Genomic DNA, 133,862 nt, shown 5'->3' with positions numbered 1-133,862 from the left:
AGCTACTTGTCCCGGTTACAACCAGCATTTCCACTTTGCAAGATGATGTTTCTCGCCTAAAGGGAGAGCTCATGTCTTTGCAACTATCCATAAAGACTATGACTGAGGACATTAGAGCCGGAATCAAACCAGCTCAAACCTGTCAACAGAATACAGAAATGGATCAAACTGCACAGACAATCTACCATAGCCTACCAGAAACAACATCACTTACCAGCAAACCCCGGTGGGAATCTACTGCTCAGCCTGGGATGACAGGTGTCCAAGTAGCACCAGGTGGCGCTACCTTTTTACTTAATAGAAGTCGAGACCTGGGGAAAAGTCCTGTTAAATTGTTATTTCCAACTTATGGAAAATTAGAAGACACCCCCGACCCTCTGCAGTATCTGGAACGCTGTGAGGATTATTTGGCCCTTCATTCCTTAACTGATGAGGAACTCATGGCTACCCTACGGAATGTGTTGCATGGCACAGCCAGAGATTGGTGGGACGTAGCCAGACACAAGGTGCATACCTGGACTGACTTCCGAAGACAGTTCCAGGCTGCTTTTCTTTCTGAAGATTATGAGGATGAGCTTGCAGAACGTGTAAGGACCAGAGTCCAAGGAGAGAATGAAAGCATCAGGGATTTTGTGTACATGTACCAATCCCTATGCAGACGCTGGAAACCACAAATTTCAGAGGAAGAAATTGTCAAGCTGCTTCTGAAAAACATAAATCCAACACTGGCCAGTCAGCTAAGGAGTAGTAGGCTAACTACTGTGGATGAACTTGTCCGCCTGGGACAACAGCTAGAGAAGGATCGAGAACATCAGCAACAGTATGAGTACCGGAAACAAGCAAGTTTACCATCTAAAATAAATGAACCTAAACCTCATGACAATGAAAACACAGTAAGGCAAAGACAACCAAATTACAACCGAAATAACAATCGGCCACACCAACCATTCTGCTGGCGTTGTAAAGGAAATCATCCTCCAGCAACTTGCCCCCATGGTGGTAACAATCGATCATTTTCTCCAAACCTCCCTCAGCCAAGTAGCAGTTCATCCCAACTCCCATCAGCTCAAAGTTCAGCGACTCTTGGTTCCCTCACAAACTCTCAACTTCTGGACCAAACCTGTTCTCCAGCCACATCAACAACTAAACCTCTGCCTTCTCAGTTGATGGTTCCCATCACCGTCAGTTCCTGGAAAGGAGCTGCTATCTTGGACACAGGTTCTTCTTATACTCTGATGAATGAGAGTATGGAATGAAATCAATGGAGTGATAAAGCCTTGGACGAGAGGACCATTATATTTGGCTGATGGTGAAGGACGGCATCCCCTGGGATGGAGCGAAATCACTATCACATTGCAAAAACAGTCAATCACCTTACCATGCGTTATTCTATCTGCTCAAAACCTCACTTTTCCTGCTGTCCTTGGTCTTGATTTCATCTCCCTCTCTGGACTGCAGTTTGATGTGTCAGAAAAACGTTATTGGTTCAAGTTCAACAGAAAACAACATTACAACTTTCTTCAAGAGTTTGCATGTTGGCCAAATGAACCCCATCAGCAACTTGCCTTTTTCTCTGCAGTGGCTCCTGCTACTCTGGTTGCCCTTGGGACCAATGATGAACTGTTGCAGAGGGCAGTTCACACTACACACCTGGATGACTTTGGGAAACAGTCATTGTTATGCCAACTGCGTAACAATTCTGATGTATGTACCACAGAGTTGGGCTGCACGAATGTACTTACTCACAAGATTTACCTTTCTCAAGATGTGCCAATTAAACAAAAACCATATCGAGTCTCACCTGCTAAACTTCAGATGATTAGGGAGCATGTAGATGAAATGCTGGAGAATGACATCATTGAACCATCCACATCTCCATACGCCGCTCCTGTTGTCTTGGTGCCTAAAAAAAATGACCCCAAACTACGTTTTTGTGTCGACTTCAGAAAACTAAATGCAGTCACACATACAGATGCATATCCATTGCCAAACATTCAGGAAATCCTGGAGTCTCTTTCTGGAGCAGTGATTTTCACTACACTAGACTTGAACAGTGGTTACTGGCAAGTCCGCATGGATCCAGAAAGCTGTGAAAAAACTGCATTTGTCTGTCCATATGGCCTCTTCCAATTTAAGGTTATGCCATTTGGCCTGAAAAATGCTCCAGCTACATTTCAACGACTTATGGAAGTAGTATTGGGTGAACTCAGAGGTAAAATTTGTTTTGTATATTTGGATGACATCATCATTTACTCAACCACTTACCATCAGCACAGTGCCGATATACAAGCCGTGTTGGACAAACTTCGTGAAGCCAACCTTACAGTCAACATGAAGAAAAGCCAGTTTTTCCGTTCCTCCATAAAATTTCTGGGACACATAGTATCCTCATCTGGTGTTGAGGTAGATCCAGACAAGATTAAAGCCATTCAAGAATTTCCTGTACCCCAGAATATTAAACAGCTTCAAAGATTTCTGGGAATGGCTGGCTGGTATCATCGTTTTGTGCCTGATTTTTCTGCCTTGACAGAACCACTCAATGCTCTAAAGCGAAAAGGAGTCAAATTCCTTTGGACACCATCTTGCCAAAAATCATTTGATGCTCTGAAAACTCACCTGGTCTCTCCACCCATTCTGGGTCATCCAGATTTCAAACTGCCATTCATTGTTTATACTGATGCTAGTGATGTGGGTTTGGGAGCCGTTCTAGCTCAGCAGACTGGGTTAGGCACCGAGCAAGTCCTGGCCTTTGCTTGCCGAACTCTAAATAAAGCTGAAAGGAACTACTCTACTACTGAGCAAGAATGTCTTGCTGTTGTTTGGGCCATTGAAAAGTGGAGATATTACCTTGAAGGACGACACTTCACCGTTGTGACTGACCATTCACCTCTGATCTGGGTTTTTAAAACTCATAAACCTAGCACTCGGCTGATCCGGTGGGCTCTTCGTCTGCAAGAATTCTCCTTCACAGTGGAATATCGAAAAGGAAAGTATAACACTGTTCCAGATGCTCTGTCACGAGCCCCAATCAATGCCTCTGACCATTCACCAGTTACCTGTGCTGTCGTACTCCGGTCGCAACGTGACACTTCTCACCCACTCCAAGTGACAGATGAGAACATCTGGAAGGCTCAGCAGCAGGATCCTTTCGCACAAAACATTTACCAACAAATAATGGACAAAGGAACAGTACATGAGTCGCCAACAATAAAGTACACTATCCTGGAAGACAAGGTTTACAGAGTTGTTCAATTACCACACAAAACTCTTTACCAAGTCTATATTCCACCATCACTCCGTCAACAGTTACTTCATCACAATCATAATGACCCTTTATCTGGACATTTTGGACGATACAAAACCTACAAACGGTTACAAGCCTTGGTGTATTGGCCGAGGATGAGCATTGATGTTCGGGACTATGTGAGATCCTGTCAAGTCTGTCAAATGTACAAACCTGAAACCCGAAAAGCTCCTGGCAAGTTGCAACAGACAGAGGTGAGTGCACCATGGGAGATGTTGGGCGTGGACCTTATGGGACCCTTTCCACGGAGTTCTACTGGTAATGTCCATCTACTTGTTTTTGTGGATTATTTCTCACGGTGGGTTGAAATGTTTCCCCTCCGTAAAGCTACTGCAGAAATAATTTCCCAATACTTGACCAGAGAGATTTTGACACAATGGGGAGTGCCAACATACATTCTCTCTGATCAAGGTCCACAATTTATTTCTTCTGTATTCGAGGAGACCTGTAAAAGATGGAATCTCACACCAAAGAAAACCTCTGCATATCACCCACAAACTAACCTTACGGAGAGAGTTAATCGCAACATCAAGGCTATGCTCTCATCCTATGTCAGTAACAAACATAAGAGTTGGGATAAATACCTACCGGAATTTCGGTTTGCTTTAAACTCTGCAGTGCATGAATCTACTGGTGTGACTCCAGCTGAACTCAACATTGGACGACCTCTGAAAGGGCCTTTGGATGCAGAGCTGAGTCCAACCCTTTGTGACCCTGACACACCTGTCTATGCTACAGTAAAACAGATTGCTGAGCTCCGTGAATTTGCTGATGTCAATCTGAAAAAAGCTAAGCAGCGACAGAAACACAACTATGACCGTGGAAGAAGAGATGGAAACTTCTCAGAAAGAGACCGTGTATGGATTCGTTCACACCCTTTATCAAAGGCTGATCAATCTTTTATGGCCAAACTTGCTCCACGATGGAAAGGTCCTTACAGAATCATGAAAAGGACTGGCCCTGTAAATTATGAAGTGGTTCTGGAGGATACTGGAGAAGATCTCCGCGTGGTTCATATATCGCAGATCAAACCTTGTTTTCCTACAGCAGAAGAAGTGGAAAAAGAGCAACACAGAAAAGTTCAGGAACTGTTCCATGAGGAAAGCGACCATGAAGATTTCCATGGTTTCACTTCTTCTGACTTTTAAATAAAAGTAGATAACTTCTAATAGAGAGTTGAGCATTTAAATTACCTCTCTCATAAGAATGTCAACACATTGATCGCATACAAAACAGCAAGCTTGGAGAAAATCTAAGATTGAAGGAATGAGGCGTATAAAGGATTTTTCACCCTACTAGCTCGGGACTTCTCAAGGGGGGGTGTGTGTGACAACCTGCTTGTTGCACAGAGCTGGCTGCACCGTTATTCATAAACCCTCCTGCTTCTTCACAGCTCAAGACACACCTTCTTTACGCCCATTTAACACATGCACTTACCTGATTGGTCCGCTGTTCAATCTGACTCCTAGCTCCAGTTTGAAAATGTCAGTGTCTCAGCAGACAGCGTAACAGAAACAGCTGCTGCTACTACGTCTGCATATTCCGTTCTATCGACCAGTAACAAAGTCAGTCCGAGGCCGTTTAATCCCTCGTGCTTTCAGTATTTTGCCACTGTTCTGGATCCCAACGATCATTAAGGAAAAGGAGAAAACCAAACAAACAAAGAAACTTCATTCTGTGCTCCTGCCGTGCTGACGTGTCATCACAATTACCCGGAAGCCGGTGACATCACAGTTAAAGGTCCTCCGTAAGTGCTATACTTACTGATAATATAAATTAATAATTTTGCCCCATTACAAAAAATAAAATAAATTTTAAATATATTCATCTAGTGAAACCAACAACAGAAAACCTGTTCCAGCGCCTGCCTCTGAGCAAGATTATTTTCTCATCAGACCTGTAAGTCCATTCTATGTATGTTTGTTTGTGCTGTTTTTTTATGCAATTGTAGGACTTTTGTTGTGTATAGACACTTATGTTTTTTATTTTCTCTTGTTATTTCACAGCTCTTGCTGTGGGGCAATCTATATTGGAGCCCTAATCCGTTGGATTATAATGGACATTTATTTTTGGAGAAGAATTTTGTGATTATTTTATGATGGCTATATATTTATTTTTCTTTTTGAAATACAAGGACTGTTAAGCCTAATTTTTTGTTGTCTTTTTGTGAAAAGTTTTCATTCCTTATTTGTAAGGGTCTACACACGCAAAAGTGTATGGTCCTTGTGTGACTGGTTTAAAAATCTATATATATTGATCCTACTTGTCAGGAGGGATACCTGACTGGCACCGCTAAAAAGTGACAAATACCCTGTTAAAAAAAAAACTAAAACTAAAATAATTAACCTTGTAAAAACCGTCACAACCTGAAATGTCTATAAAAGACAAGCCTTTGGAGTTTTAGTGTTTAGAGAAAAGGATAGCAAACATAAAAGAAAACAGAAAAGGAAAGAAAGCTGTGTATTCGATCCAAAGAATGCATAAAAAAAAATCATAAGTACCCAAGATATGGCAAAAGGGGGTCAACATTTTGTGTGTTCTTTAAAAAAAAAAACAGTTTCCTTTACAAAATGCCACACAAAAACAGAGGACCAGTTATGATTCATTAAGATAATGTTGCATTAGGAATTAAGACTAAATCAAAGCTTTTAAGGTACATATTTAAACAGTTACATCTCATTTCAACATTGTTGAGTATTGGTATACTTAGCCCTAATCCTGGCTTTGACCCTTGACCCCATAATACGCTCAGCGAGCAGCACAAGCTGCTGCATTAATGAGCAACAACTAGATTAACAGCAGCGTTTGTGTAAAAAATATGCTTTAACTATTACTTTTTAAGATTGGAAAATAGTTTTAGTTTTTTAGTTGTTTTTTTTTACTTTAACCTAAATAATGTTATCGGCTAATGTGAAGAATATTGTAAATACTTGAGTGATTTTGCTCTTTTTTTTCTCACCACTCCAAATATTCTTGATGGTTTCTCAGTATGTAGCAACTGTTTTAGGACTATTGTGTTGATAAACATCTTTGGTCCTGAAATATAACTTTTTACCAACAGAGGGCAGTATCCCCCATCTTAAAAAAACAACACCTTATTGCCCTATTGCACTCATCCTATATTTACTTTACCTCCTTAACAATTGCAATGTTTCTTGTTAAACCTTTAACTTAAATTATATACATTTCATTGCACCTTTTGCAGCAATAACTAATTCAATCCTTTTAAGATTCATACCTATAATATACAGGTGTGTGTTCATATTTCTCCTTTTTATCCCAAGCAGTTGGTTCAGGAGACTTTTCAGACTCACTCAACAAGGAAGGGAATTTTACCAAAATGTCTTTATACTCCGCAAAACCAAGAGCTCCCTTTAACCAAGGTGTAAAATCTAATTATAAAAATTAAGAAATTGCACATCATAATCATCCCACCGTCAAGCCTGGCTGGCAGCCTGCAGATTCATCAAGATGGAGCTACATTTATAGACACATTTACACTCAACAATCATATAAACGCAACACTTTTGGTTTTGCTCCCATTTTTTATGAGATGAACTCAACAATCTAAAACTTTTTCCACATGCACAATATCACCATTTCCCTCATATATTGTAAATCTGTGAAAGTGAGCACTTTTCCTTTGCTGAGATAATCCATCCCACCTCACAGGTTTGCCATATAAAGATGCTCATTAGACACCATGATTAGTGCACAGGTGTGCCTTAGACTTCATATCATATATAATGGGAGTAAAACAAAAAGTGTTGCTTTTATAATTTTGTTGAGTATATATTTACGCATCAGAGCACTTTGCATTGCATCTTGTGATCCAAGGCTTGTGTGTGATTTTTCATTCATGAAACTCTCTACGCCTATTCCTAATTTAATCTGGAGGCGGCTGGGAGTTTGAAAGGTAGCTACTGAGTCTGCTGAACGTTTGCATCCTTCCCTTTGCCTTTCACTTTTTTAGGGACATGCAAATGTTGAGATGAGAGGAAATGTCATGACTGACTTCTAACACAGATTACCTGTTGTCGGGATACCAGGCTTGAGTTCACCGCTCTCATGAGAGCAACCTCTAAGAAATAAAATTAATATATGAAAATACAGATCAACAATATGATTGTGAAATAAGAAATTGGTGTCATTGAAATACTTTTCATCATGAACTTATAGAAGTAATTATTATTTATTAATTACAGAAATAATGAAGAACTTCTATCGACAAGATCAGCTATTTACAGTATTTTCGCTTCACATCTGAATCGCTCAACCAGTAACCAGAAAATCTACTCAAGATTATCAATACTCTTACATAAATATTACCTAAGTAAAAGTAAAAAGTACTGTAATAATATAATTAAAAGTTACTCAAGTAAATGTGCCTAGTTACCTCTCACCTCAGCTGTGACATATTGAATGTAGAATATAGATCTGAAGGTTTGAAGATGAGGAGTTAGAGCTCAGGACTGGCTGTTTAATAATAAATACAAAACATGTGTTTTAGAAATAAAACCTTTTTGTTAACTGTTTTTTATATTACTGCTGAAAGCTTGCGGAGAACAGGATTTACTGACTTATTTTCACTGAAGATATTTTTGGTGTTCCCTGAGGTCTTTGTCTCTCTTAGGAACATGAAGAAACATGATGAATGAAACATCTCCAGGTGTTTTGGCACAGTATAGTCCTTGTAAATCTATTTAAGGAGCCCCTCAGAAACACTGTGCTTCTCCTACAAGGAGACACATTGCTCCTCTGCAGGGTCAGAATGGCCTCCTGGTGACTGACAGGAACATTAGCTTCACGTGGGAGCAATACAAAGAGGGAGCATCACCCAAATAGAACAGCATTGGCAGATTCCATTTAATTAAATCCTGTGTTTATTAATTGACATCACATTACGGCAGCTCTGTTCTCCTCCTTTGAGTTTTTTGCTCTGCTAAAAGTCTTCCTTCCTCCTTCATGTTTTATTTCCCAGGAGAAGCTCTAAGTGGAGCGGTTTGGGATAAAACTGTGTCATTCTATGACCTGAATCCTATCCCTGCCCGTGTTCATTAGGTGGGTGATTCCCTATGATGCTCAATCACTGTTGCAATATTATCTGTTTAAATTTGAATTATGGATGGTGACTCCCCCTGAAGAACTGGACGGATGTGATGCTGCAGCCTGACAACTTGTGATTTTACTTTTCAAAATCAATCTTTTTTTGTTTCTGTTTTTTTTTTTTTTTTCTAATCCTACTCTGACCAGGCCTCAAACTCTGTTAGATTCACATACAGAAACATCCTCAGATATTTATTGATGTGTCTCCATCTGGCTCCAGAACCAGTCCGGTAAAAATTTCATGAAGTCCTTTTTTGTTATTGCTTTCAGTCCCAGAACTTGCATCTTTCCCACAGGGCATATTCCTTGGAGTTTGCTTTAGCATCTTGGCTGCTACTTTCAGCTCCAACCAAATGTAAAAATGTCCATATGATTTGGTCAAGTTAAATAAAATAATAATCAAATGCATAATGATATGTTGGAGTGTGGTTAGAGCAGTGCGCTTGTTCTATAATAAGGCTGAGGTACCCGGTTCCATCCCCACAACCTGCACTTTCGGTTCCTGAGCAACACCCTTACTGCCCCCATACTGCTCCCCAGGGGCCACACAATGGCAGCCCACTGCTCCCCAAGGGGACGAGTTAAATGTAGAGAGTGAATTTCACCACTGTGTGACAATAAAGGGATTTACATATATGTTCACATATTCAATAAAAGTGCTGCTATGCATAGGTGTTGACTTAAATGTGTAGTCATGAGGGTAAGTTATCTGTAGGGATTGTCTTACTCTTAAATTGTTTTTTTAACTTTTGTCAGATTGATTCTGTCTTTACTTGATTGTCTGGTAAAAAAAAAAAAAAAAAAAAGTCATCTTCAGTTCTGGGCCCTATAGCTATACCCTATCCTAGTTTTTCTTTCCTTTTGTCTCATTTTGTTACTTTTATCATTTCATAAATATTAAAAAACTATTTATCCAGTTCAGTAGTTATTTGTTTTGTTCTGATAATGGTTAAGTTTGGTATTCTAATGATCTGTGGAGTCAAAAAAAGTCATGAGAAATATCAGATTTCAAATATAATTTTTGTCAAAGTTTTGCACTTTTTGGTTCTGTTTAAGTTTTCTTTTTGAATATTCATTGGTATTCATTGGTTCATTGGTATTCATTGGTTTCCATTTTGTGTTTTCAAGTTGTATTTGAGTTTTTATTAAATTCTTGTTTACACTCTGTTGCCCTCTTGTGTCAGTTTCCTTCTCCAAGCTCCCTTCTAGGTTCTTCCATCCACACCTGCTCTCAATCTGCTGATTAGTCTATTCTTTGTTTAGTCTCCCTTTTATACTCCTTCTCTTCAGTTGCTTTTTGCTGGTTCCTCATTGTTTCTTGGCACCTCATGTGTGTTTTCCCTGATGTCTCCTAATTTAGTTTTTTTTTTATTAGTTATTTTTGGGTTTTGCCCCCTTTTGGATCACTAAGTCTAAAGGAAACCATCTCAGCTTCTGTCTCTGCATTTGGGTCTTCCAAAAACCTCCACACTACCTGACAATTTTAACTAATTATAAAGATATTATGTTACTCCTTGTTTTCACTTATCATGGTTCTGATCTTACAGAAATAATAGATTTTTCCCCCTTTAAAACCAAAAAACTTCAAACTAATGTTTCCTTCAGCTTTATTGGAACCAAGAAAACAAAAAAACAAAAAAAACAGGGACATAAAACCTGCCAAGGAAGTTTGTAAATTTTAAATGTATAATGGTCTAAACATGAAGTAAAATGAATAACACAACAGCTTGCTAACAGCTAGTATGTTCTTATGTTATTTGTGAAGCATTAAAAAAGTAAAGGTAGTAAATAATTAGATCAATATTTCCTGGTAAATATTTTTGTAGTTTTTGTCTATTGTACTTATGAAGAATAGTTAGGCCACAAAGTTAAACCTACATAAAAAGTTATGCCTTTATTCAAGACACAGAATTCTCTCATTAACGAGTGTTTTAAGATCAAATATGAGAAGAATTTGTTGTACTAAACTATTCATTTGTTAGTAAATGTATAATTTCATGTAGGGTTGAATATTTAATGACTTTACACTGTTACATTGTTGGTCAAATGTCATGTTTATTGACATTTCAGCTTGGAGAGATTCACATGGAGAGAAGTCGCAATAATTAATAGATATTTGATTGACATGAAGGAAATAAGTTATCTGGCACTCAAACCCCGGCAGAATGCTTTGATGCTGTGAATTTATATGCACTCGGATGACTAGTTTAGGAAAAGTAATACAGTAGTCTTCCACCGCAGGACCCACTCACTGGTGGAATAGAACGAAACATGAAGAGGACTGCTAAGAGCCTGAGAATGAGGGCAGAGGTGGGTGAAAGTTCAGCCAGAGTACAGGAGGAAAGTTTGACGAGGAGCTTTATGGCAGGGATCTTAAACAATCGTTTTCTTTGGAGGCGGTGTGGTCCTGACATGGCTGGAGAGTTGTACATGGAACATCAGCAGGTGATCCAGGTGAGGCTGATAAGAGTCCTAATTTCTGTCTAAGCTTTATTTGGTTCTTAGATAGCTTTAAGGAGCAGGCCTGAATTTAGGAAGGCAGCAATGATTACATGACCTTCATCCTCTCACAAGTTTGTACATTTTTAAATTACATGACCTAAAGTAAACTTCATTCTGGACTTTTTCTTTATGGTTTTCCTTTAACTGTTGCCTCTTCTTACTAATCTTCCACAACTTCCTGATTTGTAAAAGGTGGGTTTATTAGGCCCCGTCCACACGAAGTCAAACCCTGGCCTAAATTCACAAATTTTTCACCAAACCAGCCTCTCATCCATACGAAGCCGGCGTTTCGGGGGTCTGTAAACGATCTTTTTTTTATTAAGCCTTCAGAGTGGGAAGATTTTGAAACACCGTTTTCGCGGTTCCATCTTTAAGCTCTGACTGCATTTTTTTTCTTACACGCATGCGTCATAGCGTTGCCTCTAAACACGCATGCGCGACACAGTATCACAACAACAATGGCGCCGTACTGTGTTGAATGGTTGCTGCTCATGCTACTCACCCTGCTGTCGGGCTTACGACAGAATCTTCTTCTTCTGGAATATCTCCAGGAAGAACAGAGCAATATCGACGACATAGTTCAGCACCTGAATTTGACTGAACCACGAAAATGGACCCGCAGGGCAACCAGGCGACATTTCGTTGCCTGTTTTCGCCTATTTTTGCTTTGGCACCACAGCACCACTTACAGGCCTGGCATACATTTTGCAGCTTTTTTATGCATTCATGTGGTCGATCACATTTATTTTACGTCTCCGTCTTTAAGACAAACGTTCTGGAAAATATTAGCGTTTCGTGTTCGTTTTGACTTTGTGTGGATGGGGCCTCAGTGTCCTTTTAAAATATTCTTCCAACTGAGCTCTGGATATCTGCAGCTGTTGCAGCATTATCATTCAGTCAGTAGGCATCCATGTCTGGGTGGGTCTGCAGTTAAACAGAGCTTTGGGAGATTTTTAAACTTTAGAAAATGGGTTTTATAACTTAAACATATTTTAAACTTCTCCACAATGTTAGGATCCTAATTGTTCATATTGCAGCCAGAGGCCACTGGTACCAGAGGTTCTTTCTCTAAATTGGACACACTAATTGAACGTGGCTTAATTTATTTAGATGCAACAGAGTAAGGGGGCTGAATACATTCACATGCATCACATTTTTAAATGAACTATGAAATAATAATTAAAATCATGTAACACTTTCCTTCCACCTCATGATTCTGCAATACTTTGTGCTGATCTGTCACATTTAGTAGCACCAAAACACACTGCAGTCTGTGGTTGTGGAATGTAAAAAAAAGAAAGCCAGTGTGCATGCTTTTTAATTGCAAATTAAAGTGGTGCACATTTACGCCCCATACATAAACCCTGGTATTACATGGTAACGCCTAATTACACCATGCATAGCAGCTTACTACTACCCTCTGAGAAGGGAAAACAGCTACTCTTACAAAGACCTGCCTGAAGGACCCATAGATTGTTAAACTGGCTGAGAGGGAGTGCAGACTGGCAGTTTAATTAATGTGTGCTGTTTGTTATTCTGTTTCTCCTTTAACACAGTAGCAGGAGCAGTGTTCTCTGTCTATAGCCTGAGCATGCCCATCTGCAGCCATCAAAAAGGAAGTTTTAGTCGCTGTATAGAGACCCTCTTTAAAGCGGGGATGCTTCAGGCAGTGTTTCATTGCACGGTTAGCTTGCCATGCCAGTCATCTGTATGACGCCACTTGTTGGAGGTAAAAAAAAAAGAAAGAAATGGTGATGTCGTCATAATCTTTGGTTTTAGCTGGGAAGCTGTCATCCTAAATCCATTGCTTAGAGTTCTATTAGAATATTTTGTGTATTTTCATTCAGATTTGGCTGATTAGTGCTGTAGGTACCATCTTCTCTCACTAACGAATTACAGAGACTTGCTTGATCAGGTCGGGTTCTTCTTCTTTCCCTGGATTTGCAGAATTTAAGGAGCTGCTCCTTCACAATTTCAGTAACAAAATTCATTTTTTTCAGCTATTTTCCTTCAAAACTCAGTATCAGTAATCCTCATAAAGAGGAAGTTCTATTGTCTCTGTGGGGAACAGGACCAATATAGATGCTCCTGTTTAAAAAGGACAGCGTCAGATTTGCATAACACAAAGTGAAGAAGACAATGTTTGGGAGCTCTGCTAGGTTCAACGTGGCCTCAGCCTAATCCATCAGAATACTGCCCCAGCTGCAGGTTCTGATGGGAATGACTTGGATATAAAGTTCTAAAATGTAAATGTGTTTTTAAAAATTTAAACTTTTTTTTCAAAAATACATTTGTTTCATAAAATATAATTTTGTTTCTTCAAATGTTATTTGTTTTTTATTTGTTAATGTGTTTTTGAATTGTAAATGTGTTTTGCACTTCTCAGCCACCGTACAAAACAGATCAGGTTCTGGTTCAGGTTTTCAGGGAGTCAAAGATTCAGACAGGGAGGTTGGCTCAGGCTTGCTAACCATAACTGGCAAACACTCTGGCGCTGGAGTGAAGCTCTCCACCTCCTTAAAGGTACACTATGCAACCGGTGTTGATTTTCCAGCGAGGCTCCCCCCAGAGGGCGAAAGTAAAAGTGCACTGTCGTAAATATGCACAGCTGTTCTCCTGGTTTCTCCGTCAAGTCAGGCGCGGTTGTTTTGAGCTTAGCAGACAGGCAAACGCAACGAATGCACACACTGGACGCAGCTGGCGCGACAGAAGCAGCGAGTTTACATGCAAAGTCAATGGTTGATGCGCGTCAAGGCGCAGCAAAAGGTCCCGCGGCGCGTTTTGAGCAGCAGGCGCAGTGCGTCTGAGCAGCTGAAGCAGCGCGTCGGGCGCGTGTAATCATCTGACGCAGGGAGAGAGACACAGCGCTGATGATCACTCCTCTTAAACAGTTTATTGACGCCTAAATTAACTTAAAATGCAGAAATCTGCCGGCAGAATATGTTGGCTTTTATTATCCTGCTGCCTGCAGTTTGGATTATTTAGATGAAAAACACCTACCAGCTGCCCCGGTGAACTGCGAGGAGGTGACCCGGCCAGAGGCTGCTGATGAAGGGATTCCGACAGTCGGCGCACCGCTGGTATGTGGGGGTCTGAGCGGCTCCGACAGAAATAATATTGAAGGCAGGATGATAATCTGAATGAACTGACTGCACTGATTACGTTTTCAGGTGTATTTTCTCACTTAAAAACATATTAAAACTACTTTATTCCCACTGATCACAGCAAATATAGCTGCAAGGCAGAGAAAGGATAGTGAAGCTCCGCCCAACGCGCGTCAGACACACTTTTGCACCACGCAGCCAGAGCAGCAAAGCTGCTTCAGCCACGCGTCAGAACTAACTGGTACAAGCAGCAAAAATGAAGCAGCAGACGCGATTTTGCTGCGTCCGATGTGAACGTAGCATAACTGCACAAAGATTGCCACTGTGCTAGCAACGAGCATGCTTTTAACTGGGGGGTGTAGCAGTTCTCGCCGTAAAGCAAGACTGACTCTCGTGAGACTTCTGAGCCTGTGGGTGCGGGTCGGTGCTCCTGCAATTGCAAGTGCGGTATTTCCCCCACAGACCACCAGGGCGGCCGAGAATACCTTTGTTCAACCTGAAATGACTCATTTAATCATCCAAAACGTTATGGAACACATTAATTAACTGAAAAATGTTGCATAGTGTGCCTTTAAGTAGGGACCTCTTGATGAACAGATGGAAAACAGGTGTTGCAGGTGAGCACAAGCCCTCAGGAAGGGATCCTTGGCGCCCTCTGGTGGGCAAGCCTCCGGATCCCAGCAATATCTGCTAGTATTGAATTTAGCAAATCTTAGCATATTAAAGGAATAGTACACCCAAAACATGAAGGCTAATCATGTTTTGGGTGTACTATTCCTTTAAGGTCGTGAAAGTGCAGGCTTGTAAATAGCAGTGAAGTCATTATAAGAATATACTTGTCCTTGCTGACTGATAAGTTGATGAGGACGTATTAATCCATTATCAAACCAGTTTTTTTATTTTAGGGTTTTATTGCTATATTTCATGTATTTAGTGTTCTAGATTTAGCAGCTGGTTGGTGAGAGGCATTGATGCAAACCATTCTCCAGCAGAGTAGGGCTTGTTTATGTTCAAGTGTGATTTAGGTTAAATGTATACATCCTCATATATAGATATTGAGTTGCTAGCCTTCACTCACACATAAACTTTTATGGCATTCCATTTTTGACACTAAGGTTTTATTGTGGTGTTGGCTCAGCTCTTCTAAGCAGGCTGACTACAAGGTAGAGGAATGTGTTTTAATAAGTGTATTTATAAGGTCAGTAAAAGATGCTGGATTTCTGCTCTAAAGCAATGGTCAGCATGGATTAAGAACGGATCCCTACATCAATGCAATTATGAAACTTGCTAAAGAAATATTCACTGTTACTGACAAGAGAAGGTATTTGGTAAGTATTTGTATGGACTTTAAAAATACTTTTGACACTATAGATCAAAGTATGGTGTAAGAGAGGTAGCACATTAATGTATTTAAAAAATAGGAGCCAGTATGTACAGATTAATAACCTTAAATCAAAATTACATGAAAGTAAAAGTGTTGACTACCCAAGCGGTCAGTGGGCCTAAAATATTTATCTTGTATATAAGTAAATTGTTTGTGTCCAAACTGCTTAAATGTTAGTTGCGGATGATAATACTGTATTTTATCAATGGAAGACATAACTCAGGTGTTGTATGTAGATTAAAAAAAATTATGAGATTAAACAAAACCTAACAAACTTCATGATATTCACTATTCAGTAAAATAAAAAATTATAACAGTTAAAATTGATGATACTGGCATTAACAGTCGTAGGTCACATATGATTTAGACAAAAATGAAAAATTACAAGGAAGCTGTAACGTTATAAAAAGGATTCACTAAATTACATTTTATATTGTATATTTTAAAAATCAATATGATTGCTCCATATCTGATGTTATCTGTAGGGGAAGTCCATGTATAACATATATTAAATCAGTTTTCATTTAGCAAAAAACATCAATAAGAAGTGGTAAATAAAATAGACAGACAACAAATCCACAATATCCTTAGACAGTTGTTGAAGTGTAATGAATCACTATACTATAGTAGTTTACACACAATGTTTAAACAAGATTTAAAAAAAAATATTACCAACAAACATTCAGAAAAGTATGAAAAGGATAAATCAATTATAATTTAAAAGCAACATAGGCCTTTAAAAAAAAGAAAACAATTTCAAACAAAAGTGATGGAGTGCTGCGTTTCTGCAAAATGATTCCATTTATGGAAAAACCTGAACAAAGAACCCAAAGAATCATAATCAATATTTGCATTTAAAAGGAGCTGCTGTGCTAAATGAATAAGTCATTTATGCCTGATTGTAGGGGAGAGTAAATTATTATGTCCAATTGTAAATAGCATGTTTTGTTTTGAGAATATGCTGAAAATAAACCAAACGTAAAATGTGAACAACAGTTGTTTAAGGACAGATGTAATATTTCTTTATCTTTGTATTGTTATGAATATGTTTGATGCTTATTGTGTTTTGTTAAAAAACTAATACAAAAATATGTTTCGTATTAAAGCCTCAAACTCAATACTATTTCTGACACTTTGAATTGAAAAAGCTTCCTGGATGGGAAGCGAAATGTCTTCAAACTTGGAAACAAAGTCCAGTGGATTGTTTTTAAAACTTTTTTGGGAATGACTATGACCTGGATGACTGAGAATCTTCACCAGCATGTTGAAGCTTATTGTATTTCTAGGGTCTTAACAAAAACATTGAAGTAGTTCAACTGAAGTAATTCAGTCTCTTAACAAGATTAGTTTTCTTTTTGTTCCTTTTCATTTAGGAGTTTAGAATTTTTGTTTTTTAGTTTAATTATTTTGTTGGAGCTAATCAATAAAATGAGCCTAATAAATAGATAAAAACAGAATAAACAAGAAAAGCACTCAGAGTGCAGAACTCCACTTAGCAGCAAATTGTCCATGCATCCATTTTCTTTCATGCTTATCTCAAGTGGGGTCATGAGGGGTGCTGGTGCCTATCTCCAGCTGTCTACAGGCAAGACGCAGGGTCCACCCTGGACAGGTCGCCAGTCCATCGCAGGTCAACACAGAGACAAACAGGACAAACAACCATTCACGAATACACTCACACCTAAGGAGAATTTAGAGAAGCCAATTTAGAGAAGCCAATTAACCTAACAGTCATGTTTTTGGACTGTGGGAGGAAACCGGAGTACCCAGAGAGAACTCACGCACGTTCAGATAGAACATGCAAACTCCATGCAGAAAGACCTTGGGCCGGAAATCGAACCCAGATCCTTCTTGCTGCAAGGCAGCAGTGCTACCCACTGCCTACTGGGCAGCAAACTGTTACTTACAGTTATAGCTAAAACTCACACATGTTCTGGATTATTACCAAATTTAAATAAATTGTTCCTTGGGGTAAAAAAAAATTACAATAAAATCTGTTAAGAAGATTTCAAATGATCCTGCTAACAACCAAACAACGTCCCTTTTCTAGTGTTTTAGTCCTCAGTAAAATACCTCCATACTTTTTGAGTCCGCTGCTTATGCTGTCATTACTCACTGCTGCCACCCTCTGGTTTTGGGGGGAACCTCTTGTTATAAGCAAATATCCCTATCTCATAATGTCAGAGAATCTTGAAAAAAAAAAATCCTGATTATGATCTGGTTCATCAACAGTATTTAATGCTATGTTCCTTGGCATAAGATCGACCTCTGATAAGTCCTTAAATTCTCTCCATAACTTTTCAAGTTATCTTGTACACAGACAGACAGACAAACACGCAAAGTCTCCTAAAACACAACATCCTTGGCGGAGATGATAAATGGCAGTTAGGACTTTGGGCAGCCTTTAATTAATTGGCCCCATAAAACTAACCTGAATTGAATTGTTTTGAATCCAATCAAATCGAATTGCGTCGAGGGGCGCTGAGTCAGACCAGATTGGATTTAATTGAATAGAATTGGACTGCATTGAATTAAAATGAATGGGATTGAACTGAATTAAATAAATTTGGACTGAACTGAATTTACTGAAATTTAAAGTTATAGTGGGGAAATTTCGTGAATTTTTGATAAGACCCGCCCTCTCCACTTTAAAAAAATGCACATAATCTGTAAAACTCCCTGCATAATTATAATAAAGCAATTTATATGCATAAAACAATGGGAACACTATGGCAATAGCCCTACTACTCCACTTGTGAAAGTAAAATCTTTTAGGCTCTTTTTGGCATCAAGACAATTATTCTTATTGACACATTACCAGAAAGGACACTGTTAAAAAAAAATAAAAAATACACATGCACAACCCTGTACCCGCTCCCGAGAGGGAACACCTATTAAACTCGTGCTAGAGCCTGCCAGAGCCCATTTCTCCTTGTGCACACTCTCTTTAAAAGGTGCTTTCTGCATCACTCATACAAGCTTACTTTCCAAAAGAAGATTTGCAATTTTTCCATTTAGTCAGACTCACAAACCGGTAAGTGAAAATGGGGACGAGAACGTAGGACGACCTTACGTAAACATATCGCTAGAATGATTGACAATTATTTTGATGATCCACCTGGAAAAAGAACATCCCCCACTATAGCTTTAATTGAACTCGACTACATTAAATTGAACTGGACTGAACTAAACTGAACCGAACAGGACTAGATGCGAAGGAATTAATTTAATTTAATTTAACTAAATTGAATAGAACTAGAGTGTTTAATTGAACGGGACAAAATTAAATTGAATTGAAATAAAATTTAAGTAATCAAATCAACTTGTATCAAAATGAACCGAACCGAACAAAACTGAATCAAAATGAATCATATTAAATTGATAGTCCACTGGTTTGACAGACAGAGGCATGAGTCCTCAATCCAAAGAATACTTTACACCACTCCATCCAACATTTGGAAGCAGCTGCTCATCAACGAACGCCCGTTCCATACAGCTCTCTGATCTAAAGCTTAATGTTGCCTGAATTCAAACATAGATATTAGAACTACCTAAAAACGATTATCTATACAATTATCCAAAGCATTCACAAAATTGATCTAGGAATGGAAAAAGCAGACTTTAATAACAAGCTTCTAGAAAACTCAGTTAAACATCCTCTGACCCAGGGAAAAACAGTTATTGATTGCAGTGGTTTTCACCTTTTCATTAAAGAGCTTATTTTATTGGAAACAATCAGATTTGTAGGCAAGTATTTTTACTTTTGTCCGGTTCATTGCTGATAAATCTCTGGGCAGACAAGAAACATCAGAGCCTCCATGAGCTGAAGTCGTTACTGCTTCCCAACCCTGCCAACATCCCCATCTACAGACAGCTACGCTTAACACTCACTACTTTTATGAGCTGAGATTTATCTCCCCATCCTCACTCTTATTGCCATTGTCCCTCAGAAAGGAGGTCACTGTGGATGTTTTTCAGCAGGGAAACTCTTTTAACTAAAATACAGAATAGTCTCCTACCCACATGAACAACTTCTCTTCCATCATTTGTCTGTTAAGATCATTTTGCTATACTCCCTCTATGTAGTCTCATTATTTTTTAGTTTATTTTGAGCCTTTTTCATCATTACTTGCTACATTAAGGATTCAGGTCAGGTCTTATTGCTGTTGTGGGTAAAATTTTTAGCTCAACTATGGACCAGGGAGCAATTCAATGTGTCGAATTTAATCTAATATGCTTGGTGGAGCAATTTAGAGTAAATTTGTTCAGTATGAAATTTCCTACAGGATACAAATGGTTTGTTTTTTCTCATTAGAACAGAGCTGGTATTGGTATACCAGTTCATAGATATCAAACGATGAACATTTTAAAATAATAATTTTGAGTTATTGTGGGAAAAATATGTCCATCTTGGTCCTATGTGAAAGAAGTAAAATCATGCTGCAGAAGTCTTCAATACCAGTCCTCAAGGACTGGTGTCCTTTTAGATGTGTCTCTGCTTCAACACACCTGATAATCAGGTCATTAGCAGGACTCTGGAGAACTTGACTGCATGCTGAGGAGGTAATTCAGCCTTTTGATTCACGTATGGAAGCAGCAGCTGTGGTTCCATTAAAAATGTGTGCAAAATGTCATTGATATTCTGCTAATGTTGAAAAAAAACACAGTTTCAACATAACAATGTTGCCACTAAATAAGAGAGACAGTTAAAAGGACAGTTGCGGTGTAACTTTATTTTTGTAATTACAATTTGCACCACTTGATGGTCAATGGAAATGCAGCTGGAGGCGCATCTAAAAGGTGCAGGCATTGAAGATCCCCGCAGGAACTGCAATTAAAACCCCATTTTTTTTGGCAATAGATTTAATTTTCTTTAGCCACACGCAAACTTGATTGCAGCCAGATCTGTAGAATCAATATATCCCTTTAATATACCCTAACTGACATCATGAAGTAGACCAAAAGATCCCAAAAGCAACACATATTTTAAAGAAATACATAAATAGATGGGGACTGCTACAATAAAATGGAGGAAATATGGACAATATGGAACCTACTACTACAGTCATAAGTTCAAGAGAAAACTGAATCAACAGAAAAAGAAAAACATCTAAAGCTCTGTAGGCCTAACTTGCCTGAGTTAAAGTTGAGGTCAATAATTCCAGAATAACAATTAACATAAAACATGCTGTTGATTAATGGGAGAAAAAATAGCCTTTTTTGGAAGGTGTGTGAGCAACTACATCTATATTAAGCTAAAACAGCATTTGATCAAATGAACAATAAACCTACATCCATGGTGGTGGCAATATGATGCTCTGGGACTGCTTTGCTTTCTGTAACACCAGGACCAATTGCTTTGACTGAGCCATGAGTTCTGCTCTGTTGCAGAAAATCCTGCAGAAGGTTCAACCATCAGTTTAGGGGCAGCAGTGGATCCTGCAGGATAATTACCTAAACGACACCAGCAGGTCCATCACTGTATGGCTCAAAGTAACAAAAGGCAAAATAAAGACTTTGGATAAATGGTGGTGAAAGTCCAGATTGAAATCTGATTGACATCCTGTGGCCCAACTATCTATTGGTGCACACACCTAGCATGTGTGTGTGTGTGTGTGTGTGTGTGTGTGTGTGTGTGTGGTGATGTAGGGTGGGTGGGGTAATTCTGTCTGTAGTAAAAGTAAAGCCGCAGTGGATTCATCCCTGAGACGCCCCTCGTAGTGAGGAGACGAGCCGCAGCCCCTTGCCACTCCTTCCCTTCCTACAATTGGAAGAATAAGACCACCTCCCTCCCCCTGCTTCATCGGTATGCAGGCGGTGCAGTGTGTGTATCAGGAGAGAGGAGAGCGAGAGACGTAGCAGTCAGTGCAATGGGATAGAGGAGAGCGAGGAGGCGGAGGAGCAGAGTGAATGAGTGCTGCTGGATCTGCCTTGCCTTTGCCTTTGCCTGCGTGCCTGGCTGCCTGTCGTCTTTCTGGAGCTGGAGTATACCGCCGCGCCACGACACACTGACACAGAGCAGACCCACGGCCCATTCTCACCAGCTACGCACACCTCAGCAGCATCGATTTATCCACCATCTGAAAGAAAACCCTCAGAGGTTTAGCTCACCAGGCTTTCACCGTCATCAGCAGCACTGAAGCGGCCTGACGCCACTATTTAGGCACCAGCTGCTACCAAACTACATCTCCCTCCATCTCATCCTTTCCTCATCAACGCCACCTCGACTCTCCTCTCCTCTCGCTCCTCCCTATGCCCTTGTCCTCGGCGGCTCCTCTCACCTCCCTGGCCAGTATATGGATAGAAGCTCCCTGTTTCAGCTCATACAAGAGCAGGTAAGCATGCAGCGCGCGGCGGAGGTTTCTATGGTTACACAGTCTCCTGGTCACCTCTCTGTCTACCCAAGGATGGAGACGTGGAGGATGTGGTGAGAGCTGATGGTAGGATGTGTTTGCTGTAGCTGAATGAGATGAAGGGGAGCAACTTGGAGCCATGTTGGCTCTGGGGAACAGAAGGTCAGATCAGGAGCCCCAGCAGGAGGGGGCCACCATGCCTGATTTTATTTAACTGGTGAAAATGAAGGATAATTGTAACAGGAGGGCATTTACAACGGGGAGATTTAGAGGTTGAAATTAAATTATTCTTGGTCAGATAAAACTGCTTCATCTACATTTGAAGCACTAGTCATGTATCAGCAAAATAATTTTTAATGGAAATCAAATAGTGAAAAAGCTTTACACAAGAAAATTCCCTAAATAAAAATAAATATAAATAATGAAAGCAGTATATTAAAATGTAAGCAGAATAGCCTTAACATAAAATTTTAATTTTAAAGCACTGTGATCTTAAAATCTATCAGTTAATGTCAGACTTGCAGTCCATGGTATCTTCATTTGGTTTAAATCCACCAAAGGTTGTTATAGTCTGGAATTTGCTTTTGACCATTTCCAGGTTGGGATAATGTTTAATTCTTCTGCAGTTATCTACTTATCCCATTTCTAAAAGTAAAATTAAACAACACTCCTTAATAAGTACCTTGGTTTTGAAATAATGCACATTTTTGGGGCAGTTTTCAATTGAACCTGGATTTCAACATTTACTTATCAGTGTTTTTCTTTTTGACTTCCTGACTGAATGCACACAATGCACAAATGTATTTTCAAATCTCCACTGCTTTCTGTTGGGCTCTTTAAATTCACATTGTAGGATCATGCCTCCTAAACTAGATTAAGTTAAAATACCAAAAAAAAAGCATTAAAACTGCATTATTTTTTTTGGTTTATTTGAAAAAAAAAAGCTGAAAAAAAGCTAGAAATGATTTGCAATCCTTGATCATGTCCAAAAGGTAAAGATGTTGAAACTGAACAGACTTCACAGCTTCAGGCAGGAAGCTGTATTGCAGTCTGGTGGTCGTCTGTTCATGTGGTTGTATGCTTTCCTTGATGGCTGCTCTTTAAAAAGTTAATTGTGATGGTAGGAGTCAGGAAAAATATTTTGTGCTGTGGATCTGAAAAAGTTCCTGGACAGAGCAGTTGAACACCCCTGCATTGATGGATGGATGGATGGATGGATGGATGGATGGATGGATGGATGGATGGATGGATGGATGGATGGATGGATGGATGAATTGATGGACGATGGATGGATGATGGTGAATCAATGGATGGATGGATGGATGGATGGATGGATGGATGGAAGGATGGATGGATGAATTGATGGACGATGGATAGATGGATGGATGGATGGATGGATGGATGGATGGATGGATGAATGGATGGATGGACGAACGGATGGATGGATGAATTGATGGACGATAGATGGATGGATGGATGGATGGATGGATGAATTGATGGACGATGGATAGATGGATGGATGGATGGATGGATGGATGAATTGATGGACGATGGATAGATGGATGGATGGATGGATGGATGGATGGATGGATGGACGAACTGATGGATGAATTGATGGACGATAGATGGATGGATGGATGGACGGACGAATGGATGGATGAATTGATGGGCGATGGATGGATGGACGGATGGATGACGGTGAATCAGTGGATGGATGGATAGATGGATGGATGGATGGATGGATGGACGGATGGATGACGGTGAATCAGTGGATGGATGGATAGATGGATGGATGGATGGATGGATGGACGGATGGATGACGGTGAATCAGTGGATGGATGGATAGATGGATGGTGAATAGATGGATGCATGGATGGATGGATGAATGGATGGACGGACAGACGGATGGATTTCTTATTCTTACCCAGTGCATTTCCTTTTCTTACCTATTCAAATTGACATGGTTATCACTGTGATGAAATCCTTCTCTTATTCTAGGTTTCTGTTTTTATTTAGATTGTGTTTTAAATATAAAATCTTCTGTGGCCTCTTCCTTCTCTCTGTTTTTTAAGACTCTTACCCATTCCAAACCCAGTTTTTTTTTCTTCACCACATTCAGGCTGGTGAAAATGACTCCCTTTGACATCTGGTTTTGAGGGAACTTCCTGCCAAAACTGCCACTTTAATTCCCAAGTCAAATTTAGCTTTGGTCTTTCACGTCCAGAATTAACAAACCAAGATGGATTGCGGGAAAGACTCGACCCAAAGTGGATTTATTTTTAGGTAGAGACTCTGGAAAACAGTGCAGCTACCTCTGTGGGTGTGGGTGTTTTTGTCGTGTGCCTCTTGGTTCGGATAATGAACTGGCCTGTTGGGGTTTGGGCAGATTGGCAGATTTATTGGGCGGGTCATTTTGTCATGGAGGGAGAAATTGATTGGGCGGCTGTGGGGGTGTAGAGGTTCTGAGAGACCCGTCAGCAACATGCTGTGCACTCCCAAGGGACTGCAGCTCTATGTGGGTACAGCAGCATTATTCCCATCTGTGTGTTTTTTCATTAAATCAGGGTTGGCTCGGTTTGAGAAGATGCTTTCTGGGGACACTTTAAATCTGCGGAGCAGATTTGGATCCATTTCCTCTCCTTCTTCATAGCACATGTAGAACATGTTGCTTCAGTCAGTCTGACTCATCTGTGTCAGTATCACTTGGGATGTTGGGCAGAGCCTTGCGCTGAACGCGGAGCTGTTATTTCCAGGTTGTAAACAGCTACTTGTGTTATTGATCGGCGGCTGTATTTTGCTTATGCCAGGATGTTCATACAGACAGGTTGTAGAAGCACAGCTGAGCAGACCACAGTCCTATTAAGCTCAGGTTTGAGCCTAATCAATCTCTCAGGCTGACTGCAGACGTTTTTTCTTCCGTTTATGGGGTTCTATGTGGTGGCTTTTGATTTGGAAAAGGGTCTTTTTAATTTGACCAAAAGAAAAGAAATTGGTCAGCAGACTTTGGATCAAAAATAAGCTGCCTGTCTGAACCTTTGACACATTTTCCTCATCGAAAAGGTTTAGATTGTTTTCTCACAGCTGCGCCCTGCACATTTTTATTTGATTTTCACTGAGACCTTTTCACAAAACCAACATTCCCCATAAGCCTGCCAGCAAATCCAGAAGACCTTGAGGTCAGCTGTTTGGTTGACCTCCTAATTGAGATTTTAGGCGCATTTAGTGTAGAAAAAAGGTCCAATATGAGTCATATATTTACCCTTAACACAAACAAACAATTTCTTTTAAAAAACAGCAATATGATTGAACAGCTCTTGCAAAAATATCATATAGATTCTTTTTCCTACACTGCATTTAAATAATGTGGTGCTGTGAACTATAGAAAATGTTATGTAGTTATTCAGTATCAATGCCCTATAAACCAATAGTAGCATCAATAAAATACTTAACCCGTCTAAAAAAATTACACTTTTTGCTGCACTGCAAAAAATGGAAATCTAAATGAGTAATCTTTGCTTGAATTAAGCAAATGTTTTCTTAAAATGAGGAGTTAAGTGGAATACTTTGCCAATGGAACTAGACAATTTACATTTAAAATAGGAAAAAAAATGTGCTTTGTCTTATTTCAAGTGCATATTAACTAATTATCTAATTTTAAGAGTAAAAATACTCATTCCATTGGCAAATCATCTTATTTATCTGCTTAAATTAAGGGTAAATACACTTAATTTAAGATATTTTTTACTTATTTCTAGATGGTTTTTGCAGTGTGATATTACTACTTTGCATAATAACTATATATACACTCACCGGTCACTTTATTAGGTACACATGTCCAACTGCTCGTTAACACTTAATTTCTAAGCAGCCAATCACATGGTGGCAACTCAGTGCATTTAGGCATGTAGACATGGTCAAGACAATCTCCTGCAGTTCAAACCGAGCATCAGTATGGGGAAGAAAGGTGATTTGAGTGACTTTGAACGTGGCATGATTGTTGGTGCCAGAAGGGCTGGTCTGAGTATTTCAGAAACTGCTGATCTACTGGGATTTTCACGCACAACCATCTCTAGGGTTTACAGAGAATGGTCCGAAAAAGAAAAAACATCCAGTGAGCGGCAGTTCTGGGGGCGGAAATGCCTTGTTGATGCCAGAGGTCAGAGGAGAATGGCCAGGCTGGTTCGAGCTGATAGAAGGGCAACAGTGACTCAAATAACCACCCGTTACAACCAAGGTGGGCAGAAGAGCATCTCTGAACGCACAGTACATCGAACTTTGAGGCAGATGGGCTACAGCAGCAGAAGACCACACCGGGTGCCACTCCTTTCAGCTAAGAACAGGAAACTGAGGCTACAATTTGCACAAGCTCATCAAAATTGGACAATAGAAGATTGGAAAAACGTTGCCTGGTCTGATGAGTCTCGATTTCTGCTGCGACATTCGGATGGTAGGGTCAGAATTTGGCTTCTACAACATGAAAGCATGGATCCATCCTGCCTTGTATCAATGGTTCAGGCTGGTGGTGGTGGTGTCATGGTGTTGGGAATATTTTCTTGGCACTCTTTGGGCCCCTTGGTACCAATTGAGCATCGTTGCAATGCCACAGCCTACCTGAGTATTGTTGCTGACCATGTCCATCCCTTTATGACCACAATGTACCCAACTTCTGATGGCTACTTTCAGCAGGATAATGCACCATGTCATAAAGCTGGAATCATCTCAGACTGGTTTCTTGAACATGACAATGAGTTCACTGTACTCAAATGGCCTCCACAGTCACCAGATCTCAATCCAATAGAGCATCTTTGGGATGTGGTGGAACGGAAGATTCACATCATGGATGTGCAGCCGACAAATCTGTGGCAACTGTGTGATGCCATCATGTCAATATGAACCAAACTCCCTGAGGAATGCTTCCAGCACCTTGTTGAATCTATGCCACGAAGAATTGAGGCAGTTCTGAAGGCAAAAGGGGGTCCAACCCGTTACTAGCATGGGGTACCTAATAAAGCGGCCGGCGAGTGTATATTTTACCTTTATCTGTTGTATGTTGACAATCACTTACTAATTTGGCTTTTTTTTGTCAGGAAAGAGACAATGCATGATTTTTCCATATATAACTACAGGTAAATAGGGTCAGTGTTAAAAAGCTTGGTGAAACAGTGTGCCACTATCTAAAACCCTCAATTTCCTTAGATTTCCTTAATGGAAAAAACAAACTTTTTTCCATTAAGTTTACTTAAATTCAATTTCTTCAGATGTAAGTTCTCCCGTTATCTTATCTTGTTGCTATTTTTGGTGTATTGTTGTTTGGGGGCAGGGGGTTGCAGACAAATCTCACTGCTGCATTAGAGCCTCTTTGAAATCCTTATATGCTTCAAATACTGAGATATTTCAGCAGGACACTGGGTTACAAAAGGACTTGGAGCTGCTGTTGCAAGTTTAATCATTTTAAAAATAAGTCTAATGGTACAAAACCATTGAAATGTTACAGAATCGTATCGTTAATATAAAAAATTTCAAATATAAGATAAAAAAATGCAAAAGTTAATGATTTCATTTCCAAATGACTTCATTTAATTATCTTTCAAAAGACAAATCATATAGAATTTAGCTCAATGCATATTAGAGTATTTTGTTTAAGGTCATCAGTTGTTCTAATCATGCAAAAAAAGTAAGAGAATAAGTAGTTTTGTCATATTTTTCATTCCGTTTTTTTGTGTTGTATTTGACATTTTTGTCCCTCATAAGAAATACAGATTATATTTACCAACATCTGCTGGAGGACTGGTGACCTTCTGACACATTTGAGAACATTAAGTCATCTCCTGCTTTAAAATTATGACACATCAACTTCCGGGTAGAGAAGAGTGTCCTTTTTGTTATAGGAATATTTTACCTTTAGGATTATTTCTGAAAGGTTAAAATCACAAGTATTAAAAACTCTTGTAGTGAAGCTTGTACATGTTTCGCTCTTCAACACACCTCAAACAAATGAATGGGTTAAATGCAGGAGTTTGTGCAACTAAACTGAATACAGAGGAGGCAGTTTAGCTGTTTATTTTCTGCGTGTTTGACCTGAGTGGAACCAGGTTTAAGTAAGGCAGACAAGGCTGGGATTTCATCTTGATACTATTTTATGTTTAAACATATATTGTGTTAAAGGCAGTAAACCCCAGAGCAAACAGTTGTTTCATATCTGCGCTGCAGGTTTTAAGGAGGAATGTCCTTGCAGGAATATCCTTGTGAATCGAGGAAGCTGGAACACATGAAAGAGAGAGGCAGAGAGAATGCACCAGTGGAAACATGACTGAGTTTTTTGTTTGCGCTCTTTGAGGATTCTGTGCTGAGCACAGGGTATTTCTGGCCTTTGTGAGCTCACACATTTGCTCCTCGCAACACTGCAGATAAAATGACAGCTGATTGCAGTCAGCCTCTAAAGTTTGCCATAATTAGCTGAGGGAACATCTCTTTGTGTCTGCTTCAGTTCTTATCAGACTTATTTATATCCTGTCTTGGGAGTCTTAGTGTTTGTGACATATTCATGTTAAGCAGTGAAAAACACTCTTGCTGTCTTTAAATCCTGCCTCCCGGTTGCCTTTGTGTTCTTTGAAAAAAGGAGCATTTTATTGTGTGTTTTATTTATTTATTTATTTTTTTTATATTTTAACCTGCTTGGTTTTATCCCAGATAAGGTGAGGAAGCTGTTTCGACATCCTGTTAAGGAGCCACATGCAGAACATGCTCTGTGATTATGAGTCAGAGACCCTGTTGTGCCCTGCGGAGGGCACAAAATATTCAAGCATCTCCCGCATTAAGGCATTAACTTGTCACCCACCTGCAGTGTTTTTGCTATTTTGTCCTGCTCTGAATAACGAGGCCACTGTGTTATTGCAGAGGTCACCGTCCACCCTGTGTGTTGACCCATTTGCAGTATGTTTTTTTAATGGTTGTGGTTCGTCTGTGCAGCTCAGGTTTCATTCATGAGCTCCTGTGAACATTTGATAAGTCTGCTGTTGATTCAAGCTCAGTTTTGAATGTAACAGACATCCTTTAAGTTTTCTCTGCACTCAGCAGTCCACATATATTCTCCTGTCTCCTTTCCATCTCTTTCTTTGTTCTCCTCCTTCCTTTGGTGGTCTCCCACAACCTCGTCACGTACATCTGAATCCCCCGACACCGTCTCTTCCCGTTTCCCCCCGTCGTGAATTTTTTTTTCTTCTTTTCCTCTTAATGTGAGAAAGCCTTCACTTCTTTGCTTTCTCCCCTGGAATGCCAATATGTCAGAGAAAAATTAGGAAATGCAAGGAGGGGAGTGACATACAGGCGACCCGTAACCATAGCAACACATGGAGCTTGTCAAAGTGTCGCCCTCACCGGTGTTGGATTGCTTCAATAACATTCCCTCTCAATGCTTTTCCCCAGCTTCTTCCTGCTCCTCTTCCTCATGTTGCTTTGCTTCACTCTGTCAAAAAAGAGCCCCATGCCAGCTCTAATTCATCTATGTTCATCACCTCGGTAATTGACGATCCTAATTGGCTACATGAAGCAATCCCTTACCCCCTTGTATCCTTCTACAGACGATGTCCTCTGGGTAAACAGCAGGATCAGCATGGCAGCTCCAGGTCAAGCAGGTGTGTGTGTGTGAGTGTGCAGGAGCAGTGATACACTGACACATGGAGGCTGACAGTAGTCAGACTTCCCCGGTCAGGACAGAGCCAGGAGCATACTACAATCTGATCCTTTTCTCCTGTGAGAAGTGCACCCAGAGCACTGGAGTGTGTCACAGCCCACTTATAAGAAAGGGGAAGAAGAGGATTCACTGCCCAATGTTCAAGCCTTATATGAATCAGCGGCGAGGCATTTTCTTCCTCTTCCCTCATGTTCCCAACCCTCTCCTCCATCTTCTCCAGTGCTATCCTTTTTCATTTCTTTCATCAACACACCAACCTCCCACACCCATTTTCTTATATTTTTGTCTCTTTTTTTCCCATCTCCATTTTCTGCCTCCTCTCGCCTCGTTTTCCCCACATGTTGCCTGCCATGTATTAAACACACTGCAGATATCTGAGCCGTGCTGCTCAGCTCCCCTGAGGGGAAAACAGGGACCTCTTTAAGCAAATACTGACAGAGCTTGGAGTAAAAGAGGGATTATCTAAAAATAGCCTTGGGCTTTTTGCCACCTCAGTTCTATTTCACCCACTACTTTGGCTTTATGTGCACTTTAGGCTGTATTAAGATTCCAAAATAATGTTAAGATTTTTTGTCAGGAAATATGCAGTGGATTTTTTCTGTGACTTCTCAAGAATTGTTTACATTTTCCGATTTAAAGAACATAAAGTGAAGAAAAAGTTGAAGCGAAATCACCAGAGGAACGATTTTCACCCCTTATCATTTATTTTGGTTAAAAAAATTTCCTCATCTGCCTTCACTGACTTTGAGTCAGAGTCTGTTCTTAATCCATAGACTTCAACAAGCCGTCCATCCTAAGCAGCAATAGTAGCTGTCAGCTAAGAACAGGAAACTGAGGCTATAATTCGCACAGGCTCACCAAATTAGACAGTAGAAGATTGGAAAATATTGGCTGGTCTGATGAGTCTCGATTTTTGCTGCGACATTCGGATCGTAGGGTCAGAATTTTGTGTCTACAGCATGAAAGCATGGATCCATCCTGCCTTTCATTAACGGTCCAGGCTGCATGTGGTGAAATGGTGAGGGGGAGTTTTTCCTTGACACACGTTTGTCCCTTAGTACTAATTGAGCATAGTGTCAATACCTCAGAATACCTCAGTATTTCTGCTGACCATCCATCCCTTTATGACCACACTGATACAATCCAGTAAGATAATGTCATGTAATAAAGTACCAATCATCCCAGACTTCTTGAAAAACGATAAGTTTGCTGAACTCAAACGGTCACAATCACCAGATCTCAATCCAATAGAGATCAGCTTTGGGATCTGTTGGAGTTAAAGATTTGCATCATGGAGGCACAGCCAACAAATCTACAGCATTTGTGTGATGCTATCATCTTAATATGAACCAAACTCTCAGAGAGTGTTTCCATTACCTTGTTGATTCGACGCAATGAAGGATTAGGACTGTTAAGTATGCAAATGGGGTCCAATTCAGTATTAGCACGGTGTAGCTAATAGAGTGGCCAGTGAGTGTATTTGCTCCTGTAAAAAAACTATGAAAAAGCGGATTATATTTTATTGCATGGAATTCATTTTGTGATATGCAGTTTATAACTTGTTGCTATTTGTGATGGCGCCATGCATTTTGGCCAAATTACAGTACTAATACCCTTTCTGTCACTTAATCTGTCCCCTGATGCCTGATTCAACCACAAAGTCACAAAGAACTTGGTCAGCTCTCAACCAGGTCCTGACCAGGCTCAGTTTGGGTAATGAAAATAAAAAAAAATAGGCCAGACTCAGATAACTAAGCCTGACTTAGCTCTCATACAGCTCTTGGCTCTGGGTGAATATAGGATCTTTGACCAGAAGAGCATTTCTGAGGTCAGACACTGATGTTAGATGATATTGTTCATCCCAAAGGTTTTCTCTCCAATCGAACTTAGGACTCCAAATCCAACTCAACCATCTATGTCTATATGAAATGGTGCCAAGAGATTTAGAAACAGAATTTGGTGCCAGGCATTGTCCATATTCATGGTATATTGACAACTCAAAGGCTTCTGCACTAAAGCCATGTTTAATATAGCATATTTACTATGTACAGTGATGCACCATATAAAAAAAAGACATGATTTGTCACTCCTGAGAACATGGCTTGGGTGCAGCTTGTTGTTGATACCCATTCTCTACCATTAAACTTCATACAAACCTCTTAGGTTTATCCAAAGGGCTCTTTGGGTTTGAAGGTCTGTAGTAACTGACTCCTTAAAATGTTAATGATCTATGTTTGACATGTGCTTCAGCATCTGTCAAATACGTATTTCTGGAATTTCTGTCGATTTCAGCCATTTCTGTCTCTAGGAGTAACTGTAATATCTGATATTCAATATAAAAAAAGGAAACAACATAAAGTAACAGGTCATGTATCTGAAGTGGAGATTGGAGGGGAGACAAATGCAAAAAAATAGGGAAATGTAACAGGAGAGATCAACTAGATGAACCAGGAATCTCATTCCGACATTTGACATGCAGTTTTTGCTATTTCCTTAATTTTTGAGAATATTTTTGCAGGTGTAGTTTTTATGCAGTTTCATTGCCTAGAAATATTTTTTATTTTCAGCCAATTCTAGAACATACATGTTTGAAAAACATGCAAAACTATCCCTAAAAATATCTAAAGGAAGCAATGCACAAACACATTGAGTCACACAAAGGGACTTCCTGATTGATCTTGGCTCCTTGTGTGATCACTGGAGCTTCAGGCTCTGGGCCTCGTGCCGCTCAGCCGGACGATGTGCAGCACAGCTTAATGCCGTCCTTCTCATGCAGCTATCTTGTCAGACTATGTCAGGGACAACTGTGTTAGTAGCAACGTGAGACCAGATGGGATTTCACCCTATGTCATAACCGTTGATCATCCAACAAGAATGGCTTCGCTTTAAAGCTACATCAGAAAGCTGGATTCACCCAGGAGCAACAGTATGCTGCCAGTTTACTAACCAAAGCCTAAGGAAGCCGCTTGCTTTCAGGAATTGTTGAAATGAGAAGAAGCAATTACTCCTCCTGTGCAGTCTCTTTGTTACATCCTTAGTTTGCCCTTAAGCACATTTTAACTAATGCTGTACTAAGCAGAGTTGGCAGAAGAAATTAGAGCATCGATGAAGAGCTTCTGAATTGTATTTAGGACAGGAAAGGGGGAAGAAACTGACACAATATGTAGAGTAAGCCACTGCATGAATATCATGTTACAAAAAAGAACTATAGATCCTGGAGTTGCACAAATCAGGCTTTTTCAAGAAACATGCAGATTTTTGTACATGCTCTGTGCAGACATCAGTGAGGAAGCTGCTGTCTGAACTTGTTGTGCTACCTTTATCAGGAATACTGGATGCACAGTAGCACTGATTTTTATTTTTTTTTTTTGCATTATTTGGAAACATGCAAACTTCCAGAAGATTCATTCATCAACTTTTGCGTCACAATTTTGAGATGTCAATAGCTTTTGCATGTACTGTCTCTCTTAAAGTGTGTGCATGTTATGTAACATGCTGGTAGGCACTTTATTATAGATAAACTTTGCAAAACTGAAGCTAGTAAATTTTAGGATCAGATTTGGTTCTTGAACCTAGAGCCGTTTAGGTTGGAAGGGATGAAAAGCTGATGGGTGTAAGATTTAAACAATGTTACCAATAAAATCTGCTTTTTTGTATAATAAAAAAACAATGTTGACTTCTGTGATGGAAATCCAGGATCAGTTTTTCTGTCTAGTAGAAATTTTAGAAATTGTTCTGGTTTTTTTTTTGTTTTTTTTGTGCTATTAAAAATTTTAAACCTGCCCACTGTGTGCCGCACCTTCCATACTGACTCCATCTGCCATCCTGACACACTGGGTCTCTGAGGACTTAAATCTGAATTCAACATAGAACGAAGGAAAATTTATTTTTGCGAAAAATCTCAGCTTTTTTGCATTTATGAATGCATAAAATGTTTTAATGCTTTTTCTTTCATTCTGTTTTCTAATATTTAACCTGCTGATCCTCAGATTGAGCCAATCAAGGGAATATTTTTTTTCAACCAGCTGATTAATTAATGCATCTCTCTTCATGCAAAAGAGACCATTTCTCTAACCTAGTAGTTCTGATTTAGAGAGCAGCTCTCAATCATTTTTATGACGCTCTGCTTCTCAGATCAATAACAAGGAGTCAGCAGGAACAGCTCGTGTGTTTGGGGTCCTCAGTGAAAAACGAGCTGCAGCTGAAACCAAGCAGGCACATGATGCGTCATATCAGAAACAAAGACCTTCTCGTTTGATCCGGGGGAGGGGGGGGTTCTCTGGGAAAACTGTAGGTTGCTGTGTTAGTGCACACCTGTCTTTATGATTTTACCCCTTCCAACATCAAGCACCCAGCCTGACTGATCTTCTGTTTCTATATTTCTTGGGAAACATGAATTTATCCCACAGTAATTAATACTCATGTCACAGCTCCTATTCTGTTAGACGTCTCAGGTGTCTTTTACTAATCGCCTTCTAACGGGAGCCTGTAATAAACTGACTAGAGCTTTTTGTTAAAGAAAGAAGAGACGATATCAAGCATGACTAAGTTTTAATGCTGCAGTAGCTAAATTATACATATTTTCTCTGCAGTTGGACCCAGAGAACACCGGTTTCATCCCAGTGGAGAACTTCACCAGCTTGGTGGAGCACCATGAACTGCAGCTTGACCCGTCCAAACTGGACATGCTGTTAGCACTCGTCCACAGCAATGAGGAGGGACAGGTGTGCTACCAGGAGCTCATCGAGCTGGTGAGTGGGAAAGTGTGCAGGAACACAGGCAAACACACCGGTCATTCTTTTACAAAGAAAAAAACCTCTCGAGCTGCTGCCGCGCACAACTTTCAACGCCTTTTGATTTCAGAAAAGGTTACTGAATTGATTCAGTCGGGGCCAGCAAGCTCTGCTGTGGCAAAAAATTGATGGGATCATTTAGGCTGTCGTCCCTGCAATGGAGGATCAATCTCAGCAGTTAATGTATCGGTAAATCCAGACGCTTAACCTCTCAAGTGTTGCAGAGCAAAACACCTACTTCAGCCTGTGTCAAATACTGTAGCGCTGTATTTGGACAACTCCACACTGTTCTGTGTCTTATAACAACTGGATTAGAGGATAGGGCATGTACAATTTCCTTGCTGTTGCAGGATTTGGAATAAATAAAGTAAAGGGATGTTTTTTTTTGCATTAAAATTTTCAAAATGTGTGACATAAGTTCATAGCCAGCCCCCCTTTTGCTCTAAAATTAGTTAACAGTTTTTGGAATGTACCACATTTGCAAAACGAACTTAAAAATTTGCACAAACTAAGTAAGACTACGTGCCGTGGGACATAACAGTAATGTAAAACCTCAAATTCAGAATTAAAATTAGGTCTGAACTTTGACTAGACAATTCTTTCCTTCGTATCTCTGGCTGTGTGTTAATGATGATCCCCCTGCTGCAAGGTGGATCTCCACCCCAGTCACTTTTCTTCTTCACCCTGTAACAGAGTTTTGCTTTGAATTGCCTGTATTTATCTCTCTCAACTTGGTTCCAATATCACTATGATTTTTACAACTTTACAAATTTTTACTACTAAATTCATTTTGTGCAACACCCGAGTTGTGGATTTCTTAAAGGAATAGTACAACCAAAACATGATTAGCCTTCATTTTCTACTCACCTCCATGCTGAACAACACTCTGGAGTACTTTTTTGATATCTCAAATGCATCTGGAGATCTGGGAGGCTTCTTGCTGACTGCTGACATTCAAATAATGGAGGTCCATGGCACCCGAGACAGAAAGGTCCATAAAAGTCCACAAAAACGTGTCAATATTCCTCCATACTGGTCGTCCAATGTATTCCAAGTGTCCTGAGTGGGTAGCATCCAGAATTTACTCGAAACGAAGTCATTTAGAATGTTTTTAGAGCATAAACAGTAGTGTATAGGATTTCCTAATAGCGCCCCCATGCGCGCTCACGATTCTACGGAAGCCGGCAGACCAAACCGGAAGGAAGTGCGCATTCAGCGTCTGGTCTGCCGATAATGCAAGCGTAGAAGAAGAAATGTTCTGTTTACCTGTGCAAAGAAAGAAACAACGAAAGAAAAATGTCTGAGGACTTCAGTGTTGAGGAAGAGCATGAGTTCTTTGCCGAGCTGAATGCGCTGGTTTGGTCTGCCGGCTTCCGTAGAATCGTGAGCGCGCATGGGGGCGCTATTAGGAAATCCTATACACTACTGTTTAGGCTCTAAAACGTTCTAAATGACTTCGTTTCGAGTAAATTCTGGATGCTACCCACTCAGGACACTTGGATTACATTGGACGAGCAGTATGGAGGAATATTGACAAGTTTTTGTGGACTTTTGTGGACCTTTCTGTCTCGGGCGCCATAGACCTCCATTATTTGAATGTCAGCAGACAGCAAGAAGCCTCCCAGATCTCCAGATGCATTTGAGATATCAAAAAAGTACTCCAGAGTGTTGTTCAGCATGGAGGTGAGTAGAAAATGAAGGCTAATCATGTTTTGGGTGTACTATTCCTTTAAGCTCCTCCAGAGTTAAAATACGTGCCATGGCTGCCTCTCTTATTAATATTGTCCTTGATTTACAATCACTTTAGGTGGACAGCGTTAATCTGAGCATCAAATAACTGGTAGATTTGCTCAAACACTGTCCTGCATCAGTTATAAATTCCTGAGCAAATTGGAGATTTTTCAGAGCTGCACAGATCTGAGCACCCTCTTTAACCCCCCTGCCACTGTGAGAGAGATGCCACTGCAATAAACTCACCCCAGGGATTTATTTGCATTTTTCCCTTTTTTTTCTAAGCTAATTTCTTCTTTCCCCTGAACTTTCTCCCCCCTGCCTCTCTTTTCTTATTTCATAATTTTTTTCTGTTTTGCAATGAAAGCCACACGAGGCCACAAAGTTTACTGCAGGCCCCATTTCTGAAGTTTGTTGGTCCTATAGGGAAACAACTGTACCAAAACTGCTCCCACAGCGACAACAGTCCTCACCTCTCTCCTCCCTTTGCTCTTAAGTCAGCTTTTATCCATCTCATTCGTCATGCAACATCACATGCCTCCATTTTTAATAGTGCACCCACAGCTGCTTCTCCCCAGCTCCTTTTGGCCTCCCTTCCATCAACATCAGGGCGACGCTTTTAAAATTGCTCATCAGCCAAAATGCAAATTGCCTTCGATTAGCACAGCATTGGTAATAGCAGGGAGTAATCTGAGCTAATTTGAGAAGCCCAGCCTTATGCTGATATCGACCCCCCGGACTGATTTTTAAAGATTTATCCGATTGACACATGTGAGAGAACATACTTGCGCTGCTCTGCACATGCAGGCAATTAGCATACACACAAACACTTTCAGGAGGTCTATAAGTAATTAATGCTGCTGCCACCCACCCACTTCCCCACAGTCACCGCTTCAGTCACCCACATTTCACAGAGATTGCATGAAATGCAAACAGCCTCTCATTCATACACATGAGCACCGCCAGAGCCGATTTGCTGAGTAATTTAGGGAATATTCAAACATTGATGTGAATCCAGTGCTCTGAAAGGTCTCTCTCCTCTGGGATGACAGGAAGCAGAGCGTTTCTTCCTCCGTTAGATCTTCAGGTCCTTGGTTTAAAATAAAAAGTTTGGATGAGTTTGATTCTAAACTCAAAATGCATTTATTCTTTCCTTTTTAAGAAAAACATATCAAAGACGGATGAGGAATGCATTTCATGATATTAAGTTGATATTAAGATTAGGATAAGTATGGTAAAAGAAATAAAGGTGACAGGAAAATATCAGTACTTCCAGGAGTTATTCCCTATTCCTCTTCTAATTTATTCCCATTCTTCCATTGTTATATAACTTCTTTCACCTTTATTACTCATGTACAGTATACCTGCATGTGCTTGGCGAGGTACATCCTGCACAGATCACCAAATTATCACAGAACAAAAAAAAAAAAAAACAGAGTACAAACAACCAAAAATTCTCACATTTCAAGCCACAGATAATCGTATGTACGTTTTTAGACTGTGGAAAGAAGCAGGAGTACAAAGAAAACTCAGGTATGAATTGGGGAATAAACACCACCTTACAGCCAGATACAAAAAAACTAGTTTTAATGAGTTATAGGTAAAGTGCTTCAATATCAGTATCCCACAGGGCTAGGTATACTCAACCCCCTCATTTGCTCATTATACTCTTGCATTTTGATTCCAGCATTCCCAGGAAATCTTGTTATAAAGTTTTCAGATGAAAACCCTGCAGTGGGATTCATTTTGACTGCCTACAGAAGCGATGTGCTCAGTCTGACTGGGAGTTCAGTGAATAACCTCTTGTTGAACTCCTCAAAAATTAAAACATTGATACATTTCACGAAACGTTGAAATTTCCCACGAACATTGAACCTAGACAGCGTGTGGAGCAAATGACGGACCTAGCCATCGCCAAGAGGATTGAATGAACTGCATCCCTGTTTGGTACCGTGCATGTCATGCTGCTGACAAAAAGCTCTCTCCTACATGCTCTCCTTCCCCATTACAGACATATCAAACAGTTGTTCTCTCCGCAGAGCTCTGCAGAAATGTTCCAAACCTGCTCAACATCGAAATGTTTTTAACTGACATTTTAGATGTTTTAACTGAAAAGTAGATCTGAAAAAAACTCAGAAGGGAATCAAATAAAACTATTGTAAAACAGACTAGAGCAAATGGAGGTAAAGTAATACAGTTTCAGTAAATCCGTGAATGAAAAAAGCAAATTTTGTGAAATAGATTTGAGAAATTGTATTTTAATAAACAAAATAAATGTGTTTTTTCCCATGGAGATTTTGTTGAACACAACTTAACAAAAAGATTTATATTTATAAGATATTGTTATTAAATATAGTAAAGTACTCTACAGTTTTTTTTAAATATATTTTAACCCATTGATTAGTAATAATTAGACATTTTAAGTAAGTGTTTAACTTTGAGTTCAAATATTGTAACTAGAACAATCTGAAAAGTCTGAAAAATATTTTCTCCATAAAGGAACAAAATAATAAATTGGCCACATTCTCCCAAACTTCCCCCAAATTTGAATAAATGGGTTTAAGGCCTCATACAGTCCATGTTGTGCCATGTGGAAAACATTGAGGTTCACGATATGTTGGTGTATCTCTGCTCAGCTTCTTTTATTTTTTAGAGCTTCTCTCAAGACGGGTGCTCATTGTTGCCAGGTGTTTATTTCTGCAAGAAATAAACATCTTACACTTGCTGCTGTGTGTACACTTACACGCAACTGTAAGTGCACAGCCCATCAGTGCACGTTAAATCCATCATCCTTGCAGGGCAATCTTAGCCGTAGAATGCTCAATCATTTTAGCTGGAGGGCAGATAGAGAAGCTCTGCTAAACCGTCTCTGGGGGAGTTGTGCATACACTCCACACCACACTAGTACAGCATAAAGTGTTGCTGTGTTTCTGAATATTAAACAACCAATCGCCTATGCAGCGTTCTACAAACAGCTAATTATCAGGGAAGAACTACATGCAGACGTTTTACAGGATTCAGTCTAACTAATTTATATCTTACGAACCAAGAGTCATCTTTTGAGTCCGACAGTCAGGATCTTCTGATGCCATTATTTTTTGTGTTGTTTCATTTCGGAAGAATTTTTTTTGCATTGTAAGTCGGTTACCATGATTAATTACTTGCTTTAAGGTATCTAGTTTGTCCAAAAGAGGAGCTGTGTAACCCTCCAAACCCAATGCAAAAATTGTATAAATTCAGTTTTTCAGCTTGAGGTTGAGTTTAATGTATTTTAAAATATGAACCCACAGTAAAACATTCATCTATAAAATGCATTTTCAAAATAAAAAAAAGCTTCTAAAAAATGGAGGGTAAAATACGAAGTACTCATCATAAATCAACCAGATTTTAATGCACTTTTCATTAAACTTCATAGTACGTCGGACCACAAACATATTGCTGAAAAGTATTATTTCTTTAATAAATTTAGATTAAAAAAAACAGGAGGCCTAGCTAGAGCTGCACATAGTTGTGTTTTTTTTCTGATGATTTTTCAGATAAGAAACTTTACAGTTTGGTTTTAAAGCTATCTAGTGCTTAAAGTGTCAAGGTAAGGTTGCTACCAGTCAGCATCAAATCCTCCACTGAAACCTTTGCTATTTCAAACAGCTACGCCTATGCACTTTCCCTAAGTGTTCAAGACTGAAGGTCTATTTTTCTGGACTGCACTGTGGGCATGATTAAACCATGAAGGGAGATTGTGGCCACAAACACTGAGGGGGGAAATAATAGTGAGGAGACTCTCATTTTAAAAGGATTTGGGCAAGAAATGACCTGCGTATCTGGGTCAGGGTGGAATCAACAAGCTCAGATCCAGTGATTTAAGGTTTTACTGTGAGAGTGCATGAGAGGGAGGGAAGGCAAAGGAGAAAGGGGGTTTTGGTCTTGGGGGATGGATGACTCACAAGTTCAGCCGTAGTCAGGAACGGTGAGCAGTGCATGTGAAGAAAAATTTGAAATTTTAAGCAAAATCTGGGAAATTTGTTGGTTTGATTGGCAAAGCTGCAAATGGAAGAGGTGTGAAAATAAAGACAATCTGCAAAGAAATCCGCAGGAAATCCTATTTTTAATTTGAATTAAGCCATCTAGGGGAAATGGTGCTAATGACAAAATGAAAAAAACAAAACTAGAACCTTTTAACCTCCATGCAAAATGTTATGTGTGCAGGAGAACCAATTAGACGTCACTCTGAAAAAGGTATTTCAATTTATCACCACTGACATGGTGGTGGCAGCATCATGCTAAGGGATTTATTTTTATTACTTCATAAGGGAAGCTGGTCAGGGTTGACCGCAAGATGGAAGCTCAATCCTGGACAGTCTTAGAAGAAAACCTGTTAGAGACTGCAGTAAACAAGACAGAGGAGGTGGTTCACCTTCCAGCAGGACCAAGAAATGCAGCATTTTTAACAGGACACCCATGTGACCCCCTTTTTATATTATAGATCAAACAGGAAATCACAGATCTCACCTTTTTTAATTAAAGGACATTGTTTGTTTTATAAAAATGTCTTGCACTTAGTTTACTGCTGAGCAGGTGGAAAGGAAAACAATTATAGCAGTTTTATTTTTATTTGAATTTTTTAATAACTAGATGACTTTAAATTTGATGTTCATATAGGTTTTTGGGTGTGAATACTTTAAAAGAATTTTTCTAATTATTATTGAGCTGTAAGGTATTGACCATTTGGTGCTGCTAATTAACCCATGAAGGACTATTGATTGAATCCTTAGGCAGGAGGTACAGTAGTTACTACAGCTGCCAAGAATAGGATGAACAGTACTATTTGAAACCAATTACAGGCTCTAGAGTTGACCCAGTGAGGCACCCTTACAGGGAGATTCTCTCTTTATCTGAGTGCTTCTACCCTTAAGATAAATTATTCCTTCATCAGGGAACTTCCAATATTACTGATGCATTCCTCCAAGGTGTTTCCCAGCCAATGTCATCCTACTTGTTTATTTTACTACATCTCTCTTTCTGTTGCCCTAAAAGCCTTCCTGGGTGTTTTGGCTGCTCCTGTGTGCCTTATTTCTGTTCGCTGTCTCTCTCTTGTCGTCACTTCAAAAGGCTGCTAATGCTCGCTTTAGAGACGGCAGTCCCACACATGGAAGAAGGTGAAGCAGAGTGACAGCAATGCTAAGCTGTGTCTGCAGGGAACGAATCTTCACAGAGGCAACATGAATGGAGAGAGCAGCAGGTGCTGTCACCCAGCCAAGCGTAGACTGAATCCACTCGGAGGAGAGTGTTGGTGGAGGGAAACGACTGGATACACTGAGACATTAAAGAAAGAAATGGGATTTCTCACCTTAATTGTCAAACACTGATCTCTAATTATGGTCCAAACTCACACAGGGAGGGGAAAATTTCACCTTTAATTAATCTATCTGCCATTGTAGCTTTATCTCTCTACTTCATGGATGGTAAAGTTATGTTTCTCAGTACTTTTTGTACTAAACTCGATCAAGATGTTTAGATACACAACTGAAAAAGACACATAACATTTTCTCACCCTTTAATATCAACTCTATTTAAACCATTTCTGGTTTTGGTGAGTAATTATAACTGAAATGATTTCTGTTTGAAAAAATTAATCAAATTCAGAAGTGTTTATGCATTCCCTTCTGCAAGCTTCTAACAGACCTTCTGACAGACCTGGTGTAATTGTGCAAACTTATTTCTCAGGCATATTTACACTCATCAATTTTATATCCAAACTTTTACTCCCTGCTGGATGTTTTGAGATGTTGCTCTGCACAATGTTCTTTCCTCACGCTGTCATCCATTTTGTGAAGTGCACCAGTCTCTCTTGCAGCCGAACATCCCCATATCATGATGCTGCCATCACCAAACTGCACAGCTTGGGCTTTTTGCTTTTTTTGTTCACATGTTTGTGAACCTTTAACAATGGCCATGGTGTCCAAAAACTTGATTTACAGTTTCATTTGACTAAAGAACACGCTTACCTTGCAAAACATCCTTGTTCCTGAATGCATGTGCAAACTTTAATAATTTTCTTTTATGTTGCTTGAAAGCCGGGCACACACTGTGCGACATTTTCAATCGTTGCACGCAGCTACAGGTAAAACTGTTCGACAAAACCGCAGGGTTTAAAAGTTCACAATGTATGTTCTCACACTGTGCGACCCGACGCTCGTGTGTAACCTTAAGATGGCCGACTGAATTTCAAACATTTTTGATTTCCTTCCGACCTTACGATTCCTGATCGGGAGGTGATCATGAGAGGCTGATCGACCCTTGTTACACCCTGTACACTACATGACGCATGACACACGATCCGGCTGAAAGTCAGCCTGATCAAAAAATTCTCACATGACTGGAGAATCAGCCCGAAAAGGACAAAAAATCGTATAGTGTATGCCCAGCTTTAGGAGTTATGGCTTCTTCTTCTCTGAGCGGTCTTTCAGCTCATATTGGTTCAGGACTTATTCATTGTGGATAATGAATCTTTCTTTTCATTCTCAGAGCCACATTACAAAATATTTTGATTGACCTCTTGACACATGAATTTATATCAATGTATATAAATCTAAAAGATATTTTATTTTTATTTAAAAAACGAATTTAAATTTGTGAAAACATTTACAATGATAACATACATCATTAGGGATCAGTTATATTGGAAACCAGAACCTGCCAAAGGTTCCTAGGTTCACAGCGAATGTGAAAAACTGGCACTGTTGATATCTTGGCTGTGTATGTAATACAAAGGGTCTGTTGCATATTTGCAAAAATAGGTGCCATTTTTGGCACAATCTCTTGCAGGTGTTATATCTGATTTCCTTTAGATGATTCCACAGTGTTACACGAGAAAAGTGTTTAAGCTCCATGTAGAAAGAACAGGTCAAATCCTGGACCTTCTTGCTGTATGTATGGCAACATGCTAACTACTACTCCACCATCAAGCTTTCTTTCATATATATAGTTTTACATTTGCGCTTTTAGACCAATACTCTATTCGTGGTAGAACCTGTGATGTTCTGGTGATCTCTGCTCTCATATCCTTTCATCACCTCCAGTGTTATAATTAGCCAGTGTTAAGGCAGCTGTATCTAATTATCAAAGTGATTTCTTATAATGAAAAATATCTGTGCACATTTATGTCTCTTGATTACTTTGCTTATGCATTTCTATACTTTGTCCTTTAGTATATCTGACTCTTTAACAGTTACTGATGCTGTCCCACGGCTCCTTGTCAAGCAGTTGGACTTGACTAACAATCCAGGAATTGTATTTTCTTCAGGTATATCTTATTCCCTGCTTGGTTTTCTCAAGAGGAGTCGTTTCGCCTCCATTCAGCTCCATTCAGCTCCCACATTTGCCAAGGTTACTGAGAAGTCTGAGATCCAGCTCCTTGCTGCACTTTCTCTCCCCTTGTCAGGCGTTCACAGTTGGATGTAAATATTTTTGCCTTGTCAGCTTTCTGGCTGCATTATATGCGCTGCATTGTTCAGCTAAAGATGTCAGCTGTTTAAAGGTTCCCTACTGTGGGGAGCTGAACTGACAATGTGTTTATCCTGACAGCCTTCTGCCTTGGCTGTCAAATCAAAGGCATTAGGATAGTTTTTATCCTAAAACCCTATTAAAGAACTTATCTAGAGCCGGTCCTGCTGGCTGTAGTTTGCTGCAGTGGCCTTCCTCACTAAGCAAATTTGCACTATATGAACACACATTTACAGGTATCGCTTCTTTCATTGAAATACACTATATTGCCAAAAGTATTTGCTCACCCATCCAAATTATTGGAATCAGGTGTTCCAATCACTTCCATGGCCACAGGTGTATAAATTCAAGCACCTAGGCATGCAGACTGTTTTTACAAACATTTGTGAAAGAATGGGTCGCTCTCAGGAGCTCAGTGAATTCCAGCGTGGAACTGTGATAGGATGCCACCTGTGCAACAAATCCAGTCGTGAAATTTCCTCGCTCCTAAATATTCCACAGTCAACTGTCAGCTGTATTATAAGAAAATGGAAGTGTTTGGGAACGACAGCAACTCAGCCACGAAGTGGTAGGCCACGTAAACTGACGGAGCGGGGTCAGCGGATGCTGAAGCGCATAGTGCGAAGAGGTCGCCAACTTTCTGCAGAGTCAATCACTACAGACCTCCAAACTTCATGTGGCCTTCAGATTAGCTCAAGAACAGTGCGCAGAGAGCTTCATGGAATGGGTTTCCATGGTCGAGCAGCTGCATCCAAGCCATACATCACCAAGTGCAATGCAAAGCGTCGGATGCGGTGGTGTAAAGCACGCCGCCACTGGACTCTAGAGCAGTGGAGACACGTTCTCTGGAGTGACGAATCGCGCTTCTCCATCTGGCAATCTGATGGACGGGTCTGGGTTTGGCGGTTGCCAGGAGAACGGTACTTGTCTGACTGCATTGTGCCAAGTGTAAAGTTTGGTGGAGGGGGGATTATGGTGTGGGGTTGTTTTTCAGGAGCTGGGCTTGGCCCCTTAGTTCCAGTGAAAGGAACTCTGAATGCTTCAGCATACCAAGACATTTTGGACAATTCCATGCTCCCAACTTTGTGGGAACAGTTTGGAGCTGGCCCCTTCCTCTTCCAACATGACTGTGCACCAGTGCACAAAGCAAGGTCCATAAAGACATGGATGACAGAGTCTGGTGTGGATGAACTTGACTGGCCTGCACAGAGTCCTGACCTCAACCCGATAGAACACCTTTGGGATGAATTAGAGCGGAGACTGAGAGCCAGGCCTTCTCGTCCAACATCAGTGTGCGACCTCACAAATGCGCTTCTGGAAGAATGGTCAAAAATTCCCATAAACACACTCCTAAACCTTGTGGACAGCCTTCCCAGAAGAGTTGAAGCTGTTCTAGCTGCAAAGGGTGGACCGACGTCATATTGAACCCTATGGATTAGGAACGGGATGTCACTTAAGCTCATATGTGAGTCAAGGCAGGTGAGCAAATACTTTTGGCAATATAGTGTATGTTCTTGTTATCAAAATTTGCCTTTTTGTTTGGGAGAACAACCCGCTTTTTTTTTTTTAAGGAGCAGGATTTAATCAGATTCAAAATCATTTAATATCAGTCAAAGGCCACTTCTATACTTTGATTTGATGTATGTTTTCCATGAATAACGAGTTTTTCCAACTTTTGCAGATAAATGCATGATGTTGATATAATTTCTATGCAGCTGAATTAAGCTCAAATTATGTCCTTATTTAGTTAAATAAACAGGAACCCCATCCAGGATTCACTAAGCACAGGCTTTTCTTTAATTTTTTTTTAATCCAACATAATTAAAATGTTGAATTACCATAGATTTTTTTTCTTACTGTTTAACACTTTCAGTATCAAAGTGGGTATTTCTTTTTTATCTTGTATTAAAGAGCCAGAATTTTAATACTGCAGTGGATAAACAGAAGCTTTATATACATTTTTTAATGAATGACTGAAATCAGCTTTTTTCTTGTGGATGAATCCTTACATTTAGTTCAAACATTTAAAAGAGGAAACAGATTAAAGAGTTACTAATAGAAATAACTAATTTTAATGATCCATTGGTGTTTTTGTGTTTCTGTTTTATCATTTCCCTGTTTTTTTATGCTCTCTCTTGAGTTCCCATTTCATTTCCTTTTTTTTATTGCTGTCGTTCATTTACAGTTTCTTTATTTTGATTTTTGTTTGGGTTTGTTTTTACCTCTGATCAGTTATTTACTGCTATTAGTCATATCAGCTCACTGCTTTCATTCTACCCAGCTGTTCCTCTTTATGATCGACTTGCCTCGCCAGCAGCCTGTTTTCATCCCCCACCCTGCCTCTGTAATGAAGCTGTTGATCATTCCCTGCCAAACTCTTGCTTTCAGCTGCCATGTCCACCGGTTCTCCGTCACATCTGCCTGTTTCTTCATACATGCTTTATGTTCTGTTTTTGTTTTGTCACATCCTCAGGTGATTTCCCATTTTGGGCTGTCTAACAAATGTCTGCATTGTAGTCCTACTCTGTACAACCATCAAGATATATTTCTACCCAAAGATAATAAAAAGGGATACATTTACGACTTAAAACTAACAATGAAGACTCTTTATTATTGATGTGAGCATCTGAACCATACTAAATTATAAAAGTAGTTACTTTATTTAAAACTGAACGCTTGAACTACTTCCCTGATCTTTCCTGTGTTGGCTAGCATCCTGCTTGCTGTTAGTTTAACTTGTTTAATTTTTAAAGATACCTTTGAACAGAGCAAACTAATGTTTACTTAACATGCAATAAGCTACTTTTTTTTTTTTATAAAAACACATTTATTTTTTGTATAGAAATTAGATAATTACAGCTAACATTAAAATGTTTTTTAAGTGTCTTCACTGTAGACAAATTATATAAAAAACTGCTTGAACAGTGTAGAAAATGTGGATCTTCAGTTGTTGTTGTTTTTGTCTGGATTAATATAGATTAAAACGACTGAGTAAGTAATTTTCAACCTTCCTCTGTGCTCCATTGTTTTGTTTTTTTTAGAAAGGAGTTTCTATTCTCTGTATGCAGTATTTTTGACTGCAGTAACAGAAAGACGGCCATATGTTTAATGCATATTTGCAACTCAAGCCAGCAGTATCAAGGGTTAGCAACATTGGTATCTACTACAATGGAAATTGCTAGGGTGGCTTAAGTGATGAATTATCATGTGTGTGAGAATGTTTTTATTTCTCATGGCTTTCTGGAAATGAAACATTAATGCTGTTTTTGGATTTCCAACAGAAGCGATAAATTATCTGAGATTTTGCAGAATGTAATCCCAAACGTAACTACACTATATTGCCAAAAGTATTTGCTCACCCATCCAAATTATTGGAATCAGGTGTTCCAATCACTTCCATGGCCACAGGTGTATAAATTCAAGCACCTAGGCATGCAGACTGTTTTTACAAACATTTGTGAAAGAATGGGTCGCTCTCAGGAGCTCAGTGAATTCCAGCGTGGAACTGTGATAGGATGCCACCTGTGCAACAAATCCAGTCGTGAAATTTCCTCGCTCCTAAATATTCCACATTCAACTGTCAGCTGTATTATAAGAAAATGGAAGTGTTTGGGAACGACAGCAACTCAGCCACGAAGTGGTAGGCCACGTAAACTGACGGAGCGGGGTCAGCGGATGCTGACGCGCATAGTGCGAAGAGGTCGCCAACTTTCTGCAGAGTCAATCACTACAGACCTCCAAACTTCATGTGGCCTTCAGATTAGCTCAAGAACAGTGCGCAGAGAGCTTCATGGAATGGGTTTCCATGGTCGAGCAGCTGCATCCAAGCCATACATCACCAAGTGCAATGCAAAGCGTCGGATGCGGTGGTGTAAAGCACGCCGCCACTGGACTCTAGAGCAGTGGAGACGCGTTCTCTGGAGTGACGAATCGCGCTTCTCCATCTGGCAATCTGATGTACGGGTCTGGGTTTGGCGGTTGCCAGGAGAACGGTACTTGTCTGACTGCATTGTGCCAAGTGTAAAGTTTGGTGGAGGGGGGATTATGGTGTGGGGTTGTTTTTCAGGAGCTGGGCTTGGCCCCTTAGTTCCAGTGAAAGGAACTCTGAATGCTTCAGCATACCAAGACATTTTGGACAATTCCATGCTCCCAACTTTGTGGGAACAGTTTGGAGCTGGCCCCTTCCTCTTCCAACATGACTGTGTACCAGTGCACAAAGCAAGGTCCATAAAGACATGGATGACAGAGTCTGGTGTGGATGAACTTGACTGGCCTGCACAGAGTCCTGACCTCAACCCGATAGAACACCTTTGGGATGAATTAGAGCGGAGACTGAGAGCCAGGCCTTCTCGTCCAACATCAGTGTGCGACCTCACAAATGCGCTTCTGGAAGAATGGTCAAAAATTCCCATAAACACACTCCTAAACCTTGTGGACAGCCTTCCCAGAAGAGTTGAAGCTGTTCTAGCTGCAAAGGGTGGACCGACGTCATATTGAACCCTATGGATTAGGAACGGGATGTCACTTAAGCTCATATGTGAGTCAAGGCAGGTGAGCAAATACTTTTGGCAATATAGTGTAACTTCAATGTAATTTCTATAAAGAATGATTTTATAAAATTATCCACGTAAACATAGGCTCTAAAATTCTGAGAGAACAAAAAAGTTAAGATTTAACAATTTGAACAAAGATCTAATGTGGATAAAACCAAGAAAACGGCTCCCCTATTAATGTGATTTCCACAACCTACCAGATTATGACGAATGATGTACTGTAGTACACAGGATTAACCTCAAAGTTTGCAAATTTCTTCTTCTCAAAAATATTGCAGCAAAATGTCTGTTTTAGTCAATTCAAAAATGGAAAGTCAATGGGAGGCTTGGTTATAAGCTGTTTTCTATTTTTGCCCTGGTGCTTTCCTGGAAAAATTTGCATTTCTAGGCATTTTCTTTTATTGTCTATTCTTTGTTTTATGTTTACAGTTACAAGTATACAAGGTTTTTACACGCTTTCTTAAGCTGATAGCAAACATTTAATGTTTTAATCCTGTTATGACTATTAAAAGGAAATGTACAATTTGCTGCTGTGCAATGACTATTCAGGTTACATCTCTTTTTGTTCTTATTTTTCTAACCTAAAGGTTGGCTGACCATTTTGGATTGAAGTTTTAGTCCTGTAGCAAAAAATTATTCAACACAGTGAAGTGGTTAGATTAGAATCAGAAATTAGGTGAGGGTTCCCTGCCACGTATAGTTGCTTTTATATATATTATATATATATATATATATATATATATATATATATATATATATATATATATATATATATATATAGATAGATAGATAGATAGATAGATAGATAGATAGATAGATAGATAGATAGATAGATAGATAGATAGATAGATAGATAGATAGACAGACAGACAGACTTAGGCTGGAAATTAGGATACATCTCCTACTGTATCAGAGGCATAAAACATAAGTACTTACAAGTATTTTCGTTCACCATTAAAATACAAAGCAGATTCACAATAATAACATGTGATTTATTTATGTTTTTTGGATTGATACAGATCATCCAGTTGTTTCAACACTGTCTTAATTGAAGAATGGAATGAAATTCAAAATGGAAAACTAAAACTACATTGTATCTTACTTGCCATAAAAAAGTTATTCTATTTTATCTTGTTTTCAGATGAGCAGCAAACGCTCCAGCAGTTTCCGACGTGCCATTGCCAACGGGCGTCGCACCCTGCAGAGGGAAATCCTACTGGACGAGACGGGCCTTGGGCTTTACAAGCGTTTTGTCCGTTATGTGGCCTACGAGATCCTGCCATGTGAGACGGACCGACGCTGGTACTTCCACCAAAACCGCCTTTGTCCTCCGCCCATCTTCATTGCAATTGTCACCATCGTTCAGGTTCGAGAAAACCCTTTGAGCTTCTTCTGTGATCAGTTGATTTGTGGTGAACGAAATGTACACACCTATAGGGCTAATTATTGCCCCTCTTTGGTGCAGACATGCTTATAGGAGAGATACCTGCTATCAGTGGTACAAACCTCTGCAGCTCCGAGTTTTCCAAGAACACCTCTTTGAAAAGATTTATAGCTTCGAACCGAACTTCACATGAGCCGGTAACCCTATTGGGAGCCAGACTCTTAAAGTGCAGTTTATTGCTGCTCAATAAGTCCTTATGGACAATTTTTGAGGTGACCCACTTTGGATATCGGATTTTCTGTGAGTTTGCACTGTGGATACCGATTAAAAAATAACTGCTCTAATGTGGTCCATTTAGAAAACATTTAAAAGACTTGGAAATGGTGTTGGGTCACATCTGAAAGGTTGAACATTATGCAGTGAAACCAACCAATGCAATTTCCTCATTTCCCCTGAAACCATTAGAATTTTCAGGAGGGAAAGCCAAGTTGCCTTTGAATGTCTCTAAATGGAGCCGACGGGCCTGTAATGGCATGAGAATATAATTGTTCACATTCGCTTTAATTTAGAGGGACAATGAGCCATTATTCTATGAGAAGAAATTAATGGAACTGATCCAGATGTGTCTTTTATTATTGCAGGCAGTAATTGTCTCCACAAGTTTAATAAGCATCAAGTGAGGAATACAAAAACAGTCAGAAATGTCACATGTCTTTCAGAAAATATAATAGGGTTTTGTCTCACAGGACCTTATTAACAAAGCTGGCATGAACGCTGTGTTGCAGATAATTGTGTTCATGTGCTATGGCATCATGCTCAACAAGTGGGTTCTGCAGACCTACCAGCCAGACTTCATGAAGAGCCCACTGGTCTACCATCCAGGTCACCGTGCACAAGTGTGGCGATTCTTCAGCTACATGTTTATGCATGTTGGGTATGTTAGCGTGTTCCTCTTTCTTTGACTGCTGATGACAAGGCTAAACAAGGGCAACAAAATCATCTTTAAACTTTCTTCTCTCTGCAGATTAGAGCAGCTGGGATTTAATGCTTTGCTGCAGCTGATGATCGGCGTTCCTTTAGAAATGGTCCATGGCATCTTACGGATAAGTTTACTCTACATGGCAGGAGTCCTGGCCGGTGAGTGTAATTCTGGTTTAAGATCGTTCTGACATTTACAAGCTTTAATGAGAAATAAGAGGGGAATTATCAAATGAATATTGTAAAGTTATATAAAGTTTGCTTATTTAGGTGACTTGCAGGGCTTGCTGCTTTTTTTGGGCTCTGTACATATTTGTTGTTGCGATTTTAGTTTGGAAGTGAGTCAAAATATATATTATACCCATAGAATCAACTTTTAAAGGTATAGGATTAAAGGTATAGGTAAAGGATGTTATTTTTCCGGGTGGATCATCAAAATAAGTGGTCCTCCTAATTGTCAATCATTCTGGTGATATGTTTACGTAAGGTCGTCCTACGTGCTTGTCCTCATTTTCCCTTAGCTATGGTGAGTCTGACATAGTGGAAAAATTGCAAATCTTATTTTGGAAAGTAAGCTTGTATGAGCGATGCAAACAACAACTTTTAAACAGAGCTTGTTTGAGGAGAAATGGGCTCATGCACGCTCTTGCCGACGTTTAATAGGTGTTCCCTCTTGGGAGCGGGTACAGAGTTGTGCATGTGCATTGTTTTTTAAAAGTAGAGAGGGTGAGTCTTCTCAAAGATTTGCGAAAATCCTCCACTATACCTTTAAATAAATATACTTCTCATTGCAGTACCGTAATTGACCTGAACTTTAATTTGAGAATAATTATGTTCAGGAAAAAATCCAGAGGAAATGTCCATCTGCCTCTTGCAAGGCTTGTTGAGTTGTTCACAGGGGCAGACATGAAACTCAAACCTAAACATGTACTATGCTATATAAGTACAACTGTCGTCCTTTCTAACTGAAACTCTTTAAAAATGCTTTATTATAGAAATCTGAAATCTTAAACAGAAAAACTTTAAATGGCTCATTGCGTCTTTCAGTAGGATCATGATCCAAATCAACAGAGAAATGTCTAAATGTTTTAGGGAATCTGAGTTAGGCTGAAGAGAAGAGAACATGAGAGACGTACCATGACTCCGATTGATCTAGAGGCAAAGACACAATTTCACAGATCCTTCTGTCTGTTTTCTCCAACTTTCTGAGATGCTCTAGGAGAAGAAGGACTTTCTGTCATGCAACATGGTTTACATGGAGAGCAGACAGTATTGAATTGTGTGCATATCGATTTTGATCATAAAATTTGAATAAATTAATAATAAATTGATAAAATTTACTTAAATAAAACTTAGAAAACCAACCCAAGAAGAACTCTTGGAAAGAAATTACTTTCACTCTTGGGTGACAGGAAGAGGTTTTAATAAAAGTAAAAAAAAAAAAATTTAATTCTTCTTTCTGATTTGCTCTTAGTGGAGGGGGATGCTTTCTCTGTCTCCCTCCCCTGTCTGCCCCGCTTCAGCTCTGTGTCGTATCCTCTTTTGGAGTCTCTTTTTACATATCTTCCAAGACTGAATTGTGGATCTGGTCAGCTGGTCTCTCTATGCAACTGATCAAATGTTTTTGACGAGAGGACAGGGTAAGGGGGAACCCTCCCTGTTCAGACAGGGACCTTTTCTCCAGATACATAATGAATTCCCAGCAAAAAGGGAAGATTGTCTTCCTGCCGATTACTTCTGTCGAGGACGTAGAAAATGTGTGCATAACTAGATTTTTGATAACAGGATTTCTGCTGTTTGGAATTGGTGGATACCTGTCATATTGTGGAATTTGGAAGACATTAGCAGCTGTTTTGTTCATTCTTGGGTTGCCTGGCATGTAAGAGAGGATCTACAAGCTATAAACACTCAGACTGAGAGATGTTAAAGGGGAACGTTATGAATGCTTGCGTATCATAATGAATAAATTATGAACAGTTCAGTTTGTGCCTTCAAGTCGACTGTCCATAGGAAGATGTTACTTGGATATAATCTAACGGAATATCTTCAGAACAGCTCCAAATGACACAAAACTCATATGGGTGAGTAGAACATGATGTAATGACGGTTAATCAAGAGCCCAATGTAAAAAAAAAAAAAAATAGCTTTCCCCTTTAAGGGAGCAGAATCGTTTGCTGGATGTGATCTTTGAACAGGATCATAGACTGGCTGGGGTTCCTGGACTCAGAGGTTAATTTGTATAATGGAGAAAGTTGTAAGTTTGGATCTGGCAGAATGAACCATCAATTTGTTCTATTCACCGTGTTGAGACACCAGCAAAAATTCTCAAGGTTGGCAAAAAAAATCATCAGCCAGCCTGACCCAAACAATCTGTTTCAGTCTGAAATCTGGTCTGGCCTACAGAAGCCTTAGCTACTCAACTTTCCCTGGATTAAATGTAAACATGATGCTATCCCCTCTGCCCCCCTCCCATCCTTAAAGACGTGGTTCATGTGCTGCCGGTCGATGAGCATTACACTACATCGTTCTATCAAGGACAATGGAAAAGTGCTTCATTGACTTATTTTGCACACTCCACCATTCCCCCTGCAACATGCTTTGTTGTATCTGTGTTGTTTCTGTGCTGATTTTTGTTTTGTTTTTTGCAATTTCAAACTGTATCCTGCTAAGGAAAAGGGTAAAATATGATATTTTTCCCTCACCTTACCCATTGTGAGTTTTTACCCCATCTGAAAGGACAGGGCCTTTGATGTCAGCAAGGCCTCGGACACCCTGTCCCCCCATGTATAATATCTGTGTTTTGTCTTCTTGGACAGGCTGTAGTGAAACTGAATTTCCCTTTGGGATTAAAAAAATTGTTATTGAATTTAATTGAAAACTGCATTTTTTTCTACTTCTCATATTGTTAGTTGTTGTAAGCTTGTGGTTTGTGGCGAAAAGCCACACAAAAGCTGCAGACGTTGTGTCGGTGCGTCTCAATACCACATATAAGGTGCAAACATCAAGTATAACTGAGCCTTGAGCAGGTAGCAGAATGAGTACCAAGAAGTAAGGGAAGGATCCATAAGGAAACAATGACCAGCAGTGGATTTAGATACTGAGAATGACACAGAGAGCACGTGTGGTAATGAGGGAATAATGAGGAGTAGCTGAAGAAGAAGGTAGGCAGAGAGGTGGTGAGAAGGACCCTTATAAACACAAAAGTGTCAGGGTTCCCTTCTGTGTGTGTGAGAGAGAGTTATGCATCTCTTCCAGAGAGGATCATTGTGGAGAACCTGGGAAGTCTACACAGGTGAAACTCATCAGTATCATCAGAGTTCTGGACTTTAAAGAGCAGCAGAGCTTCACTCAGTGCTACTTTCTTGTTGTTTTGTTGCTTTCTCTGTCTTGCTTCTCCCGAATATTTTCCCTGACAAATAAAAAAAAAAATAATTCAGTTTTTGTGTATTTTTCTAGATTTTTCCCTCAGTTGCCTGTTAGTCTTTATTAAATCAGCGAAACTCACCTATGCCTCTTCTCTGCATTTGGGTCCTCAAAGCCTCCACCCAAACGGAAAAAAGGAGTCAAAGTAAGTTTCATGGAAACACCAAACCAAGGGGGAGAAATAAACTAGAATATAGAGGAAACAAAATTCAAGAAATTATAAAGAATCTAACATTAGATTAACAAAATAATAAACCAACACCTGGAGGACTTAGACAATAAGAAAGAAGATGGAGATGGAACATTAAAATATATGTATCAGTGGTAGTTTTCTATGTGAACAATTGTTTTATCATTAGATTTTTCCCTAGTGAATAAATTAACCTAAATCAAATGTTGGATTTTTCTAAACTCTTACCCTAAGATAATTTTTCTTCAAAAGAGATGGATTTATTTTAAGGCTTTTCAAACACCTCTACAATAAATAGGAGAGGGACAGAATACGGGATTAAAACAGAGAAATAAGAGGAATAAGTCTTTTTTTTTCACAGAAAGCCAAACAGAAAATGCTGTTTGTTTTCTTTGCTTTTGTTTGTGTGTTTTTTCAGATTGCTGCATATCTGTAGTGACCTACTTTATTTTGGGGTTTTCATTGTTTACTCCCTGTGCTCTGATTGTCTGTCTGACATGTTCCATTTACTGGTTTTGTTGGAACTAAAATACTGGTTACATTGGCAAAGTAAAACTGCAGGTGCTGTTTTCTTTTTTTAACACAAGCACCTCCAGTGAAACAGTGAAATCCACCGTCTTGTTTAGTAGTCAGACAAACTGATGTTAATGCACAGTAAGTCAAGCTGAATGATTTTAGTTTTTTATTAACATTCTGTTTCTATTCAGATCTGTGTTTTTAATAAGCTAAGATTCATAGCTAGAAGTGTCTTCGGTCAAATGATAGCATACAGGCTGCGTACATACAATTAAATTTAAAATATTAAACCCGTGCTGATAGGACGGCGTTCCAATACTTCATTCCTCCTCACTGGAACAATTCCTGACCTGTTTTCCATAAATCTATTTCAGCCTGTTATATGGCTGCTGTTGAAAAAAGAATCATATTTTTCTACATTAATCACATCTCAGTAACATGATTGTCAAACTTCTCCCACCATCTGACTAAAAATCCAAATTCCTTCTGCCTCCTCCTGGATCTCTGTCTACTAAAATATAGTTAAAGCAGCTCAGAACTCGGCGCCTCGCTTCTCTCTACAGTTGAATGAACACACACTGTTACTGCTCATGAATTATTAGGCCTTTGATTCATTCTAAGCATTGATGACAGCAAGAAAGTGAGCCAGCATGGAACCTACTGCAGAAGATCTGAGAGACTAATGCAGGGTTTTTTTTCTCTGCAGAATTAACTCAAGTTTGAATTGCTGTTGCAGTTCGGAGATGTAAGCTGCAGCTTTAGAAGAACAGAAGGATAAAACATTGAGGGGATCATGCAAAGTGACAGTCAGAACCTCAGATCTGGGTGCTGAAAAATGCTTCTCTTTAAATTTTTTACATGTGTCTTAATGTCCACAATAGAAATTAAACCCTCTGACTGATGTTCAATTTTACTTTACACATCATTTAACATAAGTCAAATTCATTTTTACTTTTCATAGTTTTCATCATCTCAATCCTTGGGTCTTGTACAGATTTTCTATCAGATTTAAGGTAAGACTTTGACTAGGCCACTACAAAACATGTCCAAAACTAAAAGGAACCTGCTTGTGTTTGAGCCTCTCCTATATAGTAAAATTGTTGTAAAAGGGTAAAAAAAAATTGCAAGTGTATTAAGAAATACCTTGTGGACCAGGAAATGTTAAGCTTGGCTCATATCAGTTTGTCAGTGGTAAGTTTGGATCAATTTTACACCAAAACATGCACAGAGGGTTAAGTTCGGTCAGTCAGAGATCCCAATGCTGATCATTTATAACAATCTTTTAGATAATGTTATGAAAACCTTTGTGTTTGTCTTGAATAGAGATCACTTCGGACAAACTCTTTAAATAGAGCTTCATACTGTATATTTATTAAATACCCATGAGACATGACAACAGATTTTTATAGAAATTGTAATATTGCTCAGATCAGAGAAGTTGCTTTTGACCTATAGGTGGTTACGCTTACCAACCAGGCTCACCTCTCATAAAGTGGCCCCGATTCACAGTTAAAGAAGCATTTTATACAACTCCAGTATCCCACATCATTACATCATTCACATTTGCAGATGAGGAGACATCCATGCTTCCAGCCTTATCAAAATCTTACACTTTGTTCTTAGATCAAGGACACCGCTCTCATTCCATTCTTAAATCTTTGCCATGTACAGAAAGAAGATGAGAACTTTATAGCCGGACAGAGGAACTGTCCTAATTAATTTAACTACATAGGAAAAAAAATTGTTCTGACACGCAGCAGGCAGGTAATAGACTCACACATCATCAATGATAATTATCCTAACAATAATATCTGGATAGAACATCCTGATTTTTCTATTCCTATCGTCTGGGATGTTCTTTAAGGGATTTCAAGGCCTTCTGTTTTATTTCAGTAGCTCATTGTTGTCTAATTCTTAGACGATCAAACCCTTAGAGAACGCTGGAAAGACATTACATTTCTTCCTGGTTGTTTTTTAGCAGCAGCAAAGCAGGATCATATCTGGAGGTTTGTTTTTTCTTTTCTGACTTAAGAACCTACTCCACGTGCGGCCTGTACTTTTTCAGCAGTCAAAATTTCTTTGCTGCCCGACACTATAAATTATCCGTAGTCTATATTATGATTCATTTTTCTTTGACCCCACTATTTTTGGCCTATGGCTCACTCATGTTTTTATTCATGAAGCCTTATTTTTGCTCATAAGTTCTATAATGTTGGCTTTGCAGGCTTGTTACTTGTTATTTTTGTAGGTCACATGGCTTTCAAGTTATAGCTGCACTCAATGAGTGGAAATATGGAGCACTGAGCTGCAGGTATTATGCCTTTTTCTGTTTGGTGTAACTTTGCTAGAAGGACTTTTCTAGCAGGAACTGCTTTAAAAAACAGGAAAAGATCGTTCTTTTGAAGATTCTTTATATAATATGAAAGTATAAAACTATTTTCATAATCGTATGTAGTTCAAAAGCATAAACGCATATCTCTGTGGGAAACATATCAAAAAATATCAACCAGAGGCGGTTTTATAAATCTTGGCTCTAGCCTGATGCAGCACCTCTTTACTGTTCTGTGTTAGCTGAGAATAAAGAGCGACTTTGGACGGTTTGTCCTTGAGTCTGTGCTGACAAAAGGAACAGTTCTGTAATTACTTTTCAACAGTGCCGTTGCAGACCTTGGTCCTTGTCCTTGTTCATTATGATTCCACTCAGTGGTCCTTCAGAGCTCTGCAGCACAGAGAGGATGAAGAGCTCCACTTGTGCTGCAGAACAGCTTGACTCAGAGTTTCTGTCCTTATGGACAAGATGCATCTTGATTGTTATGCAGAGTTAAATCTTTCCTGAGCTTCACATTAAATACATAAGAGTGGGTTCATTTTTTGTTATGCTCTTCTCATTTTTTCTGCATTTAAGATTTCTTCCCTAAAGTCATAAATTCTTGAGTGTCTCTATCTGTTGCCAAAACATCATGTTTTTCCTCATATCCCAGCGTTCGCCTCAGGGCGTCTACCTCCTTTCCCACCTCACGCCTTTGAAAATCCAAATCATTCTAAAGAGCGAAAGAAGCATCTGCAAATCTGCTTTGCTCAGCTTAGATATGAGTGTGATATTTTTCTTCCTGTTTTGGTGCCTGTCAGCATTTGTTCTGCAGCCTTTAATGTGACACAGCGTAGAGTATGGGGCAAAGCTTTCACTCTAAATTATCTGATTTTTTTTGTCATCCAGTTTATATTTAAAAGCGGAAGCGCCGTTGGCTCCAAAAAGAGCTCACGACTTCATAATGAGACAAAGAAAAATCTGTAATCAAGCATGAAGATCCCTCAACAGAAAATTAGAGCTGTAACCAAACGTATCTCCTGCTTTGTAGATGATGTTCACCCTTTATTTTAGTGTACTGTTGCGCAAGTAATTAAGTCTTACGTTAGATTTTTATGTATAAATAACGATATTAAAACAGTGATACATTTTTATTACATGTCTACTAAAGGACTTGTTGATAATTCATCATCTGCCTTGCACTTTGCTTTAAAAGCCGTAACATTTGCTGATTATTCCCCTGCAACCACAGTTGCAGGTTCACACGATGCAGACAGTTAAGTACCTTATCAGTCAATACAGTCTCTCTTTCTTGATCAACATAATTTTAAATGTTGATAAGGGCTTTAATAGATACTTTAGAAAAACCTTTAAAAAAAACAAGGTCTATAGTTTGTTTGTTTTTTAAGCATAGAACATGAACATTTTAAATAATTTATTAGCCATAAAAATGTTGTCTTTATTGCTTGCTTTTGATGCAGTTTAAATAAAGTAAATTGTTCATCAACAACAGTTAAGTGAAGAACTGCATGGTGATCAGTTGATGCCTCGATTGTTACTGAGGGCAGTGGGATCAGATAATTGTTTTGAATTAAGAAATCCTAATCGTCTTAGATTACATTTTCTTATCTAAAAATTTGATTTTCAGCTTGATCATGTGTTATGTAATTGTTATTTTCACAATTGTATTTAAACCCAGAAAGGGCTTCATATTAACTTCTATTCCTCTTGGTAATTGCATTTATGCTAACCCTAACTATAGCCATGGTTGCAGTGAAATGCAGTGAATTGTTTCAAATGGACACCGGTAATTGAATATCTTTTACCAAACTTGATTATTTTACTTGACAAGAAATAAAGTAAATGCATAAAGTTGGAAAAATTCTGTTCAACTAGTTAACCAATTAGAGCAATTGATTTAAGTAGAGCTATATTCTCCTTTTAGAGTGCATTTCTTGTATATTTCTTACCACTTAAGGATTGGGCTTTTGTTCACATGAGGCCTATTTGTCTTCAGGTCAGTGAATATATCAGAATCCTACAAAAATATTAACAAGTACACACAGACATATGCTAATGTGGATCATCAGTCAAAAGACAGAAGATACATGAGGGGGGACTGGGATTGGTAATGGAAAGGTGAGAAATGACTCCTTGTTGGTATAACTCCACTGTTGCAAGCTAATTAACGGTGACATTACTGAGAAGCACCATTCCTGGTCACATTTTCTTTTTAAGCCTTCAGCATTTGATTAATGTGGCCAAGGTATCAGGCAGCAGGACTGCTGTATTGTCAAGTTTCTGCTGCAAACAGTTGAAATGTCTTAATTTAGTTCTCTATTAAATTTCAAAAAGAGCTCCAAGTCCTCACATTTCTAACAGTTGTGTCCATATTCCTCTTAGATAAATGGAGATAGTTTGATAAATGCTCAGAGCACATGTTGAGGAGAGGTAAATAGATTATATCTGCTGTTAGTGAGTAGATGGACTTGGTGCCTGGCCAAAAGAGGCTTTCTGAAGTCATTTCTCTGATGTTTAATGTTTAGTTGAGACACAGAGGCTGCACAGCTTGTCATGCTCTGATTGTTCTGTTATGTCTAAAAGGCTTAAAATGAATCTCTGGGAAGGATTTTTATAGTTGTAGTTTTTTCCCCCCGTTTTGATTCACTTACTTTATGCAAACATTGATTCAAATTCATGATGTATGTAAGTCACTATTATATTTACAATTGATACGAATTCCTCAATGCTTAGGAATGAAAGTTTGATTTAAATGGCAACAGTCTTGACTTATTTAGCCAGTAAGCTGAGTAAAGTCATGCTTGCTGTTTATTTCAATGTGATTTAATCTATGTGAGGAAATATGCCAACAGCTGAGGTATTTTTATCTTTTCATGTCAAGAAAACAAGTTCATTTTGTTGAGACAAGAACCATTGTTTTTCTCCTGATCTCCTGATGATTACCTAAATGATTCTTTTATCAGACTCGGTTTTATCTTTCAGCAGCTCTGTTATGAGGCATAGTGATGATCGCTGACAGTGAGACATTTCTACCCTGAATCCCACAATGCCTGTCCTTATTTCTAACTATTGTTTTGTTTCGGTTTCAAATTCATTTCCAGTAATCATGAAAAAACGACAGCCTCTAAGTAAGAAGCTTTGATAAGAAAAAAACACTCAAATCCTAAAGTGTATTTTTTATTCTTATTATAAGTAAAACTAGATTTTGTTATTATTAAAATGAGTTTAATTATATTTCTGTTGATAAAAATGACAAATTGAAACTAAAATATAAAACTATTTAAAACATAGGAGGCATTAATACTTTGCCCTCGTACAAAGTTTCACATTTTGTTATGCTGCAGCCACACTTTTAAAAGTATTTCATAAGGATAATGTTTTATAGACCAACTCAAAGTAGTTTGTCATTTAGCCCCCTTCACTTGAGATAAAGTTGTGTAAATGTTTAAATTGTGCTGATAGGGGAGGCTGACAGGAGGCCCTCTTTAAGTCTGGAGGAGCTACAAAGTTACAAACCTCAGGTGGGAGAATCTGTTGTATAAGAAGACAAATTTGCAGTTTGTAATTAGGCATGCAAGGCCATGCACACTGCAAATGGGAACAAGCCTTTGTCGGATGAGGGCATGCATAAACCTACTGACGTGCAATTATCATTATTTTATTATGAATATTTATTTTTTAAATATATAATAATTTAATGTTCTAATCAAAATCATCCACAACAACAGATGTTTTATGTACAATAGATAATTGTGATTAAGGGTCATTAGTCTTTAATGGTTACGATTAACAATTGGATTATCAGCTATCAACAATTAACTCCATTTACCTGCATTTATGGTTGCTTGAACCAGTTGTGTTTAAACACTAGAAACAATAAAGACTTTAATTTGTAACTATCACTGCCAATTATTAACCATTAACCCAACAACATTTATTGTGGTGGCACACGACCCATTTTATCTATTCTGAAAATTATCAAACACAATAATTTTTTTGTGGAAACCACTTCAAAACTATTTAAAGAAGAACGCAGATTAGCGGAGTCAATAAAACGGTAAATCATCAATCAGACTAATGGCGCTTCCCTCTCAGCAGGTATCTTCTTGAAGGTTTTTAAAATAGCCCATCTGGGATGATTTTCACAGTTCTTCAGGATGTTGTTCTCTCATCTTCCCTCTGTTGGTGGTGGGAATGGTTTCTGCTCATGTCTGGAGGGTTCTGATGTTATCTAGTGTATTGTATATTCACAAACCCACTAAAATATATAATAATAATGTGCAAAACTAAACCTTAGATTTACTTATTATTAATCTGGCTTCCCATTTTAGGTAGGATGGGAGAAAGGAAAGTTAAAAATTACAACTCTCCATCTACTAATCCACTTATGTTGCAACCCCAACCTGGGGCCATGCTATGTGAATCTTAATCAAACATGAGTGACTGAACTTAACCTTGAAGAAATCTCCCTCAACTACTAGCTTGAAGAACAGGTACTTTCTCTGTGCTTTAAAGGGAATTGGGATGCTTCTTGAACGCATCCCTTTGAAGGTTTCCAAGGCATTTCCCTCTGGGAGGAGAATCCAGCCCCGATCCAAAACATGCTGAAGAAACTCTACATCCCTGTTTGCCCCTGTTTAGCTCGGGACTCTGCAGAATCTATTGATGGGAAAAATGTTTTCTACCTTTTTCCGTAGAGCTGTAACTATTGTGACCTAGTCTCAGATAAAGACTAAAGTGCAGCTGTTATTCAAGCAACATTTATACCGAACCCTACTGTATGATTCAAAATAAAACTTCGTTGTGTTTAATCTGTTATTTGGTTGAATATGGCTGTATTCTTCAATGCATCAATGACCAAACAAAGTTAGTGAGGTGAGAGATGAATGAAAAGATAAAAGAGAACAGGAGATAAAGCAAACAAACAGATGAAATTATTGTGGACACTGTAGGAAGGTGACTCTGGTCTCTGGCTCTCTGACTTTGACTCTAACTCATATTGACCTCTGCTGTGATTGGCTGAAGGTGGATGTGGGACTGTGTGGAGAGCAGTCGGCCACTTTGAAAGATGAATGGTCCTTTGTGTTTGTTGTTGTTGCTTTCTGAATATCAATTATTTCCTGCTAGATGTGACATTGGGGACATGCTGGTGAACTGTGTGGCTGTGGTATTGCTGTTGTGCCTCATGCACTATTGTCAGATATCTGTGTTTGGAGCCACTGTTTACATGGATGCATAGGATTCGATGAGTGAGACCTCTTGAATTCTATGAAGCTTCTGGTTCTGATGTACTCCCTGGGGGCCTAACTGAGCTGAGAGTGGGGAAGCAGGGTGACCTTGGCATGTAGAGCCTACCAGGGTGATTATGATAATTCCCAATCCCCCTCCTCCATCTAACCCACAGCCAACCCCTCCTGGTGGTGACACCAAGCTCACTTCCTCTGCATTTGTCTCCTGCTATGTTGATCAACGGATCCCACACACCCTGCTAAACTATAGCCTTGAATTTAAATTTGTTTTCCTGTTTTGGCTAAGTACACAATAGCAAACCAATAAGTACAAAAATGCTTGTTTTTCCAGACTTTATTCCTATCCTGTCTAAATGCTGAGTAATTCCTTCCTTTCTTTTTTCATTCTGCCATTCATCCTTCATCGTTCCCTGTTATGTTATGATTTCATTGTACCCTTCTGTCGTTCCTTCACCCCTTCTCTCCTATCTCCCTTTCCCATTGGCCTCTACGGGTGTGGGTAAAAAATCGGTTTAGCGATATATTTTTGGGTGCCCGATTTAATATGGATTTTTTTAGTTCCTAATATTGATTTTTTTTTTTTTTTTAAACAACAATTTATCTAAAACAATGACGGAAATGGGCTACCTCTGCACCGCCTCTCTGGCAGACTGAGCTGTGCGTCGCGGCACCATCTGTAGTTGAGGCAGTTACAGTGGAAAACGTGGAGTCAAACCCCAAACAACATGGATACCAAAATAAATAAATGATCAACCTTCTCATGAAAATATACAGCACTTGCTTTTTTATCTATACATTTAATTGTGATAGCTGGGAAAAACATCACAATATATAGTGATATCACAATATTGTGATAATATCGTATCGTTGCCCAAGTATCGTGACACGAATCGTATCACAACACCTATGCCAATAATCACCCCTATTGCCCTCTATTCCTTCCCTTTGTCTGCCCTTCTTTCTTCTTTTTGGCCTCTCTTTGCATCTTTTCTCCTGGTTTCTTCCTCTCTTGCTTTGATACCCTCTTAAGGGCTATGTATACTCCCGCCGCAGCATATCACAGGTTTGACGCAGATATTTTTGATTTATGCCCAATTTTGAAGTGTGGTCTGCGTATGATTGTGGGTGTCCGTGTGTCGGTTTGATGAGCTTGTTCGCGGTCTACAACCCCTCATCCAACACCAGATCACACACAGTTCACCCGTGAGTGTTTCCCAAAGACTGGCAGTGGCACTGCGTGTTTTGACTTCGGGTGCAAACCAACAGACCGTCGCACAGAGCTACAGACTAGCATTTTGCATGTTGTCTGGGATAGTGTCGGAGGTGTGCCAGGCGTTGTGGACGGCACTACAGCCAGAGTTTCTGCCATTAGGTACCCAAAAGGAAATATGCACAGTGTAGAGCAGATGTAGAATTGACCAGCCAGAGGCCTCATTTCTCTCCTCCCTGCAACACTACCTGCGACGCTATCTGCAGCACTGTCTTTGGTTACCTACAATTTTTGGGAGGTACACCAAAGTGTCCGCGGAGGGGTGGGGGGCGGGGGTTGCATATCTGCGTTAACAGCGACACACACATAGACGACCTGGTTTCGGAGCATAAACCAAGGTTTTAACTTAGCTCAATTGCTGCAATTGGTAAGTAATTGAATTTAGGTTACCCATCTGAATTATTTGGAAATAGTTTGACTTGACAACTTTTAAACTAATCAGATTAGGTTAATTAAAATTAGATAAATTAGATTAACTTACTTCTGTTACTTGGTACCAGCTAAAGCAGTTCATTTGAGATGAAGTTGCATTATTTTGAGCTACCTTCCATCTTTCCTAAATCTGTGACCTTTCGCACCTTTCATTCTTGTTTCTTTCATTTCTCCCATCCTTGTTTCCGTCCCTTCCTTCACTAATTGTTTTCTTCCTTTCCCTTTTTCCTTTTTTTAATTGTTTAATGCCTTCTTTAATCCACCGTTTATTTGTCTATCCTTGCTTCCTTGCTTACCTTTATCCAGTTTAATTTTTTTTCCCAATTCATTGTAGAAATCTTCAATAAATTTCGAGAAAGTACTGTGATGACTTTACAGTAAAAAATATAAAAGGACTAAAATACCAGAAAGCTGAAATAAGAAAATAAACTGTTGGGAACTTTGATGATAAAACCACCAGATATGTTGGAGGTAGTAGTTTTCAGGTTTTCTGCTAAAGCCTTTCACACTCAGCTCAGCTGATTTACTGCAGCAGTTAGTTTCAAGGTCTTCTGGAAAAGAAACGCGTCATGCTCTCCGTCGCCGACATAACCTTGAGCATCAGGGGACAAAGAAAAGATTTCTGGTTTATTTTTTTTTTTATTTTATTTATTTTTTTTGCTGAAACATTTGATTAAACTAAATAATTTCTTACCAAGGTGAGCTGTTTGGGTTACTAAGCATATTCGTCACGACCAGTTAAATCACGACTTTTAGGTAGCTGTGGGTAGCAGTTTGGTCGTGACAACAATGCTTAAGAGCCCAAAGAGCTCACCTTGGATATAAATGATCAATCCACCAAATAAAACCATTCATTTTGTTGTATAACATGTTCATTTCCACTTTAATTATTTTTAGATATAATGGCTCCTTTGCTAAAACACGATCTTGTTCTCTCCAAAAATTGTTTTTCTTTTCTTCCTGACTTTACTTAGTAGGCTCCTCTCCAAGCTTGCAGGAGACTATTGATTTTTCCTGATGCCCCCGGGGGTCCAGGGTTGCATGGATATCATCATGTTGCCCCTCATCTGTACGTGTTGGACACATCTGATAACTCTAAAATCTCAAAGGAAGCAAAAGGTGAAGTTTGCATACAGGAACCACAGTAGTTCACTGTAAACATGATTGATTGTTTCTAAACCTCCAGGCACAAGAAATGCTGCTACTTAGTTCCCCTCTGCTGTTTTCTATTTTTTTGTTTTTGATATAGAAATGTATCCTGCTGATTTATTATGTTTTAAATTTATGATCTGTGCTGTTGCTTTTATTTGTTTCTCCTTGTCTCTGCAACAAAGGCTGTGCAAATCTGCAGCTGCACAGTGTTTTATCACTTTGATAATAATAATAATAATCTTTTGAATGCTGAGCAGCTTGATAAATGAAAATATTCTTACACCCACATTGTTTTACAGTGGTGCTCCACCATGTCCCTCTTACATGATGCAGTTAAATAGACTCAGGATAATTGCTATTATATTTATTTGTTTGCATATGGTTTACCTTCTTTTACTTTTTCCTTTATTTAACTTGACCTGGATTTGCATTGCAAAATCATTTCTTCATCTTAAATTTCTTTACATTTTGTTATTTTTGGCATGTTGGATGTTTTGAAAAGTCAGTTAGTTTTACCCCTCTGGAGGGCATTCAGAGCAGAGGGATAACCAGACACTCCCACTAAAGAAATTGTAGCCTTTTTTGAGTACAACAAAATTAAGTGTTTCTCTGCAAATTGTAGCAACCAGAGGCAAAGAGGAAATTACAATTTTTATTATAAAATGGTCTTCTTCCTGAACCAGAGGGAGTCAATCGAGGAATTACAGAAAATATGGTTGTCTTAAAAAAATAACAATAGAGTGTAACATATTTCACCTCTATGCAATATCTGCCTCTGCTAATATTTTATATCAGGTTCATCTCCATTTTTGTTACTTTAATTTTTCCTGTAGAAAGAGGGTTTAGACTTCACCAATCCAGTGCTTGGCCTAAATCAGTATCTCGGACTACAGATGATATTTTTATAAATAGGAGTTTAACTTCTGTTTTCTTATCAATTATAATTTAATTTTAAATAATGTATAAGTTGAGTAAAAACAGCAACTATAAAATATAGCCGTATCGCATGTAGCTTACAGACAAGGTATAGGTTTTTAAATTGAAAGCTAATTTTTGGCAGCTCTCACCTACATCTAAGAAAAGAAAATAATATTGCCTTTATATGTGTATATATATATATATATATATATATATATATATATATATATAGAGAGAGAGAGAGATATAGATATATCTATATCTATATATATATATATATATATATATATATATATATATATATATATATATATATTACCTGCTAACTGGTTCTGTACACCACTGAGAGCACGAAGCAGTCCTTCATATCCTGGATTGAAAATGTTCATCTAACAGAACACTTGTTATACATGTTGCTACTTCTTTGGTATGTAGTCTCGGCCTACTGCGTTACCTGAATTACCTTTTTCTTTTTTTTTTTCTTTTTTTTTTTTATAATGACCTCTAAGCAGCAAGGAAGCCACTAGTAACTCTGAAGAAGCTGGATCTGTTCTTAAGGGAGAACCTGTTGAATCTGGTCTATATGGATGAGTGAGAAAGACATTAGAGGCAGTTATTAAAGGCCATGTTTGCCACAAAGGAGACACAGCAAACATACAGAAGATTGTACTCAGAGACTTAAATGTAATTTTTTTTGCTTATGTGCAAAACATCATCCTCCCCATCGGTAAGAAGCAAATGGGATTCATTGTTACCATAAGAACAAAACCATGTATTCGGAGCCCAGATGCATTGTTTTCCCTGAAAAAAAAATCTTGAAAATGAATTAATACTTTTGCAGAAGCAAAATATTTAAATTAAACCTTTATAATTGTGCGGGTCTTTCTAGCCAAGAAGATATTTGCACATTAAAAGACACCCAAAATGGATGGCATTCTTGGTAAGTCCTATAAAATTATTTAACTGAAGCATTTTTTATTTCTATTCAACTTTGGGTTAAAACATGACATGGACATGCCAGGCTACAAAGTCAGGAGGACAGTTACAGTAAAATAAACTGCAAGTCATTTCCTCCAGTATTTCAGTTTTAAAGTTTTTCTCCACCATCGCTTAGCAACAACCCATTAAGGCCTAATGCTTTAAAACCTTGAAGTTTGGCTTAAAGTAGTCGTTTCTAAACTCTCAGCTATCAGCCCTGAACACAGCAGTGATGCTGACTCTGGTTGGCTATAGCTCACTGCTTAACCAATTGAACAAGGACAAATTGACAAAACAAACATCCTGAAGCATATCCTGCCACCTCAAACATGAAATACACTTTTCCTGTGATATATATAGCGATTTTTATTCTACCAGGGGAAAGTCCTTTTCAAAACATATTTTTTATATATTTAATCAAAGACCCTTTATTACAGATTATGGTTACATTTCATATAGGTCATGATAACATAGGTTGCCATTAAATCAAAAACACATCATATTTTAGTCATTAATATTTCAGAGCAAAGTTTTCATCCAGTGATTCATGATTATAACATTTCACATTAAACTCGGTTAGCATACTCTTGGTACTTAAAACTCCAGTGATTTTACTCTTCTAAGTGTGTGTCTCATGCCCAGGCCTTGTTTGGGCTCAACTGTCTTCTTGCAGGTCATCTGCACTTTCTTAACTTAGCCTTATCACTGAAGCCACATTTAGAGTGACTTGCCAGACTCACTGTCTTTGCTCTGATCTAAAGTTGCACTTAGAGCAGCATACCAGACCCTCTGTCTCTTTTCTGCAGCATACCAGACTTTTTTTTTAGACCTTTAAAACAAGACTTTCATTCAATGTGAAAGACATGTATATATTTTAATCATTGGTGCACACTAATTCACTACATAATAACAGTAACTGCTGCTGAGAACCCCCATCTATGTACATAATTTGTGTAGCCATTATAGTAATGTCTTGTTTAAGAAACTGTTTTGCACAAATTCAAAGTGTTCTACTGTTCAACTAACAGACTTTCATCCAGTGGATCTGACAATGTGCTTCTAGCATAGTGTATATAGACACAAGTAGATTTTGTTGAAACGCTATTTATATGTTCCACACATTCGGCCTTCATGCCCCCCTGTTTGGGAAAAATTTCTTAATTTTCCCATCAATTCCCATCCTAACAAATTAATGTGGTGAGTTGGTGATATTAAAAAACGTAGAACCTTGCAATGGTTTTAGTCCTACATTATCTTGAATGCAAATTTTACTTATATTGCATATAAGTCTAACTGCTTGTCTAATAATTGTTAAAACTATTCATGTTTTTGCCTTTAATGCATTTAATATCCCCCATGCTTCATACACATCTACTATTTTAATGGCTCCCCCATTTGCTCAAACACCTATTCACACTCAGATGAAGAACTTCCCATGTGGACTCTTTCTTCCTGGTCCCCCATTTGCTCAAAAGCTATTGTGTTTTCTACGTGACCCCTTGTTTTTCCCCTGTGACCACCGGCCCCTCCCTTGAGCCCAATTATGGTCCAAACTTTGCTTCATAGCTGTTTCTATGTTTTAGCTTGCACAATCCACCTATTAAATCCCTCAAATTTTTTTTTTTTTATTCCCTGGTGGGTTATTTTTATTTTTTTTTAAATTTTCCGGTTCCGAATCTAATAGTTTTGGAGACCATGCAGGCGCATTAGGAAGGGTGTCTGCTAGATCAACGCTGCAGTCATCGATCCATAGACATGCTCCCACGCTGCTGCAAATTCAAGCTGTCTCCCTCTAAACTGTGTTTCATTAGCTTTTGGATGCACAAACAACTTAAAAAACCCACAAACATAACTTTAAAGACGGAAACACATAACATTAAAAGACGAACAAACACAACATTAGATCTATTTATTTAGTTTTTAATAATAACATATTTACTTTGCGCATGTATTATATCAACAACTCGCCATTTGGAGCTCATTTATTTATTTATATATTTATTTATCTATGTATTTACTAGTGCTTGTTTTTAGCTGGCACATAACATTTCTCCATTGATCTACTTCCACACACCATCTATTTCATACTTTTACTTCCACTTCTACAAGTATTTTAAATTACTTGGATCAATCTGACACAAACTTTACATCCCCTTTATGATCTTCTCTATACTCTTCCCTGAACCCATCCTTTTTAATTCTTTTACTCCCCTGACTCACTTTAGTTCTATTATTTTATCATTTAGTTCTTATTATTTTATCTTGGAATAGAGGCGTCCCTCAAACCCATATTTTTCCAAACTATATATTTAAGTGATTATTATTATTATTTTTTCTTTTTTGTTGGATCCTGCACTTCTACAACTTCTAATCGTAGATTCTAAATTATCTCTAATTGATTTTGACCTTTTCCCATTTTAAAGAATTTAGTCCAGTACAAACACCTAGGGTATTCTACGCACTGGATGTTTATTCAGCAGGACAGCACCCAAACACTGTTGTGGTAATTTCTGCTTCTACGTTTTCAGGTGAGAAATTCTTGCCTCTGCATCCACAAGAGTTGTACTGTATTAACCCCTGCTGTTTTAATATGAAACAACAGAACCTGAAAGGTTCGATTGTTTCCTGACACACTCCCACACAGTCACACACACCTATTCTAAGGCCTAAGATATTTTTTTTATTTTAACCAACATAGACAAAAAAAAAAAAAAAAAAAAAAACATTTATCGTGTACACTTTGGAGTCTCCAGCTCCAGGCCCTTGCACGCACCGGATACCCAGATCCCAGATCTGTGAACAAAACTTGGCTTCGTCAAATATCCCTGCTGCAGCTGCAAACCTTACTATCTCGAGACCAACACAGAGTCCCAGACTCAAACGCACAGAATACCGATCCCAGATCTCTCACAACAAACCCTGTTTGTCAAATATTCTAGCGACTACAACTAGTTATAGCTTTCACATGGTCCCAGACCAAATTTTGATGAAAAGCTTTAGGCGTACCCTTTCTGTGCAGATCAGTCCTCAGCTTGAGTCGTCACCAGGATGTCCAGGGCAGGGCTGGACCAACCTATTGGCTCCGTCCGGCAAAGGGTGGACGGCTGTCGACAGTTTCTTGGCCTTGGTCCCGCACGGTCCTGGACAATTGGATCTTGACTCCCGGAGTTTCGGCACCAAAAATGTTGGGTTTTAATCCAGAGAAATGTGAGTTTAAAAGATTAAAAGGAAATGATCAACACAGAGACAGGGTTTTGTGACGTCAGCCTCTGCAGAAGCGGAGAGAAGGTGTCGGCTCAGAAACCAGCACCTTCTCACACAGATCCCTTCATAGCAAAGCCTTTTATTAACAGTTTACAACATCAAACAGGCGGGCCTAAAACAGAAGAGCAAGTAATGATTATCTGGGAGGATGCAGGTAATAAGATAGTGTGAATTGACCAACTGGCTGGATGGAAGTCACACAACCGTGTGATTCTGCCTCATGACCTACAGGAGGTCATAAAAGTTTATGACCCTTCTGGTTGAAACACAGGATAGTTATCACTATAACACCTTTCATGCATAGTGATCACTACAGATTACAGCTGTTTCAAAGTGGGTTTTTTTTTATATTCATATGCCTTCAATAATGGGCATTTACGGATATAGTCCAATCTAGTGGAAGCTATTGCATCATCCCATACAGAAAAAAAACCCATTTGTTGATGATTACAATGAAAAAAAAGTCACTGAAAACAAGATGGCTGACACACAGGGAAAAAGACCAAACACTTCGACTATTTCAGTTATTACAGGGGAGTAGAGGAACCACCATTCCAACAGAATACCACATTACAACTGTAAAACTGAATTACAACTATATCTATGCAAAGGATATTAACGTAATCCTTTTTTTTCCTTTCCTTTATCCTGAATCACTGTATCTATGCAGCATGGCTTAGATGCAGTCCTCTGGTTGTGCTGGGATGTTCAGGCAGCCACTGCTGCTTTGATTGTTCGCTTGGCTCAGGTGTTTTCTTTTGGCAATAACCAACAGATTCTCTACAAGGTTTAGGTGAAGAAAATTTTCTTACTAAACACAAACAGTGATTAAAGCAGGTTCTTGTCTCTTTGGCAGTGTGTGAAGATACCAACTTCTGCTAGAAATTAAGTCAGCATCCTGGAGAGGAGAAGCATCAGGGGCTTCAGAAATATTAGATGGACGCATCTTCTGTCTTTGAACTACCACACTTTTTCCTTCCACTTAACTTTTCATCAGTATGTCTGTATATAGCTCTTTGTGAATCATTAGGTTTTTTATTTGTTTTTATCTGGTTTACCATCCTTAAAGAAAAAAGACTATCTAGAACGATGGTCAAGGGAGGAATCATCCCCATTTTGCAATTAAAAATACATTTTTTATATATGTATTCTTCTTATCGAAACTTAACAATGGTAATTTAATAAGTTATTTGTGTGTATATCCTTCCATTTGTATTTTATACTAGTTTTACAGAAAAATAATATATTTTCAGCTGCATTTATTGATGTAGATCGATTGGTTAAAAAAAGAAGCCCAAAGCTCCTCAATCTCACAGTCAGGATGACCCTGTTGGATACAGCTGCAGGATCTGTCAGCATGAGCGCAGCCACAGTGTGTCACAGCTCCTCATAAACTCACTCTCTCCAACAGTTTCCCCCCGCTTCTAATTTGTGCTTAGTAAATAAATCTGGTCTGGCGTTTCCTAAGTTTATTAGCCAGCAGAGACAGTGCTGTGACTGCATAAGTGCTGACGGCAGCGCGTCTCTGTGCCGGGGCGCAGGATTAAATGCATTTCTGAAGCACTTGTGTACAAACAAAGGAAGCAAAGCTTAAAGGAAAACATCCTCAGTGGTTGAGCTGAAGGTTTCTTCTCTCTGATGTCATCTAAACCAAGACAAATTAACTGCTATATCAAAATAGTGCTCTTTTTTAAAATGCCTGACAGATATAATCTCAATTAGCTTATAACTTTTTTTAATCTCTTAAAATAAGCATAGATGTGTGCGGTTGAATGTCTTAGAGCCCCGGAGGAAAGAAACAAAATGACTGAATTCCCTCCTCATCATAGTGGGTGGGATTATAAGCCACTGAGTAAGAATTACTGTATGTCCTCAAAGCGGATTTGTCTAAAGATGGAAAAGGGATTTGAGTGAATAAAAAAAAAAAAGCGGTCTAATTGAGATCACTAAACTACGGCTTCTGTTAGCAGCTCCTGGTCAGTATCTATTAAAAGCAGTCTAAGGCAGGGACAGAGGTGGGACTGCATAGCTACAGAGGTGACTGCCCATTCTGACCACAGCTTCAACCACCAATAACAAGTGTATGAGCATCACAGCTGGTCTGTCATGCATATATTTTTTTTTACATCACAAAGGTTTTGAAATAGCTTATTTGGAAACAAATGGAACCAAGATTGTGCAAACTATGGGTCCTTGTGTGCTGACATTGCATTTCAAAACTTTGGACAGTCTACCAGATCACCCTCATTATTGGATGGGTTTTTCCCTGCTGGCTATGGTGTCCCTCTATAGGGCAATGAGCCTCAGGAGTTTGTTGCCACGTTAGCACATGGGTAATTTTTGTGACCCATGTATACAGGTGCTGGTCATAAAATTAGAATATCATGAAAAAGTAGATTGATTTCAGTAATTCCATTTAAAAAGTGAAACTTGTATATTATATTCATACATTACATTCAAACTCATATATTTCAGATGTTTATTTTGTTTAATTTTGATGATTACAAATGACAACAAATGAAAATCTCAAATTCATCATATCAGAAAATTAGAATATTGTGAAAAGGTTCAAAATTGATGGCCCCTGGTGCCACACTCTAATCAGCTAATTAACTCAAACCACCTGCAAAAGCCTTTAAATGGTCTTTCAGTCTAGTTCTATAGGCTACACAATCATGGGGAAGACTGCTGACTTGACAGTTGTCCAAAAGACGACCATCAACACCTTGCACAAGGAGGGCAAGACACAAAAGGTCATCGCTAAAGAGGCTGGCTGTTCACAGAGCTCAGTGTCCAAGCACATTAATAGAGAGGCGAAGGGAAGGAAAAGATGTGGTTGAAAAAAGAGTGCTTCAAGAACCACCACACACAGACGTATGAAAGACATGGGTTTCTGCTGTCGCATTCCTTGTGTCAAGCCACTCTTGAACCACAGACAGCGTCAGAAGCGTCTTGCCTGGGCTAAAGAGAAACAGGACTGGACTGCTGGTGAGTGGTCCAAAGTCATGTTCTCTGATGAAAGTAAATTTTGCATTTCCTTTGGAAATCAAGGTCCCAGAGTCTGGAGGAAAAGAAGAGAGGCACTTCATCCACGTTGCTTGAAGTCCAGTGTAAAGTTTCCACAGTCAGTGATGGTTTGGGGTGCCATGTCATCTGCTGGTGTTGGTCCATTGTGTTTTCTGAGGTCCAGGGTCAACGCAGCCACATACCAGGAAGTTTTAGAGCACTTCATGCTTCCTGCAGCTGACCAACTTTTTGGAGATGCAGATTTCATTTTCCAACAGGACTTGGCACCTGCACACAGTGCCAAAGCTACCAGTACCTGGTTGAAGGACCATGGTATCCCTGTTCTTAATTGGCCAGCAAACTCTCCTGACCTTAACCCCATAGAAAATCTATGGGGTATTGTGAAGAACAAGATGCAATACACCAGACCCAACAATTCAGAAGAGCTAAAAGCCACTATTAGAGCAACCTGGGCTATCATAACACCTGAGCAGTGCCACAGACTGATCGACTCCATGCCACGCCGCATTGCTGCAGTAATACAGGCCAAAGGAGGCCCAACTAAATACTGAGTGCTGTACATGCTCATACTTTTCATGTTCATACTTTTCAGTTGGCCAACATTTCTATAAATCCTTTGTTTTTATTGGTCTTCAGTAATATTCTAATTTTCTGATATGATGAATTTGAGATTTTCATTTGTTGTCATTTGTAATCATCAAAATTAAACAAAATAAACATCTGAAATATATGAGTTTGTATGTAATGTATGAATATAATATACAAGTTTCACTTTTTAAATGGAATTACTGAAATCAATCTACTTTTTCATGATATTCTAATTTTATGACCAGCACCTGTAGAAGCTTTGAAGTGTCCATCATAGGTTCCCGTTGACAATTGGGGGATGGATTCTGGCTCTTTGTCAACCACTTTCCCTGTCAGCTTACTGTCAAATAAAGGTCAATAGCACAGAAAAAAAAATATATTGTTTAGGGGCTGACTTAATCACCAAACTTTTGAAAAGACATTAAATCTTATATATTTTATGAATTTTTCAGATCTTTATCAGGGGTAGCAGGAAACATAACATAGGGGGAAGAGTAAAACATCATTATTAGGCCTCTCAAACATTAAAAATGGTTTAGCTATGCTGAGAATTTATTTTAATGACTTCTGAAATGTTCAGGACTACATTTTTATGAGAACATATTCATTATTTAGCAGTTGGCTTTAACACAAAAGCAGTAAAATGATCCCTAATAGCACAGATCACATTTTCACTAAAAAGTAAAGCTTGAAAACCGATACCATACCATACCATACCAACTTTATTTATGAAGCACTTTATACACCGAACAGGACCAAAGTGCTGTACACAATCATAAAATACAATAAAATTATAAAATAGAGAAAAAACGAGTGTAAAATACATATTAGTATACAAAAAGAATAAAACAAAGTAAAACCTCTCAAATTGTGCCAAAAGCCAAGGAAAAAAGATGAGTCTTAAGAAGGGACTTAAAAACAGCAAGAGAAGAGGCCTGTCTTATGCTCAGAGGCAGATCATTCCACAGCTTAGGAGCTGCCACAGAAAAAGCACGGTCTCCTCTGAGCTTGCATTTTGTCTTTGGGACCCTCAGAAGCAACTGATCAGCTGACCTGAGGGAACGGGAGGGTGTATAAGAATGTAACAGCTCAGACAGATAAGAAGGAGCAAGGCCATTAAGAGTTTTAAAAACAAATAAAAGAATTTTAAAATTAATCCTAAAATGTACTGGCAGCCAGTGTAAGGAAGCTAAAACAGGGGAAATGTGGTCGAATTTTCGTGTACCTGTTAAAAGACGTGCAGCAGCATTTTGAACCCTCTGAAGATGAGAAATATACAAGTCACTGACCCCTGTATAAAGTGAGTTACAGTAATCCAGCCGTGTGGTCACAAATGCATGTATCACTGTTTCAAAATGCTGTCTGGAAAGAATGGGTTTTACTTTTGCTAGCTGCCTTAATTGGAAAAAGCTGGACTTTATAACGGCTCTGATGTGCGCTTCCATTTTAAGACCAGCATCCATCTTAACCCCTAAATTTGTAATAACCGGCTTAACGTACTGAGCCAAGGAGCCAAGACTGGTCACGGAATCAGCAGTGGATCTGCCAAAGATCATTACGTCCGTCTTGTCCTCATTGAGTTTTAAAAAATTTAGGGCCACCCAGGCCTTCACATCTTCAAGACATAAAAACAGAGACCGAAGAGAGGTGGAGTTTACATTCTTTAGCGGTAAGTATATCTGTGTGTCATCTGCATAGCAGTGAAAGGCAATCCCATGTTTTCTGAAAATAGAGCCGAGCGGAAGAAGGTAAAGTGAGAAAAGGAGCGGGCCTAGAACTGAGCCCTGTGGGACACCACACGACAGTGGAGCAGAGGGGGACCTATGGCCATCAAGACAGACACAAAAAGTACGTTCAGCCAAATATGATCTAAACCAATCTAGAGCTATGTGACCGACGCCCACCCACTGTTCCAGATGGGAAAGTAAAATGACATGATCAACTGTGTCAAAAGCAGATGATAAATCCAACAGCACCAAAACAACAACGTCACCTGAATCAGTTGCTAAAAGTATATCATTAAAAACTACAAGCGTTTTCAATGGCTTCCTCTGCAGGGTAGCCGGGCGCTACTTTACAGATTGATTGAAAAGCTCGGCCTTCTAGGAGAGGCTTGGAGAGATCCACATTTTCTCCACATCAAGACGAGTCAGCTGAGGTGGTTTTGACTTTGACTTCGAGGGACTATGTCTCTCGGCTGGCCAGGAAAAGCCTCTGGCTTTCCCCTGCTGTGGAGAGACTGCTACTCCACCACCTCGGTCCTAGATAAGCAGACAAATGAGAGATCAGTGTTGGGCAAGCTACTTGTCCAGTGTAGTGAGCTAAGCTATCAGCTACTCAACAATAAATTAAGCTTCACTACACAAAAGCTACCACCTAAAGAATTATAGCAAGCTAAGTTACACTAATGTGTTAAAAGTAGCTTAACTACATCAGAAGCTACTTAACGTTGTACCAACCTAATATCAATTCAAAATGAGTCTGACACACTAGTTAAAATATTTATTAAAGATCAGCCAATGACATATCACAGTGTAAACATTGCTTTATGATCAGCATATTAAAATAAAAACTAAAGTAATTACTAGTAGACAAACTAGTAAACAATCTGCTGTTATTAGAACCAAATTAAAGGTACTGTGTAGTGTTCTACACACCGAGACATGGCTATGAGTTTGCATTCAATGGACATCTCTAGGGAAAACAAAACCCTACAAAAGACCTCAATTAAACAGTTGATTCAAGTAACAAACAAAACTGTTTACAAAAGAAGGTGAAAAAATAAAGAAGCTATTTAAGAGATACATATATATATGTCTCACCATTTAATTTAATTTCTACCTACATATTTATTCATTGTATTTTTGGAGGCAATTAATTGAATGCTTATTTATTTATTTATTGAGCATTTATTTATTTATGTATTTATTTTATATACGGTAGAGCTGTTCCTCCATAAATAAAAACATCTTGTCTGTGCAAAGCCTAAAACAGATTTATGTAAACATCCTGTCAGGTAAACTAGGCCATGAAAACACAATATGGAAGTTTCACTACTGCTCTCTAATTAGAGTATCTTAGTGGAACATAGATATGGGAGAATTATCCTGCCATAATGCAAGAGCACATCATTTCAATTTGAGAAAAGAATTTCATCTTCTTGCTCTCAAAACTTATAATGCTCACACTCAAAACATGCGCTCTCTCTCAAATATTTTCTCTTCTCTCTTTGTTTCTTCTCTCAGATTTAATCCTTCTTGCACAGATATTTTCTCCTCTCGCTTGCCTCCTTCTCTTCGCGCACAAACCGCGCTCTGTAACGCTCGCAAACCCGTAGGCTCTGCTTGCGGATTTGTTTTGCTCTCTCAGACTGCAGTTGGATCGTTGCCTAGCAACCTTTCCAGCCAATAGAAGACAGGCTCGGAAAGGGTGCGCTTGTTTAACTCTACTGAGTGTGCCTCTGCTACTACGCCACTTATAAGAGTGTCAGCTGAAACTGCTATTTACAGTAGCTTGTGGCTGATTGTTGTTTCAAAATAGAAAACCTGGTTTCATTTCTAAGTTTTGCCCTGGATTTTGTAGCGTTTGTGGACGCTACGTCGCTACTTGATCAAAACAATAGCGTCGCTACAGGAAAGTTACTTGATAAATAAAGCAGCGACGCTACGGTCAAGCTACTGGAAAATGTAGTTAAACTAATAGCTTCGCTACATGTAGCGGCGCTACTGCCCATCACTGTGAGAGATGAGATAAAACTAAAGGTTTGAATATTTTAGAATGTAGCCACTTAAAACAGCCAATAAAAGTTTAACTGAAATTGCCAAAGGCTTCCCGCATATTGAAAGTCTCAAAAGCAGATAGTGAAAAGGCTGTTGGCAGGGTTCGCCTGATTTTTCCCTGAATTAGAGCTTTCAGGGAGCCTCTAGTGGAGTAGCTCCAGAGTGACGCAGCCCCAGGCAATGTCAAACATGGTTTCTAATCCTGGTCTGTACCTTGTCATGTTGAGAGAGGGAACATAAAGCTAGCCTACAGCTTGAGGGCAGTCTGGAGTTACAGTAGTGCTGTAGTAGGTTTTGACAATTTTACAGCTGTAATGGAACAATAACTATGTAGCTGTTCTCTGAGGGAAGAGTGCAGATTTCTGTCTTCACTGCTGTGCAGGGATGTTTTGCAAGCTTACTACAAGATTTGTGGATTTGGGTGATGAATTGGGACGAAAAAGTGTGATGTCTGAGCTTCCACTAATTCGAGAATCCTAAATCAGAACAAGCAGCAGAGCTTATGTCAGGCCTTCTTAGCATGCACATTGCAGTGGGAATAATGTTACTGAAAAACAGAGAGCAGAAGGGGTAAGTAATTCATCTCTGCTCTGTGGACCTGGTCTCCTCCTCTGAGCTTGCAGATTGTCTCCTGTTCCGCACCTGCAGATGGTGATGTTAACTCCCTCAAAGGTGGAGCTTATTATGAGGTGGTCTGGACCTTGTAGTTGGCTGCAGCTACGGTTAATTGAGGTTTTTACCTCAGTTAAGTGAGGCAAAAAACTGTGCTGCATTGTTTTTATTTTAGGCCTAATTTTTAATAGATCACTAATGGCGCTGTCAACAGCAGGATGCTGGACAGACTGCTACAGAAGATCCCTGCCTACAGCTATTCACAGCTATAAAACCTGCCCTTGACTTACTGCAACATCAAATTTTCCTTTGGGGACATTTTCTCACTTCTTCTCTGCTTCATTTTTATCTTACATGGAGTGACCTCTAAACAATAAAAACGACTACACAGCTGGTTATCAAAAAGATATGCAACATCATTTTCAAAATGAGGTAACTTTAACTTTTTATTAACAATATGAAGTAACTTCCTGTACTCTAAATGTTTGCACAAAACCCTTTAGCAAGCTTATTTATTGGACACAACACACATCTCTAACAAACTAAGCTCTTAGATTTTAAACTTAAAGGTATAGTGGAGAATGCTTGTGAATTTTTTTAAAGTACGTTTCAAGGACGCCCTATTCAACTCGTGTGAAAGTATGCACAAGCCCATTTGTCCTCGTGCACGCTCTGTTTAAAAGTAGCTGTTTGCATTGTTCATACAAGCTTATTTTCCAAAATGAGATTAGCAATTTTCCCACTATGTCAGACTCACCACCGGTAAGGGAAAATGGGGACGAGCATATAGGACGGCCTTACGTAAACATATCACCAAACTGAATGACAATTTGGAGGACCACTTATTTTGATGATCCACCTGGAAAAAGAAAATCCTCCACTATACCTTTAAGAGAATCAGTCAAAGATGTTTGAAAAATGTCCTTTTTGTTTTTTCCTAATAATAATAAAAATGAATCAAATCCATGCTTGCCTTAATCAACATTTATCTTTTTTTAATCACTTAGGTTTTCTCTTTGTTCCTTTGATCAACTTATTACTGTTAGCAATAAATCATATGAGAAAATAAATAAATCACTCTGGTTAAAAGCTCAAACAGAATCGGATCCCGTTGATTAGACACCACATGCTGTGTGCTCCACAGCACTTCTGGATCTACTGAAAATTCACATGAGGAATTTCCTTGTAATTCATGCTGAAGCACCAATCTTCAGGACCCACATAAATGCACATAAATAATAAGCAGCTGTCAAAGCGTGGACTGATGTATGACTGAGGAAGGTGCTCTGATTACATCTGTCTTTCAGTGATCATCTCTGCTGCCTGACGAGGCGTTCTTTGGGCCCCATGTTTACTCTGTCGTCCCGTTTCGCACTCACAGAGAATATGGATGTTATGGCATGCATTATAGATCAGAGATACCCGCTCAAGCAGAACCCCAAACGAGAGGAAGAAGTGTCTTGTTATTGTCTTATCAGCCCTCTTTGCTTCTCTTATCAGCTCATTTGCATAATTAACAGAGGCTGACAACGTCCTCACAAGCAGCTGCCTTCATAATTTCCCCAGTTCGGGTTTCTGTCCTGCTTCATAATAACAATAGTGTCAAAGCAAAGTGTTTGACATGTTAAATTCAGAAATTATTTTTTCCTTCTAAACCTGGATATCTTCAGAGAAAGATCAGCACTGTCACTTTAAATAGGGTCAGTGTCAGATCGTATCTATAATGTATAGAAAAGATACAGAAACTTAGCTGTAAAAGTTATACTCATACATATTTATTACATTTTTTAAAAATGACATTTAAAAGACGCACTTTCAGGATGCTGTAGCGGAGGGTTTGGTCTACTTCTTATTTTAGTTCATTATGTTTTGATACATTAGGAATTTTGTAAAATATGAGCCAATAAGGTTTGGGTAACACTTATTCTGGCACATTAATTGTTCACTATTTCATGCATTTTCAAGCTTTTTGCATCATTTCCAGCCGTTCTGACATCACTGTCTTAAACCTACTGATCAGATTTAGCTATAAAAATCTCAAAAACTTGTCCTCTAAAAATATAAGACCATCGTAAGTTTGTAAACTTTCTTTACGATTTCATGGCTAATTGTAAAATACACAGTAGACTCTCACCACATACGAACCTCTGCATCCTGGTGTGCTATAGATAAGCACATATTGCTAAATACGACTGTTTCAACATCAAATATCATCACTGCAGAATTTACAAATTGGTGTAACTCTCCTGATGTTACCATCACATTAAAGCCATTCTTTATTATTACAATGATATATTTTGGGATGGTTGGACTATTGGTCAGAGCAGTGCGCTTGTTCTCTGAGAAGGTTGCAGGTACCGGGTTTGATCCCCACAGCCTCCAATCTGGGTTCCTGAGCAAAACCCTTAAGCCCACACTGCTACCCGGGCGCTGCATGAGGGCAGCCTACTGCTCCCCAAAGGGATTTGTTAAATGCAGAAGTAAATTTCTCCAATGTGAGATAAATAAAGTTCAATTATTTAAGTATATATCAGTGGCATTTGCAATTTATGCAACTCTGGTTAGAACTTACATTTATTTACAGTTGAAGCCTTAAAGAAATTATTTCATTTCCTTCACTTTTCTGTCTCTTCATCATCTTATGCGTCTTTGTGTTGGATCAGACTAAACAGTAGCTGGCAGTAACAGAATGCTTTAGCAAACAGCTAATCAGAGCTGGCCTTTGTGTCAAGCTCATTTGCAGTAAAACTTTGCAGCATTAGCATTTGGTTCAGTGTTTTTCAGTTTGCTTTCAGAAGTCAAACTATATGCAACTCTAAAAGTCCCACATATTTTGTTAAGCCTTCAGTAGCTTCTTCTTCTTCTTCTGCTGGGTAAATTAAACCTTTTCATGATACACTGAGTAGCAGTGAATATGATTTTACTAAATTCTCTCAACATTTAATTATTGCTTAAAAGCAGACCAATTTTGCAATGCTGGGTTATTGCTCCAACGTTTCAGTTCCAGTTGGATGGGTTCTTTTCTGGTGGTGTATATGGACTGTTTATATAACTTCAGAGGGCACAATTTTATGACATTTTTGTAAATATCTGTGGCAGTGTTGCTTTGCTTTTAAATAAACTATGCGTGCGTAGTGCTAGGAGCATTATTTTTCCCATGACATTGTTTCAGCACCACTGATATTAAACACAGTAACAGATTATAAGAGTCTAATGTTCTTACAGACAGATTTTGAGTCTAATCTCACATGTTAATCATGGTGAAAAGAAGGACTTTCGCTAAAAAAAGAGCTGATCCTCTTATTCTTGTCTAAAGGCTTTTTTATTCCCTCAAAGAACCGACTTGAATTGTATCAATCATGCTGATCCACAACTACCATCTCTTGGCTTGTGCTTACAGGGCAGATCTTGATATCTACAGTTTTTATTTCTGCCAAAGCGTCACGCAAACGGGAAGGCTGTTGGTTCTGGTCTGGGTCATTAGATGCTTTGGTGTTCCTCTGGTGTTTTTTTGAAGAGAATTAACTGGAAGTGTGGAACACACATCGGAGGTGGAAACCTCTTTATCTGACTTTATCGGAGCTAGCTCCAACTCAGTCTAGTAAGTCTTCCTGATTATCTTTTAATTAGATATATATGAACCTGAGGTCAGCACTTCTCCGGGCTGTGCATGGTTCCACCATGTGAAGCTGATTAACCAATCAGAGCCTACCTTGGACAGATATGTCATGTTAGAAATCCCCTTAGAAAAAGCTATTATAATTTTAAAGAAATTAAAAAATGGCAAGCTAATAATAATTAGATGTTCTTTTTTATTCTAATTTTAAGTGTTTGAATTTTAAATAGTTTCACCAGTTGAAACAAAGGTTCAATTGAAATTTTGAATAATTTTTAACTTTTCTACTATATTTTAAGATGATTATAAGATCTTCTATTGCATAATTTAAAAATCCAGGATCCAGCCTCAGAGGAATAAAAGTTAAAATTGTTTTGACGTGAATGTTTAGTTAGGACATTTTGAAGTGACCTTAAGGAAAGGTGGTTAAAGTAGGTGAAAGGTCAAATTTTGTCCTGACAGAACAATGGTTAGGCAACATTGGTCATTTTGATTTTAGGCCTGTTCTTCCTGCTACGTGTCATAACAGTTGAGTTTTTAAGCTTTAATAAAAGTGCTTGTGCAAATTCTCATTCATCTGGATCAAGGCAACCAAAAATACAGGCTTAAATCTGTGACTCAGATTTTGCAAAGGCAGTTTGGGAACAATACCCTCACGTTGGTGCAGGACTGTGAGCATTTTTTCAGAAAAGCCTGCAGATTATAGAAACCATCTTTGGTTCAGTCTGAGATGCAGACAGCAAAGGCTGCTCCCAAACAGCCTAACTTCAGCAACCCAGGAGAACGACGAGTGGGTGTTTGTTTTGCATCTGACTTGGAATGTGCTTTGGAGGACGGACCTCCATGTTGCTTAAAAACAACAAGCCCAGTTTCCTCAAATTTAAGCCTTTTTGTGTGGCTGAAATAAAAGCATTTATTAACCTAGATTCCTTTGTCTCTCTTACTCATCAGTGGACATTTAAATTACATCTGCCTCTTTCTTTAACTTCTTTTCCTAAATTAGAGAACATAACCGAAAGCATTTTTGGTGCTCTATAAGTAGATTTTAATCTCCTTACTGAGGCTTTACTTTCCTTCACTCTTAAACATGTTCATTCAGGCTAGAAATATTCTCTACTTATTTGCTGTTTTACTGTTTTTATCTGACAGTGGTGCACACACTGCAGAGGGAGAATGTGCTGTGTATTCTGGATGTCCTTATAATTACATGTGGAGATCAGCTGATTTAGCACAGCCCTGTGAAAGAAAAAAAATACTCTGAGGAAGGTGATTTGAAGCGTTATCTGGCTCTACCATTGTTTTTATCCGTAGCTCCTGTAAAAAGCTGTTCTTTCCGTTTCCTTTGCGCCACACACATCGCCTCCACATTCACTCTGTCTCTAACCTTCACATTCCTAATAAGCTTGTCTTTTTTCTCTCTGTTCTTTCTATTCCTGCAGGCTCGCTGACGGTGTCCATCACAGACATGCGTGCTCCAGTGGTGGGGGGCTCCGGGGGGGTCTACGCTCTGTGCTCAGCGCATCTGGCCAATGTTGTCATGGTAACTACCATCATCAGCAGCCGCATCATTGTTGGGTCTAAAATCAGTTTTCAGAACAGAAACACCCACCGACCGACATTCTGTCCTCTCTGCTGACTGTTTTTCTTTAGAAGATGGATCATTTTCTAACAATCAGATCACATGGATGTCAGATACTTTTGGTTTTGCCCAGGGCTTGATGTGAGACGGTCGTTAGATAATGGAGGCCATCATCTTGTTGTCAGCATTGTTTTCTGCAGTCTCCTGTACTTAAAAAAAAAAGTTAATGATTATAATCAAGAAGCAGAAAGCAGATTTCCTTGCAGCTAATTGAGAGCTTTTCTCATCTCAAAATGTATGACTGTGTGCTTCCTGTCACCCCGGTCATATCTCAGATGCCTTTCGCATTCTCTTCCCCTGTCAGGCCTACATTAGATCTGGCGAATTCGCTGCAGCCGCCTCAGCGACGCTGGTCATCAATGTGTGCCGGCGGTCCAGAATCAAATCTTAGCATTTAACTTTCTGCTTGGTCCGTTACGCACAATAGTGGTTGGTTTATTTGGGGACATCCTAGAGACACCTCCTTGTTCTGCTGTGATGAATTTTTATTTTCATCTTTTTTCTTCTATAAAAGAAAGTGTGTATTTTTTTTCCAACTTGTGACAGTAAATTTCAACCCATTTGTCATAAAGTATCATCATCCGGTTCAGTCAAACCCCATTTTCAGCTTCACTGAGACTTCAACTGCTGCTTTGTGTCAAATCTCAAGAAGACAAGTTTCTCACGTCAGATTTGATTATTTCAATAAATTCTACTTTTGGCATATAAACATAAAACAGTGCCCTTCACACTTTCCAGCACCTCTGGTAAAGTTTTCTCAAAAAGACAAAAAAGAACAAAACTTTTTGAAGCCAGGAAAACAGAAACCCAATAATTCTTTCAGAATAGAATAGAATAGAATGGAATAGAAAACCCCTTTATTGTGGGGAGATTCTGATGTTTACAGCAGAAAATAGATTATAGAAAAAAGCTCCTTTATTCAGGATCCAAATCAGCTTTATTGGTTTAGATTGTGTGAACAAACAAGGACTGTGACTCTAACACTCTAATCATAGTCAATCAATATGAATACATCAACTTAAGAGGAATAATGATAAAACTGAGAGGAACGTAGAACATGTGCATGTCTATGTAGAGCCAGACCACTCAGACTGTAAGGTTGTTAATTCTGTGAATCAAAGAGACAGCCTGGAGGTACAAACTGTTGTTTTTTTATAAACAGCTTAGACCTGAAGGTAAAGATTAAACTGTTTTATTTCCATAGAATGTCATCACTAATATTATCTTTCTTCTGTTCTATACCAGTCAGAGCAAACCAGCAAAAAACTGATGCAAATTAAATTACACACCGTTGCATAATGCCCAAAGACTGCTAGATCAACCTGGGCGACTTCAAAGGTTATAAAATGGCAGCTGCAAAAGTCCAGTGAGCTCATATCTGTAAACTGAGCAATATTTATAACTGGAACAGAAACGTACTGAACAGGACTACAGTTTGGGGTTGTTTTATCAATAGCATTAATGCTTCCTAACAAAAAAAGGGTCTAAAAGATTTGTTACCAGCAGCTGCAACTGATCTGAGGTGAAAGCCAAAATAACAAATAACACCTCTTCCCAGATTTGAAGGAAGGGGAAGGTTCTTTGAGACTCTCTGTCTGCTTATCTGAAGATTTATCTGATTTTTGAAGAACTTTTTAGATAAAAGTCTGTTGGATATGTATCCTACACTGATTTGTTAGATACTGGGACTTTACCTGCACTGACCCTTCTGTCCTGTTCCTCACATAAAGTTTAATTCATATATTTTTACTATTTTCCACCACAGGATGATAGAGGGTTAACACTGGTGCAGGATCATATTCCCTTAGCTCTGCACTTCAAGATGAGTCAGATTGCTGCAATTATTCATCTTGTGACATTAAGGCTTTAAAAAGGCTAGATCCTCTCACTCCAGGGGACCACAGCAGTTATTTACTTCCCCATTTTCCCTTTTCCTTTCTATGATCACAGTCCCAGCTAATAGGGAAACACTGGACTGGAACCAGTTAGATGAGATGGGAATAATCAGCCCCCCGTTTCAGTGCTTCTTTCTCTCTCAATTGGACATGAGATAGATGAAGCTGTTTCTATTCTCATGTGTGATGTTGGTTTGGGTTTGTAGTTCTGCACTGATCCCTTTCTTTGCTTTTTGTTGTAGAACTGGGCCGGGATGCGCTGTCCATACAAGCTGCTCCGCATGATCCTGGCACTGGTTTGCAGTATGTTCTCTGATTTACTCTCTAAACTCTGTCCTCCTTTTTCATTTTTATTAGCTCTTTTTTTATTGCCTGCCTGCATAAAAACATAACAAGGCTTTAAAATCAACTTGCATGTTTTAAGAAGAGCTATTACCAAAAGCATCCCAGTTTGTAGCTCCTAGTGAGAGATAGAAATGACCCGACATGCTCCTTTGTTTATCAGGCTTACATCTTGTCCCTTTTGTCCACATGAGGGCCGATACTGTCCGACTGGCATTAGAGAGCAATATGTTCCCTCCATCTGGCCGGAGCCAACCGCCCCCAAACCCTGCTGGAATGTTAGATTTCTCTTCACTGTTTCTCAAACAGTCGATGGATGGTCCAAAATAAAGTCTGACACTTTATCCTGCATGCTTCAGTGCAAAACTGAATCATCATCTTATTTGCTGTGGTGTTTTGGCATCATTGGAGAGTTTTTGTTCATCCAAGGGGACATCTGGTAAAACAAAATTGGAGCTCAGTCTTATGGAAAAAAAAACATAAATTAAAATCCTCCAGCAGCCATCTAAAAATGAGATAATTAAACTTTAAAGTGTTAAATTCACTGTACAAAAAAAAAATCTGAAATCGTGGTTTTTCATACTAGTTGTTTTTTAATACTTCAATGCAGTCAAAGAGAGAAATAGCTTTATAAATCCATCATGTATGTCCAGAGCCACACCCAATTAGCCCCCCCTTGTTAGCATTTTCTGCTGAAGATGCCTAAAAAGGCCGGAAATGAATTTATTCACTTAGAAAAATATCCCATGTGCCTTTTGTCACCTTCTTCTTTTTGGGTATTAAGCCAATGTAACAAGTAACTTTCTCCACTGTGAGATCAATAAAGTAAATCAATCGACCAAACAATAATATAAGTGCTTTCAGAATTATTAGCATCCCTCATAAAATTAATTTAGACTCTTTTTTTTTATCACAGTTTTACAGAACTTTTGATTTCAATTCTTTAACTTCAAAATTTTCCACTAAGATATAAACCAGATATCTAAAAGCCAAGGAAAAACAAGAAATGGTAAATGCACAGATGTAAATTAAACATCAGTTGATTTTCAAGACTCAAGAAGTTGTTAAAGATAAGCTCGACTCAGCCAGAGTTTAACTTAAAATGTTTAAACATGGTTTAAACTCTGTGAAACAAGGCTGAATGATGCTCACTGTCGAGGAACATCCACAAAAAAATCATCCTTTTCAATAACAAATGCTCAATGTGGGTTTGGCTTAAAACCAACCAGGGATGTGTGGAAGAGCCACTCGTGCTGACTGATCAGTGATGATGGGGGCCTGTTTCTTTCGCAAAGGCCCTGAAAGCCTTGTGAAAGACCATGTCATCATAAACATTGACATATGTGCCAGGAAGCTGCAGAACAGGTTGTCCGTTGGTCCGTCATCCAAATAAGTATAACCGTAGTTTTTTTCTGAATGTACAAATCATAACTGGACTCAAATAAAAGGTTAGGTTCTCCTCCATCCATCCATTTTCTCCCGCTTAGTCCTTCCCTATCACTGGCAGTCAATGGGCAGGTTGCTAGTCAGTTGCAGGGCAACACAGAGGCATGGAACCATGCACACAAACACACCTAGGGAGAATTTAGAGAAGCCAATTAACCTAACAGTCATGTTTTTGGATTGTGGGAGGAAGCTGGAGTACCCGGAGAGAACCCATGCATGTTCAGGGACAATATGCAAACTCCATGCAGGAAGAATCGAACCCAGAACCTTCTTGCTGCGAGGCAACTGTGCTATCCACTGCGCCACAATGCAGCCCAAGGTTAGGTGTTCTATTCCTTTTTTGAGTAGTATAACAGTACCATATTAGTGCTTGGAGTACCATTAAGGGAGGAAGGTTCTGTTGTTCTGTAGGTTAATACTTTCACATTCATATTATCCATAAAAAAAAACACACAGGAACAATTGGGTTTTCACTCTCCTCTATCTATAAGATAAGCTGCCTTTGTTTTGCCATAGAATATGAGTGTTTCTCTGAATCATGAACCATTCATTAAAAATCTCTTTCCGTCTGTCCTTATCCCTCAACAAGACCAATTAACAACTATTAATCAGTCTTTGTCCTCTGCTTTGCTTTGCTTTGCCCTGATCTGCAGTGAGTTCAGAGGTAGGCCGTGCAGTCTGGCTCCGGTTCTCTCCACCGCTGCCATCCTCGGGCCCCCAGCCCAGCTTCATGGCCCACCTGTCGGGGGCCGTGGTCGGCATCAGCATGGGGCTGCTCATCCTGCGCAGTTACGAGGAAAGTCTGCAGAAGCAGTGCTCGTGGTGGGTCATCGTCTTCTCCTTCATCACTTTCCTCCTCTTCGCCATCTTCTGGAACATCTTCGCCTATGAGCTCCTCGGGGTACAGATCCCGCCTCCCCCCTGATGAAGGCCCCCCCCTGCTGCTTTTCATTTTAATCTTGATTTTCTCCAAAGTTATACCCAAATGAAATCGTTCAAAAATCCAAAAAGAATTCTTTTTTTACAGATACTTTGCAAATCAAAGAAATCTTTCTCTTTTATTAAAGAGGGATTACAGTAGCAACAAGTACAGGTAAAGATTCCTCAGATACATTTTGAGGAGCATTCTGTCTTTTTTTATGAAAAAAAAAATACATACAGAACTTCATCCACATCAACTCATCATTTGTTTTACTTTTGCTTCATTCATACAAAGACCTCAAATAAGAAGATGCTGAGATCATCATATGTGCCTCTGGTGGGGAAATAAATGTTCTGTACGATCGGCAGCTGCGGTGCTCCTTAAAGTTAAAGGAGTTACTGACCCGGAAATCAGAATCTGCAGGAAAGAATTTCTGGACAAGCTTTTTCTTTTTTCTTTTTCGGAAGACAACATTAAAACTAAACCCAAAAGCTGCAGTGATGTATTATAGTTAGTGGTTGTCCTGCTGTAGCTCAATGGGGTCCCGTGGCTCTTTTTCTCTAAGCTGCTTGCACATCAAACTGAAAAACGCAACAAATACTCAGAGAGAGGACCTAAAAATCTCTAGAGCAGTTCCATGCTTTTACTTTGATCTGCATTAAACTTAAAGATTGGAGGTGCACTGAGAAATTGACTGCAGACTGGAATCAATCCGCTGTCAGTCAAATCCTTGAAAATCTGTTGTTTATTTTCAATTTCTTCATTCTCTACTACCTCTATCAACAAAACCCAACCAATTTTTTTATGATACATGTCCTAGAAAATAACAATTGTGATAGGTCAGATATAAAACCAGCAGGTATGACCTGCAGGAAAACTCGAAATAAGTATCACCAGTAGCAGGTTGATGGGTGCATCTCCACTAAAGAAACTCTTAGTTGACTTTACCAGTTCATCTAGACAACATATCTCTGCATTTTTTCTTTGTCATGACACCTACACTGTGGATACAGAGAACAGTTCACACACATGCAGACACACATCCTTAGCGCAAAGAGACAAAGTTAGAGAAGACTGAGACCAGAGAGAAGAGGCAGTCCATCACTTCAGCAACTGAACTCCTCTCATTGATGCGCAGACTTCAAGTTTGTACCTGCTCAGTCCACCATGTAAAATATGCCATGTCATGCTCTGTTGGTTTTGGAACAAGAACACGCACACACGCTGTTCTCCGATCTATATTTGAGAGTAACTGCTGCCTGATTCTGTCGGTTAACGCGGGTGAACCGACAACACACATGAAAACAATACGCGTGGTTGCCTCAGACATGTCCTCTCACTCAAAAAAAAAAAAAAAAGAACTGCGATGGGCGAAGACTTTTTACCATCTGACCTCTGACCTGCGGGGTTACGGCATCAGGCCAAGTTAATACCTCAGTTTCTCATTGTTTTTAGGGACTATACATTTGTAAAGGAATGTAAATGTAAAAAGAAAAAAAAAGCAAAGGTGTTATTCTGTTGTCCGTTTTTCTTTTTTATATAGTGGATGTGTTTCCTGTATGCTCTCAACCAAGACTATATTTATTTGTATTTTCCCCCTTTGAAGGGGAAAGGTGGAGACTTTTCAAATGGTGCAAAATAACTAGGAAGATTGTGCTGATAAATCCTGTATGACTTTGATCCTCTAAAAAAAAAAAAAAAAAAGGGCGGGGTTGGTTTATTAGGCAACAACCAATAAGATTTTATAAATCTTCAGTTAGTGCTTTATGTGATAAGCCATAGGGAAGAATAACAGTATGGAGGGTCAAAAGTGCCACAGTTTCATATGTAAATTAATAAATTTGTAATTCTTTATGTAAATGGCAATTAGAAATAAACTCACTAAATAAATTAATCTATTCTTTGTTAATTATATGGGCTAATAATTATCAAATGATATAATAGAATAAGTAAAAATAATAAAAGAAAAAAGTCAATTGTTTATACATATTGCTCTTTATTGTATGTTTTTGCCCAAATAAGCACTTGCAAATATATTAATAATTCAATGAGTGGGTCTAAACTTCCATAGATTTTTTGGATGTTTGGGGGTAAACCTGCCAGAGTGTTTAAATTATTTCATGGCACTCTGAAAATAAATATTCAAATAACTGCACGTTAATTTTAACGGTTAATGGCATCGAATCTATAATTATAAAAGTCCACACTTGATATCTGTTTTTGCTTTTATTTTTTTTTACCAGTTTTTTTTTCATCTATTGGTGAGTTTATACATTTTTTGACACACTTTAATTGACTTTTTATTAGAATATATATGATTGTTTTATGATATAAAGTTAATAATTGTTTAAAGATATATATTAATGATAATAATTTAGTGGATTGTGGAACCTCAGTTCCTTTCATGAGGAGGTCCAATGTGCCAAATATTAATAATTAAATTGTTTTATCAGGGCTAATATGTTGCATCAATTTATACATGCATACAGATAAATGAATTTGATCATACTAATTTTTTATATATTTAGATTTTTTTGACACTTTTTGACACTTTTAGAAATTATTTGTTGTTTAGTTAAAGAATATGAAATAAACAAATTAAGAGTCAATCAGTTGGTGGGAATGAACACAATTTTAAGTATTGCAAGGCATAATAAAAAAACTGAAATACAACTATATGATTTCAATATATGAAATGTTTAATTGATTGCAACATTCAACCATTTAATAGCCATTTAATGCTTTAAATTATAAGTGAATAGATTTATTTAATTATATATTTTGTTTCTGATTCTCCCTAAGTTCAGAAAAATATAAATAATATTTGAATCATGTCACATATTAATTGGAGCGTGGGACTTTTTTCCCTTTATATAACCGATGAGGGAGGGTTTTTGGTTTGGTTCTGTTGAAAAGGCTTTGTAGAAATGCGTGAGAGTGTGTGTTTGACCATAAATGATGTGAAATTAATTTCTTTTGTTCATGCCTGTGAAGCTCTGGACTGTTTAAGATATTTCCATGTAGCTAAATTTTATGTTTTTTTTATTTTGTTTTTGTTTTTTACTTCCTGTTTATAAAGTTGTAGTCAATTCAGCGTTTTTTCTTGTTTTTTTAACATCCCCCCCCACCCACCCTTCAGATAGCAGATGCCTCACTACAGCTATGCTTATAACAAATCGAAGACCAGGTTTCCGTCTCTCCGGGGATATTCAAGCAATTACATTTACTCAATACTACGTTTTATGTTTTAGTCTTTCAGTCAATAATTCCGTCCTAAGGCTGCCGAAGGGGATTTTGAGGGGATGGTCTTGACAGGCAGCTGTGCTCAGCATTTGCTTCTGCATGAAACTGTCAGCAGAGACTGAAGGGTTCTCATTAAAAGAGGGAATGAGTATGAAATAGCTACAATAAAGCATTTTCAGATCAATTTGAACTAGAAGAGTTCTGCCAATATTTGACAGTGATGTATCTTTGGTGGAAAAATCTGTGTATGTCAGGAAATATTCCACTAATCCTTAGCATAGTTAAGATATTTTGGTGAAAAATGCTTACATACCCTGTTAACCTGTGATGAAGATAAAAGAAGAAGCTTCAGAGAGGGCAATGTACCTCTGTTATTTAGGATTCATAGGAAATCAAAAGGATTGGGGCAAAAAAGGCCTAGTAAAGGGATCTGATTTGTGGAGCACATTGCTGGATGAATTTTCAGTTGTTCCACTTAAAACGGATTGAGTTTCAGCAACAGCCGGAAAGATAAGGAACAAAAATGGAGAAGCTTTCATGCATTTCTGTGAGCCAAATTTTGAGAACATCCAAAAACAAACAAAAGCTGATTGACGAATGACATGAAGCTGTATGGATTTGGGACAGTACTGTTTGAGAAAGCAAGCAGATATATATTTGAAGTAGTATAATCCATGGCCATTGGGAAAAAACTGAGCCTGAAGAACTTTCATTTAAAGATATTTATCAACGATATCAAAGATTTTTTTTTAAGCAGGGTTGTGTGGAAAGCTCACTTGTAGTCAGTAATTTATTTGTAGTCGTCAGCAGGCAAAGTGAACTTTGAGCTTTTAGGATCTGACCCTAACACCTTAATGGACCTTAGACACAATAAGAGAAAAAACACTGATTTGCTCTGTACTGAAAAAGTGCTTCCAGACGTCAAAAATTGACTTGCTTTAACAAGTAGACTCCCTAATGAAAATCTTCAAATTTAAATGACTATCACCATTGTCTATTGCAGCAAAGCTTGCATGCTACAGATCCAAACTGCTCCATTAAGAACAAATGTTATGATGCTAGAAGATGTTTGGAGTAACTTTAACCCAGAGAAAAGTGGAAGGGGTGGCAATTGCAGACTTTAGTTTCATTAATAATTATTCAGCAGATCTGTACTTCTTTTCCTTTCAAGCTGGTTTTTAATGCAACTCTGTGAAACATTTGTGCTGTTTTCATTCAAACTGCATATCAACCTGATAACATGACTTTTATTTTCTAAGTGTTCCAGACATATTGTGTCTCACTTTTGGTATAAGCAGACTTTCTGTTGCTTTCTGCAAAAATGAGATGCCAAACCACTGTCCTAATATGTCTAATGCCTTGTTATATAAAAGCCCAGGACTGAGCAAAGGCTGCTGTATGATACAATTTCTGAAATCCTGTACAGAATCTGTGTGAGAACCAAGCCGTAGTGCTAAAATCTGTAGCTGCTCTGTGCCAACAAGCCCCGCCAGGTTGCCTTTTCTTAGCGTTTAGTTCTTAGATTGAGGTAACTCTCAGTGCAGGGCTGTAAAAGGAAAACAGGCTGTTGTAGCTCTTAAAATCAAACGCATTCATGAACAACAGGCATTTATAATCCGGTGAACATTTTCCTTAACTTTGTTTTTAACGGGGGCCAACAAAAGGTGTTTAAAATCCTTTTGAGTTTTCATTGGTATAAAAACATCAAGATATGTACTACAATTTCTCATTTAAATGCATTTTGTATCAGAAATTAAGCATTAGTGTAAAACAAGCAGCTCTTCTTTTAAGATGATTTTCTGCTCAGTTACATCCTATCTATTTATTTTTCTTTTCATTTTGTGGCTCGGCTGCAGATTATTCACACGTTCACAAAAAATGAGCAACTCCTGGCCATGTATATAACCTTGCAGGTGATTTGTTAAAATGAGATTAGACAAATGTCATCCCTGTGCTGCTGTGGTAGTTTTTCATGAGCTGCTTTCTCGTATCGATAAAATGGTGCCAAGCTTACGAGGCTCAGTCTCAGTCAGAAGAGGTTGTGCCAAAACAGCGTTTACAAAATAGGAAGAAAAGAAGCAGAAGAAGAAGCTATTTTCTCTGGGTCAAGACAAAACTAAAGAAAACACAATGTGGATAATTTATATCCAGGTCGTCATGAATTACTTCACAAACTATTGTACTTTTTAAATGTTCTGAATGGAACCATTTTATATTGTATATATATATATGAATATATTTTGTTTTATTTTGTACTGTTCATTGTACTTTGCTTTAATTTAGAAACAATATAAATAAAGAATACTATGGCCACATTGTGCTGCTGCTTTTGGATTTCTTGACAGCTCTCACCAAGTGAAACATAAGCCTCCAGTAACTCCAACTTGGAATTCATTTCATTCAATTTGTGCTTTTAACAAATTATTTCATCTTTTTTTTCTCTGTTTGATCTTACAAAGATCTTCAAAGACTTTTTAAAACAAAGACATAGGGTATGCATTTGAATTTATTGATTAAATGAGGTAATAAAGGCTGTAATATGTAAATCAGTTTTGTTAAATGTCTCTTTAAAAACAGCTGAGCTCAACCAAAGACTTGTGCAGCCTTAAACAAGTTTCAGGATTGATGTATTAAAAAATTTATCACCAAAACTATTAAACTATTTAAATATAGCTTTAGATGTCTAGATTTAGATGTTAGTCAGCCCAATCCATTGGGTGTTGAAATTAGGTGAGAGCATTTAGGGTAGGTAGGATCCTTCCATCTGCAGAAATCTTTTATTGATATGAAGAGTGATATCTGATATATATATATATATATATATATATATATATATATATATATATATATATATATATATATATATATATATATATATATATATATATATATATATATATACTGTATATCAAACCCTGAAAAAACAATATGATGTAATGTAGGGTACAATATTAACTTAAATCAGTTTTTTCCTTTACAAAGACAAGAATTTAAGGAATTTAAGAATTTATTATTTTTTTTGACAAATTTTTGATTAAAATGAGGCTGTAAGGTTTGAAAAGACCCGCATTCTACACTTAAGAAAAAAAAAATGCACATGCACAACCCTGTACCTGCTACATAGATTTGAGATTTTTCCACTACTGTATGTCAGACTCACCACTGATAAGTGAAAATGGTGGTGAGCACGAAGGCCTTATCCATCCAGAAAAAGAACATCCTCCACTATTACCTTTTAGTCATTAAATTAAACTCAAAGCATTCAGACATGAATTCATATTTCTAACCTTAATTTGTAAAACCTTAATTGCTTAATTTTACTGTTTCAATCTGAAACATTAGTAAAACTAGGTTTCCAGGTGTTAGATGTGTAATAAAAGAAGAAGTTTAAAAAGAAATGCTGTATTATATTACATGGTTCTTTTCTGGGAAAATAGGAAGTTTGAGCTTTTCAATTTCACTTTAAAAGGAAAGAAAGATATCTTCCACATTATCCATCTGTTGCTTTTTTGATGAGTCGAATAGGTTATTCTTTCTTTAAATTTTATAGAATTGGTACCTTTGACAGAAACAATCTTACATCATGCCACCACCATGATGCCTGGCAGAGGATAGAGATTTTAGCTTTGAAATCTTCACCTTGATTCACACAGACATGTTATTATGCCCTAAAAGCGGAATCGCTTTCTGCTCTGATCATGATTTGATTTTTCCAGGTCTTTCCCTTCATCTGAAGAGACAATTTGAGTCAGCTGGCCGAAGCTTAATAGAAAGTTGACTGTTTTAGCAGAACAATGATCCAAAACATACCAATTCAAATTAATGCTCGAATTTGGCAAATGGAGGAGATTAAAGATACCGGTAATAGCTTGTTGAGAACTACAATAAATATCTGATTTCTCAATAAGTCAGTAAAGCTCTAAAAAGCCACTAATGAGAGGATTTTTAAGTTCTGAGGAGAACCGTTACTAAACAGTCAAATTAAGAATTTTGCAACTGAATATAAGCAAAAATTAAACATATGGATCAAAATTTCTTTCAGGCATAGAATTTCTTCTGTACAAAAACAACTTTATTATTTCAGTAAAAAAAAAAAAGAAGCAGACACTTAAAACCTCAAGCGGTGGATGTTTTTTGGATTATTAAGAAGCCTTCAGTTTCTTTGCTGGTCTCTGCTCAGAGTCTGGGTCTGAGGTCTGCTTCTGTGTGCGGCTGCCCTTCACTTTGAGATCCTTCAGAAGAGGAAGCTGCTGCTTTGTGGCTGTGGTCATCGCCCACAAACATAACTCCAGCCTGTGGGGCGTCCAGTCCTGCTGTGGATCCACTGAAGACAAAATTCACAGCAACAGCTCGTCATTTGGTCCAACAAGCTGAAAAACGGCTGTTGATCCAGGAGAGTCTTTGTTATCATCCTACCTTTGTTTAGTTTTGCAGACTGTGCAGTAATTTTCTCCAGGTACAGAGCATAGTGTTTAGCTGTGTACTGGATGGGCGTCAGACCGGGCACGCTCTCCATAGCTTCATCAGACATGAACGCAGTGAGTTCTGGAGCTCCAGCTGCCAGCACCGCTGGAATAAAACGGACAGTCAGCCACAAACCAAGCTGTATGCAGGGATGGAGAGAATACAAAATGTTTCAGGACAGGGCCTACTAAGCTGTCTGATGCCTTTCAAACAGGATGTGAATTTATTAAGAAATCAATCACCAAGTCCTCTAAGAGACCCCTTTGTATCACTGTTTAATATTGAGCTTTACAGGGTGAATAACTGCCGCTTTATTCATGCACAGATAAAAAAAAATAACCTGAAGCAGTGGCAGGGCCAACTCCTTTCAGGGTGCTGAGCTCTGCGATGGCAGCCTGCACATCAGGAAGGAGGCTGAATGCCTTTCTGGAACATTTTTGAATAGTTTCCTCACTGTTGGAAGCCACCAACTGCTGCAGCCTCGGCCTGAACTTCCCCCTCTGGAGAGACAAAAAGGACCATTCGGATGATGTATGTGGGATATTTTACGGGGTGGTTATGGTAGGAGTGTGTGTGACGCTCATTTGTAGAGGAGAATGGGGAAAGCCTTACAGTGAGCTTCCACTCCATCAGTTTCACCAGCTCCGGCTGAGTGAGGTGTTTGTCAGGTCGACTTGAAATCAGAGCAGGAAGCTTCTCCTGGTACCTGATCACAGACAAACAGTTCGGGTAGTTTTAATCATACAATGTTAATCTAAAGGAGAAAAAAAAGTCAAATAGAAAATAAGGTATTATGTAAACACATGGATTCCAGCAAAGTACTTTACAAGACTATCCAATAGAAAATTAGTTGTATCAAACATGGTGGTGAGACCATCATGATGTGGGAATGCTTTTCTGAGTAGGAACACTGGTAAGGCCTCTCTGAAAACAAATTAAGGAAGGGCATTTCTGTTGCTTGGATCCAGGATCTTGTTGTTTGAGTTATTAATTCTTATTTCATATCTGAAGATTAGGGTAATACCAACCATAGACATGTATGTCCCTGCTTTGCTGAAGATGAGGTCAAATCCCTCAGCTTTCCATCTTTGTACATCTTCTCTTAAAGACCCACCACCATGGACTGTTCTCCCTGCTGCCCTCTGGGAAGAGACTTTGCTGCATTCGATGCAGGACCAGATTCTGTAACAGCTTTTTCCATGCTGCCATTAGGCTGTTGAAACTGTTGAAACTCTAATCAAGTCACAAATCTGGATTCGGCATCACGCTTGTAAATATATTTGCACTACATTAGATTAGATTAGATGAGCTTTATTGATCTCACAGTGGAGAAATTCACTGGTCATATATTGGCATAGTAAATAAAGAAGGTGCAAACAAGGAGGAAAAGGTGCATTAAGAATAAACAAGCAAGCACTGTATATACAGTATATCAAGTTAAGAATAATAATTGAGGTGCAAGTGTACATGTATCACACACAATGAAAAAAAAATAAAAATAAGAAATAAAAAAATAAAAAATACAATCGATTAACACAGAGATTTGAGGTAACGTATGTACAATCAGGATGGCTTTTAGGAACTTGGGATGTCTGCTATTCAGGTGTTGAAAAGACAAAGACCCTGAGGTAGACTGTAAGACTCCATTCTTCAAATATTCAGAATAATGGGTACTAATGTAACTTAAAAATGCAATTTGCAGGTGGTCTAAAATGGGTGAGGAGGGTTGCAGCAGAACAGCTGTACCCCCATTTTCAATGGAAAACTGATGTTCATAGAGGCTGTTCATCAAATCAAAGTAAACAAGAAGTATTTATCAAAGAAGACGGAGCTAAAATTACCATTTATCAAGCTGTAGAAGCTTGGGTTTCTTATCTTTGGCTCGGGCCTCCACCACATCCCAGTACTTCTCATAAACTCTCCTCCATGTGGCAGCTTCATCGCAGCAAAACAGCGCGCTCATGGCAGATGTCACAGCAACAGATAAAACGCAGCACAAAAAAATGGTAAGTTAATAAAAAAAAAACAAAAAAACTAAGCTGTCTGACTTGTGCAGGATTCCTTCCTCTTAAACTGAAGTTTGCCTCTCTACCGAAATCCCGCGAGATGTCAGCAAAATACTACTTCCGGTGTCGAAAGCAGTTAGGAATAGCTCCAGAACTCAATGTTTGTAGTTTGAAACAATTTGATTTCTTTTTGTTTAGGTGGATACATTTGTTACGTTTTTTTGCAACCCAGTTTTCTACAGCTTTACGCATGAAGCCTTCTTCTGGGGTTTGTGTCTCCACTTCGTAACGGTTCTGGGAACACCGGCTAACGTTAGCATCACAGTGCTGTCTTGTTTATGGTGGAAGTGAGGAGGGTGTTCAGTGAGTTTAGCTCCTTTCTCTTTTACTCCCCATCAGGCCGAAGAGATGGAAGGAATCTAACTTTATTACTTCAACAGATATAAAAGGGGAAAGAGGTTCCATAAAGGGCAGCCTCAGTCTGGATGATGTTCTTCAAGCACATGTTGCTCGAGGGATGATCTTCATGTGAGCACAGAGAGTCTGCTTATCCATCAGGTGATTGGAGCGTGTTATAAGGCTGAATTTCAAATTATTTGTAGTGGAAAACTTTCATAAATGCAAAACCTTACACTCTTGGTTTTAATTATTCTTATAATTTTATTTCATTTATATATTTAAGTATTTATATATTTAAGTATTGCAAGGAATAAAATCTTGACATTAGGCATTGGGTATGCGATTCTCACTTAATAAGATGCCTTTGTCTTCCACCACTTTTTTTTTTAGATATAGCCTTTTTATGACATCTGTCAAAAAAGAAGGAACCATACTTAGATAAAACTACACCAAAAAAGAAAGAAAAATGTTCTTATGGAAAGTGAGTAAAACATCCAGCCGGCAAGGTATTGTACAAAATAAAAAAATAACTTAATTGCTTTATATTGGGGCTGGAATGGTGGAAAAATGGCTGAATTATATGAAAATATCAAAATTTTAGAGTTTGTCATACAGAAAATCAGAAATGAAAAACACCTCTGAAAGGAAGACAAATACAATGCAGTTGTTATATTCAGAATAGATACATTCAGACTAAAAGTAAGAAATATTTTAGACAAAAAGAAACACCAGACAATTTATAGGAAAAAAAAGATAAATCAGTTCAAAAACCACACAAACACATGCATAGCAGGAAAAAAATATAAACATATTTTCTCTGCAGTAAAAAATTCGTAAATTATATAAAAGCATGCTGATAGTCTTTATTATCGTTTCTAGTTTCCATCAGAGGGTATATGTGGCTTAAAGGAATAGTACACCCAAAACATGATTAGCCTTCATTTTCTACTCACCCCCATGCTGAACAACACTCTGGAGTACTTTTTTGATATCTCAAATGCATCTGGAGATCTGGGAGGCTTCTTGCTGTCTGCTGACATTCAAATAATGGAGGTCTATGGTGCCCGAGGCAGAAAGGTCCATAAAAGTCCACAAAAAAACGTGTCAATATTCCTCCATACTACTCGTCCAATGTATTCCAAGTGTCCTGAGTGGGTAGCATCCATAATTTACTCGAAACAAAGTCATTTAGAATGTTTTTAGAGCATAAACAGTAGTGTATAGGATTTCCTAAAAGCGCGCGCCTGCGAGTTCACGAGCCTACGGAAACTGCGGCAGACCAAGCCAGATGAAAGTGCGCATTCAGCGTCTGCTCTTGATAATGCAAGCGTAGAAGAAGAAATTTGCTGTTTACCTGTGCAAAGAAAGAAACAACGAAAGAAAAATGTCTGAGGACTTCAGTGTTGAGGAAGAGCATGAGTTCTTTGCCGAGCTGAATGCGCACTTTCATCTGGTTTGGTCTGCCGCGGTTTCCGTAGGCTCGTGAACTCGCAGGTGCGCGCTTTTAGGAAATCCTTTACACTACTGTTTATGCTCTAAAAACATAGACCTCCATTATTTGAATGTCAGCAGACAGCAAGAAGCCTCCCAGATCTCCAGATGCATTTGAGATATCAAAAAAGTACTCCAGAGTGTTGTTCAGCATGGGGGTGAGTAGAAAATGAAGGCTAATCATGTTTTGGGTTTACTATTCCTTTAACTCCTACACTCTGGAAGTCAATCACAAGGTGACACAGCACAAGCAACCATCCACACATATTCACAGCTCAGGCAAATCTAGAAGACCTATCAAACCTACCATACATGTTTTTCGACTGAAGAGGAAGCTAGGATACCCTGAGAAAATACCTCGGAAACCATGCATGAGTCCAACATGCTCCGGGAACAGGTCTGAGCTAACACGGATTATACAAACCAGACTCATGCTCGGCTTGTAAAAGGACTGGATGGTCTGGAGCTTCTCCATGACACCATGACGACGCCATGCATAACCTGTCAACACAAAGCCTGTGCTGGCAGGTTATGCATTTTTAATGGATCTGTGCAATGCTTTACAGTAAGGTTGTTAAATTAAACCTAAAGTATTCAGACATTAATTCTTCTTCTACCCTTAAAGGCCACTTTTGCTCAGCATTAATGTTGGTTGGTACAGTAATCTATACTAAGTGTCAGAGGTAATTTTTTTAATTTCATGGTTTTATCTGGTGCATTATAAAAACTAGATTCCCAGGATGTTAGATGTGTAATAAAAGTTTAAAACCTAGTATTAGATCACTCTGTTATTTTCTGGGAAAATTGGAGGCTTGAGCTTTTAAATTTCACTTTAAAATGAAAAAAAACTTCCACAGAATCTCAGGTGGTGTATTTTTGTAAAATGCTGACTTTGCAGTATTTCATTCACAGGTTGCCTCTCATGGGAGTACATGAGGAGGACATTTTCCAGCTGCAGTAACTGATGAGGCCATCGGTTCTCAAGGAAGTCAGTACAGATTATGTATTTATTATATGTTTTTATTTTATTTAATTGCATACTGCCCCTGTGTTTGCCCCCTGCTACACAATGATAAAACTCTAATTTTTTGTATCTGTCATAAGCAGCATCCGCTTGTGGATTATCTAACTGCCCTGTTGTCTGTTTTTTTTTTTTTTTTTTTTTTAGGTACACTCAAATCTGGGACAGGAACATGGAGAAAATGTCACGGGTCACCACAGCCCTCGGCAGCAACAGCATCACCGGCCGAACAATGTTCTGCCACCTGGATGCTCCGGCCAATGCCATCAGCGTGTGCCGGGACGCCACCCAGGTGGTTGTCGCCGGACGCAACATCTTTAAGATCTATGCCCTCGAGGAGGAGCAGTTCGTCGAGAAGCTGAATCTGCGCGTCGGCCGCAAACCGTCCCTGAACTTCAGCTGCGCCGACGTCATGTGGCACCAGATGGAGGAGAACCTGCTGGCCACGGCTGCCACCAATGGGGCCGTGGTCACCTGGAATCTGGGGAAACCTTCCCGCAACAAGCAGGACCAGCTGTTCACTGAGCACAAACGAACCGTCAATAAGGTGTGCTTCCACCCAACAGAGGTTTACATGCTGCTGAGTGGATCGCAGGATGGCTTCATGAAGTGCTTTGATCTGCGCAAAAAGGAGTCTGTTAGTACTTTCTCAGGTAACCTGATCTGAATAATTTACAATTAAGATACATGATGTTGTTAGAAAGGTGCTTAATAATAGTTAAAGATGCAATAATAACGATACCAATTTGCTGTTTTTGTTGTTTAAGGCCCATAACCCATAGAAAAAAATATATAAAGCAGGTTTTTTTTTTTTTTTTGAAACGAACAAAAATGTTAAATAATGTAAATTAGACATAAATTAGAGGGAATCTCTATTCTTTCTTTAAAACCGTAAAGCGTTGTGAGGCTTAGAAAGGCAAAAACAATAGACAAAAATAAGAGAAAAATTGTCAGAAGATATAAAGCATCGTTGTATATAGTCCTCAATACATCAATCATACAGCTAAACCCACAATTGTTCATTTCCCTGATTTTTAGAAAGATTTAAGGTTTACTTTGAATTTTATTTGGACTTTTCCTTTTGGCTTGAAGATGTATTACTGCTATAGAAAAGCCCAGTCTTAGTCCTTATTCACTAATGACGAATAATCTAAATACCAGAGGATACATGCAAAAAGCTGTTTAATTGATGTAATACAAATAAAGAGTTTTTTATAGATTCATGAGTAAGGTAAACATTCTCAACAACCTGTTTTATTTAATTTTATGCCTTTAATTGTTATTTTGTTATCTATTTTCTCCTCTTTCCCATCTGTGACTCCTAATTCTTTACAAGCCTTTTCATTTTTTCAATTAAAACTTCCAAATAGAAAAACAGAAATGGTATTAAAAGAAAACTGGATTTATGTTTGATGGAGAACAAACAGATTTGTTTCTGTTTGTTGGGCTCTAATTTAAATTCACTTTAAACTTACCGAACCATCTTTGTTTTGTTTTTTTCTTTCATTGTTTTTGGTTCTCGTGTAGGTCAGTCAGAGAGTGTGAGGGACGTCCAGTTCAGCATGAAGGATTATTTCACGTTCGCTGCTTCCTTTGAAAATGGTAACGTCCAGCTGTGGGACATTAGGCGGCCAGATCGGTACGAGAGGATGTTCACGGCGCATACCGGTCCCGTGTTCTGCTGCGACTGGCACCCTGATGACAGGTAAGTATTTTAGTAAGGAAGCCAAGGCAGGGTTTCAAAGATTGTATTCAGGACCCCCTGAAGGAGTTTCTCTGTCTCTATTTAATTATGTTTTTGCACACCATCTCCCTTTCTGGCTTGCTTCCCTCTCAGGGGTTGGCTGGCCACAGGAGGCAGAGACAAGATGGTGAAGGTGTGGGACATGACGACAAACAGGGCCAAGGAGATCTACTGCGTCCAAACAATCGCGTCAGTTGCTCGAGTTAAATGGCGTCCAGAGCGGAAGTTTCACTTAGCCACATGCTCCATGATGGTGGACCACAACATCTACGTGTGGGATATCCGGCGACCTTTCATCCCCTTCGCTACCTTCGAGGAACATAAAGATGTGACCACTGGGATCGTGTGGCGTCACCAACACGACCCTCACTATCTGCTCTCGGGCTCCAAAGACAGCACTCTCTACCAGCACATGTTTAAAGACGCAACACGCCCCGTGGACAAGGCCAACCCTGAGGGTCTGTGCTTCGGACTGATGGGCGACTTGGCCTTTGCTGTCAACGAGAGTCTGATCAGCAGCGACGCCAGCAGGAAGCCCTACCCTGGAGGAGACCGCCGTTACCCCTTCTTCTCGTTTAAGAAGGCCAACCCCACTGAGCAGTTTGCTCATGTGTCCAGCGCTCTTAGCGTCTTTGAGACGGACTTGGACAGTAATTGCATGGACGGGTTTGTAAAAACAGCCCAACTCTACCTGCTCAGTGGAAAGCCGTTTACTGAGCTGTGCGACCATAATGCCAAGGTAGCGCAGGAGCTCAAAAGACCCCAGGTAAGATGGATAGATGGATGGATGTGTAAATTATTGAAAGGCATTCACACAGAAAGATGCCTGTGGGAAGGTTGCATTAAAGGTAAAATCCAGGGTTTATTTTTTATTTTTTCTAAAGTATAGTTTTAGCATTAAAGCCAACATGTTAATATTTGGGTCTCGTTTGATTGGAGAACCTTCTTATTAAGGAGTTTCATTTTCATGTGAAAAAAGAGAAAGTTTTTGGGTTTTTTTTATTAAAAAATAAATGTCATGAATAGTCAAGAGATTGAGAATAGAGTTGAAGAAAAGGCTGTGTTCTTTCCAAAGAGGCTTGATATGTGTCTCACATCAAGTTTGCTTTCTTTTATATCATAAAAGAGAAGATTATCCTCATTATTAAATCTTTTACTGAAGTTAATTTTCATGGGGCTCGATAATCCAGGGTCTTTGCTCCAGTGTCACTTTGACTTTGTTGTTTATTAAGCTTTTCTACTTTTTTTTTCCTGTTTAATCTTTAATCTTGAAACAGGAAAGCAAGAAAGAAAAACTAATACTTCCTACCTCCGGCTATATTTTTGCTGTTCGCTCCTGGTAGCAAACAGGACCTTCAGTGGCTCCTCTTAGGTTCCCAACCGGGCTGGGCAATATAGCTTAAAAATAACATTTCCAATTTTTTTTTCCATATGAAATCTGATCTATTTTTGTTCTCTCTTCATTTTCATGTCATTATATGTTTATTTATAAAGCACTTAAAAACAACCGATGGTTGTACCTAGCTACAGGGATGATGCATAAATGATAACATAATGACAACAATTTTAGATTGACAGAAACTGATTTAAAGAGATACTAAATAAAGCTGTGAGTCATGTTTGTAAAACAAGTTTGAAGCTATAAAGGATTAATAAAAAAAGCAAATTTTAAGCTATATTATATCTGTAAAAATGTTAAAAAGCTTAAGCTTTTCTTCCACTTTTAACTGTTTTGTTTTCAAACTTTACATTGTTTAAGATGTGACCAAATGTGGAACATTTTTGATTGAAAGGTTTCCACGACGTGGACCATGCTGAGAATCATGTTCTCTGAACCGGCACCCGGTCCAAATCAGAACCTCAGCAAACTCGGCAGCCTGCCGCTAATGATCAGGTGATCAAGTGAACAATCGATGGAAGCTACTACTGCTGCTCATATAGGAGCAAACCTGAATGGTTGGGTGTTTTCTGCTCTCAGCTTCAGCATGAAAGACTTGGGTTCAGTGATGGGTCCGGAGGGCAGACTGGAGCGCCACAAAGGTGAAAGCCGGCAGGATAACATCCACCTGGAGCCGGGGAATTCGCACATCAGCAACAATAATGAAGGTGCAGATTGTTGGTTCCTGACTGAAGACTGATCTAAGGGGTTTGAAACCACCTTTGATTTAAATCAGTGTTTGTATTTCAGAAAATGAAGAGACGGAGGGAAGCGACGGCCCTACAGAGTACATGTTTGGTGACGCAGAGTTGGATGACGATGATCTGTATCCAATGGAGCATGAAAACCAAGCAGGTATCCAAGGTCTTATAAAGAAAACCAGATATCTACCCACATCAATGTGTAACCCTGTGTCTGCTTCTCGGGTAGTGCCAGAGGAGCAGGTGTACACGCTACCTCCGGAAGCCTTCCAGCTGCGCCACGAGATCATTGATAACCCGTCTGCACCAGAGCATCTTCAGCAGGACAAGGCCGACTCCCCGCATGTCAGCGGGAATGAGGCGGAGGTCACCTGCTTGACACCCATTGAGACGGTCTCGCTCATCTCCATCTCTCAGCCTCTGTACAGTCCACATTTACACGGCAGCTTCTTCTGCCCCATCGTGAGGGAGATGCTGAGCCACTACGCCGAGCAGGGCGACGTGCAGATGGCCGTGTCTGTGCTCATCGTGTTGGGGGAGAGGATTCGCAAGGAGATCGACGACCTCACCCAGGTCAGAAAGCAAACATTCTGACATCTGGTCTCCTTTTTTTTTTTTTTATATGGGTACTTTATGCCAAAATTTATTTTATTGGGTTACTTGTGGAGTGAAAAAACATGTTTTCTCCTCAAAGGAGCACTGGTACATGTCCTACATAGACCTGCTGCAACGATTCGAGCTGTGGAATGTGTCCAACGAGGTCATCAAGCTGAGTACATGCAGCGCCATCACCTGCCTGAACCAGACGTCCACCACTCTGCACATCAACTGCAGCAACTGCAAACGGCCGATGAGCAACAAAGGGTGGATCTGTGACAGGTACACAGCAGAATCACTGCTTGGCCTTGCAGAGCAACTCTGCAAGTTAGGGTCTAATGCAGTTTACATTTCATTTCTTTCTTCTTAAAAAGGCTCAGAAATTGTTCCTTTTATTATTTATATTTTTATTATTTAAATTAAGTTTAATGTTGCATTCTGTGAAAGACACGTCGTTGTTTTGGATCTTATGAGATGCAACGTTTCTGCTTTTTACTGGAAGCTACAGGTGTCTGATGTCAGATTGCACCTGGAATATGCAAAGAATGAGAGAACCCAGGAGTTAACCTTGATTTTTTTTTTTTTTTTTTTTTTTTTTTTTTTTACTTAATGGTTAAAAAAAACTAGGCAACACTGCATTAGTAGCACCAGTAATAATTGTAGATCTATTTTCTTGTCATTTGGTTGGTAAACTAGTTGCTATGTTTTGACATTTTTAATCAGATTTTAAAGACTAAATCTGTAAAAGTAAATGTTTATTCTTTAAAGATACCATAACATTTCCAATTGTAGATATTTATCAAAAATTAAGTTGCATTTTTTTCAACAGGTCATCTAACAGTGACTCTAAATGCGCTTTATCTGAACTGAGAGCAAACTGGCTTTCAGGCTTCTGACCTGCACCATTCTTCCTCCAGGTGTCGCCAGTGTGCCAGTGCCTGTGCGGTGTGCCACCATGTGGTGAAGGGGCTCTTTGTTTGGTGTCAGGGCTGCAGCCACGGTGGACACCTAGAGCACATCATGAATTGGCTAAAAAACAACTCCCACTGCCCTGCAGGATGTGGTCACATGTGTGAATACACATGATGAGCGCGAACAACGTCCAGGTGCCTCGGAGAATTCACAGTTGCTCATTCTTCTGTGTCCTCAAACTTCAAAGAACATCTTCCATTTTTGGGACATTTCAACTATAAGAACTCTGGACACCATGGGATGGATTTCAGTTTAGAAACTAAACAAACAGCTAGGCTACCAAATAAATTCTTAAACACATTTTGAGATTAATTGCACCTTTATTTTTTTTACAAATCTTTATTATAAAAACAAAAAACAGCTACTCTGATGGGTTAAAATAAGCACACAATTGGATGAGGTTAGCATTACAGGTGCTGGTCATAAAATTAGAATATCATGAAAAAGTAGATTGATTTCAGTAATTCCATTTAAAAAGTGAAACTTGTATATTATATTCATACATTACATACAAACTCATATATTTCAGATGTTTATTTGGTTTAATTTTGATGATTACAAATGACAACAAATGAAAATCTCAAATTCATCATATCAGAAAATTAGAATATTACTGAAGACCAATAAAAACAAAGGATTTATAGAAATGTTGGCCAACTGCACTGCAAAAAATAGAAATCTCAATAAGTTATTTTTTCTTAAAATAAGTGCGTTTTTCCTTGATTTGAGAAGGTAAGTAAGACACTTTGCCAATGGAACAAGACAATTTCCTTTTAAAATAAGAAAAAACAATTTTTTCTTCTTATTTCAAGTGCATATTATCTAACTATCTTATTTTAAGAGTGAAAATACTCATTCCATTGGCAAATCATCTTATTTACCTGCTCAAATTAAGGCTAAATATCCTTAATTTAAGCAATTTTTTACTTATTTCTGGATTGTTTTTGCAGTGTGAAAAGTATGAACATGAAAAGTATGAGCATGTACAGCACTCAGTATTTAGTTGGGCCTCCTGTGGCCTGTATTACTGCAGCAATGCGGCGTGGCATGGAGTCGATCAGTCTGTGGCACTGCTCAGGTGTTATGATAGCCCAGGTTGCTCTAATAGTGGCTTTTAGCTCTTCTGAATTGTTGGGTCTGGTGTATTGCATCTTCTTCTTCACAATACCCCATAGATTTTCTATGGGGTTAAGGTCAGGAGAGTTTGCTGGCCAATTAAGAACAGGGATACCATGGTCCTTCAACCAGGTACTGGTAGCTTTGGCACTGTGTGCAGGTGCCAAGTCCTGTTGGAAAATGAAATCTGCATCTCCAAAAAGTTGGTCAGCTGCAGGAAGCATGAAGTGCTCTAAAACTTCCTGGTATGTGGCTGTGTTGACCCTGGACCTCAGAAAACACAATGGACCAACACCAGCAGATGACATGGCACCCCAAACCATCACTGACTGTGGAAACTTTACACTGGACTTCAAGCAACGTGGATGAAGTGCCTCTCTTCTTTTCCTCCAGACTCTGGGACCTTGATTTCCAAAGGAAATGCAAAATTTACTTTCATCAGAGAACATGACTTTGGACCACTCACCAGCAGTCCAGTCCTGTTTCTCTTTAGCCCAGGCAAGACGCTTCTGACGCTGTCTGTGGTTCAAGAGTGGCTTGACACAAGGAATGCGACAGCAGAAACCCATGTCTTTCATACGTCTGTGTGTGGTGGTTCTTGAAGCACTCACTCCAGCTGCAGTCCACTCTTTGTGAATCTCCCCCACATTTTTGAAAGGGTTTTGTTTCACAATCCTCTCCAGGGTGCGGTTATCTCTCTTCCTTGTACACTTTTTTCGACCACATCTTTTCCTTCCCTTCGCCTCTCTATTAATGTGCTTGGACACTGAGCTCTGTGAACAGCCAGCCTCTTTAGCGATGACCTTTTGTGTCTTGCCCTCCTTGTGCAAGGTGTCGATGGTCGTCTTTTGGACAACTGTCAAGTCAGCAGTCTTCCCCATGATTGTGTAGCCTATAGAACTAGACTGAAAGACCATTTAAAGGCTTTTGCAGGTGGTTTGAGTTAATTAGCTGATTAGAGTGTGGCACCAGGGGCCATCAATTTTGAACCTTTTCACAATATTCTAATTTTCTGATATGATGAATTTGAGATTTTCATTTGTTGTCATTTGTAATCATCAAAATTAAACAAAATAAACATCTGAAATATATGAGTTTGTATGTAATGTATGAATATAATATACAAGTTTCACTTTTTAAATGGAATTACTGAAATCAATCTACTTTTTCATGATATTCTAATTTTATGACCAGCACCTGTACATCATTAAACCTATACCTAATTACTCACATATTAGAGCTTCTGTAAATCATAGGCTGAATCCCAAACCACCCTGTAACCACTAACCCTTCGCTATCAAGTGTCACTCGCAATAATATTAAAATAATTGAACTTTATTGATCTCACATTGGAGAAATTTACCTCTGCATTTAAAGTCACGCCCACAGCTGTTGAAGGAGCCTTGGTTGTACATTGGGGGTATAAACATGAATGGGACGGCCTCTTTTCTTCAACAGAAAGTGAAAGAAGTTGTTCCTATGGCAACACAGTGGCAGCGTATGTGTATGGTTGAGGCTGTGGTGCAGAAACATTTGCCATTTTCTTAAAAATGTATCTATCTAGTCAAAACTTTAATTTTAAATAGGACCTTCCATTTAGGGATTTAATCATTTTTTTAACTATTTTATTTTCTGTCAGTGGAATGAAGATAAAGCAGACCAGCGGAACTTACATTTGAATGCATGTTTTCTCCGCCACTAGTTTGGAGTTACACCTGCTGCCAGATTAGCAAGCCTGAACTTATCCAGACTTGCTATTTAAGTCCTGAAAGGCGCACTCACCTTACCCTACTTTGGGATGGCACTTAATGTGGCAGACTAGGGCTGGGCAATATAGAAAAAAAGCTTATCGATTAAAAAAAAAAATGCATATTGATCGATATCGATAATTATTGAAAAGATTTGAAACCATATTTTATGTGCAGCTCTGCCTGGACTTTTTATAATATTGCTAAATGATTTAATTTTAATAAAAAACACAGACTTCGAATTAAATCTTTATTTAACCAACTTTTTTAACCATAACAGAATTGTTTTAAAGAAAAATAACTTAAGAGACCTGAGTTATGTTATTAAATACTGACAAAGAATAAACTAAAGTGACCAGAAAAGTGACCAAAATAAATATAACAAATAAATAAATGCCCCCCCACCGCCGCCGCCCCCGTTTCCTGCTTTAACCTGAGTTATTACTTTGAAGTTTCTGGCCCCACAGCATTTTTATCTCAATTGTTAGAACTACGTGGGAAACTGCCCAGAACTGAAAATATATATATATTTCTGAAGATTCCTCGGAGGAGAGCCGCGCCGGGGCCTTCACAGCTCGTACTCCTGCGGGTATGAGCGGCTGAGATGATAAAAAAAAAAAAAGTTGGTTGTGTTATCAGACTTCGTTTTCACTGGTTCCCGACACATTTTCCAGATGACTGTGGTTTGTTTTTGGTCCGACTTGCCATGATCGAAATACTGCCAGACTGCCCAACTACAAAAACCCTTCTTTGAAACAATTTCCTCCACCTCTCCTTGCTGCGACATCTTCATGTGCTCTGTGTTGTGGTTCAGAGGGCGGCGCTTGGTGACGGCATGCCTGGGTCCGCGATTGTGATTTGTTGGGAGGAAGCAGTGACTAGCATAAACCTACATGCTAGGCTACAATGAGAAGGAAGGAAAACTGCGTTTCTTTTTTATCTAACTTTTATCGACCCTCTTTTTTTCTATTGCGCCACACGTCTATCGATCGATATATATCGTTATTGAATTATCACCCAGCCCTATGGCAGACCCTCTTCAGGAACCCACAGAGGGTTAGTGCTTAGGGGCCGGTTTGGGATTCCGCCATGGTGTTGGGGGAGGAGGGCTCCACATTGAGCAATTCAGTTTGTTTATATAGCACCAATTCACAGCACCTCATCTCAAGGCACTTTACAGAGAAAATTCAAACAGATCATACAGTCTGATTGATTGCAAGTTTTCTTTTCAAGGAAAAACCAGCTGATTGCATCGACTCATTGACTCAAAGACAATCCCCCACACCAAGAACAACTTTTGACCCAAACCTCTGACCTTTTGCAGCCTTTAACAGGTTTTTCTTCCTGGACTGTATTTAGCTCTAGGTTCTAAGTTAAAACAATTGAAACACCACAGCAGGTTGACAAACGGGACAATATGAGCTGTACTTGGATTGATTTAATCTATTCAATAATGTTTTAAGAATCAACAGGAAGTTAATTTTAAAAGCAGAAAATGTGAACACTCCACATCCTCATCATGACTCGGGTCGAACCAGAGTACTAGCCTCTGACCGCCTCCTCTTTTTCCTCTCTTTTCATCTACTCCACAAGTTCAACACACCAGCACAGGCGTGTGAGGATCACAATCCTCCCTGCCTGCTTGTAATTTCCCTGCAGCAGCTGTGTTGCTCCTGCCCTCATCTGGCGAGCTCAGGTCCTTCAGCCAATGACAGGCGAGCTGCAGATCTGCGCTGCTTTCCTCCAGCAGGTCTGACCTTTCCTTCTGGCCTTTCACCCGCTTCACAGAGATTGTTCAGGGTGGTATGATCACCCTCCGTCAAAGTATTTGCAGTAACCTCTTTAAAATATATAGCGAAAGGTAAAGTTCGGTTAATTTAGGGTGAGAGGAGAGATCTGGAACCCATAGGAGCAGATCTTACCTCTTAAGGCAGGCTAAGGGCGTTCCCAGCTGTCTGAAACTTTTTCTGGGGCACTCAGTCGCCTCAGACTCTGAAGCAGTGTTTCCAGGGTCCCTGCTGTGATCACAGATCAATGAAATGTCAGAACTTGGACTTCAGAGAGGATCCAAAGCATTTTAATCTCTGAGTTATACTCAGCGTACCCATTTTATCTTGATAGGACTCCAGCTTCTTCATAAGATCCACTATGTTAGAACATCGGATTCCCTCTGCAAGAAAAAAATGCAAATTTATAAAAAAATGCATCTGAAATTTAAACCAATGCTGCATCAGAGCAGACCTTTATCAGCAGAATCTCTTCCTTCAGCTTCCAGGCCTGGGTTGGAACCGCTTTTCCCATCCGCCATGAAGTAGGACAGCAGTTTGGCCTGACAGGCCCTCTCCTTCATCAGTGTGGCGCTGATGTCCTGAGCCAGCCGGTGATTCTCTACCAGCTCAGAGTGAACCTTCTTCCAAGCCATTTTGTCCTCCATCAGGCATCCCTCCATCACCGTCCGCAGCTCCTTCTCCTGAGACACCTGACTCTCCAGACTCTCTATTTCCTCGCATCGCTACACAAGTTGAGTTGGACAAATTAGAGAAATTCGAATCAATAACAGAGATGATGGGAGAGTTTTTTTTTTTTTTTTTTACATACAATCACTATTTTACACTTTCATTATTTCATTAAACATTTTTTTATGCGAGGACAAATGACTCAACTTCAGGAACAAATATAAACATACACCAGCACCTCAACAGACATCTGGCATCACTATAAAACTGAACACTTTGCTTTGCAAAATCTTTGCATTAACCAAATTTTTATGCATGGCTCCCCAACCTTTGGAGTGGAGGTTTGGGTTTAATGTTAGCCCTCTTAATTTGACCCAAAACAAGTTTGTGATGCAAGTTTTGGGTCACTGACCCGATTCCCCACACCTGATTGCGAAGCAGAAGCTATAGAAAAACAGTCTGAATGAAAGGAACTCATGTCACAATGATTTTAGAATATTATTCAGGGTCAGCCTTGAGCTTTTTTTGAAGAAGAAGTTGAGCATATTGGTGGCAGCATCATCCTGTGGTGTGGTTTGCTATCAGTGGTGCCCCTTAACTAAAACTTTTATTCTGCCACAAGCAGCCTGAACCATAATAAAGGACAACCTTCAAATTCATTTCAAGCCTGCAGCTAGATGGATTCAATTTGGGCACATCTGGTTGTTCCCGCAGGATAAAAATTGCAAACTCATGAAAACTAGTTTTAGGAAAGACAAAGCATTGAACTCCATAAAATTGCTCAACTGATCTGCACCACAGATTTGTGGACTATGCTTGAAACCAGTTTAAATACATGACCAGTTATATTTAAGAATCCCAGTTATATTTAAGTGTGTTAAAGGTTAAACTTGTAAGCATATATCTAGGCAGGGATGCACCTTTATCTTAAGGTACGTTCACCATGTTATCTCTATGTAGAGGGCAGCTCTGGCAAACGGGGCAAAGGAGGTGAATTTAGCTAAGGAAATTGCACGACTTTGGTGAAATTGGTGAAACTAGATCACTTCAGCGCAAAGTATGCAAAGCAAAAATTCACAAAAGTTGAAGAATATGAACTATTGTTCACATTTGCATCACAAAATCAAATCAAGAAGTAGATGTGTTGGTGAAGTAAGCAGCAGAGATTAGTTTTTGTTTTTTTTTTTCAATTAAAATGGAATGTAGAGAAAACAATGTTGAGGAAGGATAAAGTGGGGAATGCTCTTAAGAGGTTTGAGGGTGGCTTTTAAAAAATCTGTTTTAATTTAGCCTTAGACTGTTTAATCAACCTACCTTAGGCCCCCATTTTTCTTGTTCTCAGATGATTCAATGTAAACTTGTGAGGATGCGAATAATTTTCAGACAAATGATTAACAGCAGGTGATTTTTTTTTTCCTGCACATTAGCAAAACAGGTTAATTCACTATTGAATATTTGCTTAAACTGATGATTTCCTGCTCTTGTGCTGATCTTCCGCTGTGGTTCCTTAACTCCAGAGGGGGGCAAGGCTGGCCGATCTTGTTGCGGCTCTGGTGCTCTCTCTGTATTCTCTCACTGATTTGCTGCTGCTTCTGTCTGAGCTCCATCTCCCCCTCCCTCCGTTGTCTGGGTGATTCATCCCCAAAAGCAGGACGGCAGAGCCTCAAACTGGGTCATGAATAAGCAGAAGTACCGCTGAAAGACTCCATCGTCAGACTTAGCCTCTGAAGGAGGAGGTGGTTTTCTCCATACTGGTTCTGCCTCTGGGAATCTGGTTTTCCTAGGATCGCCGACAGCTTTGCTTGGCTTTCAAAAGTAAAAACAGCACAGCTGGTCGCTTCGTAAAAATATGACCAGCATCTTTAAGTGAAACCGATAACCAGCAGACTCCATGACGTAGTAGCCTATCACCTGCTGTGCTAACTACTTTTGCTGATCAGGCAAATTTCAAGGCAAGCAAAGGCAGATTAAACTGTGGGAATTTTCACTGTTTTCGCATTTGGTGTGAAAGAACCTTAAGCCTTTATGGAGACTTCTGAAAAAGACAAAAGCCAAAAAAAAAAAAAAAAAACCTGTGCACTTACTTCAATAGAGATCACTGAAAGATTGGTTAAAGCCCATCATTGAAAGTCCCAAAACTAAAAAGTGAACCAGTACAGCTCCAGTCACCTTGTGGAGCTGAATGGCCATTTCCTGCATCTTAGCCTCCAGCTGGTCGGCGTAAGCTTGTTCCAGAGCGTCACTGGGGGGTGGAGCGCTGCTGTGCCATCTCGCAATAGCTGAGGTCATCTTCCGTTTGGGACCAAACAGCCTGGAACATATGAGGGCATTCAGAACTGATGGCTCAGACACAGCAGGCACTGGGGTTAAATGATAAAGGTCCTCACGTTATTCCTATTTCCTTCAGATCGTTCTCAGTCAGCGTGAGAAATATCCGCAGGTCAACGTCTTCTTTTGCAAGCAGAGGGAGGTATTTGGAGAAGCTGATTTGCTCCAAGAATTCTGCCAAATCCTGCAGGGAAAACAGGCACTGAAATCTGAACCATCTCAACCACACCGTAAAATAATCTATGAAAAATCAGACAAACCTTTGGCCCGGTGTAAGAAGGCAGAGAACCAGAGTGTGCGTTTTTGCCACAGTTTCCTGTCCCGCTGGAGAGAGCTGCTTCGCCGTTTCCATGCGTCTTTCCTTTGGAGTGATGACTCTTGTTTAGCCTGCGAGAGCTGCTCTGCTGGCCCTGGTCTGAGTCCTGGTGGAGGAAAGGTGCATCAGTGCAACAAAATTCAGGTAAAACATTTTGTTCTAAATCTAAGTGTGTTGATTTCACCTCATTACTCTCCACGGATCCCTCCCAGTTGAGTGTGACCACGCGAGGCAGGCCTTCGCTGCTGCTACTGCTGCTCCTCATGGTGGGCATGTCGTTCTCAAAGAATGGACTGTCATCTTTGAAGACAATGAACAGTTAATCAAAGATCCCCAAAACCCGGGTTGATTTTCTGGGTCTCTACTCACCTCTGCTGCTGTGACTCTGCCCATCCAGCTCGTTGATTGGTGAGGTCACATCCCGGTAGCAGATGTTCTCGCTCTGCTCACCGACATCACGGTAGGTTGTGAATCCAGGCGGCGCAGCAGGAGGTTCTAAGAAGAGGAGGAACTTTGATGATAAAAGGAAGCAAAGAAGACGGCTGAGGAAGGTAAATACCACTTCTGATTAGAGTTTATGGCTTTTCAATAAAACTGTCAGGACTTAAAAACTAAAGCTTTCAAGGATTCGAATGGTACCAACCAGAGTGAGGATCTTGGTCATGCATAGATTTCCCCTCAATCTTTGCATTAAAACACTAAGATATGTGAACCAGTAAACTGTTGGCAGAGCAGATAAACTAACAGAGTAAGAAGGAGAGGATTTCTGTGGAGGAGAGGAAAAGAAACCAGGTTCACAGCAGCAGAAAAAGCTTGAATTTTCGTTCTAAAAACTAAACCATTTATTGCTTCTATGCGTGGATGATCAGGATGGTTTTCCTATTGGAAGGGGGACCTCAACCCAAGTCCCAGGTCTCTTTCAGCTTCCAATAGGTTTTTTTTAAGAGATTATCCTGGGTTTAGCTCCATCCATCTTCCCATCAACTCTGACCAACTTCCCTTGTCATAAGAAGAAAATATGGAAGTAAATCTGTGTTGCTGGGATTTGAATTAAAAATGCCACTGAAATTTAAATGTTGTTTGTACTTACTGTTTCAGTGTTAAAATATGTTCAGAACACATTTTTGGCCTAAAAAGAAGTTCATTGTCATTATTTCTACACAGTTGAAATTTCATTTGTTATTTTCTCTTCAAGCTAAAAATTCACATTACTATTTCAAAGTGATTACATTTTCAATACTTATTTTTCAGTTTAATTTTTGAGTGTTAAAAAAATCTGCATATAAAAAAATTAAACCTTTCAAATTTCAAACTCAATATTTTCAGCCTCCTGAGATTCAACTGGCTCTATTTCACTGTTTTAAATTCGGCGTCTAAATTCAGTGTAAAAAGGGAAGGGGTTACTTCAGGTCAAAGACATTAGCAATGGATTGTGGTGTCCAAAACCCAGCCAATCCCGTTACGTTTTCTTAGTCACGTGACGTGGTGCATGCGCCGCTCATACTGAAGGAAAACCAGCATCACGGAGCCGGTCATGCAAGCTAACGCTAATTCAACTACAGAAAAATGAAAGTAATAAACTCACCGTTGAGTTAGCGTTAGCTTGCATGACCGGCTCCATGATGCTGGTTTTCCTTTCGTATGAGCGCCATAAGCGTGACGTCACGTGACTAAGAAAACGTTACTGGGATTGGCTGGGTGTTGGACGCCACAATCCACTGCTAATGTCTAATTTCAGTGGCATTTTTAATTAAAATCCCAGCGACACAGATTTACTTCCATAAAAATAAACTTCCCACAATGATGGTAGTAATTTAGGATGAATTGCTGGGTTAATTTTCCATCTTGCAGTGTTTTGAATGTAGGCCAGTATTTCTTTGAGCCTCATCAAACCACATTTTCTGTATAGAAGCACCTACAGCTTTCATCTAGCCACTCTTAATAAAGGACAGTGGATTCTCCCACATCCAGAGAAACCATGGATCTCCTGGCTGCACCTCTGAATACGTCTCTTGGCTCTACTTTATGTTGGTCCCTCACATAAGTTCCTAATAAAACACTCTGAAGTTTGTGGTTGTAACGTCACAACACCTGAAGATGCTGGGGTTTTTTTCTGTGACCCACCACATTGTTTGCCTTTTCCTCCAACTCTGAACTTGGCAATGGCCTGAGGTCCATCATGGATGCTGACGCCTTTGACTCGGCTTCGACTGGGCCGAGTCCTCGGCGGAGAGCTGTCCGAGTCTTCTGAGGAGCTTAGGTCTTCAAAGTGTCCTGACAAGTTCAAGAGAAAATGCAAAAAAGAATCAATGAAAAAAAATGGTTTCTGTATCTCAGGACAATAGTAAGCAATAAACACCTGGCTTAATTCTTTGAGAACGTGAGTCTATGAGGCCAACAATCTTGGTGTAGCCGTACATCATGGCCAGGCCACGGGCCGTCTCCCCCTTCGAATTACGCTCACCAACTTTCACTTTCTGTAAATAGATTGTGGAGAAAACATGTTTAATAACATAATCCGTATGAAAAACACCAGCATGAAGCAACCTCACAGCCACACTCACTCGATCAAGGAGGTACTGAACAATGATTTCATGTCCAGAAGCAGCGGCTTCCATCAGAGGAGTGAAACCTGACACAGGTTCTCTGTCAGAACAAAAAAAAAAAAGGAATAAATACATGAATACTGCTTAAAAATATATCAATTGGATTTTAAAGAAGTGAAAACACCAACTTGACATTGGCGTCCGCGTTGTTATCGAGCAGGAACTTGACCATCTGTTGATGGCCTGTGCTGGTGCAGTGAAACAGAGCCGTCCAGCCTCTAGCATCCCGGAGCTCCAGCTCTGCTCCTTGCTTGAGGAATACAATTGAAAAACCGTCACCATCATAATTGTTTTGAGTATATCAAACAAACGACAACCAAGAGATCTTTTACTAATCCTCTTCAACTCTGTCCAACACCACCACCTGCTGCACACAAATTACTACCAACAGAGGGGGTCATGTATGAATTTGATGTCAAAATCCCAGTTTTCCCCAATTAGCTCTCTGACATCATTGCACATCTTTGTTCAGAAGTCTGACTTTCAATACTGAAACCATGAAAATAAGATGGAAATATAAAATAATAAACTAACAGAAAATAAAAAAAATAATTTCAATCATTAATAAAAATACTTTTTATTTTGTTGATTAAATCTTAATTTTGTGTGATAAAACAAGTGTAAGAGAGAATGAGAGGAAATTTTAAAGACATGGTAGCATCTGAAGAAGGGCCAGGAGGCAGAGCTGGAGGTAGAAGACATGGAGATTCTCTAGGGGTGATGAGGATGGATAGGAAAGGGGACATCATAGGATCAGCTCATGTTGGATGTTTTAGCGATAAAGCCAGACTGAGATGGTTTAGACATGAACTAAGGAGGGATGTTAAGGCTGGAACTGCCAGGCAGGAGACCAAGAGATTTAGGCATGGAATGAAAGAAGTTATGAAGGTAGAAGCCTGGGTCAGGTGGAGACAGGAGACTCGGTATGGAAACCACAGAAAGGGAAGAGAAGTGAAGAAAATTCATGACCTCCTTAACATTAAGTTCACCTCTAACCCTACATCGCCGTAGCTGAGGAATTCAAACCTTTAAGGTTAGTCCTCATGCCTAAATGATCACATAAACATTTATTTAATAACTTACAATTTTAAAACTTAACATTTATCTTTATATCTAGTTTATGATTTAAGTAATGTAAGTACTAAGACTCTAAGTACAAAATCGATCTAGAGATTTTAATGCCGAAATTAAAATAAAAAGACCCGACTAGTAATGTGATTTTGACCAGGAATAATAATTTTTTAGTGATCTATAAAAATGTAAAAAAAGTAGAGTGCTTTTAATAAATGGAAAAACGTCCTTCTATAACAGACTACATATAAACTTATGCATTAAATCCAGTAGCAATCTTCTCCCTCACTATCTTCCTCTCCTTTGCAGCTGTAGCACCGTTTCTGTCTTTTAAAGAAATTCAAATTTTTTTCCACATTAACACCTCTAGTTGCAGTGCTGCTAAATAGGCACTTCCTGTTGTCTGTTGTCATGGTGACTCATGAAAACATTTGCTCTAAGTAGGGCTGACACAGAGTTTATTAAGGAAAACCTGCTCATGATCAGGTTAGTTCTGGGGAGAATGTTACTACGGTAACAGAAACAGAGGTTGAGAAACTCTTTGTAAAACAGAAAGCTCATTTTCCTGATTTTAGGTTTAGAAAACTTAGTTTTCAATAAACCTGCTTTGTAAAACAGGCCTCTGTAAGGCAATTTTTGAAAAGATGTGAATTTGTAAAACTCCAACTGGAAAACAGAAACAAAATACATTTGAAAATGTTTGAAAAAAAAAAAACTATAAAAAAATTATATATGAAAAAAGACTTAAATGTGAGAAGACAAAATTACTCTCAACATATTTTTATATATATAATTAGGAAGTTCTTCAAATTGTATTTAAAGATTGCATTTTTTTTATTTCCATTTACAAAACATAAATAATGTAACAGTATTACCTCCATACAGATGTAGGGACCCTGACTATAATCTGGAGTGGGGGCTGTTATTACCTGGAGCAGGAAGTATGCTATGCTCTCATTCCCACAGCTCGCGGCCAGCATCAGGGGGGTCAGGCCTCTTGGTGTGGTCGCATTCACATCCACTCCAGCCTCCAGCAGCAGATTAGCAATGTTGTCATGTCCGATGTAAGAAGCATACATGAGCGGGGTCCATCCTCCCTTGTTCTTCCTATCCAGGTCCACTTCACGCCTGCTAGACATGTCAGTCAGCTCTAGGGTCGAGCTAGCATAGTTTTATTTTTATCGCTAAAGGGACTTACTTTTTAACGCATTCAGCCACTACGTCGTACTGGCCGATGGAGCAGGCAGTGTGGAGATCCAGAGGGACATCCAGCTCCTCGGGTCGCAGCAGGGAGTCCCCCAGCCACAGGGAGAGGCTGGCCCCCAGCTGCTCCGACTCACTGGCCTCGTCACTTAACTCGGACATTTCCCTCAGTGCTCAAACTAACAGAAAAGTCCTCACACAGCTGAGTCCCAGAACCAGAACCAGTCAGATGTAAAACACAACAAGCTGCTGCTCAGTTTATCAGCTAGCTTAGCTTAACTGTAAACCCAGTTAAACTACACCTCCTCCTCCCAACACTACAACACAAGTGAGGCAAGATTTTACAGCGTCCAAATCTAAATAACCGAGCTTACATCCATGAAGAGGCTCGTTTCATCCAGAAACACCGACGCGTCGGCGCGTGCATAGAACTCCAAAAAGTTGTGTCTGTGCGCGTGTCGTTTTAAGACAGTCACGTGACCACCACAGGAGCCGTTTGGAACTGACTGAAAGTGTGTTTGTAAGCGCAACTGTATACTACCCTTTTAGAAAATGGAAATGTTTTCTCAAAAATTTCGGTCACACTACTCCGCCTTGTAAAACAATATATATATCCCTTTCAACTTTTTCTTTTCCTTCTCCTCCTTTAACTGTTGGAGCTGATACAGAGGCGTAGCCAGAACATTTTAATAAGGGTGGCCAAGCAATAACCATTTTACAGTGAGAGGTGGCCAAAAGCAGATAGGTGCCAGAACCTAAGAGTAAATCTACACTGTTCCAACAGGAAAATGAACAATCACATTATCCATATTTTCTAAATAAAAACAAACTATACTTTCCTACACCCTGTGCTAACAAATAGACACATATATTTAAACATCCATGTTGTCTAAATAAAAGGTGTGGTGGGCAAAATTCTTTCAGTTTTGAGTTCTGTCGCGAACATCTTATTCATTGTCATTACTAACCTACTTTTATTAATAATCATTCAGCATAAAATTTATATTTACAAATACTAATATCTACATTAAATGGATTACTTATTATTAAAGTAGTTATTTATTGTGCATGATTAACCACAGGGTGGTCAATAAAGAATTAATAAAAACAAATGTATATTAATATATATATATGTGCACCTGTCAACTGGAGGCACCTGCCTCTGTGATCATTATCGAATTAATCAAGAAATATGGAGCAGCTTCGAAGCAGAATAAAGGCTTCACCCATATGGGACCTTTTTGATCTTGTATTTGTTTTAACTTTCTCGTTTTGGTCATCATGTTCCTGTCAGTTATCACTCAAGCTTCAATCAATCTTAATTTGAATTCAATTCCTGTAGTTTTTTTTTTTTTTTTTTTTATCTAGTCCCCAGGCCTCCTCTTTCACATGTTCACCTAAATGTTCATGTTAAATGTTCACATTATTACTGATATGTTGTAAATATTTTTAAATTAAGATGTGAAATAATACAATACAACAGTGAATGACCTAAATTATATTATTGTACTAGGTCTTCGAGTGTCAGCAGTGTCAGTCTGTCAAATAGGCTACCTGTAGGGATTATAAAGGTCCACCAGGTGGCAGTATTAATTGGCATGGTTTAGACGCAGCGTCATTATCTACGAAGACGCCTCATTGGACGCTGTCGGTAGCGAGACTGACGTGCCCAGATGGCGGCCATCTTGGATCGGATCACAGTTCAAACAGCTGCAGTCAGAACGAAAAGGAGGCGCCTAAATCTAATTTAATCACATGAAAGATGAGTCTGAGATAATATTACAACAATGACTTACATGTCACAACCCCTTAAAACACCAAAACAAATTGTATAATAACCTTTCAGTTAGATTACACATATTTATTCAGATTCAAACTATTAAAACTGAACTCAAACTGGATTAGATATATGCAAAGTAATATATTTTGCAAATACATATGATAAACAAAAAAATATATGAATATATTATATAATTATGTTTTACAATTATTGTATGTTTATATATTATATTATTATTATTCATTCCGACAGCAGCTGCCCGAATTGTGGTCCGATCCAAGATGGCCGCCCTCTAGGCACATCGGCCAGCGTCCAATGAGGCGTCTACGTCCATAATCTATGTTCATGACATCTTATCCACCAATCAGCAGCTCCAACTTTTCTTTCTGTTAACTGCACTCAATTGTGCACGGATAGAAACACACTCTGCCCCTTCCGGGACTTTTAAATCTACAAAATGTTACTTTAAATCCTCAATTGTGAGCAGTTTTAGATTAAAGCTTTGCCTTTAAGCCCTAACTTTGCTTTGGAAACACCTGGAAACATTCAAAAAAAATTTCTCAGATAGTGCCCAACATTTTATTAAATCTAATCGACTTGAACTTTACCATCAGACAAATAATCTAGAACCTTTATAAACATCTGCTCTAAATGGTGACATTAATTTCATCATTTTCATAACATAGCTGTTTATATATATATATATATATATATATATATATATATATATATATATATATATATATATATATATTCTCTCAATATTAGAGCTTCACCAAATATGGAAGGGCAGCTAATTTCTAGAAACAGGCTGTTTAAGGCCTCTTATTCTTTTGATTTTATTCATTAGTGGCCCCTTATGCTTCCAGCTGCTATATTTATAAAAAACTTCAGGGAAAGTTCTACTGGAAGTTTAATATACGTCTGAAAACTAGTCTGCAGCTTTAAGTGAACATATTTTTAGTTTCTTTTTTTTAATGAGGAAATTCCTACTGAACAATTAAATAATTCATCAGTCACTTTTGGTATGGCAGTTGCCTACCTAATGCTGCCAAAAAGGTTCTATTCGAGTTATGTCTGGCTTCTTCGTATTAGGCAGTCATCCAGTGGGTGTGTAGTTGGAAAAGAAATTACTACTTCTTTCCAAAGGTTTTTTAGGGTAGCCTTTCTTCTCATAATCAGGGAAATCATTTTTTGGTATTTAATCAGATTAAATTTTATCATAAAACATCTAAAATATTAAAGTATGAGTAAAAAAAAACAAGAGAGGCAATCTATGATACAGCTTCGCATCTTTACTGTATTTTGCAATTATAGTAAATTAAAACTTTCTGTAAAAATAATACATTCCAGAGAAATAACATGTGAAGAGGTTTTGTAAATCTTATCTGGTTAACACAAATATTTACTATCCGTGTTGAGTAAAAAAGTTTTATAAAAAAATATCCAGTCATCAAGTTTAATTCATTCATGTTGGCCAAGGCAACTCTGATACTGATCTGGTTAGAAATGAGCAAATATTTCAGGTGTGTTTTTTGTTTATTTAGAGGTACTTTCAATACAGCAACGGAGGTGTTGTGGATTAAGGTCATTTCCAGATGCTTCATCCAAACAGGTACACATCCAGAGGAAGTTGCACTTTTTTTTTCAGTTAGATTTTATGGAAAAATTGTAGACTTTCCGCACAGAAACATCAGAAGAAATTGAATTGGAACTCCTCTTTCGATGGAACAATGACAAAGGCTGCCTTCTCCTCCTGAGTTTGCAGCTTCGGCTTCTCGGCCCCCTGGGGATCCGTCTGCTGCTGCTGATCCTCTGAGGCTCCAGGAGCAGATTTCCCCTCAGCGCGACGGTGAAAAACTGATTTCTTTGGGGCATCCGACACTACTTTAACCTGAGCTGATGCAGTTTCTGTAAGAGACCAGTTAAACATGTGGATTAAAAAAAAAGCTTCTACAAGGAAGCGTTTAATGAAACCGTTCACTCACCACTTTGAATGAGCTTGAACTGCTTGTTCTTCTCTTCCTCCATTTTCTTTCTGTAATCTCCAGTCATGGCTCTCATCAACTGCCGCTTCTTGACCAGAGGAGCTTTAGAGCTACGCAGTGTCTTCAAGGCTCGAGAGGCCTCCTCTTCTACAGGGAATAAAACATTTTGAAACTCAGAACAACGGAAAGTGACCAAACAGAACACACTGTCTCTTTAAACATCAATTGCAAGGAGAAACCTCCAAAGGTTAATTGACTTCTTTTAGCTTTGGGCTGTAAATAGATGTGTAAATAAATCTAGAGACGTCATCTTCTATTTCTTCTTTTTAAATGGACCACAGAGAAACCAAGTACAAGGAGAAGAGAAGAGGTCCTAAAATGGAACCTTGGGGTACTCCAAACATCAGATGAGCCTTAGACGAAAAAAAGTAACCCAAACGGACAGAGAAACTTTTATGCTGAAAAAAAAAAAAACCTAAACCGCCAAAGAGCTTTCCATTTAACAGCAATGAAATGCTCTATGATCAAGTAAAATAAAGTGCTCAGCTAAGGCTGCAGACAAGACTAAAATGATTAAAGCAGCAGGATCTCCTATCAGTCTGCAGGTAAAAGCAATTCTTGTTTGAATAATTAATCCCTCTAGGGAAATAAAGTGCATCGATATTCTGGTGGAAGTTATTCTTTATTTTGGCTTTTTTCTCATCTCAGTAGGCAGGTAACAAACTAGCACATCATCGCCCCCATGAAGCTGTAGGGAAAGCAGTCGGGGACTGAGTTGGATAAACAAAGAAGAATAAAAAGGTACTCTGTTGCTCATTTTTATGTTTTATAATTTATTAATCTAATTTTCCTATTTTAATTAAATATATTATGTGAATCTTAACTGCAGTTCTGCATATTTCCATTGTCCTTCTGCCATGTGTTTGTAGATTCTCCTGATACCAGTTGGTGGTTTTGAGTTATTTTGAAGTCATTCTGTGTCTCTAGTGACCTTTTTTAGCTTTTCTCATTTCAATTGCTTGCCATCTTTTTATTTGTGACAATATGTTTCCTGTTTTGTTTTGTTTTTTATCACCTCCCATTCCTCTTTGTTGTCATTTCAACACCCCATCTGCAGTCTTTTCTGTATGCCTTCCTGTCTGGTTTCTTGTTTTCAACATACATCTCTTCGCTTTTGCATCCTGACTTTGCCATTTTATGTGGGAGTTGAGGTAAAATAATCATTTTCTTGAACCAAGGAATATATTCCTGGAATAAAACTTAATGCGCTGTGACCTTGGATAAGTAATGTGTAGAGAAAAAAATAACACTAACTTTGTTTTGGAGTTCCCTTCTGAGACCGTATTCCTAGCTCCAGCTGTTCGATACACCAGTCCAGCTGCCTGTTCAGCTCCTCCTCTGGGCTCTGAGAGAAATAAACATTAAGACATGAAATAAACCTTTTAATAAAGTAAGAGATGAAGAAAGTTGGTCATTTTTGCAGTTACAGGTTTTCATGCAGCTAGCCTGATGCTAAATGGTATTAAGCAAGCTTTTGTGCTGATGAAGGTTCTCAGTCATCCAGGTCATAGTCATTCCGTAAAAATTCTAAAAATATTCACTGGACTTGGTTTTCAAGATTTGAAGACGTTTCGCCACCTCTCCAGGAAGCTTTCTCAATTCAAATGTCTGGATCCGCAGTGAGTTTGAGTCTTATATAGACAACGCCTTGTATCGCTTGGAAACATGCAATAGAAACCGATGAATGGGTCGTTAGTTCCATCGTTAGCCTGTAATATCTGAAACTGTCTATGATTCTAGGGGTCGGTCGTTAAAGGGGGGATTGTCATTAAGGGGGGGATTGTCTCCTGTAATACCTGAAACCTGTCCATGATTGTTAAGGGTTGGTCGTTAAAGAGGTACTGCCATCTACTGTTCAGTACCGTCTATAAGCCAGCTTTTATAAAGGCCATAGCTTTTGTCGAACATGGTGGAGGTAGCAGCATGACGAGGGTCGGTTTTTCTGCATTGTGCTTCAGTTCTGATACAAATATTTTTCTACCAGAAGCCAATTGACTGCTCCTAAAATCGTGTGGTGTTTCTGCAGCATTTATTAAAAAGCATAACTTTGAGCCTGTATGTATACTTCTAAACATTCCTTGCTAGGAGGTAAAAAAAGTCAACGAGATTTAAGGTCAGATTAAACAAAAAAAGCTCAAACTGACGAGGATATTCATGCTGTTGAGTGACCTGCACTCTTTATACTGACCAGCTCCTCCTCCCTCTGACTCCCTTCTGTTGGTTTCTGTTGTGTTTCGGCATCAGACGGTTTCTTCTTGCCAGATTTCTTCTTCTTTTTCTTCGTTTTGCATTGCTCTCCACCTGCAGATCCTACCCCTTGTAAATGGGAAGGCTCTTCCTCTTGGATACACTGTGGGTTGCTGGGGGATGATGGGTTTGTAGTCTCTTTTGTGTCCATATCTTCTGCAGATGGGATTTGAAAGTTGAAAGCAAAAGTAGACCCCTGCCCTGTAAAAGATAGTGATGCGGAGGGGGGCTGGCTGTGGTCTGCTACAGAGGTTTTATCCGGAGGTGGTGGAGCACCGCCTGTGAAAAAGTTAAATCTGAAGGAGTTGTCACTGCGACTCCAGAGAGGATTTATCTCTCCACCTTCAGCAACTGTGGAGATCTTTGAGTCTCTAATATCTGTTGAATGAAAAGATGAAAAGAGGTGAATTAATACCCTTAATTTGAGCACACAGTGCCTTCCAAAAGTATTCCCTTTGAACTTTTCCCATATTTATCTCTTTATGCGCATATTTTTAATATATATATATATATATATATACCAGCGGAGTTCTCTGACTTCAGAGGTTCTAGTAACATCTAAAAGATCCAGGGACCCAGCAGTTAAATCACATTTTAAAGCAGTGTTGCCGGTAGGTTCTAAAACAAAATCCCTGATATTGAACATCTCCAAGAGCTCTGATCCATCTGTGAAGGAGAGGAGATGGACCAAACGAAAAATAGACATGATCTAAACTGTTTTCAAAATCAAAGAATTGATGAATATATATTAATTAAAATACAGGTACATAAAATACTGTACATAACCATGCACAATTCACATTCTAAAACATGCTGGTGGCAGCATAATGCTGAGAAGTTTCTTATTCAGGTCGGTCAGAGCTGATGGGATCATGCATGGGATTTAATCCATGGCAACCATGGAGAAAAATTTGTTGAAGGCAGCAGAAGACTCCAGTCTGAGGTTTAGGTTCATATTACAGCAGGAACACAACACACAGCCAGGGGGGGTTTAGATCAAAACAGATTCACGTCCTATTTAAATGACAGATTAAATGGCAATGACTAAATTCACTTGATAATCTGTAAAAAAAATAAAAAAAATAAAAATAAAAATCACATGTAATGAAGTGTATCTGTAAGGAATAAACGGCAGAAAGGCTATCATGTGGATGGTGGGAAAAAACTCCAAGATCAGCTATAACTGCACTAATCGCACCAATAATTTTTGTAAAAAAATTTCCCTTTAATTTTACATTTCTATGCTGTCACATAAAATCCCAATAAAATACATGGATGTTTTCTACCGTGCCAAAAAAAGTCTGAATGTTTAACTTGTATAGATAACAATAATCAAATACTAGATTTTAAAAATGATATTATCTAAATAAGTACAGTCATCTAAAGCAGAAGCCAAAAATGTATTGAACAGGCACACATTGTTTACCTATACAGAGCAGCCTTTCTTCGCTCATGCTCTCCTCCAACAGTCGTTGAGTTGCAGCCAAAAAAAACTTTTTACTGCATTTATTGTCCTTAAAACAAAGAACTTTCAATGATCATCACAGAAATACGTTTTCACGAGCCCCGTAATCCAAAATTACATTAACCAGTCACATCGCCACAAACCAATGCTGGTGTCACTGTCTAATATGCCCGCGAGATACTAAAACTCCAACCAAAAAGTTCCGCTTCGTTTAGTACAGCTCTATAGACTTTTTTCAGTTTTTTCAGTAAGCAGCAGTGATAAAAACACTGTAATGGGAAAAAAAAACACTGTGGTGGAAAAAAATATTAATGTAAACATACGACTGTATAGTAGGGAAGATGAAGAGGGCCACCGAAAAAATAAAAAAGTCAGAATTCTGAGATTAAAGTCAGAGTTCTGAGAAAAAAGTCAGAGTTCTGAAATTAAAGTCAGAATTCTGAGCTTTAGGTCTTAAAGTTTTTTTCTCATATTATACTGAAATGTAATCTAAAAATCAGTTAACTTATTTTTATTTTTCCAAGTGTCCCTAATCCTCTTCCGTAGCATAATTAAAGTTCCACCAGTGTAGAACTAGTTGTATTCATGGTTAAAATGGCACACGGTACTGTTATACAAGTGGACAATTAAGAAAAAAACATTCATTAAGATATTTGTAAAATATCACTTGTTTTCTTTTTGCTCAGATCAAAAACTAAAGAAGATAATAAATAAATCGGACTAATGTCTGACATTCTGCAGACTGTTAAAAACATATCTACCAATCTCCCAGCGGATGAGGGAGAAACAGTTTGGGGGTGGGGGCGGTTGTTAGAAAAAGTGGCGGGCTGGTTTCTATCCATTTCCCTCCTCTTTCAATACAACCACAAAGGATCAGAGGAACATGTGCTCTAAGTTTATAGTATAGAACATTTTGTTTACATTCACTTAGGCTCTATGATCAGAAGGAGCTTAAATTCTGTGTGAATGCAAACCCTGTTTTTCTGTATCCTTTGCTGTGTTTCTAAATATATGTAAAGGTTATCTAGGGCTACTTGGGACATGGATTTATTAGAAAGACATTAATCTCCCTTTTGTACAACAATACAATTGATCAATCAAAGCATAACTTTATGAGTCGATTGTGAAATACTGACTATTAGGGAAAGTCCGTTCCTTTTAATGGAAAGAAATAAAAAGAAACAAAACAACAAAGCTAGTTGGAAGCCTGAATTTTAGGGCAAAGACTCCCTATATTTTTTCTTTTTGATGAGCGTATAATATGAACCGCATTGGCTCATTTTCTGGTCACGTTGCTTCCGTCAGCAAATTTTGACCAATCATTTTCAAACAGGGGCGGTCTTAAGACCTTAGACCCGATTAGACTATAAATATCGTCTCGCTCTCCCTCCACTTGCATTTAGAGACAAGCGACGTGTCAGAGAGAAGCACGAGTTCAACGGAAATCAGAGCACAACGGTAATTTGTTTTAATTTGCTAAGCATTTTGTTCTCGGTAGTGTAAACGTTAATGGGTTGTGTTGGTTAATTTTACGTGTGGCTTCTGATGCATGTTGAATCTGTTAATAAACCGAAGCGCGCGCGATCACTTAAATCAACAGTCTCTTAGATAAATATCTTTAAAGTCCATTTTACCGCCAAGCCTTAAATAAGTTAATGTTTTTCTCGATATTTTTTCATCTCACGTGGGAAGTTTAGAGACTATTTTATTTTTTTGTATTTTACCTGCTTCCATGGTAGATAGCTGGCGCCATTTTACAACCGTCGCTGCCAGCTTCTAAATTGAACCGTAGTCTGGTGAGGAAACGTGTCTGTCCTCTGTAGCTTAATGGTGGCGGCACTCTGAAGATTTTCAACTCAGGATTTAATGGTTTTTAAAAGAGGCGCCACTTTTCCCGCCTGGTCGGAACCACACTGCCGTCTTTTGTAGTAGAGTTAGTTTTTTTGTTTATAGAGCTGCTTTTCAATATTTGAAAATATTGCAGCATACGTTTTCCTATTTTATGAGGCCAGGTAAGCCGCTCATACACGCGGTTTACGTAGCCTATTTTTAAGTGCATTTATTTTGACGAGATTTGGATTACTAACATTGTTTTTGTTTATCTTCCTCTTTTGGTGTATAGTTGTAAAAAATGGCTCGTACCAAGCAGACTGCTCGTAAATCCACTGGAGGAAAAGCACCCAGAAAGCAGCTGGCAACCAAAGCGGCCAGGAAAAGTGCGCCATCTACCGGTGGAGTGAAGAAGCCCCACAGATACAGGTACAGCTGCTTTGTTTACACTATTTATTTTGTGGACAAAATAGTCAGTTGTGCAGAAAGGCTCTGATATCCAACATCTATATTTTAGATTTACCCAAACTGACAGTGTTCTAAATCAAATTGAAATAAAAAATTGTGTCGATTCTTCTTTGTAGGCCAGGTACTGTTGCTCTGCGTGAGATCCGTCGGTACCAGAAATCCACTGAGCTTCTCATCAGGAAGCTGCCTTTCCAGCGTCTCGTCAGGGAAATTGCCCAGGATTTCAAGACAGACCTCCGTTTTCAGAGTGCAGCTATTGGTGCCCTACAGGTTGGTTAATATATTCATTTATATTTTTTGGGTTTTAATCTAAAGTGGTGCTACATTAATAAATCTTCTCCCTTTTTTTTCTTTTTTTCTGTAGGAGGCCAGCGAGGCTTACTTGGTTGGACTGTTTGAGGACACCAACCTGTGTGCCATCCATGCAAAAAGGGTCACAATCATGCCCAAGGACATCCAGTTGGCCAGGCGAATCAGGGGAGAGCGTGCATAAATGATGTGTTTTGATCTTTTTAACGGGGTGGGTGGGGTAGTAGAGGTTTAGGTCAAGGGATGTTTAAATGAGATGTTTTTTGTAAATTTCAAACTATTACCAGCATGTGTGGGTTTTTTTATTTGTAGTTTGAGGCATGTTCTTTTTTGTACGTGTCATTTCACTTTCTCTCAAATAGTCCCATGCATTATAGACTACAGCTTCTCTGTAAAATGATCAGTGTTCCATTCCTTTCTTTGCAAACAGTATCTGCAATCCTGTGTGCATGTCATGGGGTTTGTCTTGTAAATAAACTTTCTGCTACCTCATATTGTGTATTATTGCATTAAATATTTGATAGTTGGAGAGGGCCTAGTTTAGGTGCTCAAGTCAAATGTTGACATGGGCTGGCGTATACACTGGCAAAACCAAACCTACATTGAATAGAGCTGCCACATATTTCAAATTACCTTTTACAAATCACATCAGCGTACTTGATTTGTTCTGAGGTGTCCCCTGGTAACAGAACTGATTAAATAAAAAAACAGATTTGACCTTGTATCTGCAGTCATTTAAAAACAGGATTATAAGCTGTAAAACAAATTTCACCCATGGTTAAAACTACAGTTTGGAAAGTGGTATGATTTTCAAATAAAGGTTACTGTTCCGCATGCGCTTATGGTTCAGGGGTATTGAGCTTTTTCAGCTTGAAAAGCAGGAACCTGTATCTGTTTTAAAGTACATCCATTCCAAAACAAATTTTTAATTCAAGTTAATGGCAAATGCATGACAAATCTTTCATTTGGAGCAAAGGACGGGCACACTTGTATTGATCAATCTACACAACTTTCATGAGGTCTGAATAAATATCTCAAGACACGAGTCACTTATTTCAAATGTCACTTTCCATCTTCTGACTCATCTGAAACCAAACTGGGTAAATGTTCATACAGCCGCTTCTCCAGCTGTGCGTCAACGCCCGTCTCCTCCCTCAGGGCGCACCACAGCAGAAAAGCAGTCAAGCCGAGGCTGATGGGAACCACTTTCCACCAAGGCCTCTCATACTGGCTGCCCATGGAGCGGTCCACTCTCCAGGTCCTGTGACTGGCTTTACTGGTGGAAAATTTAATGGGCTCGCTTTTGGCCACTTCATCCTCTTCAGAGGGTTTTGATCTTGCAGATGCCTGAGAACTCAACGCTAGGAACCTCGCACTGTAGGAGGAAAGAAAGCCTCTATGAGTACGGTTTGGATGGTTGAGTGGGGGAAAAGAGTTACATCAGTTAAATATAAATCATATCTATATTTTGGAGTAAATAATCCAGTAAAAGAAATACTTGATGAGTTTAAACTCAATATAAGGCATCTGGGCGCTTGGAATATTTATATATTTGAAAGGCCAGTGCATAGTGCGGTGATTATGTCGGAACTATTGAATTAACATAAACAGACTTGGTGATTTAATTTTTACAGCTATGCCTAAACACATCTTTTGTGTAATTGGATATAAATGTGAGATCAAACATAATGTATGACTCTGACAACCAACAGGAGACAAATTCATATTACATTTGAATGTCAGACCCTCGATTTATTATTGTTTTTATGATCATTCAAAGCCTGGCCATTATTAATCTCAGGGTCATTGAAACCTAGATGAGCCCCGGTGTCAGATTCCCACTCACCCCACGGTGGCTGGCGCGTTTTTCATCAACGGTCCGCTGCTGAGGATCCTTCGGCTCAGACCACTAACAACTCGTCCTGCTGTTGGAGACATCTCGGACCAACGGTCATCTTACTCCATACAACTTCAACAGTTTTCTAACCAGCCGTGCTCGGTCATGTAACACAGCCCTGTGCAACATTTAAACTCTTCCGGTGCAGCACACGGACTGCTGCTTCCAGTAGTTCCTGGGATTTTCGTATAGTTTTTCTTTTTGTAAAAAAAAAAAAAAAGAAAGAAAGAAAGAAAACAATAAATAAATATATAGTTTTTCTTTGTATGTATGTATGTATGTATGTATGTATGTATGTATGTATGTATGTATGTATGTATGTATGTATGTATGTATGTATGTATGTATGTATGTATGTATGTATGTATGTATGTATGTATGTACGTACGTACGTACGTACGTACGTACGTACGTATGTATGTATGTATGTATGTATGTATGTATATATATATACTGCCTTAATTTTCACAGATTTTATAATGTTTCCATTAAATGTGTAATTCCGTTGGATATTATTAAATTTTTCAGTTCAATTACACAATAAAGACACATTATTATATATTATACATTATTATTATAAGTTTAAAAAAAACAAGTAATAAAATAATAAGTAAAACTGATATAATGATATCAATAAAAGGCAATAAAACCCATTACTGTCATTAGATTTCCGTTCCTAAAGCAGAACAAGCTTTAAAAAATTGTTTGTTTTATTTATCGTAACATCTGTAAAATCTAAAACATTTCCAGAAACTATTAACAGCTGAACCCCTACGATTATGGCATCTTCAGCCTTGCAGTATTTCCTCAGCAGAGGATGGCAAATCTAGATGTACTCACAGTTCAGTAATCCCACTGGACGGGAGCCCACTGTTGTTCTGTAGACTTACTCCAGCTCTCCTGGTTCTTCTCCTGGAGCACAATTGCGAACCCCTCTCTTGTTTATAGAACAACACTGATAGAGACAAGGATGAAAACAGGAAGCTGGGAAACATCACAGGTGATGGATCAGATTCTAAGACACAGGATATTCCCCATCCAGTTCCTATTTATTGAGTTATAAATTTACATCTTACTTGTGTTTCGAGTTGTATTTCAGTTTGAATTATATTTGCAACTTAAACGCTGTGAATAGGAGCTCTTGAAGTATTCAGCTTCTCAAGCAGGAAATGTTCATCCTGTTATCCTGCCTAAAATCATAACTTAGAACAAAACCAGACTTATTCTGTAAGTATTTTTTCTGTTCTTCTCTCTACCAGCAAACAAAAGAATAAAGTTAACATATCTGTGCATTAAACTGTATTTTATTAACAGGAATACAGGAAACGGAAAGCGAAAACAAGGAATCTCTGTAATCAAGAAATGTTATTTATTTATCTGCAAAGCACAAAAGTAATAAACATCATTTAGTGGGAGAAGCTATTGTTGTTGCACGCCAATATACAGTAGGTGGTAGTATGTATCTATGAGCTTCTTCTTCTTCTTATGGGATTTTATGGCGGTTGGCAGACTTGTGAATTGTGCATTACCGCCACCAACTGATATGGAGTAAAGCAAGAAAACAGGAAACGATTCACCCCCCCAAAAAAAAAAAAAAAAAAAAAAAAAAAAAAAAAAAAAAAAAAAAAAAAAAAAAACCTGTGTAACTTAAACCAACATAATACTAAATCACATTTGCCCATATAATTTTAATTTACTCTAGGTCATCTTAACTCTGCCAGTTTCTGATGGTCCCATCGGTCCTCCCATCATACTTCCAACCATCTCCCAGTTCAAATCTTTAATGTCCAGATATTTTTCTGCAGCCTTCACTATTATTTTGATTTTTTCCGTTTTTTTTGTTGTCTGTGCAGTACAATTAATAACTTCTACCATGAAAAGAACAAAATTTGTCTTTTTAACAATAAGTGAGTCTTCATCAATTTTTAGAGATTTCTCTAGAGGTTTGGAATTTGCTGTGTGTTGAACTGTAGGTTTGGGTTTTTCTGACTGAGATGGGATCCTTTTTGCAGCTTCAGCGTAGGTTATTCCGAGCTCAAATTTCATTTTTTTAATTTCCTCAGACCTTTTGCTTGCTTCACAGCCGCGATAGGCAGCAGTATGTTCTCCACCACAATTACAGCATTTTATTTTAGCTTCTTTTCCACATTTTCCGTACTCATGTTCTCCTGCACACCTTCCACACCTCTGTTTCCCTTTACAAACTGCTGCAATGTGACCGAATTTTTGGCATTTGAAACATCTCAATGGTGGAGGATTGTAGATTTTGACATTATAGCTTATGTAACCGATGAATACTTTGCTTGGTAATTGCTCTTCTTCGAATTTAATTAGCACAGATAAACTGTCAGATCTTTCTCCGTTTCTTGTTGTTTTTAACCGTTTTACTTCTTTTACTTTTGCACCTCTTATGTTTTCCAGAATCTCTTTTTCAGAAATTTTTAGAGGAACTCCTCCAATGACTCCCCTGCTGAACTTTTTGTTCTCCATTAAGCTGCACTGAACTCTTATCCCGTCAATTTTGTTGATCCGTATTGCTTTGCCTTGCTGGGCGCTGTCTCTGCAGATAATTAGCAGGTCTCCACTGTACAGAATTCTGGCACCTCTGACTTCTCCGACAAGTTTATTGATGGTTTTTGTTAAGTGAACCGGATTCCAATTTGTAAAAGAGTCTGCCTGATTAACGACTTTGAATATGACTTTGAATTCATTTTGTTGTGCTGTGGAATGTATGGAATGATCATCACTGGATTGTTCTGAACTAGATTCCCCTTGAACTGATCTCTGTTTTTTCCGCTTTTTCTCATTTTTTGATGTTGCTATCTTCCAACCTTCATTGTCACTAGTATCTATGAGCTGCTTGCAACCCGCCATAATAAGAAAGACGAAGAAGAAACCCTCAGCCAATCACAAAGCTCGTAGA

The 133,862-nt window shown here is 38.9% G+C and overlaps 7 protein-coding genes and 1 long non-coding RNA gene across 10 annotated transcripts; 4 read left to right on the top strand and 4 right to left on the bottom strand.

Moving 5' to 3' along the window:
- The first annotated feature begins 4,934 nt into the window (after positions 1-4,934).
- Positions 4,935-5,384, top strand: LOC119793731. The gene is made up of 3 exons (XR_005282130.1): positions 4,935-5,051; positions 5,137-5,203; positions 5,311-5,384. It is a non-coding gene; the product is annotated as an uncharacterized LOC119793731 (long non-coding RNA).
- A 15,765-nt stretch (positions 5,385-21,149) lies between these two features.
- On the top strand, positions 21,150-89,476 carry rhbdl1 (rhomboid, veinlet-like 1 (Drosophila)). 2 transcript variants are annotated; one of them, XM_038301028.1, is made up of 8 exons: positions 21,156-21,735; positions 34,039-34,197; positions 49,168-49,392; positions 50,196-50,344; positions 50,435-50,547; positions 83,171-83,271; positions 85,508-85,568; positions 87,707-89,476. In XM_038301028.1, the coding sequence occupies exons 1-8, from the start codon at positions 21,697-21,699 to the stop codon at positions 87,976-87,978; spliced, it is 1,119 nt and encodes a 372-aa protein (XP_038156956.1). In that variant the 5' UTR covers positions 21,156-21,696; the 3' UTR covers positions 87,979-89,476. The 2 variants fall into 2 exon arrangements, with proteins under 2 accessions (XP_038156957.1, XP_038156956.1); XM_038301029.1 differs by lacking the exon at positions 34,039-34,197 and having other exon boundaries at positions 21,150-21,735; positions 87,707-87,978.
- A 5,833-nt stretch (positions 89,477-95,309) lies between these two features.
- zgc:112496 (uncharacterized protein LOC541336 homolog) lies at positions 95,310-97,727 on the bottom strand. Its single transcript, XM_038301046.1, has 5 exons — positions 97,524-97,727; positions 96,295-96,388; positions 96,023-96,182; positions 95,635-95,787; positions 95,310-95,542 (listed from the first exon to the last, which is right to left on the bottom strand). The coding sequence occupies exons 1-5, from the start codon at positions 97,643-97,645 to the stop codon at positions 95,361-95,363; spliced, it is 711 nt and encodes a 236-aa protein (XP_038156974.1). The 5' UTR covers positions 97,646-97,727; the 3' UTR covers positions 95,310-95,360.
- A 3,015-nt stretch (positions 97,728-100,742) lies between these two features.
- On the top strand, positions 100,743-106,351 carry wdr24 (WD repeat domain 24). The gene is made up of 9 exons (XM_038301016.1): positions 100,743-101,252; positions 102,127-102,304; positions 102,437-103,109; positions 104,137-104,237; positions 104,322-104,449; positions 104,532-104,636; positions 104,712-105,055; positions 105,177-105,361; positions 105,997-106,351. Exons 1-9 carry the CDS (start codon positions 100,772-100,774, stop codon positions 106,163-106,165), a joined length of 2,364 nt encoding a protein of 787 aa, XP_038156944.1. The 5' UTR covers positions 100,743-100,771; the 3' UTR covers positions 106,166-106,351.
- A 3,599-nt stretch (positions 106,352-109,950) lies between these two features.
- On the bottom strand, positions 109,951-119,201 carry anks3 (ankyrin repeat and sterile alpha motif domain containing 3). 2 transcript variants are annotated; one of them, XM_038301017.1, is made up of 15 exons: positions 118,891-119,201; positions 118,622-118,823; positions 116,750-116,871; positions 116,580-116,661; positions 116,375-116,492; positions 116,140-116,289; positions 114,385-114,510; positions 114,200-114,315; positions 113,960-114,121; positions 113,759-113,883; positions 113,541-113,682; positions 111,157-111,427; positions 111,020-111,085; positions 110,838-110,933; positions 109,951-110,755 (listed from the first exon to the last, which is right to left on the bottom strand). In XM_038301017.1, the coding sequence occupies exons 1-14, from the start codon at positions 119,055-119,057 to the stop codon at positions 110,851-110,853; spliced, it is 1,932 nt and encodes a 643-aa protein (XP_038156945.1). In that variant the 5' UTR covers positions 119,058-119,201; the 3' UTR covers positions 109,951-110,755; positions 110,838-110,850. The 2 variants fall into 2 exon arrangements, with proteins under 2 accessions (XP_038156945.1, XP_038156946.1); XM_038301018.1 differs by having other exon boundaries at positions 118,622-118,820; positions 118,891-119,057.
- A 2,749-nt stretch (positions 119,202-121,950) lies between these two features.
- On the bottom strand, positions 121,951-126,424 carry cunh8orf33 (chromosome unknown C8orf33 homolog). Its single transcript, XM_038300935.1, has 5 exons — positions 126,397-126,424; positions 124,912-125,348; positions 123,978-124,068; positions 122,664-122,810; positions 121,951-122,586 (listed from the first exon to the last, which is right to left on the bottom strand). Exons 1-5 carry the CDS (start codon positions 126,422-126,424, stop codon positions 122,369-122,371), a joined length of 921 nt encoding a protein of 306 aa, XP_038156863.1. The 3' UTR covers positions 121,951-122,368.
- Positions 126,425-127,743: 1,319 nt separating this feature from the next.
- h3f3d (H3 histone, family 3D) lies at positions 127,744-129,534 on the top strand. Its single transcript, XM_038301056.1, has 4 exons — positions 127,744-127,893; positions 128,558-128,694; positions 128,850-129,003; positions 129,098-129,534. The coding sequence occupies exons 2-4, from the start codon at positions 128,567-128,569 to the stop codon at positions 129,224-129,226; spliced, it is 411 nt and encodes a 136-aa protein (XP_038156984.1). The 5' UTR covers positions 127,744-127,893; positions 128,558-128,566; the 3' UTR covers positions 129,227-129,534.
- Positions 129,535-129,936: 402 nt separating this feature from the next.
- On the bottom strand, positions 129,937-131,083 carry cunh16orf91 (chromosome unknown C16orf91 homolog). Its single transcript, XM_038301058.1, has 2 exons — positions 130,889-131,083; positions 129,937-130,417 (listed from the first exon to the last, which is right to left on the bottom strand). Exons 1-2 carry the CDS (start codon positions 130,978-130,980, stop codon positions 130,105-130,107), a joined length of 405 nt encoding a protein of 134 aa, XP_038156986.1. The 5' UTR covers positions 130,981-131,083; the 3' UTR covers positions 129,937-130,104.
- Positions 131,084-133,862: the final 2,779 nt, after the last annotated feature.

Source organism: Cyprinodon tularosa, unplaced genomic scaffold, assembly GCF_016077235.1.
Source record: "Cyprinodon tularosa strain WSP-4 unplaced genomic scaffold, ASM1607723v1 ctg46, whole genome shotgun sequence".
Classification (NCBI taxonomy): Eukaryota; Metazoa; Chordata; class Actinopteri; order Cyprinodontiformes; family Cyprinodontidae; genus Cyprinodon; species Cyprinodon tularosa.
The sequence above is the reverse complement of the archived record's forward strand: the minus strand, read 5'-3'. Positions and strand labels throughout refer to the sequence as shown.

Coding starts and splice junctions, on each gene's coding strand:
- wdr24 (XM_038301016.1), top strand. CDS start 100,772: ATGGAGAAAATGTCACGGGTCACCACAGCCCTCGGCAGCAACAGCATC. Junction 103,110..104,136: donor AGGAGCTCAAAAGACCCCAG/GTAAGATGGATA, acceptor TTTGATTGAAAG/GTTTCCACGACGTGGACCAT. Junction 105,362..105,996: donor AAAGGGTGGATCTGTGACAG/GTACACAGCAGA, acceptor TTCTTCCTCCAG/GTGTCGCCAGTGTGCCAGTG.
- cunh8orf33 (XM_038300935.1), bottom strand. CDS start 126,424: ATGAGCGAAGAAAGGCTGCTCTGTATAG. Junction 122,811..123,977: donor GAAGGGAACTCCAAAACAAA/GTTAGTGTTATT, acceptor TATTCCCTGTAG/AAGAGGAGGCCTCTCGAGCC. Junction 122,587..122,663: donor GTTCAAGCTCATTCAAAGTG/GTGAGTGAACGG, acceptor GGTCTCTTACAG/AAACTGCATCAGCTCAGGTT.
- cunh16orf91 (XM_038301058.1), bottom strand. CDS start 130,980: ATGTCTCCAACAGCAGGACGAGTTGTTAGTGGTCTGAGCCGAAGGATC. Junction 130,418..130,888: donor AACGCGCCAGCCACCGTGGG/GTGAGTGGGAAT, acceptor TTCCTCCTACAG/TGCGAGGTTCCTAGCGTTGA.
- zgc:112496 (XM_038301046.1), bottom strand. CDS start 97,645: ATGAGCGCGCTGTTTTGCTGCGATGAAGCTGCCACATGGAGGAGAGTT. Junction 96,183..96,294: donor TGATGGAGTGGAAGCTCACT/GTAAGGCTTTCC, acceptor TTGTCTCTCCAG/AGGGGGAAGTTCAGGCCGAG. Junction 95,788..96,022: donor TGGCCCTGCCACTGCTTCAG/GTTATTTTTTTT, acceptor GTTTTATTCCAG/CGGTGCTGGCAGCTGGAGCT.
- anks3 (XM_038301017.1), bottom strand. CDS start 119,057: ATGTCCGAGTTAAGTGACGAGGCCAGTGAGTCGGAGCAGCTGGGGGCC. Junction 118,824..118,890: donor GTGGCTGAATGCGTTAAAAA/GTAAGTCCCTTT, acceptor TGACATGTCTAG/CAGGCGTGAAGTGGACCTGG. Junction 113,683..113,758: donor CTGAAGGAAATAGGAATAAC/GTGAGGACCTTT, acceptor CATATGTTCCAG/GCTGTTTGGTCCCAAACGGA.
- rhbdl1 (XM_038301028.1), top strand. CDS start 21,697: ATGGATAGAAGCTCCCTGTTTCAGCTCATACAAGAGCAG. Junction 34,198..49,167: donor ACCAGGAGCTCATCGAGCTG/GTGAGTGGGAAA, acceptor TCTTGTTTTCAG/ATGAGCAGCAAACGCTCCAG. Junction 83,272..85,507: donor ATCTGGCCAATGTTGTCATG/GTAACTACCATC, acceptor TTTTTGTTGTAG/AACTGGGCCGGGATGCGCTG.
- h3f3d (XM_038301056.1), top strand. CDS start 128,567: ATGGCTCGTACCAAGCAGACTGCTCGTAAATCCACTGGAGGAAAAGCA. Junction 128,695..128,849: donor AAGAAGCCCCACAGATACAG/GTACAGCTGCTT, acceptor TCTTCTTTGTAG/GCCAGGTACTGTTGCTCTGC. Junction 129,004..129,097: donor CAGCTATTGGTGCCCTACAG/GTTGGTTAATAT, acceptor TTTTTTCTGTAG/GAGGCCAGCGAGGCTTACTT.